Source organism: Acomys minous (assembly GCF_964271855.1).
Source record: "Acomys minous genome assembly, chromosome: 4".
NCBI classification, from domain to species: domain Eukaryota; kingdom Metazoa; phylum Chordata; class Mammalia; order Rodentia; family Muridae; genus Acomys; species Acomys minous.
The window spans coordinates 11,058,974-11,203,152 of NC_140486.1; the positions used below are offsets into that span (position 1 = coordinate 11,058,974).

Consider the following 144,179-nt stretch of genomic DNA (forward strand, 5'->3'; position numbering starts at 1 on the left):
AAAGCAAGATCAAAACACAGTCGTTCAAATTCCAAATCCTGTCTGATGGCTGTGCCCTTTCATCTTGCTGCACCTTTCCAGCTTAATGCCTGCAAGATAAACCTCTATATCTGAGACTACTTCCACTCCCTATATGCAGTTCTCCTTAGCAGATAGCCCAGGGCTCTGGCAGGTCTAACATCTTGGGGTCTCCCATGCAGTAAGGGGTTCACTTGCTTTTTGTTTGTTTGGTTTGGTTTGGCTTGGTTTTTTCAAGATAAGCTTTCCCTGTGTATTCTTGGCTGTCCTGGACTGGCTTTGTAAGACCAGGCTGGCCTGGAACTCACATCAATCCACCTGCCTCTGCCTCCCAAATGCTGGGATTAAAGGTGTGCACCACCACTACCTGGCCTCAGGGTTCACTTTCACAACTTACTCAGTGGCTTCTCAGGACCTCCATGCCTGGATTCTTCTGCTACACAGCTGGCCTCAGAGGCTCTCCTTAGCCTCAGGTGAAGATTCCACAACTCCTTTACTCGTGTGTTTCATGACTCTAAAGCCAGAAGCCTGTGGACAACACTGCCAAGTTTGGCTCCCACTTGGGATGGAGCCTGGCCCCGCCAGTCATGTGCAGCTTTTCTTTGTCTTGCCTGCTCTTCAGCGGTGCAGACTTTATTAGGCTTTCTGCTTTGACAAATTGTAGGATTATCTGGGTGGGGTATTTTCCCTGAGGGCATCTCTTCCTTGATACGAGTGCATATCAGGCCTCACCTTGATCCCTTATTTCTTTTAGGCACAAGCCATGATATTTCCATGTGCTCTTTTTCTCCTCAAACTTTACATTTTGTATTTCTTTTTGCCCCACTTGCTTTTTTTTTTTTAATTGCAGAACTACATAAATGTGGTTACTAATAGCCATGGAATAGAGCTGATATTAGACTGTGTTAAAATCTCCTTCACCAAAGAAATTAGTCCATTACTTTGCAATTTTGCTCCAGGCAGATTCTTAGGACTAGGGCAGAAAGCAGCCCCTGTCTCACAAGTACCACAAGAACGGTCCCTAGCTGGGTGCCAGTATTGTTCCCCCCCGAACCTCCTGAGCTGAGCCTCCGCAGCCTCCACATTTCTCAGCACATTGTCTTCCATACTCCTACAGGAATGGCCATTAATCTCTGATTACAGATTCAACTGTTTTCCTAGGATAACATCCCAAAAGTCTCCCATATTTCCCCAAAAAACAAACAAACAAAACCAAAAAACCATGGTTAGGCCCATCACAGCAATACCCCATTCCTTGTACCAACTTCTGAACTCATTTCTTTCCTATTGCTGTGAAGAGACATAGTAACCAAAGCAGCTTATAAAAGAGTTTAGTTGAGCTACAGTTTCAGAGGGCTAGAGACTATGAAGATGGAGCAAAAGCATGGCAGCAGGGACAGCTAAGAGCTTACATCTTTTTGTTTGGTTAGATTTTTGAGACAGGGTTTATCTGTGTGGCCTTGGCTGTCCTAGACTCACTTTGTACACCAGGTTGGCCTCAAACTCACAGCGATCTGCCTTCCTCTGCCTCCCTGAGTGCTGGGATTAAAGGTGTGCACCACCATGCCTGGAGAGAGCTCACATCTTGATCCATAAGTAAGAGGCAGAGAGAGAGGGAGGGAAGAAGGGAGGAGTAAGGCAGAAGGTAGGGAAGGGGGAGAGAGAGGGAAGGGGGGAGGGAGGAGGAGGAGGGCAGAAGGGAGGAAATAGGGAGACAGAAGGAGGGAAGGGGTAGAGAAGAAGAGAGGGCAGGGAAGAGAGGGAGAGAAGGAGGGAGGGAGGGAAGGAAGGAGAGAGGGAGGGAGGGAGGGCAGAAGGGCAGGGAAGAGAGGGAGAGAAGGAGGGAGGGAGGGAAGGAGGGAGAGAGGGAAGGAAGAAGGGAGGGAGGGAGGGAACTACCACAGCTGCTGAGATGCCTTAGTGGGTAAGGAAGGCTCTTGCTGCCGAGCTTCACAGTTTGAATTTAATTCTGGGAACCCACATAGTGAAAGGAGAAAATCAACTTCCATATGCACATTGTGGCATATGTACACCCACACACAAATAAATGAAAATTAAAAAATTATTTATTATGTATAGTGTTCTGCCTGCATGTACACATGCAGGCCAGACGAGGACACCAGATCTCATTATAGATGGTTGCCAGCGACCGTGTGGTTGCTGGGAATTGAACTCAGGACCTTTGGAAAAGCAGCCAGTGCTCAACCTCTGAGCCATCTCTCCAGCCCCATAAATGTTATTTTTTTTAAAAGAAACAAACAAACAAACAAATAAATAAAAGGAATGATATGAAGCACTGTCCTTTGCTGTCAACTCAGTTGAATGTATGTACAGGGGAGGTGGTGTGAGGGGCAGCCCTTGTTTTTGTCTCTACACATAACCCTAGGCTACAAGTCTGACTGCTTTCTTCTTGATACTTTCAAGTCCATCCCCTAATAACAGAAACATTTGTAGCTAAGCACAGTAAAACAATCTAATTTATACAATATAATATTAATGGAATAGTATTGCCATATGATCTGTGTATCCCTGGCTGTCCTGGACTTACTTTGTAGACCAGGCTGGCCTCCAACTCACAGTGATCCACCTGCCTCTGCCTCCCGAGTGCTAGAATTAAAGGTGTGTGCCACCATGCCCGGCTATTGTTTGCTTTTTGAGACAGGGTTTCTCTGTGTAGCCTTGGCTGTCCTGAACTTCCTTTGTAGACCAGGCTGGCCTCAAACTCACTCACAGAGATTCATCTGCCTTTGCCTCCGGAGCGCTGGGATTAAAGGTGTGCACTACTGCACCTGGCTTGTTTTCTGCTTTTTTGAGACAGGCTCTCATGTAGACCTGGCTGGCCTCAGACTTAGTATGTAGCCAGCAATGGTCTTAAAGTGTTGATACTGCTGCTCCACGGGCCCCTGGAAGCTGGATGCTGGTGAGAGGTGCTGCATGAATGAGAAACACTGCTGGGACGGTGTGTCTGGTGCTATTTTAAGAGCAGATGACGGTGTTGGATGTCCTTGGTTGCCAGGGGGGGCTTTTTCTTGTGGATTACCACTGAAGCACGTGAGAGATGGCTTACTCTCTGCTGGCTGTGGCCCTGTGCCTGGGCTGCTGAGGTCGTGGGTTGGATGGGACACCACCGAGAGGCCAATCTGTCAGCTTTATTTGAGAATATGACGTATGTCACCCTTCTGATCGCAGCGTGCTCTCTCAGATTGTGCAGGTGTGTATTTTTAGGCTCAGCTCGCAGTTCAGTTTTCTTTAAGCTCTACAGCAGCAGCTGTGGGCTGACAGCCTGCCTCCACAGTGCAGGGAGTGGGACTGCTCTTACTTGATCTACAGCATCCAGATTTTGAGCATGTTCAACACAGCCTGGAAGAGCATCCTTATGCTGCCTGCAGTGTGACCTTAAAGACTGCAGGGGGCGCTCATACACCAGCTGCAAGGCCTTCTTCACTGCTCATTGGTTCATGTCTTAGTGCCCACTAAGCATACTAGTTTATGTGCTGGAGTTGTAAAGATAAATAAGATTTTTCCCTCAATCTCAGAGAGGCAGTTTATAAATTCAAAGATTATCAGACTGCCCAATCTAAATCTTAGTTTTGTAAGCTAGGTAAAGCATGCCTCTTGCATGGTGCAAATGTCTTGTACATCAACAGACCTGGCTTATTGGTATTACATTTTTATTATAAACACAGAAGACCCTAGTTCATTTCCCAGTACTCAAATGACAACTCACAACCATCTGTAACGTAACTCCAGTCCCAGGGATCTAACTGTCTCTTCTGGCCTCCTTAGGCAGCACATGCATATTGTACACAGACATATATGCAGGCAAAACAAACAGATAAAAACTTTTTTGGCAAAACACAATACATATACATTTATTTTTAAATATATAGAATTGCACCTGGGCACATGGTGTCATGTGCCTTTAATCCCAGCACTCGGGAGGCAGAGGCAGGCAGATATGAGTTCAGGGCCAGCCTGGTCTACAAAGTGAGTCCAGGACAGCCAGGGCTGTCACACAGAGAAACCCTGTCTTGGAAAAAAAAGTTAGAATGTTAACATAGAGATTTCTATGAAAATATCTTCCAAAATGATTGTGGTATTTTCTACTCTGTTCAGCCCAACATCCTCATAAATCCTTGGTGTTGATATTTACAAGTTTTTAGAACAAGCCGGCATGGTGGTCCTTGCCTGTGATCTTAGCATTCAGAAGACCCCAGCAAGAGAATCACTTTGAGTTCAAGGTCAGCTTGGCTTAGCGTGAGAGACTGTCTCAAAATAGCACCCCATGCCACAAAGAAAAGCAAACACAGCCAGGGAGTAGTGGTACATGCCTTTAATGCTAGCACTTGGGAGGCAGAGACAAGCAGATCTCTATGAAGTCAAGGCCAGCCTGGTACTCATGACAGCCCGGGTTACACAGAGAAACCCTTTCATGAAAAACCAAAAAATACTAAATAAAGAAGTACAAAAACAAAACAAAACAAAAAAAAAAAACAAAAAAAAAAAACCAAAACAAAACAAAACACCACCAACAACAACCAATTTGTAGTTGCTGCTAGTATCCCACTGTTTTGGTTTTTTCTTGCTTCCTTTTTTCTTTTTTTGAGACAGAGTCTCACAAGGTAGCTCTAGCTGTTCTAGCACTCATTACAAGGCTGGCCTTGAACTCACAGAGATCTGCTTGCTTCTGCTTCCCAAGTGCTGGGATTAAAGGTGTGTACCAATATGCCCAGCTTGGATTTATTTATTTTTATTATTTCTAGTTGTGTGTGTGAATGTGTGTCTGTGTGTGAGTATGTGGGTTATGTGTGTAGGTTCTCTCAAAGGTTAGAGGCTTCGGGTCCTCTGGAGCACGAGTTAAAGATGGTTGTGTGTAGTGGCTTTGGTTTCTTTAACAATATAGAAATATTATAAGAATATGTTTTCATATTAATCCCAGGAATATATGGGACTGCTTCACAGCAGCTGACTCTGATTTGCCTTATGCTATAGCAGGGACCTAACTTTGCCAGCCGAGGCTAGTTTTTGCAATTGTGTGACATTTGGAATTCCAGGGACTTTTTGGAGGGTATATAAATGCTAGGGCCCAAGAGGTATATTGGGTTGTTGGTGGGCTGTTGGTCAGTCAGCTGTTGGTGGGCTGTTGGCCGGCTGTTGGTCGGCTGTTGGTGGGCTGTTGGTTGGCTGTTGGTGGGCTGTTAGTTGGCTGTTGGTTGGCTGTTGGTTGTTGTTGATCAGGTTTGCTAAGTAGTTTCACAAAGAAGTAACAAGAAGAGGAAATCAGATATCCTGACAGCAAAATCAAACTTGCACTAAGGAACTCGACACCTGTAATCAGCAGGAAGTAATCTAATGATAATGTCACCCTGAGTCAGACCCCTGGCTTTATTCACGGGCTATATTCTCTTTCCTTTCCTCTCTATTCTTTTTTTTTTTTTCTTCTCTCCTATCTAGCGTTAGGGTGGGGGAAAAAGAACCCACAAAGTAGCAGAAGACGAGCTGCAGTTGGCCACTGCCCAACATGGTGCTAGGAAGCAAGTGCTCTGCAACTGGTGCAGCGAGGGCTCTTAGCACCTGAGCCATCTCTCCTGATCTGCACTAGAACTTTTCTCTCACATAAGCACAGTCTTCTCACCCAGTGGATGGGCTGTCAAGATTATGTAGCAGGAACATAGAGCTGTCACTGGGACATACATCTGCCAAAGGGGAGAGATAAATGCTCCTGAGTTAAGCAGAAAATATTCTACAGAATACATTTTGCTTTAAGTCTGGTTCTGTCACATTAAGGAAATGAATCTATTCTAATTTTGACAATTTTTAAAAATAAATGTAGATTTTTTCCAAACACCTTTAAAAAATCTGTGGAGAGACATCAAAATAAGGTTTTAAAAAAGGACAGGGGGACCAGTTCAATCCTGCATTTAGCCAGTCATTGAGCGGTTATTTTGTATCATGCCAGCACTCTGGAAGGCACTAGGATAAAACACTAGATCGAACAAAATATTCCCTAACCTCAAAAGTGTATTCTTGAAATGACCTGGCCAATCATCTACTAATATCTCTCTGTTACTCCAGTAAGCACAGAAAATTGTTACCACCCACTCCAGTAACTCAGGAAACTATCTCAGCAGTTCTCAGCCTCATGACTCCTTGTCTGAGATCACACTTGAAAGGCGAAGGCAGTGGCAGACATAATTTCAGACACCAGGGGGCGGTCATCACTTTAAAATGCTTTCCCCCCCCCCCTTCATTTCACTTGAATGTCTCTTTTTTTAAAAAATTAATTTATTCAGATTACATCTCAGTTGTTATCCCCTTGCTTATCTCTAAACAAACAAACAAAAAAGGACAAATTCAGTCCAGAAAAGTCTATGGAGGAACAGCACAATATAGCAGCAATACAAGTGCAGCAATCAATCCATTGTTCTACTAGAGATCTGGGATTTTACCAGTTTACCATGAAACTCTGGTCCTAATGGAGGACAACACAATGGAACATGATGCCTGTCAAAACAAACTAGGTCACAGAGTTTCCCAAACCACGCTGCCCCCCTACCCCCCACCCTGGGATGTTAGCTGCACAGGGACTCATGGGCGTTGGTACCTAGAGCATCTTTGGATGTTAGCTGCACAGAGACCCATGGGCGCTGGTACCTAGAGCATCTGCAGACATGCCGCCTGTTAAGGTCACACTGGAGGTTCAGTCAGGAGCATTGGTTGAGCAACAGCTGTTTAAGCAATGGCTACTCCACGGCTGGAAAGAAACAGGCTTGCTCTAGCTACAGTGCAAAGGCTAGCTGGCAGCACATGCAGGGGTGGCCCCAGCCAGGATACCCTTTCCCTCAACTGGAGGGGAAATTTTTTGCCATGTGGCCAAATTTCAGTTTGTTTAAACACAGCCTACAGAGCTTGCCTTTGATGCTCCCATAGGCCACGCATCCAGGCTTCTACCCAGCCTGGACTCGGAGATCCACTTCCAGTGTCGGGTTTTTATTTGGTTGATTTTTGTTTCTGGAGTGTTTCTGTCAAAGCCTGACAGTCTCTAAGTATGAGGCTTGAACCGCTTTGGAAAAGAGAAGCAAGAGAGAGGCAGAGCCATGCCTGGCAGCTCAGTTTGTAACCCTAGGAGGCTGAGGCAGGAGGCTCTGAGTTCCAGGCCAGCCTGGACAGTTTAATGGCAGCCTGTTTCAAAATAGAAAGTAAAAGGAACCCTCTCTAAGGCTTAGGAAAACCGTAGAAGAGATGGCAGAAAGAACTGAAGAGCCAAAAAAAAGGGGCCGAGGGAGGAGGCTGAGCGGTGAGGAGCACTGTGTTCCAGTGTGTTCCAGGCACAGGATGACAGGTACAGTACTCCCAGCAGCTGATGACCTGCAGAGGACTGGACCGTTCTGACATGGGGCGGGGTCATGAGAGCCTCCCTTCTTTATGGGTTCTTAAGTAGGGTGGTTGCTGGAGAGGGAGGGACGCTTCCTTCAGTGGTGTGCACACTAACAAGTTGTCCATGCTCCTGTAAGTAAACCTGGTTACACTAGTTAGGAAAAAAGAAAACGAGACCTGAAAGTGGAAGTAGCAGGTGGGAGAGAAAGGGCGTCGGTGGGGACCAGAGAGGGCAGAGAGGGCGAATATAATTAAAATACATTATATACACGTAGGAAAACGTCAACCAAAACCCATTGTGTATTATATAAATTAGATGCTAGCACAGGTTTCTTAAAAGGTAAATAAAAAGGCTGGGGTATACCTAGGTGGTAGAGCACTTACCTACCATGTGTTAGGCCCTAGGTTCAATCCTATGGCCCACACAAACATCACAAACATAGAGAAGAGACAAGCAGACCTCTGTGAGTTCAAGACTGGCTTGGACTACATAGCAAATTCTAGGTCAATCTGAGGAGCATAGTGAGACCCTGTCAAGGATGATGATGGTGATGGTGATGGTGATGATGGGGTGGTGATGATGATGATGATGATGATGCAAATGTAAAATAAAGAGCTGGGCTCTCTGTAGCCTCCTCTTGCTTCCAAGTTCAGAGTGCAGAGTCTACTGGGCTGCGAAGGGCAGAGGGGAGACACGGGGAGAATGGCTGACATAGTAGAACTGTATTCCTCTTAGAACTGAGCCTGCAGCTCCTTGGCCTGCATCTGGCCTATGGTAAGGACACGCTGAGCATCAGTTTCTACACGGTCACATCTCCTTGCTGGAATTTCCAAAGCCCCCAGAGCTCTCAAAACCCAAAGAGTTTCATAGCTCATCAGACAGTATGTGGCGTGGTCTGGTCGGGGTCTGTTTGTCATGAGGACTTCAGAGAGAGAGAGAGAGCTCAAGGGGCGGAGGGAGGGCTTACCTGGCACACACGGGCCCCAAGTGCCATCCTCAACACTGAAAGAAAGAGAGAAAAAACCAAATGGAGTAGGTTTGAACAATCTGGCCACCAACACCTATGAGGAGTGGTGCTGACCCAAACCTCACTGGGGCATTCTGAGTTGAGTGAGTACTTGCTTTCTAGAATCTTGTGAAACAGAGCTGGCCCTGGGAACCCATTCCTATTATGAAGCCAGGCTCTCTGTCTTATCTTGCTCATTGACCATCCATGTGATGGAGGGTGTGATGGGTAGATCCCAAGGTGGCCCTAAGGCTCAGTGACACCCCCCCCCCCTTTTTTTTTTTTTTTACTATGAGTAGGATCTAATAATGGTTCAGTTTAAAAATCAGCTGGACTGGATTAAGTAAGTACCTAGGGAACTGAGAGTAACTGTAAAGACATTTCTAGAGAAGTTGAAAGGCCATAGTCATCTGCCCCCCCCCCCCATACAATGCTTGTTTCCTTCTACCATGGACCAGACAAGAGCTCCAGGATCTCTGGCCTTTAAGCCATGTCCTTGTGAGTTCTCAGGCATTCACCTTCATGCTAAGACCTGGTTTTGAGGTCTTTGGACATGGACTGTAGTGCAGGTACCTGCCTTGGAACTTCTCAGCCTCCATAATCACACAAACATGAAGCTATTCTCCGAATAGACCCTGTATTCAGCTATTGTTTTTTCCTGTTTTGTTTGTAAGACACGATTTCCCACATTGTTCCGGTGCTCCTGGCCCAGGCATGTGTGTTAGCTATTTTTTTTTTTTGGTTTTTCGAGACAGGGTTTCTCTGTGTAGCCTTGGCTGTCCTGGACTCACTTTGTAGACCAGGCTGGCCTCGAACTCACAGTGATCCACCTGCCTCTGCCTCCCGAGTGCTGGGATTACAGGCATGCGCCACCACGCCTGGCTGTGTTAGCTATTTTTTTGCTTCCGTAACCAAATACGGACAAGAGGCGACTTAGGGGAGAAAATCTGTTGTTGGCTCACAGTCGGAGGATTCAATTCTCTTCCAGATAACCAACAGAATACAGCGAAGTCAAGAGTTGTCGTGGCATTAGAAGTGTAGCCCAATGGTAAAGGTCCTGGCTTAAGTGAATAAATATGTAATAAGTATGTAATATTTGTGGGAGGACTGTGGGAGGTAGCTGAGCACTCATGGGCAGCCTTTACCTGTGGTCACATCCAGCAGACCACCAGCAAGGGAATAAGAGTTCTGCCAACAGCCCAAGGAATCTCCAGGCGGGTGGGGGTGGGGTCTTTCCTCAGCAAAGTCCCTGTGGGCTCTAGGCTGCTGCCCCTACTCTACACCTTGATCTCAGCTTCTGAGAGCTAAAGGCAGTGCCAAGTGGCCCTGGCATGGCTCTTCCAACCCAGGAATTCTGCTAAGGGATTTCTGGCTTCATCTGAGAGATGGGGCACTTGCTATACAGCCTGGGAGCCAGGAGCCAGAGATGCCTTTATCAGCGGTCCCCTCCCCCTAGCCCCCAGTTACCCACCTGTAAGCCAGGGGATGGCCTAGACTCACACCCCCCCACCCCCCCACCTCCAGAGTTGTGATGCTGAAGTGGCTACTGCACAGACACAGGAAGCACAGAGAGCTGGGCACTCATCCTGGGTGCCTCCTGACCCATCTGCTGGGCTGCCCACTGACAGCAGCTGGCTTGGCTCCTGGTTACAGAGGGAATCAGTTTTCAAGAGCAGGGGAAAAAAAAAACATTCTCTTTTTCCTGCTTGGAAGGCAAGCTCCACTGTGCTAGACACTGGTACCGCCATATTTAGGAAAGGGAAAAGGTCACAGCTTGAGATTCACATCTCAAGCTTTGGAAGCTCTTGTCCTTGTCCTTTAGAACTGACCTGGGTGCTCTGGAGCAGTGGAGCGAGGATTGGAGTCAGGTTTCCTGTCGGCTCCTGGCAAACTTCTGAAGCCACAAGGCTGCGTGCTTCTGTACTCCCCAGCGCAGCCAACCATCATGTCTCCCACATCCCACCTCTCTGGCTATCATCCCCACCCTCCCTAGCACCCCCACTCTGACCACCCACTCACCCCAGGAGTAGTGCATCATGGGCCCTTTGCTTCCCCTCCCCCCAGACACTCCCTTGCATACACAGCTGAACTCTCATCTGCCTAGCTAAAGGGATTGTCCCTTATAAAATTCCTTTGGGGATGATCTCATTAAGCCTGGTTATGGGCCACTTCTATTTCAGGGACAGTAAATTTGCTGCAATCTATGGGCAGCTAGTTAATTGAAACCTGAGGAAGGGGTGGTAGTAGAGAAAGCCTGGACGCACAGGGACTGGATGGCTAAGTCGGGAGCTGGCACAGGGTATATTGGAGGCGGCTGGGGTACAGGAGGAGCTGGGGTACATGTGGAGGCAACTGATAAAGGAGAAGACCCGAGCTGCATAGGGGGAGGGAACAAGCTGCATAGAGGGAGAGTCAGCACGGCCTAGAGCAGTGAGCTGGCCTTGTAACTGCCTGCCAAGCTAGCTTTGTGCTCACCCCAGCCAGCCCGAGTCCAGACTGGCCCCACGCGATAAGGACCTAGGCCAGGATGCGGCCACTGCGATGGAAAAGAAGGAGAAACAAGAGACCTTGGAAACTAATTTGATATGGGGATGAAGGAGAGGAAGGAGCCCAAGATGACCTTTAAAGATCCCTGGAACGGGGACAGGAGCCAGAGCGCGAGCCTGGTGGAGGCCTCAGGCCAACGCCAAGTTCATTCGCTCTATTGTTTGAAGAGTCTCTCTTCACTCACATCTTTAAAAAGCACTTCCTGTCTTCCAGCTCTTGCGCTGTTCGTCTATTCATGCTCACACTCAGCTCATAAGTTCCCGTAGCCCAGCGCTTAAGCCGAGCCCAGACAGGACAAGCACAAACACCTTGGGGCAGACACTTGGAACCAACCCCTGCAGAACAGCTAGCTGCACTTAGAACCTTTTTGACTTCGGTTCCCTCTCTTCAAGCAGTTTGAGCTAGTTTTCAGGACACCTGCTGCAGAGCAAAGAACACAGACACTGGAAAAGCTTCTGGTAGCCTCAGGTCAGGTGGGCTTGAGACTTTGGTAGTGCTGGGGACAAGCAGCCTCTAACCCGGCCGCTGCTCTCTGGTGGTCTCTTAACGTCTAGGAGTGTAAAAGAAGCTGGTAGGCATTGGTGATTTCCCAAAACTTTGTTATCTATCTATCTATCTATCTATCTATCTATCTATCTATCTATCTATCTGTTCTCTTATTGAATGGATGTGGAAATTCCTGCCAGTGTGGTCTTAGGCTGTGAACGTAGCTGAGTGGTACTGTGTGGGCCTAACAAGTGTGAGGGCCTGCATCTGATCCCCAGCACTACCAGGACAAAGAGAATATGTAGCTGGGTTTCTATTCAAGTGTCTAGCAGCCCTTTGGCTCAGGAAAGGACCACAGTGGCTTGTGCCATGCACCTTCATTGTAATTCCTTGTTATTTTCATATGGCTAGGGGTGATGTGTGAGCCTGCTTTGGTGAGGGTCTCTGGACCCCCTTTCTCTATTTCTATTTACCAGGTGTGATAATACAAGCCTTTAATCCCAGCACTCAGGAGGCAATGGCAGGCAGATTCTCTTTGAGTTGGGTGGTAGGGAGGGTAGCCTGGTCCTATATAGAGAGTTCCAGGATGGCTGGGACTATGTAGTGAGACTATGTCTCAAAAAAACCAAACCAACCAACCAACCAAACAAACAAAATCAGGATTTATTTTTACTTATATGCCTCTGTGTATAGGCGTGGATTTCCAGGGAGACCAGAAGAGGCTGTGTGATGCCCTGGAGCTGCAGTTACAGTTATGAGCTGCCTGGTGTGGGTGCTGGGGACCCAGCATGTCCCGTCATGCGGATCCACCTCCCCAGCCATTCTAGCCTGCCTCTCAGCGAAGGGAAAATGACTCGCTCGGTACAAGATACAGGAGTTGCTGGGAAGGAGCAGCCCGGACCTGTCTCTTGCAGAGCTTGCCTGTCTATAACCCTTTAGCCAGTTCTCGGGTGAAACAGCTGTCCCAGTGCGCAGGCTAGGCTGCAGGCTGCTCTGGAGGGGCGTTCTACAGTCACACATGTCCTCGGCACCTAATACAGCACTCGACTCCGAAGCAGGTGTCTATGAGGCACTGCATCCATGGAGAAGCGGCAGGGTGGCATTTGGTCTTTCCGCCACAGTTCTTATGGTCTTCTTCTCCACCCCTCCCACTTGCAGGTGACTGCCAGGCTGGTGACTCCTGGTGTCAGGGATGTGGGAGGAAGGGACTGAGGTTAACAGCTGTTCTCATCTTTCAAAAAAAATCTAAACGTGTTTGCATGTGTACTGTCGAGTGGGGGAAGGGAATGGGGTAAAAGGGAATGAGGTGTTTTGAGAGAAACCACCTCAGAGCCTCAGTTGGGAGAGAGGTGCTGCTGTGCCCTCCCTCACACAACATTTATTTACAGAGATGTCCTGAGAGAATCTTGGGGATTCCAGCCTTGGGAAAGGTCTCCCACTCCCAACATGAGGTCAGAGACCCTGCCCATAGTGTGTTGATGACTTTGGGCAGGTGAAGAATGTTTATAGATGAAGGTCTAAAGCCTATTTTTTCAGACAGTTGGATTCTGGGGGGCACTTAGCAAGAAGGGGGGAGAATGAGGCCTTTGGTCATAATGAAATGAGCCCTTGTGGTAGATGAAGCCTTGGAGTAGAAGTTAGACTAGTTTGAATGGAGGTATAAACTAGGCATTAGAGTGGACTCTTGCCTGGCATATGTGAGACCGTGTTCTTCTCCCAGTGTTAGAGACAGACAACAGAGAGATAGACGATAGATAGATAGATAGATAGATAGATAGATAGATAGATAGATAGATAGATAGATCAGCTTAGGTAGGTAGATAGATAGGAGTTGTAAGACTCTACTCGGGAGAGTCTATTTCTGGAAGCCCCCAAGTGAGAGAAGGAGACCGGATCGATACAAAAGCAAGAGGTGTAATGTCCCAGTGCACTGGGGTCTACCCACACATCGGAGTGAGGCGGCCCCGAGCAGCAAAATCATAGGGTTTTTATAGATTTTAGACAAAGAAATGAGTCTTACAGTATGTGATTGGTTGGCATTTGGGCAGAAAAGCTACAAGCAGGGAGTTATGAGCCTTGGCATTTTGTGGTTGGGTAATAGGCGGAGGGGCAAGTTGACCTAAAGAAAAGATTGCTTAAAGCAGTCATAAGGGGTGTTAGGAACTTTGGCCTGGCTTCTCCTAAGTTGTCGTTGTTATGCACCAGATCATTTGCTGGTCAGCTTGACTAGCAGAGGGCGAGCTGGCTGTGTTGTTAGTCTAAACAGTGTATTTCTTTAACTCTTGGGACACTCTTCCTTGGCAGGTGGCTAGGGTCAGTTATCGGTTTGTGGCTCTTCTCAGAATTGTTTTAACATTCTTATCACTGTTGGGAAGGGGGGATTTGAAACAGCCTGCAGCAGTGGAAATTTACAGAGACCTTAATGGAGGTTCTCAAGGAGGGGGACTGATTCCTTCAGGAGAAAAGATAGGTGATGTGTAAGTAGGTAGATAGATGAAAGATAGGTAGAGAGCTATATCATTGTGACATTTTATATATGGGCGAGTTGGAGTACTAGATTATTATCCACTATACAGGAATTCTGAATATCTAGTTATTCCCTGAAATACTACTCTACTTACCACCACTACTAACACACACACACACACACACACACACACACACACACACACACGCACACACATACACACACGCACACACACACATACACACGCGCGCGCGCGTGCACACACACACGCACACACACACATACACACACGCACACACACACACGCGTACACACACACACACATGCACACACACAGTAGGAATGTTGCCAGATCTTGAACTGACCCAGAATCTACTTTAACCTTCCTCCTCCATTTGGGGAGTGTTTTGTCATTCCTGAGACTGAATGGTGACCATCTTTACAGTGGCCTGTGGCAAGCCGGGCACAATGGACAGGCACTTCCAGCTGGAAGCCGAAGGCTCAGCTGACTAATGAATACTTCCATTGTTCTGGAATTGAGGGCTGGAGTGGAGAAGATGGCACAGATAAAGTGCAATTGCAGAGGAAGGCTTGCCCAGGAGGACCTGTGCAGGACAGGCAGGATCTCTCCAGATCCGAAGACTGTGTGGCCAGCTAGCACCAGGCCTACCACCAGCAGACCAGGGGCATAGGGAAGGGTAGCAAAGACTGTCCTGTCACTTTTGCCCCACGAGAACTCTTGGAAACCACAGGCACCTGTGTCCTCGCTGTAGCTCATTTGTCTCTGTTGCCTCCTTCTCTCCTCACGAAGAGACCAGGGCTCCCTGAAGATCATACAGAGGACTCATTGCTTCCAGCCTTGGCTGCCTGGAAGAACCCTGTCTCTACATAAAGTCTAGACAAGGCAACTACAGGTCAAAGAGAAGACGACAGAAGAGAAGAGGTGAGAAGAGAAGAGGGAAAAGCCAAGTAGTGACAGGAAACAACAAGAGGGAAGAAACAGAGCTGTTGGCTTGGGACACCGTAGAAGCAGACCTGAGGTAGTGGCTTGCCAGTGGCCTGGAGCGAAACCAGTAGCATGGTATCTTTTCTGCCACTAGCCTGGCAGGCATCGGCAGGAAGGCTGGCCTTGGCAACAACCAAGCATCTCCACCCCCAGTAGCCAGGGGCAATCTCTTTTGGGAAGACAAATGGCTTCCTTGCTTTTGCTGTCTCTTCTAGGTCACCATCACCTGAGAGGTTCTGGCTGTGAGCACATCCTGGAGGAAAAGCGCTTTGTGAAAAAATGGGGGAACCTGTCAGGGTTGAAGCAAACTTCCCGCAGTCTCATGGCATGAACCTCCAGTTTGGGTTGCCCCTCCAAACTTCGTTTTGGCATGGAGTTGTGGAGATGTGTTCAAAAGTTTCTGGATTTTTCTTTATTTCAATGTACTCATGCTATGCAACTGCTCTGACACTGACCCTGTTGGCTCTGTTTCTTAACAATTAAACTTTATTATACAACCCAACTAGCTTACACAAGAGGGAAAAAAGGTTAAAGGGACAAAAGAGTGAACCTTCCGGGTATCCGTTCCATGGGACGGTTCCTTAGGTGTCTCTCTGGCCTGCGGTCTGGTCCAGCCTGTTCGCTGCTCCACACGCGCTCAAGCCCTCCCCACCTGCCTGGGAAGGGCAGTCTCCTTCTCCCGTTGAGGGTTAATTAGAAAAACAATAGCCCAGGTTCCCCGGTCTGCTTCCTGAATTCCAGGCCCAGGATAGCTCCATGCAGTCTGTCACAAGGTATCCATGGGGTGCTCCAAGGGTAAAGCCCGCCAAGACTGCTTCCACCTGTGACAAAGCTTAATCTTTCCCACAGACTCCATATCCCAGCGGCACACTGGAATCCTGGCTACACTTTAATTCCAGTATTGCCGCCTGTGCCAGGGCTTCGTTACCTATGGCAGTGATCTTTCTTTGTCTCTCTGGGTGATCACAACAGCAATATCAACAAGACAGAGTTAGTTCGTTTTATTGTTTTGAGTAATTCTCCTTAGACTGCAAATTCCAAAATGTCTTGGTAGTTCCCAGGTCAGAAGATAGTCAGCCTTGAGGCATAGAATGAACGCACACACGAACGTGTGTCAGACTGGCCTTCCTGGGCTAACAATATGATTCCATAAAACCTGGCTTACTAGCAGATCTATTTTGCTGTCTAAAATCTCTACATTCAATGTCTCTCTTTGACAAACTCTGGGGAAGTGTTCGTATTATGGACAGGGTATTCTTCCACTTGGGAGGGACACTATCAGTCATCTACTACTCTGATAAGAATTAGTGCCAAGCCAGGCATAGTGGCGCACACCTTTAATCCGAGCACTCCGGAGGCGGAGGCAGGTGGATCTCTGGGAGTTCGAGGCCAGCCTGGTCTACAAAGTGACTCCAGGACAGCCAAGGATAGAGAGACACCCTGTCTAGAAAAACCTAAAATAAATAAATAAATAAATAAATAAATAAAATAAAAAATTAGTGCCTACAAATTGTTGTTAACACACGGAGAGTGGGAGTCCTAGCTAGGCAAGGAGGATTGAAGTTTTGCTCTTGAGTAATATGAAAAGGCGCTGGCTGGGCTAAGGCAGAGCCTGGCATAGTGGAGACAGACTCATCAGGGACCACTTTATACTGGCTGGTTTCATGTCAACTTGACACAAGCTAGAGTCATCTGAGAGGAGGGGACCTCATCTGAGAAAGTGCCTCCATGAGATCCAGTGTAGAGCATTTTTAAAATTAGTGATTGACGGGGGAGAGGGCCAACCCATCATGGGTGGTGCCAACCCTGGGCTGATGGTTCTGGGATCTATAAGAAAGCAGGCTGAGCAAGCCACGAGAAGAAAGGCAGTAAGTCACACTTCTCCATGGCCCCCATCTGGTTTGGGTTCCTACTTTGGCTTCCCTCAATGGACTGTGACTCAGGATATGTAAGTCAAATAAGCCCTTTCATCCCCAGCATGCTTCCGGCCATGGTGTTTCATCACAGCAATAGGGACCCTGACTAGGACAAATTTCAGTGTCATAGTTTTGCTTTTGGTAGAGTTTCCTCTCGTGATGACTCATCCAGGAGATCAGGTTCTGAAGACTCCATTTAAAAACACCTTAGTTCTCTGAGGGCAAAGTCTGCCTCACACATTACGGTACTCTTCAGTCTGACTGAAAGTTTGTGGGTGTGAATTCTCTCTGCTTACAGGAATGGGCCCGGCTTTGGCACTTGCTCTGTAGCTTTGCTGGTCTATTATACTTTTGGTGACTTCACTCAGTGAGGTCAGTCCAAGGAGGGACTTCAAGATGCCTTTCCCCTGTGATGGCCCTTTGTCCTTCTGGCGACTTGAAGTAGGAATGAAGAAAACCCAAGTTGGAAGTAACAGGCCAGAGTAATCTGGGCACAGTGGTGCATGTGTAGAATCCAAGCAGACAAAAGGATCAAGAGTTCAAGGCCAGCCTGACCTACACAAGACCTGAGCCAGTTTCATCCACAGAACCTTCCTTGCTGGCTGTGGGAAGGTTACCCACAATGTTTTCCGCTGCAGCCTTTGCTTAGGTCTGGCCTTCTCAGGCTTCCTTTGGCATACAGCTAGGCTGCATGTGTGCTTGCTGAGCTCTGCTGGCACACAATAGCCAGGCTGTCACAATGTGCGCACATGAGGCTTAGGAGTGGCTTTGTTTAACTTAACATAGTCAGCCAAAACAAAAGGACTATTTCAAAGTCAGAAGTTTTAGGACATTGTATGCAGCCTCTCCCCCCAATTCTTTGACACCAATTAGACATTAGACATGCATAAATCAGCTCAGTTTTGACAGTGCCACCCAGATGCCGAGTGTAGAGGGATCAGACCATAAGATAATCCCACTTCCCTGTAAGGCTCCTACGCTACTCTCACTCTGCTCCAGATATAAAATTTGGGAGACATGGTGAAGTGTCCCCATGATCTCCACTTATATTTGGCAGAAGAATTCACACTAGACTTTGGTCCATTTACTGGGTTTTTTATTTTTGAGATAAAGTCTCATTATGCTGCCTTGCCTGACTTGGAACCCACTGCTGTAGACCAGGCTGCACTCGGCCTTTTTGCTGCCATCCTGCCCCAGCCTCCTGAGTCCTGGGATAACGGGCGAGGGCCACCACGTTCAGCTTTCATTTTTTATCTTGATACAGCATCTGCCTGTAGCTTAGGGTGGCTTCAAACTCACTATCCTCTTGCCTCAACAGCTCAAATGTTCAGATTAGAGGTGCTCATGCCACCTGGATTTATGATTTTCGTGTGTGAGAGCGTGCATGCATGTGTGCCTGTATGTTGGATTTATGATGTTCGTGTGTGAGCGCGTGTGTGCATGCCTGTGTGTTGCTGGGGATGGAATCCAAGGCCTCATTCACATTGGGCAAATGTCCTACCCCTGGGTCCCAGTCTGCCCCATCAGTTCCTTATAAAGTGTCCATCTTGTAGTCTAAATGGAAGAGCGGCAAGGAAGGGGCCTGAGGTCAGCTAGAAGCTCTGTGTCCTCCTCCCCAGTGTACCGCAGCCCCAGAATGCTACATGTTCACCAGCTGAACCGCCTCAAGTCCCATCATTTTGGGGGAATTTATTAAGGTTTAATTATACAACCTTGCAGGAGTAGTCACCAGCCATTGGTGGGCACAGTGCAAACCTGAGTTTCCCAGGCAGCTGAATTAGGAGGCTTTTGAGTCAGAGGCCAGCCTCAGCTTCTTCTTGGACCTTGTCTCAAACTAACATTCCCCAGCCTTTGGCAACTGAAAAGCCCCTCTTCTTTTCCTGTGGCTGGAGGGTGAGGATGGGAGTGGGGGTGGAGGCTAGGGCTGAAAGTCTGACCCAGCACTCTCTTGAAGCTCCCTAGGGACCCTCCAAGAGTCATGTCATTAGCACAAGTGCAGCTAATAGGACTCCTATTGCTCCAGAAATCCTCAGGGTGTCAGGAAGCTGGGCCAAGCCTGGCAGATAGATGTGCATTGTATCACTATCCCCTGGCGGTGTTCTTAAATGCCATAGTTGTCAGATCCAGGGAAGGCAAAGGCAAGGGGCCAGGGCCATTTCAAGGGCTCCTAGGAACCTAGCACGTTCTTCTCAAGCTCGGTGGCTTCTGTGGCCACCCATCGGGACCATCTGAGGGCTAGGTACCCCTGCCATTTCCTTCCCATGTTTCCCTTGTTTCTTCCAGGGCCTTCGGCCTTTTCTTCTCCCAGGGTCCCTACTAGGCACCCAGGCAGCTGGTTTGAGTCCTTTGCTCCCTCTTTTCTGAACTGTTTCCTTAATGGGTAAGGAGAAGTCCAGTTTTCTTTCTTTTAAATTTTTTTTTTTTTTTGAGACAAGTTCTCACTTTGTAGTTCTACCTGGCCTGGAGCTCACTCTGTAGAACAGGCTGGCCTTGAACTCACAGAGATCTCCACTTGCCTCAGCCACTTGAGTGCTGGGATTAAAGGCTTGGGCCACTATACCTGGCTTTTTTTCTCTGTTTAAACCTAAAGCTCAAGGCATAATCCTGAAGATGAAGTTGTGGGGGACAGGGAAGTTGCTAGATCTCTTTTTTCCCTTCTAAATGTGGTGACGTTGAGTGAATCACTTTTCTATATCATTTGTCTGCTAACGAGTCTTCTGTGGATAGGTAGCCTAGCCTGTGATAGCTGCCAGGGTCCAGACTCTGATTCTAACAAGGCCAACAACCATGGGGTCATATTGAAATTTAAAGATTTTTTTCTATGTCCACTGTACCTCCCAAATAACAAGACAGAGAGCTATTATGTTCATTAATAAGCTGTAGAGCACGTCTATACTAACCCGTCTATACTAACCCGTCTATACTGACCCGTCTATACCCTCCTGGCTACTTCCCACCATGTGCTGCATGCCAGTTCCATCTAGTCTTGCCTGGCCACTCTTGCTCCATCTTTGTCCTCATCAGGACTCCTCAAGGCCCAGCAACCTTCTCCTCCGCCCTGCCCCCCCACCCCCCAAGGCTGGGAACGGAAGTCCCACCTACTGTCTCCTCTGCCCAGTCACAGGCTCTTCAGCTTCTTTATTACCCACTCAGAGATAATTGGGGAGTAATGTTCACACACAGCATTGAGATAGGAGATTCCTCAACAGCAGTGACAATACTAAACCCTGTTACCATTTAGTTCACTGCTGCTACAGCAATTAATAATGAAGCAATTAATATACAGAGACACACCTTAGTACAATGTGAATGAAGGTCACCTCTACAGGGTCAGGTACCTGTCATAAAGGGGTAATTATTTTAAAAAGTAAAGGGAGGTCATGGACTGGGAGCATAGCCCACTGGTAGGGTGCTTGCTAGCATGCAGGAAGCCCCAAATTTCATCCATAGGACAGTATAAACCCTGTGAGTGGGTGTGGTGGCACATGGCAGTGATCTCAGCACTTGGGAGGTGGACCTTAGGAGGATCAGGACTCCTCAGCTCTATAGCTGGGACAGGCAGAGGTGACAGGAGGTGGGGGAGACTTGGTGACAAATTAGGATGCACCTTTTGCATTTGTTTTCATTTTCCTCCTTTTAAGACGTTGGATTGAGCCGGGTGTGGTGGCCTTTAATCCAGCAGTAGGGAGGCAGAGGCAGGTGGATCATTGTGAGTTCGAGGCCAGCCTGGTCTACAAAGCGAATCCAGAAAAGCCAAGGCTAAACAAGAGAAACCCTGTCTCGATAAACATAACAAAACAAAACAAACAAGAAGTCGGATTGAGGCTGCGGAGATTGCTTAGCAGTTAAGAGCACTTGTTCCTGCAAAGGACCCAAGTTCAGTTCCTAGAACGCACATGAAGACTCACTTATGGTGATCTGACACCTCCTGATCTCCACAGGTGCCAGACAAGCAGATGGTGCATGTACATACATGCAGGCCAAACAGTCACACACTAAATAAATCTCACAACAAAAAAGTTAGACTTTCTACATGGAGTAGGTTTCATTGGCTCAACTGATAAGAGAGGCGTGGAACTGAGTGTCTGAGTGCTTCATCCCAGGCTGAGGAATGTCAGTCGTCCTGCCACAGGAGAAAGAAGAGGAGCCCTTCCCAGCCTCCCTTGGCCACCTCCTGGCTCCACTTGATGCCATCCTTCTGCACTGTCACACTACGGCTCTAGTTCCATATGAAACTGTTGTTGGGTGGTGAGGGGACAGAAAGATCTTGTTGAGAATGGAAATGTCATTGTGCTAAAGCACTGTGCCTCTTTGTGCTTTGGGATTGATTCCCAACATGTGACTAGGGACACTGGCACCAAAAAGACAGCCCTGATGTGTGTGTCTGAGGCAAGGACTGACTGTACTGGGAGCTTTCTATGCATTTCTCATTTTGTCTGTACCCTCAAGAGCATCAGGGGCCACCCTTTGGACCAGCAAGGACTCCAAGGTTCAGTGAGATCACGATTGCTTGAAGGTCACTCTGCTGGAGTGAGGCAGAGCCAGGTCCAGATTCAGGCTTGCTGCTATTTGGATTCCTTTGTCTGCTTCTAGCTGTCCTGCCCTAGGAGGATGCAGTATGACCATGGGGGTGTTCTTCCAGGCAGGGCGAGAAAGTTACCTCTGGAATTGGCCACTTGTCTGAGACTCAGAAATCCCAGAGGCTGCTGCCTTATGCCTTTGACAGGGATTAAAAATACTACCAAGAAGCCGTGTGTGATGGCGCACGCCTTTAATCCCAGCACTCGGGAGGCAGAGGCAGGCGGATCACTGTGAGTTCGAGGCCAGCCTGGACTACAAGGTGAGTCCAGGACAGTCAAGGCTACACAGAGAAACCCTGTCTTGAAAAAACAAAAACAAAAACAAAAACTACCAAGGCTGCTATAGGCTCAGATGAGTAAATCCATTTAAATAGCACAGTGTCTGTCACATAATAAGTATTTCATAAAGCTGTTATCTCATTCTCTTAATTTAGGACTGGAAAGCTCTTGTGCCTATAGCAGTTAGCAAAAATGAATAAAGTGTACAGGATATATATGTATATATGCATGATACACACACACACACACACACACACACACACACACACATATATTTCAATATCAGTATATCAAAGAAATATCTGCCAAGGACCATCTCAGTTGGGTATAGGTCCTTGGGAACAGGAGTTCTTCAAAGCATCAGTGGACAAAGACAGGCAAGTGACAAACAGAGACAAAGCAGGGATAGTGTTTGAATCTGAGTGTATCTTGTAGGCAAGTTAGTTAGGTTTTTATACACATTTTTGGAAGCGGAGAGTGTTTTTGTGGTTACATTATTTTTCATTCAAGGAAGTTAGTCAGGTACACACAATTCAAAATACAAGATGCACAGTAATAATGTTGTCATCAATCTTAAATCATCATTCTTAAGTCATTAGATTGGTATCAGTGCATGGGCTGTCTTTATCAAAGGTCAATGTTCTCTCATTATGCCAAACATCTGTGAGTCAAGACAGTTTTTTTTCCTTAGCTCTTCAGTCACTATCTGGAGCTTTCTTAAACACTTTATTTGTAAGTCATAATATAAACTATGATTTATGCTTAGCTATGTTTTTATTAACAAGTGGAACAGAACTTGGTGGTAAAACCATCTGAAGGACCCTTGGCTGCAGTCCCAAGTTAGAGTTCTCCTAGCAACACAGTTACATTTGAGAAGTTCTGATAGGAAAGTAAAAAACAAAGGCAGGATGTTCCAAAACAAATGAGAAAAAGAGAAGAGGAGGGGGGCTGCAATCAGTTACTCCTGGCAGGAACATGAGACCCATTCCAGGAGGCTCCCCCTTGAGTAGGGGTCGTCGCCTCAGGTTGTGTAGCATCATTTGTGACACAGACTCCACTGGAGGGGTCGTGACGAATATCTGCACTTGTATGCTTATTACAGCCCTATTCATAATATATGAATGGGATACACAGAAGACAATTATTCAGCCATGAAATGAAATTCTTCCAGTTGTTGCAACTTGGAGGTTTTGGATGCTAAGTGGGATATGCCAGGCACTGAAACCCGGTATGCTCTCACTTAAATGCTGTTGCATTAGCTTTTCTGGGGGTAACGTATGTGTGTGGGGAAAGGCTATTCACGACAGATAGAACACCTGTGACAAGCCAGGCGTGGTGGCACAGGCCTTTAATATCAGTACTTGGGAGGCAGAGACAGGCGGATCTTTGTGAGTTTGAGGCCCGCCTGGTCTACAAAGTGAGTCTAGGGCAGCCAGGGCTACACAGAGAAATTCTGTCTTGAAAATACAAAAACATAAAACAAAAGAAAAACAACAACAACAACAACAACCAAAAAACACCCTCTCCAACCAACCAAAAGAACACCTTGTGACAGATCAAGGTAATGATTCCACTCAGTTCAGCTTAGTGAACCGATGCGTTTACTGGCTTAGTTGGTGGTATAGGAGCACAGGTAAGGGGTTACTTACAGAAGCTTGGAGGATTAAAAACCATTTTCATCACTGAAAGGTCCCACCTCTTCATGAGTGGTGGCCTCGGGGAAGCTGTAGCATGGAGTGCTGCCTTCAGTTCATCTTCTACCATATATATGTATATGTGTATACACACACACACACACACACACATACACACACACACACACACCCCCATATATCCAAAACATGTGGCAACTGGGGGTAGTGACTAGACTCCCAGGCTGAGGTCCTATGACACACCCTGTTTTTACTTCAATGTGTTAGCATTCCCCTTAAGTTACCACAGACCTAGTTATCACTGTATCATTCTGTGCCACTGCTGTGACTACAGGGCCAAAGTTATTTCTCTAAGATGGTCATGGGATAGTCATGTTTAGGCCAGTGAAAAAGCTGATAGCTGAGATTGTGACACATGTAGAGGTTAAAAAGTTGCTCTCACCGGGGTACAAAGTGGGAGAGTTGTTACCAGAGCCTGGGGAAGCCATGATGGAGGGTCGGATGGAGAGGGATGGATAAAAACAAGTGCAGGGGAGAGGCTGGGCAGGAAGAACATCTTAGACTGGTTTGCAGCAGCAGGGCAGGAGAGCTATGGCTGACAACAATTAATGGAATAAAATTGCTGGTTGAGTTTTAAATGCTCTCAATAAAAGATTAATGTTTGAGATGATAGATATGCCAATTAAGCTGAGCTAATCATTACAGATGACACATATTTTGAAATGGCACACTGTATCCCGCATATATACAGTTATTATATGTGAATAAAACCTAAGAAAAAACTCTTGAGGGAGGGCTGGAGAGAAGACTCAGGGAGTAACTGTGCCTAGGAAGCCTGGCTGAGTTTGATCCTCAGAGCCCATCGTGGAAGCAGGGAACAGATTCCAAGGGTTGTCTTTTGAGCTCCCCCCCCCCCGCCCCGCCCCCTTTCCTCCCTCTCTTCTTTCCTTTCTTTTTCTTTTTGGTTTACAGAGCCACAATTTACTAACAAAAATTGTGAACCCTCTTTCTACTGATGCTATCAGAGAGTCTCAGGCAGCCTTCACCCTCATCCACCTGAATTGCTGGGCTGATTGTTTCTTTACTAGAAAGACCGTGACACGGAGAAGTTATCTGAAGGATGCAAAGATGTGGCAGACACCAACCAATTCAGTTTCTTCAGCCGCTTGTCAGAGGCGTGCTTGTTTTCCGTTTTTTCCTTCCTTTTTCTCGGTGTGCGTTGTCTCAAGACTCTGCTATCAGGGATCAGGATATGTGGAAAACGGTGAGACTGTCTCAAATTCAGAATAAGGTCTGGGGACGTAGCTCAGGGGTGGAGCAGTTGCCTTGCACCTGCATGGTTCAGTTCAATTCCCGGTACTTAAAAAAAAAAAAAAAGGTACAGATCAAGATCACAATCATTTTCTTCTCTTCCAAAACCTGCACTGCTTTTTAGGGAGTCAGACCTTAAGTTGTAAGTTTGTCCTTAGCATCGGTCTCAGGAGCTCTTGACTTGTCCAGTGGAGACCCATCCTATTTTCTCCAGGTCCCGGGTCCAGCACGTGCCCCGCGCCCATTTTAAGGACGGGTCTGCAAAACTCCCAGCAGTGTGTGTGTGTCACCCTTCCCAGGGAGAGCTGCCAAACCGAGCAGTGACTCTGCAGAGGTGGAATTTCGGGCGTCTGAAGCGTGCGGTGGCGGAGGTGGGGAGGGGCCCCCCGGAGGACTGTGTCACCAGCAGGTGGCGCGCTAGCAGCAAGCCCCGCCGCGTCCCCGAGCCCAAACTTGAACAAGACGTTAGTGCGGGGGTTGGAGACCAGCGGTTCCGGGGAGCCGAGCTGTGGGCTCCCGGGGGAAAGTGGACCCTGTGCTGGAGTGACTCCCCGATTCGGACATCGTGAGCTTCCTTCGGAAAGCCTTCGCGAGTGGGTGAGTACTAGGCAGCACTCGGGAAGCGGAGCCCCGTGCTTTGAAGGCATTGTCCTTAGTTCGCAGTGCCTGGCAACGTCGGCTTTACTGGATGGAGGCTGCCGGAGCAGAAGGGCGCGCGCGAAAGACAGGGAAGCCGGCGCGCTGGAGCCCGCGCTCAGCGAAGGACGCGCTCCTGTCCCCGCCGCCAGGTGGCGCTGCGCAGATTGCTCCCGGCCGGCCGCTAGTCACTGTAGGTTCCCGCCGCCGCGGCGGCCGCTCTAGCCGGCAGGCGCTGCTCTGTGGTTCCGGGCGGAAGTGAGGCGCAGAGCGGAACGGCCTCTGGTGACATTTTCTTGGGGCGGCGCGGACGACTGAAGGGACTTGGTGTTGGAGGCTGCGGAGGCGGCGGGCTTTACTCTGCCGCCCTCCCCACCCCCCTGCAGGGGCTCCCGCCGCGCTCCGCTGCTCGCCGCTGGGAGCTGTCTGAAGAGAAGGGGGCGGCGGGGCCGCCGCGGCCCGAGTCTGCGGCCCGTCAGCGCCGCCAGAGTGGGCGCGTGCCCCGACGGGGCGCGCGGGGCCGGCGAGGAGGCGCAGACCGCGGGGCGCAGGTGAGGCGCTGAGGGGGGCTCGGGGCCGCGGCCTAGGGGCGAGCCGCGGGGTCGGGGCTGCGTTTCACTGAGGTGCTTGCGAGGCAGAGGGGAGCGGGCCGGACCGAGGGCTCCGCGGCGTCGTCCGAGCGTGGGGTCACGGCGGCGGAGGCGCGGCCCGGACCCCTCGCCCTCCCGCCTGCCGCGGGTGACCCTCGCGTCCTCTGCCCGCCGAGGTGCCCTCCCCCCCGGCCGCCGGCACCGAGGGGAAGGCGGGCTGCAGGGACAGAAGCCCCCCCAGGCCGCAGAGTTGTGTTAGAGCAACTTTCCCGAGCCCGGCCCGCGGGAGCAGCTGAGGGGACAGCTCCGCCAGCTCTGTCCCCGCGGCCGGCGCGGACAGTAGCGGGAGCAGCGGACAGTCCCCTCCGGCGGTGGCCTTGGAGGAGCGAGAAAAGGCTTCCCCGGTTTGGTGCTGGCCTCTCGCCGCTTCCGCGACTGTTGGTCCATAGATGCCCGCAGTCAATGTGCGTTGGTCTCTGACATTGACCCGCGACTTTTTCAACTTTTAAGCCCTCGCAGATGTAACCTGACCCTGACCCTGCCCCCCCTCCAGATTAAGGACTCTATTGCATTCCCCCTCCCGATCCATTTCTCAGAGTAGCCCCCCGCCGTATTATTTCTCACCGTATATCTTAAAACACTTATTTTTATAGTGTATTATGCTATTCTATGGAGCATCCCCTGTCAGAATTTGTATGCCATTCATTCTCACCTTTAAATTACCCCGTCTTCATTACTAAGTAGAGGCTCACCAAATGAGGGAAAGAACCCGTGCAACCCTTCCGGATCTTTCTCCGCTCGGGCAGTTTGTGCTTGCATTGCTTTTGGTTTTGGTTTTGTGTTTATCTGAATTTCTCATCCATTTGGGTTAAAGTCCGGCTGATGATGCTTTGTAAAGGTTGGACCACTTAATTATAAATGGATCTGACAGTTTGCTTACGTTATTACTGAATAGTATCGGGAGGCGCATGTTAACAGTTTGAATTACTACCTCCTCTTGGGATATTCTAAGGACGGAGGCTATTAACTTTGTAATGTTGTTTTGCTGATCCTGGCAATCTGGATTTCTCCAGTAATCAGAGAATTGCCTTTTGGTTTACCAAGCTGTTTCCAGACCTACAATTGATATATATCATCTGCTATCTTGAAGACGTACAGCAGCAACCACCCCTTTTTAGAGGATCAGAGTTTTATGCTGATATAATGTTAAACAGAGTGTGTTGTGCATAGCAGATTGGCGATAAATGTATAATTATTAAATTTAGGAAGCCAAGATGGACTTGACTTTGGCGACCTATATACCAATTCAAAAAGAATTTGAAATTTTAATTCATTTCTATTACATGGGAAAGAAAAGTGTTTGCAACCTATAAAATGGCTTTCCTTAGAGTGCTTCTCAGTAATGCTGATTCTGTTTGGTTTTTGATTTTTCAAGACTGGGGTTCCTTTGTGTAGCCCTGGCTGACCTGGAACTAGCTTTGTAGACTAGGTTGACCCTGAACTCAGAGATCCATCTGTCTGCTTCTGTCTCCCTAGAGCTGGGATTAAAGGTGTGTGTCACCATGCCTGGCTGTGTAATACTGGATTAATCACACTCTGATTCTGTCTGTGTCCCCCAAGTTGTGTGTGTGTGTGTGTGTGTGTGTGTGTGTGTGTCTGTGTTGTGTAGCACAGACTGGTTTTGAACCTTTGATTCCCCTGCTTCCACCTTCCAAACGCCAGCTAGGGCTACAAGTGTCTACCACCATGCCCTGCTTAAGTACGCTTAAGTAACATAGGCATAAACGTCAGAATAAACGTATAGAATCTGAAAGACAAGGAGAAACAAGATAGATGTAACCAGAGGACCAAGTTAATAAGGTTTTTAAAATTTGTTTTTTTTTTTTTTTAAGTTAGCCTCATCTTGTAGCTCAGTCCAGCCTCAGCTCTCTTGCCCCCACCTCTTGAGTGCTAAGATTTCTTTTTACTTTGAGTTAATTTTCCCCCCAGATGCCCACCCCCCAAGACGGGGTTTTTCTTGTAGTCCTGGCTGTCTTGGACTCACTTTGTAGACCAGGCTGTCCTCGAACTCACAGAAATCTGCCTGCCTCTCTCAAATGCTGGGATCACAGGTGTGCACCACCACACCTGGTTTAAGTCAGGTTTATATCCCCCCCTTTAAAAAATGTATTATTTATATAGTGTTCTGCCCCCATAGGTACCAGAACTCCAGAAGAGGACACTAGATCTCATTATAGATGGTTGTGAGCCACCATGTGGCTGCTGGGAATTGAACTTAGAACCTTTGGAAGAGCAGACACTGCTCTTAACCTCTGAGCCATCTTGTCAGTCCCTTAAGTCAGGTTTCTTAATTCGATATCCCCTTAACTTTGTGGAAAGTGAATTGGATTTTGGAACAAGAAACTTGCCCATTCTTAGTGTCATATTAAGTTTGCTTTTAGTGCACTTTTAGATTAGTAATTCAGTTTGTTTGTTTGTTTGTTTATTTGTTGGTGTGTCTGTAGTGGGGAGGGATAGGGTCTAGGCTGAACACAAATTTATGGCGGTCCTTCTACCTCTGTCTCTGGAGTGCTGGGATTGCAAGTGTATGTCATTACTCATGGCATTATTCACATTAACATGCATTCATATGAGACTAACTGTCATGATACATGTGACTAATTCAAGCCTACATAACAAAGATAAGTTTAACTTCAAAGTATAACACAATTCTGCCAGAGCACCAGCTCTGGTCACATATCAGAGATCCTGCATATCAGTTATTTATATCATGATTCATAACAATAGTAAAATTACAGTTATGAAACAGCAATGAAATCATTTTATGGTTTGGACTCACCACAACATGAGGAATTGTATTAAAGGGTCATAGCGGTAGGAAGGGTTGATGGCCACTGTGCTAGAGCTCTGTGTTCATGTGTGGCCTTTAAAGATTTTGCTTGTGGTATTTGTGTTGACATCAATACCTTTGAATTTCTCTGTATGCGTATTTCTGGCTTTGAGACTGTGAGCTTGTGGAGTTACTCATTATTCAAGAAGTTGTTTTTTCTGGGATCCCTAATCTTACAGTTTTGCATGTGCATGGCTAGACATGATGGATAGGCAATTTGAGTATTTTTCTCCTTTTTTTTTTTTTTGTTGTTTGTTTTTTGAGACAGGGTTTCTCTGTGTAGTCTTGGCTGTCCTAGACTCACTTTGTAGACCAGGCTGGCCTTGAATTCACAGCAATCTGCCTGCCTCTGTCTTCCGAGTGCTGAGATTAAAGGCTGGGCTTCTCTGTTTAGCAGAGCCCTGTCTTGGACTCACTTTATAGACCAAGGCGTGTGCCACCAAGCCTGGCTTTTCTCCCTTTTAAAAGCTTGGATGTAGTAACAACTCAGTCCTTAATTTGGTGACTTTAATAATAATTATCTTAGACTTTTATTTTCCTACATAATTATAGAGTATATTGTATATACTGAATTGACAATGCTTGAAAACTACTACAAAAGGTTAAAAACTGTTAATCTGTGTTCTCTTGAAGCATATTGATTTAAGTATATTATTATTGTCTGTCTAATTTTTATTTATTTATGTAGGCAAAGTCTCTTTATAGAGCACTGGTTGGCCTGGAACTCACTATGTAGACACCAGGCTGGCTTCTTATTCATAGAGATCTACCTGCTTCTGCCTCTTGCAATGATTTTAATATTGCAGGAAGATTTGGGGCCCAAATTTCTCTTCACTAACTATAATTATGCAGGCATAATGAAATAGACACAATAAAGAGTACAGTGGTGATACCTGGAAGAGATGTGGAGAAAAAAGACAAAATATTCATGTAGGACTTCTTTCTTTCTTTCTTTCTTTTTCTTTTCTTTTCTTTTGATGAGACAGTCTTACTATGTAGCTTTGGCTGCTTCTGTCTCACAAGTGCTGGGATTAAAGTATATACCACCACACCCTGGCTTATATGGTACCTCTTTATCCTCAGCCCTAAGCTATTAATTGTTAACACTTGCCAGCAGTTCCGTAGAGCCGTAATGGAACATGCTCAAGAAACTTCAGCTTTTGAACTTGAGGTTTGAAGTGAGTTTCTAGGCAAGCACAGGCTAGGGACTAGCCTAAGTGACATCGTGAGTATCAAGCTCTGAGTTGCCAGGTGTCACTAAAGCCTTATACTCTCAGAGGGGTGGCTGTGGTAGATAGAGAGGGCCAAGTAGTGAAGGTTTCTTAATTCACTAATGGATTGTGAATTTTATTTTAAGATGACTCCCTCCTCTCTCAGTTGGAACGAAAACTAGACAGAGTATTATAGCCCTGGCTCTCCCTACTTAGCATTCAGAGTGGTGGAATTAGTGGTAGGGTCTAATATTCACGTGGTGAGGTGGGAATTCTTTGATTTACTTTTCCTTTCCATACAGTGCATGTGTGGAGAGCAGGCACAGCTCACAGCAGTTCACTCCCTTACCATGTTGGTCTGTTCAGGGATGAAACCCTGGGCTTCTCTGTTTAGCAGAGCCCTGTCTTGGACTCACTTTATAGACCAGGCTGGCTTCGAACTCACAGAGATCTGCCTCCTGAGGTGTACAGTACCATCACCCAGCTAGGATGAAATTCTTTAGGTTTGGCACCAAGCTCCTTTATCCACTGAGCCATCTTATTAGCCTGTGAAGTCTTTGGTCTTTTTTATTTTTATTTTTCCCCCTAGTGCTGGGGATTGCACTCAGGGTATTATGCATGCTGAGAAAGCACTGTAACTCAGAGCTATTACAGCTTTTCTCTATTTTGCTTTTATTTTTGATCATAAGGCTAAAGAAATTTGATAGCTTTTTAAAATAAAAACATTGTTATTTACGTGTGTGTGTCTCGTGAGTGTGACAGCTTGTAGGGCTCCGTTCTCTCCTGCATCATACTCAGGTTGTCAGGCTTGGATGCTGTGTTAGTTACTTTTTTGTTACTGTGAAGAGACACCATGACCAAGGCAATTTCTAGAAGAAAACATTTAGTTGGAGGCTTGCTAACAGTTTCATAGGATGAGTCCATGATCATCATAGTGTGGAGCAGGGTGGAAGACAAGCAGGTAGGCAGGCTCTGGAGCAGTAGCTAAGGCTTACATCCTGGTTCACAAACAGTAGGCAGAGATGGGACCAGGGAGCCTGAGCCTGGCCCTTGCGTTCACCCTCAGCCCACCCTCCAGCAAGGCCACACCTCTTAATCTTTCCCCAAACAGTTCCACCAATTAGGTACCAAGCATTCCAATATATGAGTCTATGGGATCATTCTCATCAAACCACCACAGTGCAAGGCCTTTGCTGAGCCCTGATAGTCATTTTTCTTTACTTGCTTTGAATTTGACTATTGTCATGAAACTTCATTTTTTTTTCTTTGTCTTTTAAATGTACCTACTCTCCTATTCCTTCAGAACTCTCATTGTTGAACTTACGGGAAAGAAACAGTGCTTTTTGTGTGGGCAGCATCTCTCTCAGAACAGTGGGATTGATGCTCAGTTTTCACACCCAGCCTACAGGGCCCTGTGGTCAAAGGAAGGAGCAGGGTAAGCTAAGAAAGTAACTTGTTCTTCTTTTCTGTGTTTCTGGGCTACTAGAAGAGGAAACATGTGAAACATATAGACTTACCAAAGTGTAGTAACAGCAGCTGGCAGTTCCTAATGTGTTTTTAAAATATTGTAGCCTATGTGACAGACAGATTTGGTCAGTTGTATTTGGGATTTCTGTGTGTTTGACTTGGTTCTTGTAAATTTAACTCTGTTCTTTTTCATGTCTTTACTTAAAGAACTTTTCTTCACTCAGCCAATAGGTAGATGTTTTAAATCCATAAAATTTCTTCCTTCCTTCTTTCTTTCCTTCTTTCTTTCTCTCTCTCTCTCTCTCTCTCTCTCTCTCTCTCTCTCTCTCTCTCTCTTTTGGTTTTTCAAGACAGGGTTTGCCTGTGTAGTCTTGGCTTCCTGGACTTGCTTTGTAGACCAGGCTGGCCTTGAACTCACAGCAGTCCACCTGCCTCCCAAATGCTGGCATTAAAGGCATGTGCCACCACCACCTGGCCAAAATTTTTTCTTTAGTTAGATGAGAAGTGTATCTCTTATCAGCAAATCCTAGTTTGTGTGAAAGTAGGCGATTTTACAAAGTGGTTAAATTAAAACCCAATTTACGGAGTGTTGAAGTGCCAGGTGGGAATGGTTCATAGATAAATAGTTTCTATTTAAGAAAGTGATTCTGGTGAGTCCTAAGTCTCCTTCCTGCCTTAGAATGTGAGGGAGAGGAAGTGTGCTGTAAGGGGAAGTGCTTGAAACAACTGTAGTCCAGAGCTGGGCTCTTCCTTTGGGACCCATTTTCAATAAGGTATTTGGAAAGCAACATTTCTCTTCAATGGCACTTTAAGCTTACAGTGACTGGAGAGTTTATTAATTTATTATTTATTTCTTTTTAAATGTACTGCCAGTTTCTTTGCAACATGCATTTTCCTCCACCTGAATTCAAATGTATGCTTTGTTTTGTTTTTGTTTTGCTGTTTTTGTTTTTTTGAGACAAGGTTTCTCTGTGTATCCTTGACTGTCCTGGAACTTCACTCTGTAGACCAGGCTGACTTTGAACTCACAGAGATCCACCTGGCTCTGCCTTCCTAGTGCTGGGATTAAAGGTATGCACTACCACTGCATTGCTCAAGTTTATGCATTAATAATAAATTAGTATGGGTGGTTGTTCAAAGAGCATCAGTGGTAAACTTAATATTTTTGGAGTAGCTATATTCAAAAAATTTAAGAAGTTAAAAAAATTTTTTTTATGTTTATGTGTGTAAATGTGTGCCCAGTTTGTGTTTGCCCAAGGAGACCAGGGAGGGTGCTGGATCTCCTGGAGCTGGAATTACAGGCAGTTGTAAACTGCCTTAGCAGATGCTGAGGACTGAACTTAGATCTTCTGGAAGAGCAGGAAGCCCTCTCTTAACCACTGAGCCATTTTTCCCCAACCCCTAGGACAGCTTTCTCCTCTCCCCTCCCCTCCTCCTTCTCTCCTCCACCCATTTCTCTCTATTCCTCCCCACTTTTTAATTTTTTAAAAATTACTTTAGCTCTCTCCTTTAAAAAAAGTATTATTAGAGAGTGCTCTGCCTGTCAGTACACCTACAGGCCAGAAGAAGGCATCAAATCACACTATAAACGGTTGTGAGCTACTATGTGATTGCTGGGAATTGAACTCAGGACCTCTGGAGGAGTAGTCAGTGACCTTAGCCTCTGAGCCATCTCTCTAGCCCCCTCACCTTTTTATTTTATGAATGGTCTGTTGGTATATCTCTTGACAGTTAAGTGTGTGTGTGTGTGTGTGTGTGTGCATGTGTCCTTATACCTATTAAATTTGTTGCTTGGTTTTCTGATACCTTTATTTTCTCAAATTTTATCTTCCTGTCTTAGAGCAGCTCTTTCCAAGAATGTGTTTAAACTAGAATTGTGCTTAGCTAGCCTAGAAATTAAGTTTTTATTTGCATGGTTGACATTGGAGAATTAAGATCACTGACATCAGACATCTTTTAAATGGAGTTATCTGATTTTTAGAAATAACTTTTTATGATGTTTAGAGTCAGTATTTTGTTAGCTGCCTTATAATTAGACAGAGGTATTGAGGATAGGGAAGTTGGGTGTGGAGTATAGGAAAACAGGGATTGTTTTCCTTTCTGTGTTAAGAACAAAAACCTCCTGTAGTTGGTTTTAAACAGTGTCTTTCCTGTCTGTCTTAGTGTTATCCTAACATAGAAGCATATTCTTTTGCCAAGTGTTGTGGTGTACACCTGTAATCCCATTACATGGAAGCTAGCGGATTGAGAGTTCAAGGTCATCCTCAGCTCTTTAGTGAGTTTGAGCCAGCTTGGGTTTGTAAGACCTTGTTCTCCCCAACAAAGCAAAAGAGGGGCTGTGAGATGGTTCAGCAGATAAAGGCCCAGTCACTAAGACCGACTCTCTGCGTTTGATCCTGGGGACTCACATGGAAGGAGAGAGTGGAGTCCTGCAAGTTGTCTTTTGACTGCCTGTGGCTATATGGGTACTGTGGTGCTCAAGTACACAAAGTAAATTAAAAATGTATTTATTGAGAAAGATTGGGTGTTTTTTGTTTTGTGTTATTTTCAGACAAGATCTGACTTTGTATCTCAAACTGGCCTTGGACTTAGTTGTCCGTCTTAGCTTTCTGGGTCTGGGATTACTAGACTGAATCACCATGTCCATCTGCTGAAATGGTTAATGTTTTTAACAAAAAAAATTATAATGTTTAACATAGCTTAGGAATGACTCAGACTAACTACACAGCTGAAGCTAGCCTTGAATTCTTGACCCTTTCTGTCTCTGCTGCCAGGTGCTGTGACTTACAGGCCTGTACTACCGCTCTTAGGCGAGAGGCATGTTGTTTATTTTTTATTTTTTCTGAGGAAGGGTCTTATTATGTAGCCTTTGCTGACCTGGAACTTGCTTTGTAGCCTCCTTAGTGCTTGGATTAAAGATGTCCATCAACATACCTTTATTTCTTTTTAAAGATTTATTTATTATGTATACAGTGTTCTGCCTGCATATACACTTCACACCAGAAGAGGGCACCTTATCTCATTATAGATTGTGAGCCACCATGTGGTTGCTGGGAATTGAACTCACGACCTTTGGAAGAACAGCCAATGCTCTTAACCTCCGAGCCATCTCTCCAGCCCCTATTTTTTATTTTTAAAATGTTTTTGAAATTACCTAAAAAAAAAGTGTGTTGTGTGTGTTGGAGGTTGGTCTGGTGCATTTTGATGCTAATTACTGCTTGCGTCTTTGTGCCCTACCTGTACCTTGCCTAAGGGCCTAACCTGTTTGACCAATAAAAGGTCATCACACCTGGGCAGGGCAAATGGATAGGTGTGGCTAAGGTTCCAGGGCTTGGGGAGACAGAGAGGATCTTGGGAGGAGGAGAGACTAGAGGAGAAGGGAGGAAGAAAAAGGCTATGCCATGGGTTAGTTAGGTGGAGGAGAAGCACATGGCCGGTGTGGATGGAGAGTTGGCCCAGATGATGATAATTAGTAAGTATTGGGATTATTGGATGGGAGGTAGCTTGATAGAAATTATTAGAAGCAGATGGCATGGGATTTGCCCCACTATGGGAAGTAGTTTAGGGGATTAATATCTGCCCTGTCCCAGGTTAACTAAGGCTATTTTAAAATATAACAGGTGTTTGATTGATTGCTAGCAGGTTAGAAAATACTGCCGTAATATTAGGTCATATGGTAAAATAACTGCAACGTTTGTGTGTGTGTGTTAAATGTGCATGTGAGCGCAGTTGCTTGAGGTGGTCAGAAGAGGTTGTTAGGTTCCCTGGAACTTGAGTTGGAGGAAGTTGCGAGCTTCTTGTTAATGGTAGCTGGGAACTGAACTCCTGCTAGAGCCTTTTGATCACTGCACCATCTTTCCAACCTTGAGTAAAATAACATACTTTTTTTTTTCTATTTTTCAAGACAGGGTTTCTCTGTGTAGCCTTGGCTGTCCTGGAACTCACTCTGTAGATCAGGTTGGCTTCGAACTTAGAGATACTCCTGCCTCTGCCTCCCAAGTGCTGGGATTAAAGGTGTGCACCACCACGCCTGGCTAGAGAAACATGTTTTCTTTTCTTTTTCCGAGACAGGGGAGAAACATATATTTTTGTTTTTTCGAGACAGGGTTTCTCTTGTAGTCCTGATTGTCCTGGACTCACTTTGTAGACCAAGCTGGCCTAGAACTCACTGAGGTCCACCTGCCTCTGCCTCCAGAGTGCTGGGATTAAAGGCGTGTGCCACCAAGCCCAGCGAGAAACATTCTTAAAGTAACATTTAATCATCAAGCATTGTCTGTTTTTCTCTGTTGCAAACTGCACAACTTGTTATGAGCCTGAGGGGATGTATAGTAGATAGATAGATTTTTGGCAGCACTTTTTCATTTTTCTCAGGGACCTAAGGTCCCAGCATATGTATCAAACCATCTTTTTAAAATCTCTAGCTTTTTTCTGGGAAAGCTAGAAAATGACAAGAGCAATTATCTTGGAGAAATCTAAAACTTGTGTCTTAAATTCTCCTTGATTTATAGTAATGGTGCTTGAGAATGAGAACTTTAGAATTTCTTTCTTAGCCGCAGTGCTTTTTGCAGTCAGTAACTTCCTTGGCTTCCTACCTGATGCTAGTTTATTCAGAGTCCTGGTCCAAGGCCAGGTGCATGCTAGAAGTGGTAGCATCTGTAACATGAAGTGACTTGAGCAGCTGTTATCACTGCTGGCCTGTTCAAAGGTTCCTATCAGTGCAGAAAAGGTTGGCTGGCAGACATGCAAAGCTGCCTTCATGGTTGCAGCGTGGCAGTTCATATTTCTGTGCTTGTTAGGCCAGATCCAGCCTGTTACTGATAACTCCATTCAGCTTTATTAATGTTAGTGTTCCTTTTATGTGCTCCAACCCCTTGGCACTCATTCCCCAACCAACTTCACCCTTAAGGAAAGAAAAAACAAACAACTGTTAATCACAAAGAAAGACAACAAATTTAATAATTCCTGGTATCATGTGGGAGTGTTCTTCATTATTTCATAAATATATTTTTATAGATATTTAGATCAAGAACCAAATACAGTCTCTGTATTGTTTAGTAATCTCTAGTTCCTCTCTTTTTCTTTACACATCATTTATGAAGAAACCAAACATTTCCCACAGTCTGAATTTGTTACTTCTGTTCCTGTAGTGGGGCCAACATGTTCTTTTGGCCCTTGCATGTTTTACTGAGTGATCTGGTTCCATTTCTGTGATGTGTATTCTCTCTTGGTCAGCTTTTCTTTCTTCCTTCCTTCTTTCTTTCTTTCTTTCTTTCTTTCTTTCTTTCTTTCTTTCTTTCTTTCTTTCATCTCTATAGTTGGAATGCTTGCCTCAGGAGGCACATGTATTTTGTCTGTGATGCTAGCCGCTATTGGTGGTCATTGTCCAGCTTCATTAATGAATTTCCTGTTTCACTGTTTCTAGTTGGGAGAGTGTGTGTGTGTGCGTGTGCGTGTGCGTGTGTGTGTGCGTGTGTGTGTGTGTGTGTATTTTGTTTGTAGCCTCATCAGTCTTTTCTTTCTGAGAGTTGGAGAAGGAACCCGCTGTGGAGAAAAGAATTTTTTTGCATTATTCTGTGGGTGTTTTATTTCAGTCCTGATCTTTGGTTCCTACATAGTTTTTATTATCTGTGCTACATCTTCTCAGTGGAAAAACTAACATAAAATCCTTGCAAATTGTTGTGATTAATTTTTTTCTATGCCCATTCTAGCTCCCAAATAATGAGCACACTGAGACCTGTTATATTTATTAATGAGCTTCAAACACAGTAATTGGGCAGGTATTAATCTATGCTAACTTGTCTAAGCTAGTCTAGCTACTTCCCAGCCACATGCCCTGTTACCTGTCCTCTAGTCTTGCCCTGGCCTCTCCTGCTCTATCTTTGTCCCCATGGTAACTTCCTCCTCTTTGCCTGGCAACCTTCTCCTGGTCAGGCCTCATGGCTACATCCTCATGGCCCAGCGACCTTCTCTGGCCCTTCCTTCTCTCAGTGGGAACAGAAATTCCACCTACTGTCTCCTCTGCCCGCTCATAGGCTCTTCAGCTTCTTTATTAATCAATCAGAGATAATTGGAGTAAATTTTACACATTGAGACAGGACATTTCTTAATAGCATGGCAATACCAGAATCTGTTAGCTCACTGCCTGTTCAGTAATTATTACTCAAATATATAGAAACATACCTTAATATAATGTGAATGAAGGTCACCTCTATACAATTAATTGGAAGTTGTTGGGAAACAATTTTTTTTTAGGCATTGATACTTAGGAGTACTGTTGTTACTGGGCTTGGTGGCATATGCCTATATAGTCCTAGCACTTGGGAGGTGTAAGCAGAAAGATCAGGAGTTCAAGGTTAGTCTGGGCTACATGAAACCCTATCTTAAAAAAACAAACAAACAAACAAAAAAACCCCCACACAAAACAAAACAAACAAAACCCCAAACCCCTCTTTGAAGCAGGTATTTGTTGTGACCATAGTCTGAACAATTAGATAACTCAGGTGCTAATTTTCTTAGATAATGGCTAGTATTGCAGTTCTCCACTTAATACATTTTTAAAGCTGTCTATCATTGTGTGTGTGTGTGTGTGGTGTTAGGGATTGAAGCTGGGATTTTGTTCATGTTGGGTAAATACTCTGATACTGAGCTACATTCTTAGACCTTATTGTTTATTTATTTACTTTTGTGTGTTAAAGTGTTTAGTTTGCATGTAGTGTGTATGTGTGTGTGTTACATAGTAGAAGAAGGTATGGGATACCCTAGAATTGGAGATATGGGTTTGTGGGCCACCACATGGGTCCTGGGAACAGAATCTGGGTCCTCTGTAAGGGCAGTAAGTACTGCTATTTTGTTTTTGTTTTTGTTTATATTTTTTGGTTTTTTGAGACAGGGTTTCTCTGTGTTGGCCTTGGCTGTCCTAGACTCACTTAGTAGACCAGGCTGGCCTCAAACTCACAGCAACCCGCCTGCTCTGCCTCCCGAGTGCTGGGATTAACTGATTTTTAAAAAATTCAGTTTATATCTAGATCACAGCCTCCTTCTTCCTCTCCTCTTGATTCCTCCCTCCCCTACTCCTCAGAGAAGGAGAGCACCCCCCTCCATGCCTCCCCACCCCTCCACTGCCGCTCTACAACCCACCCCAGCACATCAAGTCCCATCAGGTCTGAGCACATCCTTTTCTACTGAGGCTGGACAAGGCAGCCCCACCAGGGGGAAGTGATCGAAACGCAGGTATCAGAGTCCGTGTCATACACAGTTCCTGCTCCTCTTACTAGGGGACCCACGTGAAGACCAAGCTGCCCATCGAGTACATATGCGTAGGGGGCCCAGGTCCAGTCCATGCATGGTCCTTCGTTGATGCTTCAGTCTCCATAAGCGCCTCTCCTCCCGGCCCAGGTTAGTTGACTCTGTTGGTCTTCTTTGTGGAGTACTTGTCCCCTCCAGGTCCTTCTATGCTCCCTCTACTACTCTACAGGGCTTCCCAAGCTCTGCCTAATGTTTGGCTGTGAGTCTCAGTACCTGTTTCCATCCGCTACTGGGTGGAGCCTCTCAGAGACAGCTATGCCAGACTCCCAAATACAAGCATAATAATAGTGTCAGGGGTTGGCGCTCTCCCATGGGGGTGAGTCTTGGATTGGGCCAGGTCTTGGTTGGACATTCCCTCAATCTGTGCTCTGTTTTTATCCCTGCACATTTTGTAGGCAGGGTAAGATTTGGCTTGAAGTTTTTGCGTGTGGGTTGTTGTTCCTCTCCCTCTACTAGAAGTCCTGTTTGGCTAGAAGGTGGCCTCTTCAGTCTCCATCCCCTGCTATTAGGAGTCTTAGCTAGAGTCATCCTCATGTCCTTCCAGAAGCCTACTCTGTCTTAGGTCTCCAGCTTGTCTTAGAGATGCCCTGTCCTCAGCTTCTCCTCTCTCTCCAAGCCCTCTGGCCTCCCAATCTGGCTCTCCTCACACCTGATCCTCACCCTCATTTCCCTCCCCATTCCGAATCTCTCTTACCCTGTTCCTTCTCTTCATCCCCTTCTGCTGTTCATTCTGTTTCCCCTTCTGAGTGATATTAACACATCCTCCCTTTGGATCCTCCTTGCTACTTAGCTTCTTTGGGTCTGTGGATGTAGTATGGTTATCCTGTACTATATGGCTAATACCTGCTTATAAGTGAGTACATACCTGTGCCTTTCTGGATTGGGTTACCTCACTAAGGATGACCTTTCCTAGTTCCATCCATTTGTCTACAAATTTCATGATTTCTTTGTTTTTTAATAGTTCAGTAGTATTCCATTGTGTAAATTCTTTATCAATTCTTCAGTTGAAGGACATCTAGTTGTTTCCAGTTTCTGGCTATTACTAATAAAGCTGCTATGAACATAGTTGAGCAAGTGTCCTTGTTATGTCTTTTGGGTGTATGCCCAGGAATGGTATAGCTGGATCTTGAGGTAGCACTGTTCCCAATTTTTTGAGAAAGCACCAGGTTGGTTTTCAAAATGGTTGTACAAGTTTGCACTCCTACCAGCAATGGAGGAGTATTCCTCTTTCTGCACATCCTTGCCAGCATGTGCTATCACGAGGTTTTTTTGTTTTGTTTTTTAGTTTTTAGTTTTTTGAGCCAGTGTTTTTCTGTGTAGCCCTGGCTGTCCTGGAATCACTTTGAGACCAGGCTGGCTTTTTAAACTCACATAGATCTGTCTGCCTCTGCCTCCCTGAGTACTGGGACCATAAGCATGCACTACCACTCCTGGCTTGTACCCCATTTTTAAATTGGATTATTTGGTTTGTTGGTGTTTAGTTTCTTGAGTTCTTCATATATTTTGCATATTAGCCCTTTGTAAGATGTAGGGTTGGTGACTATCTTTTCCCAGTCTGTAGGCCTTGGTTTTGTTCTGTTGACAGTGTCCTTTGCCTTACAGAAGCTTTTCAGTTTCATGAGGTCCCACTTATTAATTGTTGATCTTAGAGCCTGAGCTGTTGGTTCAGGAAATCGTCTTCTGTACCAATGAGTTCAAGGCTGATCCCCACTTTTTCTTCTAATAGATTTAGTGTCTCTGGTTTTATGTTGAGGTCTTTGATCCACTGGGACTTGAGTTTTGTGCAGTGTGATAAATATGAATTTATTTGCATTTTTTACATGTAGACATACAGTTAGACCAGCACCATTTGCTGAAGATGCTTCCTTTTTTCTATTGTATTTTTGGCTTCTTTGTCAAAAATCAAGTGTCCGTAGGTGTGTGGGTTTCTTTCTTTCTTTTTCTTTTTTTTTTTTCTCTTTTTTTTATGTGCCCTAGGCATGAAACAGCTTTGGCCACCAAGCTAGGCATCAAGCTAGGATGAACAAAGGACTGCCATCTGCTCTGCCCCGACTGATGTAAGAACAACAGTGGGTTTATTTCTGGTTCTTCAATTCAATTCCATTGATCAACCAGTCTGTTTCTATGCTAGTACCATGCAGTTTTTATTACTACTGCTCTGTAGTACAGCTTGAGATCAGGGATGGAGATATCTCTAGAAGATCATTTTTTGTACAGGATTGTTCTGACTATTCTGGGTTTTTTGTTTTTCTATATGAAATTGAGAATTGTTCTTTTAAGGTCTGTAAAGAATTGTGTTGGTAGCTGGGCAGTGGTGGCACATGCCTTTAATCCCAGCACTGGGGAGGCAGAGGCAAGCGAATCACTGTGCCTCTGCCTTCCCAGTGCTGGGATTACAGGTGTGTGCCACCACATCCTGGCTGTTTACATAATTTCTTTCTCAGCCCATTTGTCATTTGTATACAAGGCTACTGATTTTTTTTTTTTTAGTTAATTTTATATCCAGCCACTTTGCTGAAGGTGTTTATCCACTGTAGGAGTTCTCTGGCAGAATTTTTAGAGTCACTAATGTAAACTATCATATTATCTTCAAATTGTGATACTTTGACTTCTTCTTTTCCAATTTGTATCCCCTTGATCTCCTTTAGTTGTCTTATTGCTCTAGCTAGGATGTCAAGTATTATATTGAAGAGATATGGAGAGAATAGACAGTCTTATCTTGTTCCTGATTTCAGTGGAATTGATTTAATTTAATTAAAAAATATGTAGTTAAAAAAAAGATTTTAGTTATTATTTATACAGTTATTTTGCCCCCATGTGTGCCTGCATGCCAGAAGAGGGCACCAGATATCTGTATCTCATTATAGATGGTTGTGAGCCACCATGTGGTGGCTGGGAATTTTGTTTGATGTTGGCTATTGGCTTGCTGTATATTGCCTTCATTGTGTTCAGGTATGTACCTTGTATCCCTGATTTCTCAAAGAATTTAACATGAAGAGGTGTTGGATTTTGTCAAATGTATTTTCAGCATTTAATGAGAGGACCATTTTTTTTGTTTTTTGTTTTTTGTTTTTTCTTTCAGTTTGTTTATATGGAGGATTACATTGATGGACTTTTGTGTATTGAAAAACCTTTGCGTGCCTGGAATGAAGCCTACTTAATCATGGTGGATGATATTTTTGATGTATTCTTGGATTCAATTTGCCAGTATTTTATTGAGTATTTTTGCATCAATGTTCATAAGGGATATTGGCCTGAAATTCTCTTACTTTGTTGAGGCTGTATGGGTTAGGTATTATGGTGACTGTGGCCTCATAGAATGATTTTGGCAATGTTCTTTCTGTTTATATTTTGTAGAACAGTTTGAGGAGTATTGGCATTAGCTTTTCTTTGAAAGTCTAGTAGAGTTGGGTGGTGGTGTCACATGCCTTTAATCCCAGCACTCAGGAGGCAGAGGCAGGCGGATTGCTGTGAGTTCGAGGCCAGCCTGGTCTACAAAGCAAGTCCATGACAGCCAGGACTACACAAGAAACTCTGTCTTGAAAAAACAAAACAAACAAACAAACAAACAAAAAGTCTAGTAGAATTTTGCGTTGAGATCATCAGTCCCTAGGCTTCTTTTTGGGTGAGAGACTTTTAATGATTACTTCTATATTCTTAGGAGTTATAGGACTATTTAACTTGTTTACCTGATCTTGATTTAATTTTGTGAAGTGGAATCTATCAAGAAAATTGTCCATTTCATTTAGATATTCCAATTTTGTGAAGTAATGGGGTTTTGAAGTAAGACCTAATGATTCTTTAGATTTCCTCAGTGTCTATGGTTATGTCCCCCCCTTTTTAAAAAATATTTTTAAAATTTATTTTATGTATATGAATGCTCAATCTGTATGTACACCTGCACACCAGAAGATGGCATTAGAAGGTATAGATGCCTGTGAGCCACCATGTGGTTCCTGGAAATTGAACTCAGAGCCCTTGGAAGAGCAGAAGTGCTCTTAACCTCTGAGCCATCTCTTCAGTCCTGTTCTCCAATTTCTCTATGAAGGTACTTAGTGCTATGAACTTTCTTCTCAGCACTGCTTTTATTGTATTTCATAATTTTGGGTATGTTGTGCCTTCATTTTCATTGAAATTTAGGAAATATTTATTTTCTTTAATTCTTCCCTGACCCAGTGGTCATTGAGTAAGGGAGTTGTTCAGTTTTCATGAGTGTGTAGGCATTTTGTTATTTCTGTTGTTGAAGTGCAACTTTAATCCATGATAAAATATGAGGGATTATTTCATTTTTCTTTTATTGGTTGAGGCTTGTTTTGTGACCATCTATATTATCATTTGAAAGAAGGTTCAGTGCAGTATATTCTTTTGTGTTTGGGTGAGCCATCACCTCAGCCCTAGACCTTGGTTTGTTTGTTTGTTTAAAAGATTTTATTATTATGTATACAGTGTATTGCCTGCATGGACACCTGCACTCCGGAAGAGGGCACAGGATCTTATTATAGATGGTTATGAGCCACCACGTGGTTGCTGGGAATTGAACTCAGGACCTTTGAAAGAGCAGTGCTCTTAATCTCTGAACCATCTCTCCAGCCCCTAGACCTTGTGGTTTTTTTTTTGTTTTTTTTGTTTTTTTTGTTTTTTGTTTTTGTTTTTGTTTTAAAGACATGATCTCTGTAGCTCAGGTTGTCCTTGAACTCAGCCTCCTGCAGACTCTGCCTCCAGTATGTTGAACTTGCAGGTGTATGTCATGTTCTGAGAGACAGCCTGTCTAACACTGTGTAAAATAGCATGCTTTTGATTTTTTTCCCCCAGTGTTAGGGGTGGAACCCAGGACCTTACAAGCATTGAATGCATCCTAGGCAGACATTTTATCATCACTGGATTGCCTATGAAATGCATTAAATCTCTTTGTGGCAGTAGTTGCCCAGACCAGCAGGGACTAGGTGCACAGAACTGTTTGAAAGCTCTTCTTCATTCCGGTTTGATCTTTATGCATTACAATTTGTTTTTGTTTCCAGTCTGCATGTTTCCTGTTTCTTGGGATTAAAAGACTAAGTAGAGCCAGTAGTAAAGGCCAGCCTGGTTTGCATATCAAGTTCTTGGGCTGCATATTGAGGCCCTCAGATTCACAAAGACTACTGGCCTCTGCCTCCCAAGTTCTAGGATTAAAAGCATGCACATGGCTTCTCTACATAGCTCTGGCTATCCTAAACTCTCCATGTAGACCAAGCAGGCCTCAAACTCACAAAGTTTGCCTGTCTCTGTCTCCTAAGTGCTAAGATTAAAGGTGTGTGCCACCTTTAATCTGTGTGTAGCCTTGGCTGTCCTAGACTCACTTTGTAGACCAGGCTGGCCTAGAACTCACAACGATCTGCCTGCCTCTGCCTCCAGAGTGCTGGGATTAAAGGCATGTGCCACTATGCCTGGCAAGTAACTCATTTCTAAAGCCTTGTGCTGTTATGTTAATAACACATTTATAGGTAATATCAATGCCCAGAGAATTAATATTCAATTTTAATATTTTAAAAAAGGTATTTTTAGAATATATTTTTATTTATGTGTATGTATGTTGCCTGCTTGTCTGTATATGCACTGTGTGGTGTGTATGTGTGTGTGTGTGTGTGTACACATATGCTCTGGAGGCCAGGGAAGGGCATGGGAACCCCTGAACTGGAGTTACAGGTGATCAAGAGCTGCTTGGTGTAGGGACTGAACCCAGGTTCTCTGCAAAGAGCAGCAAATGTTCTTATCCACTGAGTTCACTCTTCAGCCCCATCAGTACTGCAGTGTATACAGAGGCAAGCTTTTCTGTAGTCCAGGCTGGCCTTAAACTCCTTATCTTCTGCCTCTTTAGGCATGTACCACCTCAGCTACACTTGTTTTCCTTTGTGTTAAAGACTAAGAGTGTGAATGAGGGGTTACTGAATGTATTTAGTGAAAGCCTGTTGCTATGGTCTCAATTTCTGTCTCCCTCAAATTTATATGTTGAAATCTTAACTCCTGACATTGGTATTAGTGAAGTGAGGTTTTGGGAGGTGATTAGGTCATGAGGGAATCTGCCAGAACGAGTGGGATTAGTGCCTTTATAAAAGAGGCCAGAGAAAGATTAGACGAGATCAGGAGTGTTCAGGCTCAATTGGCTGTGGGCACTGGAAAGGTATTAGGTTGCTTGCCCCTTCCATCATGTGAGGATTCAGTGAGAAGGAGCATTCTGTTAGCCAGGAAGCGGACCCTGGCCAGATACCAGCTCTGCCAGAGCCTTGATAGTGGGCTTTCTATCCACTGCTGTAACTGGGAGATACAAGCTGTGCTGTTAAAGCCATCTAGTCTATGATAGGTTATAGAGGCAACCTGAATGCACAAAGACACCTTTCTTCAAGAGATACTTTAAGAAAAACTCTCTGTGTGTATGTATGAGTACATGCACATGTATACATGTGGTGTGTGTGTGTGTGTGTGTTTGTAGGGATTGGGAGTTTTGATAAAATTTCATTGGATAGCCCCAGCTAGCTCAGAACTTAATACGTAGACCAGGCTGGCCTTGAATTTGCACTGTTTCTCCTTTCTTTGTCTTCTAAGTCTTTGGCTTATTTATTTGAGACAGAATTTTGTTTTAAAATTCAGGCTGGCCTTCAACTTCTCATCTTCCTTCTTTAGCCTCTCAAAAGCTAAGATTGTAGGCAAATTCTACCATGCGTAGCTTAATTTTTTTTTAAAGAGTCTGTGACTAAGGAAATTTTATTTTAAAGGACTCTGTTTTTAACCTTATTGAATGTAGTTATGTATTTGCCACCTTCAGGGAAAGCTGAAGTAGAAGTCTTGCAAGTTGAAGGCCTACCTGGACAATTTAGGCAACCCTTGTTTCAAAATAAAATTAAAGAGGGGCTAGGGGTGAGCCTGGTGGTAGAGCACTTGCCTAGTATGCATGAGGCTTAGTTTCAACTCTCAGTAATATAAAAACAAACTTTTATTTACTTTATTTGAAGCAGAGTTAAATTAATTAACTTTCTTCTTCCTCCCACCCCCACTCCCCACTATGTAGCCCTAGCTGGTCTGGAACTTGATATGTAGACCAGGCTGGTCTGTAACTAGCAGAGATCCATCCCTACACCTGCCTCTAGAGTGCTGGGAGTAAAGGTGTGTAGTACCGTGCTTTGCACTAGTAAGGATATCATAGCACAGATCCTACCCCAGAGGCCTAAGAGGAAGAGAAGCACTGAGAAGGAAGACAGATACACCCAGGACATGGTGAGTGTGAGCTTCTCAAGAAAGAGTAGCCTTATTTTTGAGAGAGGGATCCTAGGCATGCTCTGACAGACCCAGTTTATCTGGTGCTGGGCATCCAAGCTTGGGCTTTTGTATGTTATGCAAGCACTGTACCAGGTCAGCCCCAGTCCCAAAGCTATCTTTAAAGCATTACAATCTAATTCATCTTTGGTAGAAATATAGATGTTTAGAATGTTTAGAATTTAGTTAAAGAAGGCTGCTAGTGTAGCATGATCCAGACTTGAAGCAGGGTGGAAATTCAGAAAGTGTTCTAAATATATCTTTCTAAATATATCTTGGCCATTGACCTACATATTCTATTCATAGAAATGAGGATTTGTTTTAGGATAGCTATGATCAGTAATAAAAATTAATAAATTGATCTCAAAACCTAAATAGAATTGTTTAAAGATAGTTGTCAGTATACTTCATTTTTTTTTTAATGTGCTGAAGGTCAAAGCCAAGGCATCATGCTCTACCACAGGGATTCATTTGCAGCCCCAAATTACAGCTTGCTTGCTTACATAATATATATATATATATATATATATATATATATATATATATATATATATTTAGTGAGACAAGGTTTCTCTGTGTAGCTGTCCTGGAACTCACTAGACCAGGGTGGACTTTAACTCAGAGAACTGCTTGCCAGCTGGGATTAAAGGCATGTAGCACCATGCCTGGCAACAGCTTTTTTTTTTAAGCCTAAAAATAAGCAACACTATATTTGTTATTTAAAATAGAAAATGTGTGTGTAGTAGTACCTGTCTGTCATCCTAGCACTTACGAGGTTGAGGCAGGAAGGTTTGAAAATAACCTTTGGTTAAAGGCCAGACTGGGCTACTTACAACCCTGCCTCAAACCTTTTAAAATCCAAGCCAGTAACAAATTGTCAAAATTGGCCATGAACTTAGCTTCCCCAGTGCTGGGGTTATATATAGGCAAAGTATTGAGAACATTTCATTTTCTGTGTGCCTGTAGGACTTTTCAGAGAATAAATGTGTTTCTTTATTCATGAGTTTTACCAGTTTTGTAGGGTAAGGGGGCATATGGAAGCCTTCACACTATTATTCTAGAATTGGAACTCACAGTACTGTCTTTTTAAAAAGTTTTTAAAAATGTCTTCAAGACATCTACAATACTACACAACTTGCCATTCTAAACATTAAAAAATATAATATAGGCTTTTCCCCCGAGGTTGCATGGAGGCTGAGGCTGGGATGCATTTAAGATTCGGCTTCACCCATAATCCACTGCCATGGCCGAGAAAGGCACTGCTGATGGAGGTGTGTTGCAGGTGTAATGAAGACTGCCCTCATCCAGCATGGCCTAGCACAGGCACATGTGAAGCTGCCAAAGCCTTAGACAAGTGCCCCACCCATGTTTGTGTGCTTGTATCCAACTGTGATGAGGCTATGTATGTCAAGCTGGTGGAGGTCCTTTTTGCTGAGCACCAAATCAGCCCAATTAAGGTTGATGACAACAAAAAACTAGGGAATAGAAAGGCTTCTATAAAATCAGTCGAGGGGGGAAGCTACAGAAAGTGGTTGGTTGCATTGTGCAGTGGTTAAGGACTGTGGCAGAGAAGCTCAGGCCAAGGATGTCATCAAGGAGTATTTCAAATGCAATAAATGGATATATAATAATTTTGGCTCACTAAAAAAGTTATATGGGAGTATTAATATTATGTATCATATCTCTAATATTTTTTTTCTGATATAGGGTTTCTCTGTGTAGCCCTTGCTGTCCAGGAACTCATTCTGTAGATCAGGCTGGCCTTGAACTCACAGAGATCTGCTTGCCTCTGCCTCCCAAGTTCTGGGATTAAAGGTGTACCCTACTCCCACTCGGCCATAAGAACTTTTAAATTAAAAATTATAGGTGTGTGTGTGTGTGTGTGTGTGTGTGTGTGTGTATTGGTTGGTCCATGAGCATGGGGAGGTCAGATAACAACTTACTGGAGTTGGTCCTAATGGTCAGACCTAAGTAGTTTGGCATTAGGATTGACAGCAGACACCTCTACCCTCTAAGACATCACACCAGCCCTAATTCATTCATTTCTGTGATGTCAGGCTCTAGATATTAAATGTTTTGTTGTTGTTGTTTATTTGTCCCTTCCCCCTCTTGGTTTTTCGAGATGGGGTTTCTCTGTGTAGCCTTGGCTGTCCTAGACTCACTTTGTAGACCAGGCTGGCCTTGAACTCACAGCGATCTGCTTGCCTCTGTCTCCTGAGTGCTGGGATTAAAGGTATGCACCACCACTGCCTGCCTGTTTATATCTTTTTTTGTGTCTTCTTTCTTCTCCTTTTTCATTTTTCTTTTTTTATGCAGACTTAAAAATCTGTCATGCCTGCCTGCCTATCTATCTATCTATCTATCTATCTATCTATCTATCTTCTATCTGTTTTTGAGTCAGGGTCTTATGATGTAGTCTTGACTGGCCTAGGAATCACTATCATGCCCAGCCCCTTTTAGTTCCTTTTATATCTTTATTTTACTTTTTAAAACTTTTAAAAAAATTTTACTTTTTGATTTTGAGATTATAATTAAAACATTTCTCCCTTTCCATTGTTATTGCAAGTCTACTGTCCATCCATCCATTCATATGTGTATGTATATGTATACACACATTTCTAGATATAACCTCAGTCTGAATAGTATTACTTTTATGTATGTTTCTAGGCTATCTTTTATAGCCCATGCTGGCCTTGAACTTTTGATCCTCTTGAGCTTCTCTGCTTATCAAGTAGTGGGACTATAGAGGTGTGCTAGGGAGCTATTATTTTCATGTAGTTCACATTTGCTTGAATTACAAACCTAACATTTAAATGAAATAGCTACTTCTTTGTACATTTTCAGTTATTTTGTGTGTATTTGTATATTATGTACATGCATGTGCCATGATATTAATAGAGATCAGAAGACAACTTGTGTGTTGTTTCTCTGTCTACTATGTGGATCTGGGTTTTGAACTCAGGTCCTCAATCTTGGTGGTAAGAGACTTTACAGGCTGTTTCATCTCTCTGGTTCCTTTCTAAATTTTAAAGAGAAGATAAAAAATACAGAAGGGCATATAGATTCTTGTAGGTTAACTTAGTGCATTCTCCATTGTAGTCAACATTCTTTTTCTTTTTCTTTTTTTGGTTCAAGGCCATACGGTCATATCACTTTCTTTTGGTCTATGACTATCTCTTTGAATTTCTTTTTTTGTTTTTTTGTTTCTGTTTAATGTTTTTTGAGACAAAGTTTCTCTGTGTAGCCTTGGCTGTCCTGGACTCACTTTGTAGATCAGGCTGGCCTGGAACTCACAGAGATCCTCCTTTCTCTATCTCCCCAGTTCTGGGGTTAAAGGCATGTACTACCTTGCCCAGCTTAAATAAGTTTTTAAAAGTTTGTATGTGTGTGTGTGTGTGTGTGTGTGTGTGTGTGTGTGTGTTACTGAGATTTGAGATTAGGGTTTTGTGCATGTTTGGAAAGCTCTATCACTGAGGTTGTACATCCAGCCTCTTCCTTAAGTTTTTTTTTTTTTAACATATTTAAAATAGCTCCTTTGAAGTCTTTGCTAAGACTAACATCTGACAATTTTTCCCAGTGACTACTTTATTTCCCCTTGTATGAGTCACAGTTTCCTGTTTCTTTTGTTGAAATTGGGCATCTTAGACAAAATATTGTTCCAATTTTGGATTTTGATCTTTGTCCTTTTGAAGACGTAACTTTTTCTTTGTTTAGATAACAGATCTGTGAAATGTCTTCACTCTGGTGTATAGCTACTAGTTTCTCTGCTCAATATTCTTTCTTCCTTTTTTAAAATTTTAAGTTTTTTAGTGGCTGCTTTTGTCATTTCTGGTACTACTTACTGATCTGTCAGTGATTAGACACCGCTTGTATACACACATCTGAGGCTAGTAAAGCTCCATTCTCCTAGTAGATCTGTATGTAGATGTGGGAATACATTTTAAAGCTGAGCCTTTTCACAGTCTGTCCACCACCATTGTTTTCTAAAATGCCTTGACAACACAGCTCAGTGTCTCTATCTGTTTTAGTTACCTTTCTGTGCAATGATTAAATATTGGGATCAAAAGCAACTTAAGGAAGAAAGGGTTCTGAGGGAATAAAATTTAATCATGCTGAAGAAGTCAGGGCATATTAGCAGAGGCAGGAAACTGGTTGATCACATTTGTACCCATACACAAGAAGCAGAGGGGTGGTGGAAAAGTGGAATCTTCTAAACCCCAACACCATAGGGACCCAAGGGTTCAAATGCATGAGCCTGTGGGAGAGGTGGGTTGTTTCTCATATAAGCTATCACATCGGCTGAGAATATTTTTGATACAAATACAAGCATATCTTCAGTCTAGTAGAACTCTTGGCTAAGATTGTCATTTGCCCCTATAATACCTGATTATAAGTGTAGTCTATTACTACATACTGAAGGGAAGTCACTTTGTCAGTGCTTACTCTAATTCTCAGTTTGTTTCACATTAGCAGAATCTGCTGAGCTCGCAAATAGCCTCAGGCAAAAAGTTAACTCCTGTTGTCAACAAAAATTCAGGCGTTTTTAAGCATCAGCACTTATATTTTGTATGCTTTTGGTGGATTTCCAGAGAACTTAAATGGTTCTTCTTGTTAGTTTTGCTTTGTTTTATAGTAATATTTTCTGTTTTTCTTTGTTTGTTTTCCCCTTCCCCCAGAGTGTTACAGTAAAATGTATCAGTTTGGCCTAAGATGGCTAATAACTGACACAGAGCCTGAAATTTACTTTAGTTGGGCAGAATCTAAACTGATACAAATCTACTTGTAAACTAACATAAACAAACTACTCTAAACTTCATAACATACATATGTCCCAAGCACTTGCCAATCTGGTGATCCTTGGGCCATTTCTCTCTCTTAGCCCCACCTCCTCCTCAACTGTAAACCATCTTCCCCTTCTCAACTGTCAATCTTGGCTCCACCCTCTCTCCAGAAAGTCCCGCCTTCCACTTCCTGTCCTGCTCAGCTGATTGGCCAAACAGTGCTTTATTGACAGTTGTTAATCCTTTCAAGACATTCCTCCACTATTCTCCCTTTTAGTCTAATAATAAAAACCCTTTTACCTATAAATTTATATCATTACACCAATATACAATATACATACACAAGAACCACAAAACAATTGTTATATTTATGTTATATTCATAATGTTTCGTTGTCTTCAACCCCATCAAAGACTTGAGAAGGAATAAAATTAATTAGCTGAGTGAATAGGAAGTGCAGGTTAGCAGCTTCCAAAATTAAAAAAAAAAAAAAAGATAAAGACTCTTTGCTGCCTTAACAGTTACTCAAAACTCTTTAACACATTGGAGCATCATCTTCTGGCTCAATATATCTGACAGGCATATTTGTGAAGCAGGGACTATTGAGGACTTGCCTACTCTGTCTTGGCAGAGTTTGGCCGTCAACTCCACCTGTATCCAAGCTTGCCCATTTCAGGCAGAATTCTGTCTGTGGCAGAAAACAAGGACATTTTTTGCCCAGTGGCTGGTTTGCCACATCTGAAGCCATCTCCATAAGGAGGTTCCTCAATGCTCATTACCTTCTTTGAGGCAGGCTGGGTGTTGCCAGGAGTCAACCTGTCTCATTTTCAAAGAATCCTCAAAACAATAAAAATTTCTTTAAATGCCATATTCTGTTGTAGGTCTCTAAGGTTTTTGAAGACCTTATCTAAATATTTTACCTTATTTATCTATTGAACCTAGGATGTATATAGTCTTGTGATAAAATTGAATAGTACAATGAATTAGCAATAAGCTTATTTTACATTAATATCTAATATTCTATACCAATGAATTAAAAAATAGCCTTGTAAGTAACAATTAAGGTCCTAAGTTGAAGAGTAGATTCAGTAATCTACCTTTTGTCCTATCATTCCTATATATTTCTATATAGGGCACCTTATAGTTCTCTCCTTCCAGCATGTGAGTCCGCAGGATTGAACTCAGATTCCAGACTTTGCTGTATGCTCCTTTCCTTGGTGAGCCATCTCTCTGGTCCTAACATATTAAAATGACCAATTTATTAACTTTATGTGTGTGTATATGTGTGAGTGGTTGTGAGTGTATGGAAGTCAGAAGACAGAGTTCTATCGACTGTGTGAATCCTGGGGATCAAACTCAGGTTGTCAGGCTTAGCAGTAGGTACCTTTATTTGCTGAATGTTTAAAGAAAAATTATTCTTTCTATATTAATTAATACAGTAAATTATTAAGGTAGTAATTTTCTTTAACCAGCTAGTTCTCCAATGACAGACACAGAGAGACTGATTTATTTTTAAGCTCTAAGCACTATGCTGGGCAGAATCTGAGCTACTCTAATCCTAGTACCTTTAAAACCCACATAAAAACCAATAACTTGGGGCTTGGGGATTGAGCTCAGTGGTAGGGCACTTGCCTAGCAAGCACAGACCATGGGTTTGGTCCTCAGCTCTGGAAAAAAACCAAAGCCAAAACCAAAAATCAATAACTTGCCAATTTGGTGACTCCTGGGCAGCTTCTACTCCATCTGTCTGTTTCTACAGCCACATGCTCTGCTATCTTCCCAGCTTTCACGAATACACCCCTTCTCCTTGTCTCCTGGCTAAAAGCAGTTTTCTTTTCCCCTCTTCCCAGGGTTCCTTACCCTTCTACCAGGAATTCCTGCCTTCCATTTCTTGTCTTTCTGCCCAGCTGATTGGCCAAACAGCTCTTTATTGACAACTGCTGCATCCAAACAAGATATTCTTTCACAGTTGAACCACATTGCCAGACCAGGCTTCATACTTAAAAAATATATCATAATTTTCTACTTCCATCTATTTGATTATCCCTGCCCCCCTCCCCCAATCATCTTTTGGATAGGGGAAAAGTCACCCATGAGACTTCTACTCTTCACTAAGAACTACACTAAAGAACACAAGTAAGGAACACTAAGAGCAGGAGAAATAATCTTTGCCAAGGAAAAGCACAGCAATTGGTTATCCAGTACCAAATGGGCAGCCTGTAAAAAATAAAAGTAACAATATACAGACTGAGCAGATTGTATTTATATATTTAGAAACACACACACACACACACACACACACACACACACACACACACACACACACACCCCAATGAAAAAAAGGCCATGCATTTGAATGAGAGCAAGGAAGGTCTGGAGGGAGGAAAAGGAAGGGGGAAGTAATTATAATTCCAAAAAGTTAATTAAAAAGTCCAGTTTTTGATAATTTGGTTGTTTGGCATTATCAATATGTGTATATCTTTCCTATTGTGTTTAGAGAACTTTAATTCCATTATAGAGAGTTTTTCATGAGTTAGATTTCTATTTCTGGTGACTTTTAGCCCCAAACCTGGTTTTATTATAAGAACATTATATCCTAGATGGAAGGCTTTGTAGAATTTATTGATGAAAAATGACCAAAGTGGTAGTGTCATGTCCCAAGTAAAAGCACTGCCCTCTTTCAGAAGACTTTTATATTAGAGCTTTAAAAGCTATTTATTGTATATGATACAAAATTCATGAGGTACAAACTGCATATTATTAACATCGTCTATTCCTTGTCCCCCTCTTTCCACTTTGTTAAGGATCCTTCTATAAATTCTGTGTCCTGTAGACAAAACCTTAAATACAATTGCTTGTGCTTAAACAGATAATATAGCTAACTTTTCTGTTCATTTAAAGTTGGTGTGTTATATGCACATGTTTGTATTGGTGTGTAGATGTGCACACATGTGTGTGGAAGCCAGAGGTTGATGTCAGTTGTCTTCCTAGATCACTCTTAACCTTGTGTTTTTGTTTTTGTTTTTTAAGACAGAGTCACTTATTCAGCCTTGAGCTCATGTATTTGGCTAGGCTGATTGGCTGGTAAACTACAAGGATCTTTTGTATCGCACTGTCCTTAAGCACTGCGGTATAAATGTGTACAGACCAAGCTCAGGTGATCATGTATGTACAGCTGTACTAAATGAGCCATTTCCTCAGCCTCTTCTTTTAATTTTTGTTCATGAGAACAAAATAATGCCCACATTGTTTAGAAATACCTCAATGAGTTCACTGGTTCTGTTTATGATTAGTGCTAGTCCTTTGTGATTGATTTAGAAATGTTAAAGTGGTTTTAACCACAGTACTGTTGACATAGTTAGGCACTTGTAATGAAATCTCATTTAAAACTTAAGTTTAAGGATCTTAAAATACAAGCTAATTGATGTGTAATTGAAAGTAATATTGTTGATTTCTTGCAAAGAAAATAGTTCAGATTCATTTGTGCTACCCATATAACTTATTCCCTGAAGAAACAAGAGTCATGTTAATTTTTTTTGTTTGTTGGTTTTTTTGAGACCGGGTTTCTCTGTGTAGCCTTGGGTGTCCTGGACTTGCTTTGTAGACCAGGCTGGCCTCGAACTCACAGTGATCCACTTGCCTCTGCCTCCCCAGGGCTAGGATTAAAAGTGTGTACCACCACGCCCGGCTTGTTTTGTTTTCTGAGAGATAGGGTTCTTCTGTGTAGCTCTGACTGTCCTGGAACTCATTCTGTGCACCAGGCTGGCTTCAAACTCACATAGATCTGCCTGCCTTTGCCTCCCTGAGTGCTGAGATTAAATGCATGTGCCACCACAGCCTGCCCAACTCTGCTTCCTCTTTCTTATTCTGATGCAGCAGTGGGCAGGGCTCCTGCTAGTGTGACACCAGCTGCATGAGTAGGTCCAGCAGTCCCTGGATTGCAGATGAGACTCCAGTGCTGACACTGGCTGGGACTTTGACCACAAGGTTCAAAATTCACATTAGCTGCTTTAATGATTATTTTCTCCTCTGTTCAGGTCACCTTATCATCTTGTAGGATGGATGAGAGCAGAGTAGATGCAGGCAAACATGGTGATAAGCCGTGGTGGACAGTGGGGATGTTGCTGGGGAGACTGTCATTGCTGAATGATGTGCTAGTCTCTAGATGGAACAAGGCCCTCATCCAATGGAGCATTAGCTTCTTTAGAAGACTATACACTGTAGCAGCACGGAGAAATGGGGCAATACATTATTTTTTAGCCTGATGCTATATTATAATACTCCGAAAAGGTCTAGTAGCTCCTTCTTTCAAAACTAGACTTTGATGTGTTTGTGTTATAATTGTCATTACTTTGATTTTAGTGTTTTTTAGATATTTCAACTTTAAAGAAAAAACTTAGTGGAAGGAAGCAAGGCTGCCATTGATGTAGTGTATGAAAGAATTTTTAAAAAAAGAAAGAAAATACTTATTCTAGAGTGTATGAATGGATTGTCAACAGAAGAGTCGGTCTTGCCGGGTGTGGTGGCGCACACTTTAGTCACAGCACTTGGGAGGCAGGTGGATCCCTGTGAGTTTGAGGCCAGCCTGGTCTACAAAGCGAGCCCAGGACAGCCAGGGATACACACAGAGAAACTCTGTCTAGAAAAACCTAAATAAATAAATAAATAAATAAATAAATAAATAAGAGTCTCTCTCTCTCTCTCTCTCTCTCTCTCTCTCTCTCTCTCTCTCTCTCTCACACACACACACACACACACACACACACACACACGAAGTCTCATAGATCTAGCTAAACTTGATCTTGTTATGTAGCCAAAAGATGGTCTTGATCTTCCTGCCACCACTTTCTTAGTGTTAGGATTACAGACATACTTAACTATGCCTTGTTTCTTTCTATACTGCTTGGGATTGAATCCAGGGATTTTTGTGTGCTAGGCAAACACCAGTCCACCAATTCCCACCTAAATTTCTTCCTACATTTCTTTCTTTATTTGAGAGTAGGGATATATGTATGTGCTACAGTGTGTGTGCAGCAGTGGTCAAAGGACATCTTATGGGAGTGAGTTGTATTTTTCCATTCTGTGAGTCCCAGGGACTGAACCCAGCTTGTGAGGCTAGGTGGCTCGTGCTTTCGTTTAGCTGTTGAGGCATCTTGCCAGCCCAATGCTCTCTTCTTGTATTTTTATCAGAAAAGTTGGGCTTTTTTCTCTCTCTTTAGTCCAAGAGTATTTAAGACATACAAATATTTTATATTGTTAGCATACTTTATGTATGACACTTTCCATTTATTGATTTAGCCTACACTCCCTCCGTTGGCTTACATTTCTTTTAGAACTGTTAAGCATCTATACTTATTTCTATTCAGTTAAAAAATTGGTAGTAATACAAATACACTGATAAAGTAGGCTACACAAGAGTGTCTCCAATTAGTGAATACTTTAGTAGGAATAAATACTTTACTTTTCTCGAGTTTGTTAAGGAAACTATCACAGTGTCCATTTTATTAGAACAGGGCTATATAGGCAAAAGCAAAACAAAAACAAAAACAAAAACAAAAAAACCCCACATAGATTATCATGTTTGTATCAATAAGTGGTGCTTCAAATGTTAGATCAATAAAAGAATTTTCTAATACTTTTGGTTTTTGTCATAAGATGAACTGATACTTGGTAGACCCAACTGATGGAGATGCTGTATTATATACATCACTAGCATACCATCAAAATTATTATATTTGCATCTGTCTGTGACCTTTGGGGTCATCATAGGTTCCTTATGTTTTGTAACATTCTATATACAGAACAAGGGAGTAGCTTCCCTTGCTTCATAGCATTCTCATGAAAACCATCAGTTAATGAAATTTGCGATATAAAATATTACAGACTGGTGTTAAAGCTTATGTTCTGGTCATGATTAATTAGATTTGTCTTTTATGGTAGTGGTGAGGACATTAGGCTCTAAATTTAGTATATAAGATGTAAAATGTGTAGGTTATTTTTTTTAAACCTGAATCTAGTCAGAGAATTTTCTGGGTTCACAAAGTAACCAAAGGAACACCTGACATGAGGCTCACTTAGTAGATGGACTGAGGAAACAGCAGAGTCTGGCCTTTGAGACAGGCTTTCAATATGTAGCCTAGGCTGATGTCAAACTTAGTCCAACTTCAGCTTTGCAAATGCCGTATTACACAGGTATGCTGCTATACCCAGCTGGCCCTTTCTCTTAATCCTCCTTTGGGAATGCAGACAGGTGTGATTCATATAATTACTTTGGTTGCTCATACCAAAATCATGTAGTTGATTTTCTTTTTTTGTCTTTTTTTAAGGATGCAGTAAGGAGATGGCTCATTCAGAACATGTGATTTTGATACCCAGAACCTATGTTAAGCAGGGAGTGGTGGTGCATGCCTGTAACCCCAGTACGCTGGAGGCAGAGGCAGGCAGATCACTGTGAGTTTGAGGCCAGCTTGGTCTTCAAAGAGACTCCAGGACAGCCAGGGCAACACAGAGAAACTCTATCTCAGAGGTGGGGGTGGGGGGGTGTGAAGGCAGGTGGGAGGCAAAGACAGGAGTTCCCTAAAACTCACTCTATCCAGCCAGCATAGTGTAATTGGCCATCTCCAGGCCAAAAAGAGATCCTTTCTCAAAAAACAGGTGATGACTTTTGAGGAACACAGGAGGTTTTTCTCTGGCCCCACATGCACCTGCAGACACACAAATATACATTAACACACACACCACCACCACCACCACCACCACCACAACCACCACCAGCAACAACCCCCTAACAACCTAAAATATATATTAGCTAGCTCTCTCTTTCTTTCATTGGAAATTGAGTACAAAAGCCATCATTTTAGTTACAGTGATTCCCAGACTAGTGCTGTATGGGGTGTTTGGTGGTACTGGGAGTTGAACATGTTAACAAGCACTCTTCTACTGAACTACATTCCAGCCCCTTCCTCCTTTATGTCTATGTGTTTTGTTTTTTGTTGTTGTTGTTTGTTTGTTTTTTGTTTTGGTTTTTTGAGACAGTGTTTCTCTGTGTAGCCTTGGCTGTCCTAGACACTTGCTTTGTAGACCAGGCTGGCCTCGAACTCACAGTGATCCGCCTGCTTCCACCTCCTGAGTACTGAGATTAAAGGCGTGCGCCTCCACTGCCAGCATGTCTATGTGTTTTTAAAGATTGATTTTTTTATGTGTAGAAATATTTACCTGCATGTATATATGTACCAGGGGTTTTAGTCCCCTGGACCTGGAGTTATAGACAGGAACAGCTGTAGGATATGGGACCCAAACCAGGGTCCTCTACAAGAGCAGCAAATACTCTTAAACACTGAGCTATCTTTCTAGCCCCTTCATTTTCATTTTGAGACAGGATCGCTCATACTGTCCAAGTAGCCCTTGACTTTGGGATCCTCATACCTCAGCCTCCCAAGGAGCTGGAATTACATACCTGTGCTACCATGTCCAGCTTAAGCACTTTTAATTTGTTTCTTAGGTTTTGTTTTCTTTTTTGAGAAAGGACTCATGTATCCCAGGGTGGCCTGAAGTTTATGGGTGACCCTGAACTTTTCTAATTCTCCTGCCTTCACCTCTCTAGTGCTAAAATTACAGGCATGTACCATCATGTCTAGTTCTACGTAGTGGTGAGGATTGAGCCCCCTGTATGAAAGGCAAGCATTCTGAAAACCAGTTGAGTTACATCTTCAACCCCAGAACAGTCTTATTTTAACCATTATTTTCATTTATACTAAAGTCAAGAAAACATTAGTTATATTAAAGTTTTTCAAAGATTTCTTTCTTGAGTGTTTTAAACCTTTCTTATTTTGGTGCTGGGGATTCAACCCTGGGCTTCATGTACCCTAAATAAGCACGATACTACTAAGCTACTTTCCCAACTCTGTCTAAAGTTCTGAACTTAACTCTTTGGCTACTTGCTGTAATTATGACAATAGAGGTTATTGTTCTATTTTTAGTAGATGAGACTGCTAGGATTTTGCTGGTACTTAATCATTTGACTCTGACTGCCAATCAAGCAGAGTATGGGTGCATATTATCGTAAAGGTCTGCCTAAGTAGTAACTTTTGCCACTCACGTGGGAAAATAGCATGCTCTCTGTAGGTTAAATAGTCTTCCATTTCTAGTCATTGACTTTCTGTGTTTTCATACAGGCTGCTTTCCTGTTGCATCTTTGATATCGTTTCCTAGACTCTGCTCTATGATTTAATTTGGAATTCTGAAATGAAGATGGAGGAGGCAGTGGGAAAAGTAGAAGAACTCATTGAGTCTGCAGCCCCACCAAACACATCTGAACAAGAGACAGTCAAGGAGGAAGATGCTTCTGTAGAACTGGACTCTCAAGTTCCAAAAGATGGTGTAGCCGACTCTACAGTTCTTTCTTCAATGCCCTGTTTATTGATGGAACTGAGAAGGGACTCTTCAGAGTCTCAGTTAGCGTCCACAGAAAGTGACAAGCCTACAACTGGCCGAGTTTATGAGAGTGACTCCTCTAATCATTGCATGCTTTCCCCTTCCTCTAGTGGTCACTTGGCTGATTCAGATACCTTGTCTTCTGTAGAAGAGAATGAACCCTCTCAAGCAGAAACAACTGTAGAAGGAGATACTTCAGGGGTTTCTGGTGCCACTGTTGGACGGAAGTCTCGGCGGTCCCGTTCTGAAAGTGAAACATCTACTATGGCGGCCAAGAAAAACCGGCAATCCAGTGATAAGCAGAATGGCCGAGTCACCAAGGTTAAAGGTCATCGGAGCCAAAAGCACAAGGAGAGGATCAGACTACTGAGGCAGAAGCGGGAGGCTGCTGCAAGGAAGAAGTACAACCTGCTGCAGGACAGTAGTACCAGTGATAGTGACCTGACTTGTGACTCAAGCACGAGTTCGTCAGATGATGATGAAGAGGTTTCAGGGAGCAGCAAGACAATCACTGCAGAGATACCAGGTAGAGGATGTTTTTTAAACTGACTGTAAAGCACCTGATGGCCTTTCCCAGCTGTCAGACTCAGTTAGATGAGTGACACTTGAAAAAATCCAGGAGACCTGCAGCTCTCTATAAATTTGAAGACTGCAGTCTATTAACAAGACACGGTCAACTTAAAACACAAACAAACAAACCTATACAGAATTACCAGTGCACTTTAGCACATCAGCAAAAACATTAACTGGTTAATGATAGGGACAAGGTTATTTTTAAGAAATGGGATTCTCCTAGGTTTTTCTCTGTAACGTACTATCTGAACTTCCATCATTGCCTTTTAGCACTGCATAGGCTTACTTACTACTCACTGTTCAGCGTTATTACTGAGTACAATGCGTTTTCCTCAGGAACAGGCACCTTGCTTTATTATTCAGCCTCTGCACTTGAGCTTATGGTGTCTGCAGTGATACGTTCTTTCATTTAAGCTTTCTAGTTACCGTTCCTCCTAGAACTATAGTTCCTGTTTCCCCCTAGGTTTAGTGGGTGATAAAGTAGTTACCCTTGTTGCACATTTTTTATTCTATGTCACTCAAATTGTAAAGAATGTTTAAAAACAAAAAACTTTGCTTTTAATCTCCTAGGCTTTAAAAGGTTACTTGGAAATTGGCTTGTGTCAGCTCTCATAAATAAAAGGGTCTGTAGGTTATTACATGTTTAACATGTCTGCTTTCCCTGTATTATCACATCTGATACTGTGTGCTACAAGAGGCAGTCTTGAGATTTCATAGAGGAAGAAAGAGATCTAAATGGTTCTTAAGTGAGGAGTTCTCATTGTTGAACATCACGTGACCAGGAGTAATTTGTAAAGTAGCTGATGCTTAATCAGTCATGACAGCATTGTTTGTTGTTGCATCAAAGAGGGGAAAGTTTGGTTTCCTAAAGGTTTATAGGTGATTTTTTTCATTTTAGTTTTCTGTTTTATGTATAAAGCAACATATTGCTGATGTACAAAGGGTATTGAAAGAAATGTCATATTGGTTGTCTAAATTTATACCTAACCATGTAAACTCAATAGCAAGAATGACTTAAAAAGCACTTTATAGGTGTTGAACGTAGAACAGTAAGTCTCTTTCATATAGCATATTAAATATACGTTTAAACAGTCTTTAGAAATGCTTTTTACTATGATAATATCTTGATTGAATTCCTTTAGTAATTTCTTATATTAAAACTAATGGGAAAAGAGTTAAATGAAGCTCATGAAAGAAGCAGACTTTTGAGCTGTTCTAGGGTATGATCTAGGTGTATTTCAGTTTTCCAGTTAGTATTATTTTTAAGGAAGCCTTATTAAATACCTATAATTTGTTTGTGTATTCTTATGTTCTGTTCTAATCTATTAATCAGATTTCCGATGGATCGCCTGATACAGTACTTACACAGTACTTAATTCTAGTTATAAATAGGTTTTCATGTAACCACCTCAACACTTTGCCTTTTTATGGAAAGGGAGATGGTGGGTGAATAAAATTCTTTTTAAAGCTAGAATCCCCTTGTAGAGGTGAAATGAGTAATGTCTAGTGAGCACTGTTTCCCTAACCTACAGGCTAGGTGTGCTTTGTTCATATCTGACTATCATAACCATATTTAAGAGGTCTGAAACATTGCTGTTCTTTCTGTTTGCCATCTACTCTGAATTGTATACTAATCAAACATTGAAGTAAGTTAATATTTACTGTAGTTTCTATTTTTTATATATTACTTAGTAAATTTTTGACCTTTGAGAAGAGGTAACAGTTTCTAAGGTAATTGTGGAAAATCAAATGGTACTTGAAGATGAAGGCCATTGTATGGCTGTAGTATGCACTGCTCAGATTTTTGGAGGGGAAGGTGGCACTGTTCACACACGGTACAGGCATAAATGGTCATTTTTATTTTTATTTATTTTTATTTTTTTGGTAATTATGCAAAGCAGCAAACATTCAACTACCTAGTGTTTAAATATAAGGAACTTAAGGTCAACCATATTGTTATCTCTGAAAAACTGTGACCATGTACAGTTCTACTGTAACAGACACACATTTTTAAATTCCTGAGTTACATGACTTTGGGCAAGGAGGGAGGCACACTCAACCTTACAGCACAGGTAGTTGTTGAAAAGTGCTGTGAACTGGCTTGAGTGAAACAACACGGACATTCAGGTGAACTTACTTTGGACGTGCCTAAGAAAATCTCTTGGATGCTGAACTTTGAGTCCAGCTGTTTACACAGAATGGAAAGCAATTGGAACAGTAAAAAGTTTCCTACTATGTAATTTTGTCAAGATACAACCAGTTTAATAATTCAGAAAAATTTATTTATAAGCTTTTGTTTAGTCACATCTTAAAAACTGGAAGAAGTATCCTGATTGTACTCTATGCCAAGTAATTTAATAGTATATTTTCTTTTAAAGAATGCAGACTAGTACAGGCTTACTGACTTATTTTGATACTTTGGGAAGAGATGTTTATGAAGTTAAAAATCAGTTAACTAATAGGTTACTTAGTATTGCATTGTACTATTTTCTTGAAGTTTTTGGAAATATGGGTGATTCAAGTATCTGTTTGGAGGACCAAGAAGAAGATGCTCTGGCAGTACTTTCATTTGGAGGACTTAGAAATATTATGATAAATTTATAGTATTTTATAGTAAATCAATGTAAAAGTGTTATGTGATAGTTATCTTAAATACTCAAGGCTTTTCTCAAATGCCTGGCTTATCTCTACAGTTTTTGGTATGCTTTATATATTACCTTTGCAGTTTTATGATTGGAACATTTATATGCTTTATGTTTTCTTTCCAGTTTATGAATGGAACATTATTTTTCATGGGGACAGTTTCTCTGTGAAGTCACTTGAGCTCTGTAAAGTCTGTTGGAAGTGTTTTGAATATAATTAATAAGAATAATGGGCATTAGACTTCATTAAGTTCAAGGAATTAATATCTTGAGTAAACATGCACATCAGTATATATATGAGCATTCGAAAAACATTTCCCCCCCCATAACTCTTCCTTGTCATTAATAGCTAGCATAGGGTGAGCCTCAGGGTAGCTTTGTCTCATCTTGACTATTATGGCCTACTTTTGTGTGGTCAAAAGAGTACCAGTGTGGCAGGTAAGAGTCAGTTGTCTCAGCTGGCTTACCATTTTTGGAGTGGGTGAAGGTCGTTATTGAGGACAGTTGTGTAAGATCACCTGAACTCTTAATTCATGTGAGGTGGTCAGACCAGCTCAACCCCGCTGAAGCCAGCATTTCTGCACCTAATACGCAAATATGATATGCTCAGATGCATTATGACAAACTTGCCTTGTTAGTTTTTCTATGATTATTATTCTTAATTCTTGTCTAGAAATAAACATTCTTAAAAAGTAACAAATTTGGGGCTGAGAGATGGCTCAGTGTTTAAGAGCTAGTACTGCTCTTTCAGAGGCTCAATTCCTAGCACCCATATGGAGTGGCTTGCAACCACTGTAATTAGCTCTAATGCCTCAGGTGTGTGTGTGTGTGCGTGCACACGCACACACATATGCACATATACACACACAGACATACACACATACTCACAATTTAAAATGAAATACTAATTCTTAAGTTACCCATATTTCCACATTTTAAAATATATTTTTTATTTATTTTTTATGAGTATAAATGTTTTGTCTGAGTGCATGTATGTATACCATGTGTGTGCCTTGTGCCTGTGAAAGTCAGAAAAGAGCTTTTGAGCCCCTGGAATTAGAGTTATGGATGGCTGTGAGCCACCATGTGGGTGCCTGGAATCAAACTTAGATCTTCTGCAAGAGCAACAAATGCTCTAACCACCTCTCTAGCCTCTGGTAATTTTACTTTTGTTAACATTTGAGTATATCTTCTATAAAACATAACGTAATTTGTCATACAGGGTATACATCTGTCTTCCTTTTCTTTGTATGTTTGCATTTTGAACCTTTTAAATGCTATTCTCTAGATTATTTGAATTTTGAATAATTTAGTTAAATGTAAAAATAACTTCCCTATTGTTTGCCTACTGTTGGGCTGTTTTTATATTTTGCTGTTGTAAGTAAGAATATGAACATTTAGAGCTTTTGATCATATATTATAATATTGTATTTAAAATATATTCTTTATTGTGTCTTGGAGTTTGAGTATTTATTGTATTCTTTCTATAGATAAATATTTATTTAGTCTTGTTGATTTGGTGGAAGAATTGGAGCTTCAGGCTGATTTGTATTACCTTGCTATTTAGTGAATTCGAAAAACTACCTTTGCTACTTATTTCTTCTGGTAAACAATTTCATGTTCTTCACACACTCTCTTCTTGGCACATTGTGCATTTTTCTTCTTATTTTGTAGGGTTATTAATCTATTGGGTATCCAATTGTTTGAAAAAGTTTTGGTAGTTATTCAAGCAGTGGGAACTCAGTTTCCAGTCTCCATGAAGCACTGGGTATTGACCTTTCTCCTAGATTGAATTTGAAGTGACTCTTAGTGACTAAAAGCTTCATGTACTTACTGTAAATAAGTGTCTGTAAGCTGGAATTAGATTGGTAGCTGTTTAGGAGACCTGGTAGATAATATTGTTAATAAAATATAGAGGCAGAACAGTCAGGCAAAAACTGTTTTGAGCTTAGTAAATCCAGACTTGGCCAATAAGATCCATGCAGTTTAAATCAGGCTATGCATTTTAATAGCTGTAAAATTCTGGTACCCAAGCTATTCTCCAGCCCATTCAAATCAGAGTCTTCTGGGGTCTGACCCTAGGCCCAGTGCCTTTAAAACTCTCCAAGTGAACTGCTCAGTTAGGCAAGCCAGGCTGTATGATGTGATTGGGTTTGGGGGGCAGAGGGAAGTGAGAATGAGAACTTGAAACTGGTAGTCTAGTCACTTGAGTTGGCAGTGGATTTGATATTCTAAAAATGGAGTCTGGTTTTTAGAAATCAGAGTTGGATACTGTGCACAGTTCTAAATTAATAGGCATGGGTACCTCTTTCTCCATTTAAATGGAATGAATGTTTGTGGGTTTTTTGTTTTTTAACAGTGTCTCATTAAGTACCTGGCCTTGACTAGTGATCCTGGTGCCTCTGCCTCATTTTCTACTACACCCATCCTAAGTGTTTTTACATACATTGTTTAAGTGGATTATCTGGATGTTTCAGTGCCTGCATGTTCAATTATAGGCTTTGAAATAGATATCCTATGGCAGCCTCTCATGTTAAGTACTAAGATACATTGTTTGCATCCTTATTATCTAAATGAGTGTTTACCCTAACTTTGTATGTACAACACAGACTATACCTTAGTGTTAATAAAAAGACCATGCTTATTAAGATGAGAATATTGTCCCTGTTTTTTAAAGTTTTTAATGGACTACTTTTTAGTAGTTTTCAGTTCACAGCAAATTTGAACAAGAATTGTTCCAAATTTCTGCCTCCATATATAGCCTCCCACTATTAACCAATGTAAGTTAAAGTATACATTTTTTTCAATAACGATAAACCTACATTGACCTTCTGTTATCACCTAGTTTTTCTGAGTTTTGTAGATTTTTGACAAATATGTCTTTGTTGTTGTTCTCAAAATTCATGTTTGTTAGTATTTATGGCCAGTAGTCATCTTTTTGTCCTCAGTATAAGCATGTGTGTGCTCATCATTTCCTGAATTCAATATATATTCATTGAAAAGTAGATAATGGCATTATTTAATAGATCAGCTTTCTGATTTCTGCCCTACACTTATTGTTACCCAGCACATGTAATGGGGCTAAAATGAAAGTGGATACTCTTTAAATTCTGCTTAAGCCAAGTAAGCTGGTGTCATCTCTAACCTCAGCACTCCAGATGCTAAAGTGCAAGGCTGGGCTGTATAAGTTCAAGGCCAGACTGAGCCACCTAATAAGCCCTGTCTCAAAGACTACAAGGAAAATAAAGTATAAATTCTACTTGGTCTGGTTTTCCTGAAGCTAATATATAGTAGGAGAAGATATATCCTTCTCAAAGAGTCATGCATATAGAGAAAATGCTTTGTTCAAAAACATTTTTTAAAAGATTTATTTATTATTTATATAGTGTTCTGCCTGCTTGTACGCCTGCACACCAGAAGAGGGCACCAGATCATACTATAGATGGTTGTGAGCCACCATGTGGTTGCTGGGAATAGAACTCAGGACCTTTGGAAGAACAACCAGTGCTCTTTAATCTCTGAGCCATCTCTCCAGCCCCCAAAATATCTTTTAAAGTGGAGATATTAGAGAAAGAGTAGTCAGAAGAAAATGAGTAGGGTGCAGTTAGAAGAAATGTAGGTAACAAACTTGAAGAGGATTTTTTTTTTTTAAAGTGGAATGGGGTTAAAATTTGTGCAGGAGCATATAGGCGTAGAAAACTGGATGACATGATTAAAATGTCTACAGTTATTCTTAATAATGAGGCATTGTTTTGTATCTTTGTAAATAGCGACTAAATTATAAAATGAGCCATGTTTTTAGAATTAACATGGAGTAAACATGATGGAACAATTCATAAGACTGTGATTTCCAATTTTGTGTGTTTTGTTTTGGTGGTGCTAGGCATCAGACCCGACCAAGGCCTTGCACATGCTAGGCAAGTGTTCTGGTACTGAACTATGTCCCAAGCCCAGGACTGCTCTTTACATAGTTTCTTGATCTAGATAGATGGTATAAGCCCAACATTGATTGTCAGTTGTTTTATTCAGCAGGTATTTGCATACCTAATACACAGTATTGAGGTCATAATAGGGAATGAAGTCTCTTCCTTCATGAAATACACTCTTCCTTGAGTAGCCTGATAATAAATACATTCATTATTACTAGGTGGTTCGCTACTATAAATAATAGTAATAATAATAAAGCATAGAGGAGATAAAGATGAAATGGGAGTTGGATAGAAAGCTATTGTGAACCAAGCGTGGTGGCATGTGCCTTTAATCCCAGCACTTGGGAGGCAGAGTCAGGTGGATCTCTGTGAGTTCGAGGCCAGCCTAGTCTACATAGTAAGTTCTAGGACAGTCAGGACTGTTACACAGATAGACCCTGTCTCAGAAACAGACAGACAAACAAACAAACAAACAAAAAAGGAAAGAAACAAAAGTTATTGCAGTCAAGAGTAGTATGAGAAGGCAACTATTTAATATTTGTCCTGAGTATGAAGATTTTAATACTGTTTGATAGAGGCCCAAACCAAAATAGTCCAGCTCAACAACGAACAGTTTGTGTAGTGGCATATCTTTAACCAGAATCTGGTGAAACTACTCTTCAGTAGATTATTAATATCTGTTTACATGCTCACATACTTGAGATATGTTAGATTATGTGGAAACAAGTTTCCTCACTGCAGGACAACTTAGAACTGTTAATATATCCTGTGCCCTGTCTGTCTGTCTGTCTGTCTGTCTGTCTACCTGCCCACCCACCTATCTGCCTACCTTTCAATTTTTGAGACAGAGTCTTATTGTAGCCCACGCTGGCTTCCAGTTGAGAATGACCGTGAACTTCATATTGGTATTATAGGATTCTAGGGATGTGCACCACATCTGCTTTCATACAGTGTTGGGAAGCCAGGCTTTGTGCATGCTAGGCAAGCACTCTACATCCTACATCTTTAGCCTATATCCCCAAACTTAAGTACAAGACTCCTTTGTTCCTTTTAACACCCTGGATGACACTAAACTTTTGTAAGACTGTCCCAGAAATACACGTAGAGTCTGTACATGCTTCATGTGGTCTTTTGTTGTGGTTAATTTACCAGTATGGCCTAATAATGTTTTTGGTTAGGCCTATAATTATTATTAGGCAGTATTTTCTAACCCACTAGCAATCAAGACACAGACACCTGTTTATTTTAAAATAGCCTTAGTTAACCGGGGGCAGGGCAGATATTAATCCCCTAAACTACTACCCATAGTGGGGTAGGTATGGCATACCTGCCCCAATCCCATGCCATCTGGTTCTCATTATTTCTATCAAGCTACCGCCCATCCATAACCCCAAATACTTGTTACTGTTCTTCATCTGGGCCAACTCCTCCATCCATACTGGCCTTGTGCTTCTCCACCTAACCCATAGTGCAGCCTCCTTCCCCTCCCCTCTCCTCTTCGCTGGGGTGTCTCCTCCCTAGCCTACCCTAGCCCTGGAACCTTAGCCATGCCTATCCCATTTGCCCTGCCCACATGTGATGGCCTTTTATTGGTCAAATAGGTTAGGCTCTTAGGCAAAGTACAGGTGGGGCAGAGACAGCAAGCAGTAATTAGCATCAAAACACATCAGACCAACTTCCAACAGTCTTTCAATACAATTAAAAAGAAAATTAAAACAAAGCTTTCAGTCAGATGACAGTTATCTTGTAATGATTGGCCATGGGATCACCTGACAAAATATTACCTGCCGTTTTAGAATTTAAAGCCAACACAGTTAAAAATATTCAAATTTACAGTGGTTCTCAACAAAAGCCATACATTAAGAATTATCTTTAACACTTAAAAAAACCAAACCAAACCAAACCAAACCAAACATCAACCTTAGATATCTTGGAGCCATCCTGGTTTCTGGTTAGGCCACTCTAGCTTCTTAGGTTTAGCAAAGGCTGAAAACCAGCTAACTGCAGGTGAAGTCAGTCATGAGGAAGAGAACACATTTTCCCAGCTAGACCATGAAGCTATGAAAAAGGGTAACATCATATAATATTAGTTATTTTATTTTCTTATAATAAGCTTCTTTGGCATAGTTAGTGAATTTCAACACAGCCTATCAGGGCTATATCAACCACACTTAAAAAAAAAACAAACAAACCAAAAAACTAATGCAGTTTCCACTTTCCTGAATTAAGTATGTTTAGATAAAAATACACTTTTGTAGATTACTAATGTTTTGTCAAGTGGCCTCAGTGTCTCAAAACTGTGCTAAGGGGATTTGAATGAGTGTTCAAGGAAATAGAAAATGTCAGCATACTTGACAAGGGGGTGTGGCATGTGATAGGAACTGTATAGGCAGAGTTCTATAAGATGCTAGTGACTGTCGCTGAGTTACAGACAGGTAGAGGTCCTGAATGCATATGGGGAACAGACTCACTTTGACACTGGTGAAGACCATGAGCAGCCTTTGAACCCAGAGTCCCCAAATCACAGATGGTTACTCCAAGAATTCTCCCTCACCCAGCCAAATGCCCACAACAGTCCTTTGTTACTTCTTAATTTTCTTGCCCATTTGAAGGTTGATACTCTATTAAAATACCCCAAGGCACTGTAGTTAACATTGATTGCTAAAAGTGGGAACATTTCTGAGTCGCCTGTAAAAATTGTCACTAAAGTGTACTGTCTACTTTATTGATTAAGAAAAGTATACTTTTGCCTGCTAAAATTTTCTTTTCATGACATTTTAAAGACTGCATAGTAAACAGGCTTTTGTTTGGTTTTTTATTTTTAAAATTAGGTATTCTTAGCTGAGCCTGGTAGCATAAACCCATAATCCTAACATTTGGGAGATAGGGAGGCAAGAAGACCAGGATTTCAGAGCCAGTTATGACTATATATAAAGTTTGAAGTAACCCCGGGTTATGTAAAGCCAACTCCTAAAACAAACAAAGAAGCATTTAGAGCAGAAAGCACCAGTTTGATACATTTTAGCTTGTGTTTATTTGAAGGGTGGAACATAAAAAGCTGTATTTTTGCAACAATAGGTAGGGAAGAATGATCTTTTCTTTTATGCCTGTCTATGCCACACAGACAAACAAATAAACAATCAATCAATCCCAACCAACCAATAAAAAAAAAAAAAAACAACACCATGGTGCTTTAATCCCAGCACTCGGGAGGCGGAGGCAGGTGGATCGCTGTGTGTAAGTTTGAGGCCAGCCTGGTCTACAAAGTGAGTCTAGGACAGCCAAGGCTATACAGAGAAACCCTGTCTAAAAACAAAAACAAAATAAAAAATGAACAAAAACCAACCACAACCAACCAAACAAAAAACTAAATAAAGGGCTGGAGAAATGGCTCAGTGGTTAAGGGCACCGCCTGCTTTTCCAGAGGTCCTGAGTTCAATTCCCAGCAACCACATGGTGGCTCACAACGATCTATAATGTTATCTGATGCCCTCTTCTGCAGATAAAGCACTCATAATACAATAAATACAATAAATAAATCTTTTTAAAAAACTAAATAAAAAATTTGATGGAAAAAGACAATTCATTTAAAACTCATAGGTAGTTTATAACTTGAGAGTTTTTACTATTCATTCCATAAACACTGTCATTTCACTCTGATTCAAAGCCTGTAATTTTTCTACGAACATTATGAAAGAATATACTATATAAGCATTTTATTCCTTATAATTAATGAACTAATTTGTCAGTAGTCTTCTGTAGAGGAAATGTCTTGAGTGGATGTAACAACTGTCAATAAAGCACAGTTTAGCCAATCAGCTGGGCAGAAGGACAGGAAGTGGAAGGTGGGACTTCTTGGAGAGGGGGCAGAGCTGAGATGGACAGTTGAGAGAGATAAAAGAAGATGGTTGACAGTTGATGGGGAAGGAAAAAGAAGTGTCTGAGAATCAGATTGGCAAGTGCTTGGGATATATGTATGTTATGAGGTTTAGAGTAGTTTTTGTTAGTTTACAAGTAGATTAGAATCAGTTTAGATTCTGCCCAGTGTAGTGCTTGCAGTTTTAAAGTATGATTCAGTCTCTTGATGTCAGTTATTGGATTCCTAGGTCAAACCGATACAATTTATTGTAACAGTCTTCATTAAATTATAATCTATTGTACATGAGAAGTATGCATTGCTTTCTTGAGTAAATATTTACTTTTGTACCAACTATGCAACATACTATATGAATACCAGGGCATGATGGTGCAGGCTGAGGATCAAGAGTTTGAGGTCAGTTTGGGTCATAGCAAAATCCTTCTTTAAGAGGAGTGGGGAAGATAAAGGCCAGTTTACTTCAGGTTGATTTCCTGAATGAGGAAAAATAGTACAATAGTTTTCCTTACTGGGAGAGCGTGTGTTCTAAGATTTCCAGTGGATGTTATAAGCTGCATACAGTACCAAGCCCTTTATATACTGTTTTTCCCCTGTATGTACATCTCTACTATAAAGCTTAGTTTATGAAATAGTCACATTAAGATTAATAACAATAATAAAATAGATACAAAGCTATGTGAGTTATTGTTTCAAAGCATCCTATTGGACTATATTCACCCTTACTGTGGTATAGTAAGATAACAGATATAGTGCCTACATTAGTGAGATAAAAAATATTGGCCTAGAGTTGAGCAGTTATGCAGAAGTTATTTGAACAAAAGCACTGTAACTTTATAACAGTCTCATAACTTAGATGGGCCTTATTTGGGAATACTGTGGGCAAAGGGACAATTCAGAGCGTGAGCTTAGGGCTGTGGAAGATTTCATCTCACTGCTCAAGAGCATTGTGCAGATAAGAATTTGTGAATTAGTCATTTCTTCATTTTCCTCTTTATTATTATTTCAATCCTTAGTTAACTGTAGGGAACTGAAACCATGGAAAACAAAGCTGCCGTCCTTATTGGGGGCAGTACTGTATTTTTCATTGTCATAGGTAAACTTTTTTCAGGGGGGCGGGTTTCGGGACAGGGTGTCTCTGTGTAGCCTTGACTGCCCTAGACTCTCTCTGTAGACCAGGCTGGCCTCCAACTCACAAAGACCCACCTCTCTTTGCCTCCCAAGTGCTGGGATTAAAGGTGTGCGCCACCACTGCCCGGCATATAAGTAAACCTAATCTTGAGCTTTAAATTAACCCTGGAGGTATCAGTCAGTTGAGTAGGTTTTCAAGTTGTTGGTGAAAGGTTTATTTATTTAACATATTAGTTTAATCTTGTTTTCATTCCTTAGACTAAAAATAAGTAGTTATTGGTCATGTTTAAAGTCTCCAAAGGGAATAAACATGGCAGAATTGATGTCCAACATGGCTTGTTGGACATGGTGGTATAATCCTCTAATACAAGAGTGGAGGAGGTGGAGGCCAGAGGACCAGGAGTTCAAAGTCATCCTTGGCTATCTAATAAGTTCCTCTGCCCCTGACACAAAAACAAAGTCTTGCAGGATGAAAGATGTAAGAGTATGGTGAGAGACATATAAATTGTCATGGACTTCTTCAGTAGAGAGACAGTATTTTGCTAACATTAAGTGGCTTTTCAGTTATGCTTTTCTGCAAGAGAAACTTGGCTTTTTCCTTCACATCAATGAAAAAGATTAGTTTTATTACGTGATATAGCTGCAGCTTAGGAAAAAAAAATCAAATTCTGTGTTTTTGCAGGCTAGGCAGTATATTTAGATTTTATATGTAAAAAAAATAAAACCTGTAATTCATTTTAATATTTATCAGTAATCTTACGTGGAAAAAAACACCCCAAAACCTGTTACCTCCCTACTTATCTTTTTTTTTTTTTTAAAAAGATTTATTTATTATGTATACAGTGTTGTCTGCTTGTAGGCCAGAAGAGGGCATCAGGTTATATTACAGATGGTTGTGACCCACCATGTGGTTGCTGGGAATTGAACTCAGGACCTTTGAAAGAGCAGGCGGCACTCTTAACCACTGAGCCATTTCTCCAGCCCCCTCCCTACTTATCTTAAGACAGATTTCTTATAGTGCAGGCTGGTCTTGAATGTTGTGTATCTGAGGACGACCTTGAACTTCTCATCCCTCTGTCTTTACCATACCCAGTTTATAAGGCATTCAGGATCCAACCCAGAGCATCATGCATGCCAGGCAGACACTGCCGACTGAGCTATTCCAAACCAATAGCTTTCTTTCTTGTTGGTGGTGAGCTTTAACCAGGGCCTCACAAGTGCCAGGAAGCTATCACTGAGCATACAGATAGCTGCAACTTTTAATTAATGGTAACAGTCTGAGCCAAGGTTTTTATTTTTCTAAAAAGGTTTGAATTGAACAAATACTTGTAATTTTTAAAAAAAATTTTCACAGCATGGTGTATAATGAGAATTATAAGTTGACTGTGGAAGGTTTAATGTCTTCCAGCCTAAGTATATCTTTGTAGATTGTTGTCCTCATTACCATATAATGAGTTCAAAGTTTATGAACTTCATTTTCAATAAGTTGGGATAAGGTGTAAACATCAAAATTTCCCCTGTAAAGATATAGAAGTTTATTAAGTTTATTATTATTATTATCGATGGGGTTTTATCTGAAGTGGATGTACAGTTACAAACTATGTTTATTTCTATTCATATATACATACATACATACATACATACATACATACATACATACTTTGTTTTTATTCATACATACATACACACACATAAACATATTTTTAAGCTTTATATCAGCAGAAAGAATATACTGCTTTGGGTAACTGGCTGAATTTTAACTAATCAATAATCTTTCCTTGAAATTGAGACATATTTTCAGAGGAAACTTATTTTGTGTTTACTTTTCATCCTGGAATCACAAATTTTACTAGAAGTAGATTTATAGACATAAAAAAATCTACTTTCATTTCAGTATGTTACTATAACTTTCTAATGCATGCATAAACTAAGGATGAGTTCTATTTTGCTTTTTGATAAAATATTTAACATATTAAGATGGCTGAAAGCTACATATATTTTTAAAATAAAAAACCAATTGTTTTAGGACTATCCTGCAAGAAAATGATTGCTGGTATTGATTGCATTGACTGGATATAGTCTTTGGTTTGCTTTGTTTTTGAGACAGGGTCTTGCTATGTAGCCCTTGTTTGGCCTGGAACTCACTATGTAGACCAGGCTGGCCTTGAACTCACAGAGATCCACTCATCTCTACTTCCTGAGTGCTGAGATTAAAGGCATGTGCCACCACCCTGGCCATATATAAAACAGGGAAAAATTGAATGAACTGGAAGTTTCAAGTAATAGCTGGCATTTCAAGTAATAGAATAACGTTTAGAGTATTTGAAAGGATGTTAAACACTTGTCATTTTGGAGAAGCCTTTTCTGCAAAAGTCTGGTAAAGGTACAGAAGTGAATTTGGTAGAAAGAAGGAGCTCCATAACACACTGATTTACTTCGAAAAATATGTACTAAAGTAAGAAATCTTTATCTTAGAGTGAAACTTGACATCACCTAGTTTGTAGAATTTAGCCTTACGAGCAATTTTGCAGTAGAAACGTACACAAATTTATTCTGATTTAATTTTCACACAGTGCCTTAAAGATAATACATTACTGCTGTCTTAATTATTATTGTTTTGAAAATAGATTTACTCATTTCCAGGCTGCACAGATTCAAAATTCTTCCTTCAAAATAATTGGAGTTTGTAGTATGGGCATTTAAAGAAGTGGATTATTAAATTTGCCTTCAGTGAGGCAAATGTTTGTATTTCTAAAATCACAAGTGAGAATTGTTTCTAGATTAAGCGATGACAGTTTAATGTAGCTGTTATGTAAGTGCCTAGTGGTCTACCCTTCATTTCTCATGAATTCCTGTGGTTGTTCAGCAATTTAAAAAAATGATAGAACCTGTATCCTGTTTGAACTTATTGTAGTCTGTGAAGGATAGTCCTGGCAGAAAGTATCTTTCAACCTACAACAGTAATCCAGACATTGCTGAAATGTTTTTATATAAGAATGTAATGCTCTATATGGGTGGTCTCTTGATATCATCAGTATATTCAATTTTCTTTTGTCTGTCAGGTTGTTGTTTTCATTTGTGGTTTTTTCATGGGCTAGGAATTAGACAGTTTGATGACTTAACAAAGAAAAAGTTTTATCCCACTTAAATTATTTGGCAAATGTTAGGAAACATTTTTAGTCATAACTTTCTTATTGACCATTTTATTTCCTCACAGTATTTCACTTAGTTTGTGTCATTTAAAGGGCATAATCCCCTTACTAAGTTAAATAACATTTTCTGATAATCTTTCTGCAGTCTGTTTTGTCCTTGGTACTTACTAGTTTAGCATTCTGAAATATTATATACCTAATCATTTTAAGAGAATTTAACTAGCAGAGTAAAGCAATCTGGGTATTAGAGGTACTTATGTGAGACAGTAACAACTATATTGATGTGTATATTGTAGACATTATTAAATTGAGGTAATTTTTAAAAGTTCAAGTAAAAATTTAGTTATAATACATGAGAAATTAAAAGCTTAAGATTTACTATTTTGCATGAGTTTTAAATTTTAAAAACTTATTTATTTTATATGTATAGCTGTTCTGCTCAAGTGTATGTAGGTTAGTCTGTTGCTTTCTGAGGTCAGAAGAGGGCATTTGATCCCCTGGAACTGAAGTTACAGATGAGTACCAGGGACTGAACCCCAGTCTTCTGCAAGAGCGACTGCCCTGAACTGCAGAACCATCTCTCCATTCCCTTGCATGAAGTTTTTTTTTTTAAAGATTTATTTATTCATTATGTATACAGTGCTCTGCCTGCATGACAGAAGAGGGCACCAGATCTCATTATAGATGGTTGTCAGCCACCATGTGGTTGCTGGGAATTGAGCTCAGGACTTCTGAAAGAACAGTCAGTGCTCTTAACTGCTGAGCCATCTCTCCAGGCCCCTGCATGAAGTTTTTTAACCTTTAATTTTCTCTCCTTTCTTCCTTTCCTCCTACCTTCCTTTTCCATTTCTTCCTTCCCTCCTTTCTTTCTATTTTGTTGTTTTTTTCCCAGGTCAGAAAAAGGAGTCTAGTCTCAGGAATGTGCTATGTATACACATATACACCTACCACCTTAATTCTGAATTCATTAAAATTATATTTGATGAGTGGCTAGAGGCAAATTCCTGTGTTATATATATAGTCTATACTGATATAAATGGATCCAGTCAATAGTACATAATCCACTCATTGCTTCCTGATATGGGGAGGGAGGTCCACTCACATACAGACTTAGTGTTACAATGGGGTGGGGAAAGGCATTGGACATAAATTATTGCTAACGGGCTGAATTAAAAAAAAAAAAGCTAGCCTTGCAAAGTGGTACATGCCATTAATCCTAGCAATTGGGAGACAGGAGGCAAGTGGATCTCTTAAGTTCAAAGCCAGCCTGGTGTCCATAGTAAGTTCCAGGCCAGTGAGGGCTACATAATGAGATCTTTCTTTGAAAAGAAAAACAATCAAACAAAAAGCACACACACAGATGGATTTATTTTGCTTATTACTTTACTGTTATGTAGGTTTTAAGAAAGGGCCTCTGATTATAGGTTTTCCTCAGCTTATAAAAGCTGTATGTAATTCGTGCAAGCACACTGTGGTAGCTAACAAAAATGTACTAAATCATTTTGCTCAACAACGCATCTTAAACTGATATTACTGGTAAATTTTTTATTTTGTTAATGACAAGGTCTTGCTGCCCTTGAATTTGAAATCCTCCCTTAGCCTTGCTGCAACCTGGGATTGTAGGCCTTTGTCTTCTTGCTTGGCTCTGAGTAATAGTTTTTTTTTTCCTTAAGTTTTTATTTATTAATTTATTTTTAAGACATGATCTCTTGTAATGCAGGTTGGCCTGAATCTTCTGTGTGGCCAAGGATAATCTTGTTCTTCTTGGCTCCACCTTTCACGTTATGAGACTGTAGTTCTGTATCATCACACCAGGCCTTAAGCCTCAGTTTTAGTACGCAGCTGACTTTGCTTAATGGCAGCTACATTATAGTTATAGGAAAAATGGTATGCAGGCTTCTTGCTATCTTCATTTGTGCATAATAAAAAGTATAGGCAAGTTACCTTATCAAAAGGCAGTCTTCTAAAAGAAGTATATTTTATTTAATTTATACTTTTTTATCTTTTAAAAGTGATTTAAATAATGTATGAGAGTTGAGGGAAGATTTTGTTTATGCCACATGTCCAAAAGTATAGTCTCAAAAATAGCTCTACAAAATTTATTAAACATGTTTTATTAATTTGTTTTATGAAATTCTTCTTAGACTCTTCTCAAATTCTCTTCAAAAATGGCATAGGTGCCTTTAATCATAGTATAGAAAAGAAATGTGTTGGTTTATTTAGAAGGTATATGAATTTACAAATGTAGATAGCATTGAAAAGGACTTTCTTAATTTCTGTTCTTGCTTTGAAGTTTCGGGAAGTTAGAGTCGGCAGTGGACTAGATGCTATGCATAGAGCAGACGGCCTCATTGCTATATTAAGGTCACCACAGTATTATACAGAATTGTCATAAACAACAAAGGAATGGCCTCCATGAAATGCATTCTTATTTCTATTAGAAACTTTCAAGATTTGAGAAGAATGTTACTAAATTGCTGTTTTTATTTTATTGCATTTTCTTTATGTCCTTTATGCATCTGTGCATCTGGAGTGTAACTGATAGATTAAATAAAAAGCTTGAAAAAGAAATGTTTCTTGTTACTCTATTGAGGACTCTGTTGTAATGTTAGTCATTTCCTACCAGATAATTCATGCAAGGTATTCCTGAGTCAAGAAATGATCTTACTGCAATAAAACTAGCAGGTATAATTTATAGTTAGAATAATAGATTTTATACAATATTTTTAGGATGATTTTCAGTTTTGAAATTAGTATATTGAAAGGGAGATAAAATACCACTATAAACTTAAAAGTCTGTCTAGTCTTTTAAACTATTCTCTATTGATTATCATGTTAAAAATAAGAGTCTCCCAGGTACGGTAGCACACGCCTATAATCCAGCACACAGAGGCTGGCAGATCTCTGTGAGTTCCAAGCCAGCCTGATCTACAAATCCCAGGACAGCAAAGGCTACACAGAGGAAGCCCTGTCTTGAAAAACAACAACAACAACAACAAAATTCAGGGTCTGAGAGGATCGTTCAGTGGGTCGGAGCATTGACTGCTCTTTCCGAGGTCCTGAATTCAATTTCCAGCAACCACATCTTGGCCCACAGACATCTATAATGGAAGCTGATGACCTCTCCTGTCTGATGCTCTCTTGTCATGCAGGTATACATGCAGATAGAGCACTCACATACATAAAATACATAAATAAATCAATCTTTTTTTTTTTAAATCAAGGAGTATTTGGTAAAATGGTAAGTATAGACTGTATTTGTTTAAAGAATGAACCAAAATGTTGAATGAATGAATCTTAGCAAGGAGCTAGACTGGTAGAGGTAGCTACACTAGTATGTGACGTGTGTGCTCTTTGGTACATGTAGAGGTAGCTACACTAGTATGTGACGTGTGTGCTCTTTGGTACATGTAGAGGTAGCTACACTAGTATGTGACATGTGTGCTCTTTGGTACATGTAGAGGTAGCTACACTAGTATGTGACGTGTGTGCTCTTTGATACATGTAGAGGTAGCTACACTAGTATGTGACGTGTGTGCTCTTTGGTACATGTAGAGGTAGCTACACTAGTATGTGACGTGTGTGCTCTTTGGTACATGTAGTATACGCTTTAGTCTGTTTCAGCAGATCTGAGCCCTCAGAGAAGGTGGCAACCTCTTTAAATGCCCCATACCTATATTTCTAGGTTCTTTTAAGTATCTCTATAAATGATACTGGATTATTTTTTGATTTGATTCACTTGATTCAGTGCTTTCTTATCTTTGCAGATAATACTGAAAATATTAAGCTGTCATTTTCTTTTGATCAATGTTTTGGGTAGTCTGAGTATCTTGATGCAGTCACTCCCTTTACCTTTTTGATCCTTTCAAAGTGATACAAGGAACTCCCTTTTTTTTTCCATCATAGGCAACTTTTTTTTTTTTGAACAAAATGACTTATTGTTTATCAGTATGATGGAAAGACAATGTAATTCCTAAAACTGTTTCCATGGTTGGAGCTTCATGAAGTTTAAATTTTTAATAATTTAGATCAGTAGAATGGAAAAAGTTTAGCGTAGACTGGCTCATTTTTATTTTAAAAGTATAATTCCTAAACATAAAATGTAGTACATATTGCTGAATTTCATTTTTGCTTAGCCCCCCCTTTTCATATTTTTCTTTTATTAAAATAGCTTTATCATGCTCTTTGGAAGAAAAATATCCTCACACAGCTCTTTATATTTAAGGTTGCTTTTCCAGAGACAGCACTTTTTTGTATTTTTGTTTTCAGTTGGTGTAATTCTCTTCTAAGATATCCTTTGGCTGCTTTCTTATTTATTCAAATGGTTCTGGATTTGTAGTTTTTTTCTTTGATGGTAATGAAAAAATAAGATAAGTATTCTCAAGCATTTTTGCCACTTACAAATATAAATTTGTATTGTAGTATTCTGGAATGTAGTAAAACTAGTGTTTCTTAAAGTAGGTTCTCTAAAATTCAGTCTCCTTCTGTGTCTTGGTCTGTCCCTTTCCTTCAGTTCCTCAAGCCTACACCTTGTTCCCTTACTAGCCACAGTGCACACGTACACACGGTTTACTTTCTGAGGTCCCTTGACTAGGTGATTCCTCAGAGCCGCCCTTTCAGACTAGCCTCTGTCATTATCTGAGTGGAGACTGAGCTGCGTGGGATCTGCCTTCCAGACTCCTCCTGATGTTCTTTTTTTTTTCCCTCCTGATGTTCTAAGGGCACTGAGCTTAGGCCTCTGATGGGGGAAAGGGGCCTACTTGAGGTTCCATAGCAGCAGCAGGACAGACAGATATTCTCTCTGGGTTTTGTTTTGTTACTACAGTCATAGAAATAGGGTCAAAGGAATGAACCCTATTTGGTGGTGCTCACCATTTCCTTGGGTCTAAGTAAAAGCGAGCGAAGAATGATGTTTCTAGATAGGGTACATGAGGAAGCCCTAGTCTAGATCTCACTGGTCTTTATGATGAGAGATTGGGGATGTAAGTTAGAAGTGCTCTGAAGGCAGGAATGACGCTAAGTGTGAACAATCCAAAATGATCTTTAGTTTTGAGATGCTTTTTAAAAGAATTAATATATTTTTATTTTATGTGCATAGATGTTTTGCCTACATGTATGTCTGTGTGAGGATTTCAAATCCTGAAGTTACAGATAATTGTGAGCTGCCATGTGGATGCTGGGAATTGAACCCAGGTCCTCTGAAAGAGCAGTCAGTGCTCTTAAACACTGAGCCATCTATCCAGCCCTTGAGATTTTATAAGAATACCTACAAACTAACATTTCACTTCTGTTTCTTGGTTTGAAACATTGTCTTGCTTGTAGCTAATTAGGGTTAGCCTGGGACTTGCTATGTGGTCTAGGCTGGCCTTGAACTAAAAAACATGTGGATGTAATTTTAGCAGGACACTTAGCAAATTGGGTTTGTGTATAAGCAATATTAGGCACCAGCTGAGACTTAGCTATTTTCCCAAAGCCTCTTGCATATGAGCTGTGTACTACAGAGTGTTCATGGAAAAGAAGCAGACAGATGAAGTGGGATAGCTCCTTCTGACAGAAATGTGGGCCAGTAAGCCAAAGTTTTTCTTTTATTTGTCGTTTTGTTTTGAGACAGGGTCTCACTATGTAGCCATGGTTGGCCTAGGACATGCCATGCATGTAGATCAGGGCCTCAAACTCACAAAGAGATTGCCTGTCTCTGCTTCCCAAGTGCACACCACACCATGCCTGACAGCCCATATTTATTTTATTTTATTTTATTTTTTCAAACAGTGTGGCAGCACTGTCTTTTTTTTTTTTAAATAAAGTGTGCTGTGTGTGGCATGTGTATGAGCATGTCCCCATGTGTGTTCATGTATGTGCATGTGTATGGAGGCCAGAGGACTACCTAAGTTGTCATGTGCAGGAATACTATTCACCTTGTGTAAGTTTGGGTTTCTCATTGGTCTGGAGCACACCAGTTAGTCTAGATTGGCTGGCTACTGTATTCTTATGTGTGTTCTGAGGGTCTGAATTCAGGTCCTGGTGCTTCTAAGTCAAGCACTTTACTGACTGAGCCAGCCCTCCACACTTATTGGCTCTTCCTTAACACTCAGCATAACCGTATGAAGAAACATTGATTGACATCGTAATTATCGAGTCATAACAGCCAAGAAAGAAGAAAGGCTTCAACTTTTGTTGCTGCTACCAAAGTCTCAAGACTCAGTTTCAGAGTCTTGTTCTATCTAGTAGGGACTTTCGTCTGTAGCAGAGAAGCTGGGTGTGGGTAGATGATGCCTAGGCAGTTTAGCTACACCCTGTCTCCAGAATTTCAAAGGCTGTGAGTGTAGCTTAATGGTAGTGCCTAGCATTCACAAGACCCTGGGTTCCCAGTACTTGATAAAAGGGGGTTTGATTGTATGATTACCTGTGTAGATATAAAGCGGTTTGATTGTATGATTACCTGTGTAGTCATAAAGCGGTTTGATTGTATGATTACCTGTGTAGTTATAAAGCGGTGTGCTTCTAGTTGCCAGACTTGAAAGGAAAATATATGATGGATAAGCAGAGTAAAGAAATATTTTGGGTTTTTTGTCTCTGATTTTGTCCATGAAACATTTGAAAACAGAACTAACTTGTCATACATTTAATATCAATAATGGAGAAGATTGAAGATCACAGAGTAAACTTCAATTTACTAGGAATGAGTAGCAATACAGATTCACCGATATTTATATTTGCTAAGTTAGAACCTGCTTGGGAGATAGCTCACTTAGTAAAGTGCTTACAGCACAAACACGAGGCCCTGAGTTCAGTTCCAGAACACATGTAAAAGCCAGGGGTCATAATGTAGGTTTCTGAGTCCAGCACTGGGGGAGGAGGGTCCCTGGGGCATGGTAGCCAGGTAGCAGAGCCTACTTGGAGAGGTACAGCCAGTGACAGTTCCTGTTTCAAAACAACAAAAGGTGAATGGTGCCTGAGAAGGAACACTCAGGATTGGTGCATTCAAATCCATGTTGACAGACAGACAGACAGACAGACACACACACACACACACAGAGAGAGAGAGAGAGAGAGAGAGAGAGAGAGAGAGAGAGAGAGAGAGAGGGAGAGAGAGAGAAGAGACAGACAGAGACAGAGAGACAGACAGACAGAGACAGAGAGAGACAGAGGGACAGAGATTAATTAGAACCTATTCATATAAGATAGGAGCTTAGTACAGACATTGCTGGGGATTAAACCAGGGCCTTGTGCATGCTAGGCAGGTACTTGACAACTGAGCTGTCTCCTCAGCTTTATGTTGATGTTCTTACATAAAAGGTAGGTGGACTTCTTGGTTTTAAGACTTTAAATCTTTTGTAATTGTAACAAATTATAAAACATTGAAAATATTTGTTAACTGGATATAGAGGTACATGCCTATAATCCTAGCATTCAGGAGAATCCCCTGTTTGGGTCCTCCCACAAAAGCAGTGAGGGAAAATAGCACATGAATAACACACACTGATGTTATTAACCAATTGTATCCAATTTACATTTATAAGGAGATGCTTTTAATGATTGTATCAAAGCTAGCAAATTTTTTGTGTGCTGATCTTTATGGGCATGATGGATCTCAGATGGGAGAATGTAGTTTGGGTAGCTGCATTTGTTGCAGTATGTAATATGTTTATGTTAACAATTGAATCTTAAATTGTTAGTGTTTCCATGTAGGCCTACTTGAAGTGAATATTTTGATGTTTTTGAAAGCTAAAAGTTTATTAGTAGGTATTCAGTGGTTTCAACAGCATGTAGGAATAACCAAGAGAGATCAAGAAGAGTATGCCCATTTGTTCTGTGCAGAATGAGCTGACAGTGTTAGATCTTCCTGTTAACACATGGCGTTTTCATAAAAAGGCAGATAAAGGGTTGCGAAATGGCTCAGTGCAGATAAGGGTGCTTTCTGCCAAGCCTGATCCGAGTTTGATCCTCAGAACCCACATGGTGGAAGGAGAAAACTGATTCCTGTAAATTGTCTTCTGACTTGTATGTGGTGCACGCACATGGGGCACACGCGCGCGCGCGCGCACACACACACACACACACACACACACACACACACACTTCCATAGTAAATGTAAAAACAATTAACTGAAAAAATTAAATTCTATGCAGCCAGAATCACGCTTTAAACTACTATTACAAATTGTCACCATTATTTAGCTTATACCACATACATTTTCAGAGATCAAACGCTGATGCCAGTGCCTCACACTTAGTCTTGGCTTCCTAATGACAGGTGTGAGAGGACCTTGGAATACAGGATCCTTACTAGTGCTTTCTCACTGAAAGTCTAAGTTGGAAAAGTACTTTATTGAAGTTTGTATAGTTCTCAATTGTCATTGAATCCATTGGAAATGAAGACTGACAGTGATCATAATTTAACTGTTAAGTAAAATTAAACTATAAAAATATTGCTGTCTTTGTTTATGATAAATACTAAATTTAAGCTAAGTTATAAGGTATGCGGTTTGGAAATATGGAAGATACAAGAATGAAGCCAGATAACAAGTTTTTGCTTGTATTTTCTGCTGATGAAGACTTTCAGACAAGTTATTCCCATGGGTAGGTGATGTGACTCTGCATGTATACATACATTTATACTTAATTGCATGACTATACATGTAGGAGTGGTACAATTTTGACTTGACTGTGGCCTGTTTCCTCAATTTGGGGGCAGAGGTGGGGAATACATGGATAAGTGGCTCTGAATTGGTATTGGTTATATAAATCTTAGAATAATCAGCAAATAATTCATCTGAAGAAAACCACAAAGCTCTTTCAAAAACAGAACCTATGGCCACGTAGTCAATATTGTACTTGGCGCCCTTACCTTTTGTACTTAAGTATTTGGACATCACACAGTATCATGAATCCATAATAGTCATTTTGAACTCTGACGAAAATTCTCTAGAAAGATGCACTTTTCTTTTTTTAAGAAAAGAAATCCTCAAACACGAACAAATTTTGCTGTTTGAACTAAAATTCATTACCATCTTGTTAAATTTTATGGGCTTTGATAAATTTGATTTACCCTGTAAGGGAACTGGGGATGATTTTAAGTAGTCAACTAAAGTTGCCATGATCGTCAGAATTTCATATTGTGATGTGTCTGTCCTTTTTATAATGGCAGCTGACAACTCATTGGCTTTTATGTTTGATCACTTTTTATTTTAAAAAAATGTTGCCACATAAGATATGAGATAAATACCTCATGTGTATTCTGTGTTTGTTTAGTGATAGTTTATACAGTGGATGGATGGATGTATTGAGACTATTGGCCTTCATTGTGTGGTTTTTTTTTCTTCTTCACTGGTACATATATTCAGAGACAAGAGTGTCATAAACAGGTGTGTTTGGTACTCATTGCTGGGTGATGTTAAAAAATCTATATGGAGAAGACAGTTTGCTTGTTCTTCATGGCTAGCTATTGGAAAGGACCCAGTGTCCCCTTTAAATCTGTTCTAAAATGGGGAGTAAATGGGATTTCCTGAAGGAAAACTTGAAATACTTTTGCTACTGTGTTAAGAAGAGGGTGGCAGTACCATTTTAAAGCATGTGTTCATTGATAAGCATGAACATTGGGCTGTTGTAGCATGAACTACTTTGGTACTCACCTGCAGTTGGCAGTGTGATCTGGGTGTGGGAGCATGTTCTTATTTTTACAATAAGAACTTTCTCAACTTCCTTTAAAACCCATTCAACAAGGTTGCTACCCTTTGCTTAGCTTTCTCAGGGAAATGAAAATATAAACATCTGTTATCCCTCAGTAAAATACTCAAAGCTAGATCCTGAGAGTGAGTTTTGTGGTATTGTGCTTCTGTAGAGTGTAAAATGTGTAACAGCCTTGTGACTGTAAAAGGGCCTCTCTGGAGGTGAGTAAGGTAGTGAGGCAGAGCTTGTGTGCCAACTTTGCCTAGTAAGTAAGAACGTATACATGTGATTTTCCTCTCCAAGTCTAATACAGACTTTAATATTAGCTACTAAAAGAACTAGATTCATTTAGAAAGACAGTAAGTTAGATTTCAGCAGTTTACTGTAGCTCTCCCCTATATTCTTTGTGGAGTCATCACCTGTTCTTAATCTGTTGCTCTTTAGGAATAATTCACTGTTACATTGTTCAGTATAGTCTTGTCTTCTGTTCCTCATAGTAATGCTCTTTTCCTCATTCCAAAATGTGTCCCTCATCTTTGTAAGCTTGGGGTATCTTTTCTACTTCAGCATCATTTTTAAACTAGATGCATAAAGTGAGCTGTAATCAGATGCAGTGGTAGTTAAGGCAACTGGCATTTAGTGGCTCTTAATTAGTTGGAGAGGTATTTCTTACCCCACAAGCTAGATACAAGTATACATTTTTTTTCCTCCCTAGATGGACCTCCAGTTGTAGCTCATTATGATATGTCTGACACCAGCTCTGACCCAGAAGTGATAAATGTGGACAATTTATTGGCGGCTGCAGTAGTTCAAGAGCACAGTAATTCAGTAGGCGGCCAGAACACAGGAGCTACCTGGAGGACCAGCGAGCTTCTAGAGGCAGGTTGGTTTCCCCTCCCCTCTTCTCTAATGACTTAATATGCATGAGTCCTGCCCACCATTTCTTCTTGTAGTAGACCCTGCTGAGAGAGCAGACCATACACAGCCATCTTTCATTAATGATTGTGACTATCCAGGCCACCCTGAATAACAAAAGATTTGAGTAGCATGTCATTTTACTTCTTAATCATAAGTAAGCAAATAAAAATATATAAATGTAAGCATTAGTAAGTTTCAGGAGGATTAAAAATGGATTTAAAATGCTTTTATGAAAAAGCAACCAAGATGTCCTCCTTGGCCAGTTCTTTCCCTGTCCTAACTGGAGAGCCGCTTCCTTGGGGGCTGTAGATGCTCTCTGCCTGCACTTCCTGATCCACAGTGCTGTCTTATTCCCTCATTGGTTCTGTTCCTGCTCGTTCCTCCCCAGTAAGCTCTCTCACCTTTTCTAAAACCATTCTTTTACTTTCTGCCCCCCATCACTTCAGAGAGAATCTTTTTGTGTGCCCTTTATTTTAGTTCTGACATTCTTTATTTAATTATTTAATTAATTTATTCAGATTACAAGTCAATTGTTATCCCATCACTTATATCCTCCTGTTCCTCCCTCCCTCCCACCCCTGCCCTATTACCCTCCCCTAGGTCTATGACTGAGGGGGACCTCCTTCCCCATATGGTCCCCCTATATGGTCATAGGCTATCAAGTCTCATCTTGGTAGCCTTCCTATTCTTTCTTTGAGTGCCACAAGGCCTCCCCACCAAGGGGAGGTGGTCAAATATGGAACACCAGAGTTCATGTCAGAGTCAGTCCCTGCTCTCCACATAACTGTGGAGAATGTCCTGTCCATTGGCTAGATCAGAGTAGGGGTTCAATGTTTACTACTTGTATTGTCCTTGGTTAGTACACTAGTTTGAGCAGAAGCCCCTAGGCCCCGATCCACCTGTCATGATGTTCTTCTTGTAGGTTTCTAGGACCCTCTGGATCCTTCTATTTCCCTATCTCCTATATTTTTCTTACCTAGAATCCCAGTAGGATGCCCTCACTGACTGGATGTCTACATGGAGAAAAATGCAATAGTTCTGACATTCTTAAAGTGATGCTTAGAAAGAGCCTCACTGCCTATTAGAAAATTTAGCATGCCTTTAGCTTCCCTTCAGTCTTTCTCAAATGTTCTTTTTAATTTGAGCCTTTTTTGTTTTTGTTTTTTTTAATAAAGGTTTAGTCCTTAAGTTTAAGATAAAAGGAGAATAAACCTTAAAAGCCACACACTTCTTGGAAGTATGTGTTTTGTTTTTTGCTTTCAAAGGACTATGTTCATTGTTTTAATGCACCCATCTGGTAGTTTAATCATTAGCCAAAGTGTTACTTTTATGGGAAGCTTTATATTACATATTATTAATCTTCCACATCAAAACAGAGTGCCAGTGGTCCTTGTCCTGAATTCTTGCCTACACCGTCTTTGATTAACACGGAAGAATAATAACTTAGTGACCTTATCATTAACCTTTTGTATCTGATTTGGAAATTGGATTTAGTTTTGATCTTGGATCAGTTGGTTTTTTGGGGGGGGGGTTCATTTTATTTGTATAAATACATATTTGCCTAACAAGAGTCTTTTAAGGATTTATTATTATTCTGTATCAGTATTTTGATAAGAAGTAATATTTTAAAATGAAAAATACTAGCCACATTTTATATAACATATGTTTCCAAGCTGTGTGACTTAGTTCTATGTACTAAAATAATAATAATAATAACCAGTGCGGTTAGCCTTGGAGCCATCTCTGTAGCCCATATAATTCTTCCCCCACCCTTTTCATTTTTAGAGCCAGGATTTCTCTAATAGCTCTGGCTCTTGAACTCACAGAGACCTTCCTGCTCTGCCTCCTGATTAAAGATGTGTACTACCACTCCCAGCTTCCCATGCAACTATTTTTATTTTTATTTTTTAAGACAAGCTTTCTCTGTGTAACAGAGCCCTGGCTGTCCTGGACTACACTTTGTAGACCAGACTGGCCTTGAACTCACAGAGATCCACCTGTCTTTGCCTCTCGAGTGCTGGGATTAAAGGCATGTGCCACTACACTTGGCCCCATGCAAATAGAGAATTCTTACTACCTTGTTGACTCATAGAATTGTTAGTGTTTTTCTTTGGTCTACAGAAAACTCAGGAGTTTCAATCTAGAGTAGTGTTTACATTTTCAGATTTAGATATAGTCATATTCTAGTGTGTCTGTGGGAGTTTTGTTCTAGAACCTCTGGATTATAAAGCAAAACAAAACCTAAAACCCCAGGGTGCCTGGGCCTGTAATCCCAGCACTTGGCAGGCTGAAGTAGGGAAGTCACTTTGCGTTTAAAGCCAATATGGGCTACAGAGTAAATTCAGGTAAACTTGGGTTAGATCGAGATTCTGTTGGAAAAACTCAAATACAAGTCTATAGAAAAAAAAAATCCCTGGTATAAGATGGTATAGTATTTGCATATAACTCACACATGCTTTCTGCTGTCTTTGGATTAAGTACAAGCTCTTATCAGTGTACTCTGTGTTATCTGGAGGAATGCCAACAAGAACGCCTTCCTGTTCAGTTCAAGGGCAGTTTTCCCCCAGTATTTTCCATTCATAATGAATCAGTAGGTGTTCTGAATGTGGAGCCATGGGAATGGGGCTCACTATAAACTCTAGCTGCTGTGTGTGGAACATCATGATTGTTGTGCACCTCCATCCTCCTTTAAAGAAATACAGCATGCCCACAGCGTGTGAGGAGAGGAAACCAGTGCTTCAGCTCTGCTGCCGTCCCCGCCTCAAAGATGTCCTAAATCTGGTGTTTATGTTTGGCATTTCTGTGTATTTCTTAATGCACTTAAGTGTTTAATTAGTAATTAGTTTAAACATACCTACTTCAGAATTCCTTGTCGAATTGCCGGCTGTCATTTGTAATTTTGTTTTCTTAGTTAAACATTTCATGAGCTTTGTGCTTGCTAAGCATGAGTCTGGCTGGGTGTGGTGGTGCATGCCCAGCACTCAGGAGGCAGAGGCAGGCGGATCTCTGTGAGTTTCTGGCCAGCCTGATCTACAAAAGCAAGTCCAGGACAGCCAAACCCTGTCTCAAAAAAAACCCAAAGCAAACAAACAAACAAACAAACAAACGCACAAGTATGGTTCAGTGTTCTTTTTTCTCTGCTGTTTAGTAGTCTATGTGTGTAACTACAACTTACTCTCTTACTGACTGTTTAGGGTACTGTTTTAATTGATGCTGCTGTTCACATTATATATGTATATATGCATATGTTATTTAAATTACAATACATAGAGTATGTGTGTATATTGGGTCATAAATTATGGTAGGTTAATCTTTAGAATACAATTGCTACTTTTCAATAGCTTCCATTACATTTTCTTGTGAAGCAATTTTGTCTCTTCCAAAGTCATTTTCTATAGATCTGTCAATGTTGATATATGAATAATAAATGAAATGGAGTGTTATGATTTATAGTAGGAATCCATTATATGACTCTAAATATTATAGTGTCATAAAATATTATAGAAGTTGTGATTGTCAGTTTAGCTTTGGCACTTTCTCTGTTTGGAGTTTTGAATGTACGTTAAATGTTCCATGGTTAATCTGTTGTCCTTGTTTCCCAGATAAAGAAAATTCTGGTTAACTGAACAGACTGTTTTTATGCTCACTTTAATAGCAGAATCTCAATTTAGGGGCATGTGAGTAATCATTGATGATAGAGTAGCCTCCTCAAAGCAAGTATATGATGTTCTTGTATTAAATAGTTAGTACTTCTAAATTAATCAGTCAATCAGTCAATTGGAGGTAGAGGCAGCCTGAGTTTGAAGCCAGCCTGGTCCACAAAGCAAGTGCTAGGACAGCCAGGGCTATTACAAAGAAAATCCTGTCTAGAAGAACCAAACCAACTAATCAACCAAGTAAACAAATAAGTAGCACTATTTAATATCTTTAGTTTTGAGCTAGGCAAAAGAATTGAGTGGCAGGAAGATTTTAAAAAACTAATTTGAGCCGGGTGGTGGTGGCCCATGCCTTTAATCCCAGCACTTGGGAGGCAGAGGTAGGTGGATCGCTGTGAGTTTGAGGCCAGTGTGGTCTACAAAGCAAGTCCAGGACAGCCAAAGCTACACAGAGAAACCCTGTCTCGAAAAACCAAACCAAACCAAACCAAACCAAACCAAACCAAACCAAAAACTAATTTGAAATCAGGGAAGACACTGGTCAGCCAAAGATCTTCATTTTAAGCCAGTTGCCATGTGTTTGCCTTTCTTACTTGATATTTGAAATGTTGTGCAGGGTGCTTTTGAACCAGCAGTCACTTCGGAACTGTGAGGCCATCGGTTAGTTATGTAAAGCTTCAGTTTTCTCTACCTATCAATCTAGTATCTACCTCACCAAAGGTTGTTGTCACTGTTAAGTATATAACACACAACAAGAATGCTCACCACCATCGTGCTAAATGATATTAGTGCTGAAGTAACTGAGTAAGGAAGATTGCTATTGCTATGAGTTTGAGGCCAGCTTGGGTTACAGAGTAAGATCCCTTTTCAAAAACAATAAAACAGAAAAACAAAACAAAACAAAAACCCAACAATAAAATTGTATTTGGTGTTCAAAGAAGCAGAAGTCTGAGATATTCTTGACTATGGGGTCTCAGTAGCCAGATTGTCCTTGCTCTTGGAGTCCTCCATGTCAGATCCCAAGTACTAGGGCTGTAATCATTTGTTACCAGATAGCTTGCTTTTGGTCTACAGATTTGGATTGTTTGTTTTTGGGACAGGGTATTGTATAGTCCAGGCTGGTCTTGAACTCATGATCTTGCTTCCATCTCCATCTACTGGGATTGTAGGCACGTGCCACTATACATGACTTATGCTGCAATTTTTATGGCAGCAGTTACACTGTTAAAATTATTGGGGACTAATAATCTCAAATTAGTTTATAAATTATGGCCTTTAGATTTATGATGAGTAAAGTTAGAATAATCTGAAATAGTATTTTTTTTTTTTAAAGATATTGTACAAATTGGGGCTGGAGAGATGGCTCAGAGGTTAAGAGCATTGTCTGTTCTTCCAAAGGTTCTGAGTTCAATTCTCAGCAACCACATGGTGGCTCACAACCATCTATAATGAGATCTAGTGTCCTCTTCTGGCCCTCATGAAGGCAGAATACTGTATAAATCAATCAATCAACCAATCAATTAAAAAAAAAACCTTAAAAAAGACATTGTAAAAATTACAAATGTGGCATACTGGTTTTCTTTTTTCCTTTTTTTTTTTTAAAGGAAAAATAGCTAGTATAATGTTCATGTTGCTGGCTCTAATGGGCTTTGAACACAGGGCCCGGGTAAGGGGCCTGCCTAGTAAAGGTTGGTTGGTGTTCAAGAACACTGATGTCTGAGATATATCACTGCAGCAAGAAATTAATAAAGCAACAGTTTTTCTTTAACATTGCTAACTTCCAGAATAATTGACACAGAGAGACTATATTTTATAATCTTTAAAGCACTAGAGCTGGACAGGTATCAGCTCTTTAAGCTATTTTACTATTTCCCAGCTACACACCCTGTATTATTTGCTTTAATCTTTCTTGTCTGGACTGCTTCTGTTCTACTAGGCCAGCCTTTGTAGCCACTTGCAACTTCCTTCTCTCTGGCTTCCTCTCCTCCTGCTACATCTTCTGCTTCTTCCCATCTTTCTCTCCCTCTTGTGCTCCTCTGAGACCCCAAGCCTGGGAACTTCAGCTCTACTTCCTTCTCTTCTGCCCAGCTCAGTCTATCAGCACGTTTATTAACCAATTAGGGATACTTGGGGAGGGAAGTTACTCAGCATCACTTAGTGTACATGAGAATATGCTCATGCTCATCTGGGACATAACCAGATTGTGTGGGCCAGTAATATGTATTATAATACATATTAGACCAACCTCCAACATATCACAGAATCCTCATAAGATTAAATTGTGGTTTAGAAGACTGGTGCTAGAATTGGGCACAGGAATAGTAAGATTAGTCACTACACAGTTTTAAAGCATTGAGTTATAACGGATGAAGAGTTTGGTTTAATTCAATTTACTTATTTATTTTTGGTACCTTGACAGAGTGAGAATCTTGTAAGCCTGTCAAAAGTGTCTTTAAGTGCCTCTGGGGGAACAACTCCTTAGTGAGTTGGCATTACTTCAGGGTGGCTGTGAACACAGATGAGCATTCCTGGGAGCCAGTAGCAGCTAGAAAGAGATTTCGTAAATGAATGAACCTGTCAGGGGTCACTGTGTGACAGTGGAAGAGGTCCCTGGAAGAAACAGGCCGCTGGTATTGGATAATGAAGAACTGTTTAACCAAGCTCCAAATTGGGGAATGGTTAGGAGCAACTTCCTCTCCAGAAACCTCTGGGGCAGGGGCAGAATTTTCAGGAAAGCCAGTTTCCATAAGGAAGTAGAAGGAAAGTTCAGTAGTTTACTCTGAGCTGACACTCCACAGGGCAGTAGAAGAGGTGGTGGCAGGTGAGTTGTAGTGGCTGGAACACAGTAGAACAAGAGTGGAGGTGTGAGCAGAGAACAGGAGAGGTCCAGGGCTCAGCTTTGATGTGCAGGCGGAAGAGGACGTGATGGCGCTGGCTCTCCACCTCCCTTCTCTCCTTTTGCAGCCAGGGCCCTTGTTTTGCTTTGTTACAGTTTTGTGGCATCCTTTCTGACTCAGCCTTTCTAGGACAGGGATCACAGGCATACATCACCTCTCTGGCTTTGCACTAAGGGCTTTTCTACAAATTTGTTACTGTTCCCTTGCTGGATCTGGCTCCAGGACTACCTGGCTAGTGTCCTTAGTTGTTGAGTAGAGTTGAATGTTCAGGTATATTCACCTGGTGTAATCTAATTAGCCTGTGTCTACACTGCTAAACCCAACTGGAGACAGTGAACTAGTTGGATTAAGGCTTACTTTATTTTCCTAATCTGCAATTTCACTTTGACTCGGAAGCTGTCCTTTCCTTAGGAGTATCTTTTTTTCCTTTTCCCAGAATGACTGCATTATTTTTCTAAACTCATTCCCAGCTTCCTTGTCCGTTTTTTAGCAAAGATCATTTCAGCTGCCTACTGCTGCTCTATCTCTTCCTTTCCCTTTAATACAACCTGTTCTCCCCTGTCTTTAAAATGGTAACTTACCCTCTCTCCTTTAAATCCAGCTCACTTGCTTAACACTCTCTTATTCCCTTTCCTTCATATTCTGCCGTTTGCAATTTGTTGGGTTTTGCTATTTGGCCCCATCATTCCTGGGGCTCTGCTTTCCAAGGTCATCTTGTTGTTGATTCTGAAGATTTCTACTTATTTTCACTTTTCTCCCATCAGAATGAACATAGCTATATTAAGAAAAATTGAGAAAGAACTCCCAAGAGTGGGATGGGCTCCAAGTTACTAATACCCCTATTCTCACTTCTTCCCTGGCCATGTCTTCAGTGGTTTTGTTTGCTTTTTCCCATATGCTCCCCTTTTTATGCCATCTCTTAATTAGTGGTGGTTATCAGGGTGCTGTGCTCTCATCACTCCTGTGACCCCTCTCTTGGGGCTGCTAAGGACCTATCAAGTCTGTTTTGCTTTAGATCTCTGAGCCAAAAGAGCTTTTGAGCAGTCCCTCCAACTATATGGTGGGTATCTTAAAGTTCTCTATGCGGGCGCCCTCAGCCTTCATTGTCTCCTTCAAGTTGCCTAAATCATCAGCAGACATCACTTTTGACTTCCTGCATTCTTTTGTATAGCTGATCCCTGGCATCACACGTGAGCATTTCCCATTTTGTAGCTTCTTTAGGAATGTGCAGCAGTGTGACTGGTTGCCTGCAGTTGCCTGCCCTGCGGTCAGTTTGATTTTTGTACTCCAAAAGGAAGTCTTTAAAATATAAATCTGGGATTGGAGAGATGGCTCAGAGATTAAGAGCACTGACTGCTCTTCCAAAGGTCCTGCATTCAATTCCCAGCAACCACATGGTGGCTAATAACCATCTATAATGAGATCCGGTGCCCTCTTCTGGTGTGCAAGTGTACATGCAGGCAAAACACTGTATACATAATAAATACATCTTTTTAAAAATGCAAATCCAAACTATGTCAGTATGTAGATTTTTCAGTAGTTTCTCACTTTTCAAGATCAAGTTCCGATTCCTACCCGTGATTTCACAACTCTGCCGACATTGCCAGCCTTGTTCCATGCTGCGTTTTCTGCTCTAAGTCTCTCTCTTTTTGTTTTGTTTTGTTTTGAGATGATATCTCTTGTAGTCCTGGTGATTTGTAAACCAGACTGGCCTTGAACTCACAGAGATATGCCTGCCTCTGCCTCCTGAGTGCTGGGATTAAAGGCATGCACCACCACATCTGGTTTCTGATCTAACTCTCAACAAACTTTTAGATGTTAAAGGGCAACAAAGTGTTCCTTGTGGTACTTCCCTCTCACCTGTGTTCAGTCAGCTTCCCTGGTCAAACTTAAGTCTTGGGAATGTGCCCGTTCTGTGTTCCCATGCACTACTTGATATATAGCTCGGGCTGGCTTCCGGGTGCTGGGATTACAGATGTGTGCCTTTGCTCATGCTTCCAGGCACTTGCTTTTTACTATCTCTGTGTTGTAGACTTGTTGAGAACAGTGCCTGTGTCTGCCTGTGTCCTGTAGTATTCCTGCCACTTAGTATAATGTATACCATGTCAAAGTCACGTATTTATTATAGGAACAAAGATAAGTAAATGGTAAAATCTACTTGAGTTATTGATTATAGACTTGTTGAAATTTGAGGAGAGAGGCTATCGATTTATTTCCTCCCCCGCAGTGCAGCTGGAGCAATGTGCATAGTGACAATTGTAACTAAAGCATAAGGCACAAGTGGATAAAGCTTGGTCAGAGCAAGGCATTAGACAGAATAAGGATCTAGGTCTACCGACTCTAGACTTAGCCAAATCCCATGTAAACAACATCCTAGATTTAACAAAGCGGTGCTGTGTAGTGAATATTTGTACATGTAGGCTTCAAAGATTGGTGCCTACAGCCAGTGCCCATGAAATCCAAACCATGTTACAGACCCGTGATATAGTCTGTCATCAGTTGTTTCTAGTCATTGAAAATGTATTTATTTATACGTATGCAGGTACACATGCCACAGTACACATGTCGAGGTCAGGGACACTTTGAGGCAGGGTCTGTCCTCCCACCATGTGGGTCCTAGTGATCAAGCCTGGGTAGTCAGGCTTAGCCATGGTGCTCTTACCTTCTGATCCATCTCACCAGCTTCTAAACTTGCCAGTCTTCTCTTTTCTCATGTACATCCCTTCCTTCCTTCCTTCCTTCCTTCCTTCCTTCCTTCCTTCCTTCCTTCTTCTTTCATATAATAATACATCCAGACCACAGTTTCCTCTCTCTTCATTCTTCCCAGTCCCCCACTTCCCTGTCCCTTAGATCCACTTCTCCTTCGTTTCCCTTCAGAGAAGAGTGGGCCTTCCAAGGATGTCAACTGAACACAGCGTGACAAGTTACAGTAAGACTGGGCACAAACCCTCATATTTGCAGATGCCCTAGTGCAGACCCCTGCAGGCTCTGTGACTGCTGCTTCAGTCTCTGTGAGCCCCCACAAGCCCAGCTTAGTTGATTCTGTGGGCCATGTTCTAGTGTCCTCACCCCTCAGCCTCCTACAGTCCTTCCTCCCCCTCTTCCACGGGGTTCCCTGAACTTACAGTGAAGGAGCCAATGGAGATCTCCAATTTAGTTCTCTCTCTGTGCCTACTATTTGCCTGTGCTCCGCATCTGCTCCTATAAACTACTGGAGGAAGCCTCTCTGATGACAGTTGTGCTAGGCACCAATCTGTAAGTATAGCAGAATATCATTAGGGTTCATTTTATTGATTTTTTCCTATCGAAGAAAATAGGTAAAGATTGCATTAAACAATGAACACTAACAATCTCATCAAACTTGGTTACTTTTCACAGCTTTCTTTACTGTCTACACATTTTTATAATAGTACGTATTATACTTTAAATGTTCTGTGTATACTTCCCCAAATTCATGATAGCACTGTAGTGCCCATTTTTGACTGTTTTAACATTTAGCTTATGTAAGCCTTTCCCTCTTGAAGTGAATTCTTCAGGATGGGTTTGCATGCATAGGATGAAAACACTATAATAAAGTTTTGATTTGGGGCTGCCTGTGTTTTTCCAAAAGGGTTATGTGGAAAGTTGACAGGAGTGAAAATACAAGTTTTTCTCAGTGATGTTGATGCATTGGAGCAACTGAAAGGAGAGGAAAGGGTGACCTGTCTCTGTAAATTTCTCCTTTCATTGATGTCATTTGTATGAAGTTCTGTAAGCATTTTTGTTAAGTATAGAGAAAAAAATTTGTATTAGATAACTTATTTTGTTTTGTTTACTTGTTTATTTTTTTTCAAGACAGGGTTTCTCTGTGTAGCCCTGGCTGTCCTGGAACCCACTCTGTAGACCACGCTGGCCTCTAAAGTGGAGATCCACCTGCTTCTGCCTCTGCAGTGCTGGGATTAAAGGTGTGTGCCACCAGTGCCACCAATGCTTGATAACTACATATTTAAATGCAAATATCTTTTAAAGAGCAAATGAAAATTTGTGATGACAGCAACTCTATTAATTTGTAGAAATTAATTTTTTAAATTAAAAATGTTAGTGTTTGTTTGTATGTGTGTTTGTGTGTGTGTGTTTATATCAGAGAACAACTTTCAGGAGTGTATTCCCTCCTTTCTGGGGACTGAACTCCGGTCGTCTGGCTTGTGAGACAAGTGCTTTTACCACTGAACTTTATTGCTGGCTATGTAGGAATTTAAAATTCATTTAAGAGTGTATAAGAGCTGGATATATAGCTGAGTTATTTTAACTCACAGTTGGATTGTTTTCAGAGCCATGTGTTTTGATTTGATGCTGTGCCAGTAACCTTTCTATCAGGTCTGGGATAGTAGGGGCATTTTATTGTATCACGTAATGAATAGTTTATGGAAGATGCCTATGAAGTCTTTGTGCCTCAGTGCGTGGAGCTGGTTTATGTGTCTAGCACTCGTGGCTTGTTCATGTCTAATGAGAGTTGTCAGCAGTGTGCAGCTTATGTTTCAGTCATGTAGATCCCAAAGCTCCATCTGCCTCTCGTCTTTGCTTTTTATATGGATTTGGGATCAGACTGTACCAGATCGCCTTTCCTTGAGAAGGAAAACATGTTAAGTCTTTCACAAAGCATATTGGTATAAATACAGTCTTAATGGCTACTTTTATTCTCCACATGGCATTGCCCATTTCTGGTTTAGAATTTTGTTCTCTGGTGGTAAGCAGTAGAGAACTACCCTGTTGACCTCTAAGTGGCTATGCAGGTCATTAAAAGTGGGCTAGAGCTGAATGCAAAAAGCACTGCAGAATAAAACATAGTGTCATACCGTTGATGTTTAGATATATTTAGGTAGGTTGCTAGTCAAAGGACTTAGATTTTGTCATAAGGAGCAGAAGAGACTTTCAGTCTCTTTCATGAAAGTACTACTGCATGCCATGTCCATATATTATATATATTTAAAGATACTGTTTTTTATTTGTAATTATGCACATGTATGTGTAGTTATGTGCATATGAGTGCAGGTTCCTATCTCAGAGCTAGAATTACAGGCTGTTGTGAGCTGCCTGTTACGAGTGCTGGGAACTAAACTTGGGTCCCCTGGAAGAGCTGTCCATGTTCTTGGGGGATGGCTCAGTGATTAACGTATTTACCATGCAAGTGGGAGGAATGGTGTTCAGAAAGGCATGTAATGCAGGGTGGGCATGCCAGCCTGCCTGTGATTTAGCCTGAAGGGGAGACAAGCAGTCTCTGGATCGACCCTCTCTGAGTGACTGTGGTAACAGAGAGATGAGAGATAATTCCTGATAGCATCCTTGGATCGCCACACGTGTGCCCACACATGCACTTCCATACCAAAAAAATCATCCATGTACATCACATCTATATAAGCATATCACACACACACACACACACACACACACACACACACACACACACACACACACACATAAACACATGTGCGCGCACGCACACACACGCGCGCACACACGCACACATGTGCATACTGGGAAAAGGGAAGAAAACAAAAATAACAGTTCTATCCCTGCTTATTTGACATTGGTAACAGTTTTGCTGTGACTAACTTGAATTAAAACCTAGATGAGTAATTTGTCAGTGACTTGTTACTGTCTGAAGAAATCAAACTGTTTTGCTTGTTTTTCTCCCCTTCTCTCTCAGGTCATTTGGATCCAGGATTCCTAGCAAGTGACAAAACACCTGCTGGCAATGCAACACTTAATGAAGAAATTAATATTGCCTCTTCAGATAGCGAAGTGGAGATTGTGGGTGTTCAGGAGCATGCAAGGTAGGCTACTAATTGGGGAGTTTTTCTGATACTTTTAATTGTGACTTTATTTACATCAGAAAAACAAGTGATGGTCAACTCATGGCCTAGCTGGCCTGAAGGTGGAGTCTGTCTGTGGCTCTCTGGGGTTAATCAGTACTTTTCGTTGAGGTGTGGCCTGGCATTTAGAACACACTCCAAACTGTTGCATAGAAAGAACATATCATTGAAGCTAGAAAATGAGCTGTTGAGAGCACTTGTTGCTCTTGCAGAGGCCCCAGTCCGTTCCCAACGCCCACCTGGCTGCTCACCGTTCCAGGGGATTAATGTCCTCTTGTGACCCCAGCAGGCGCCAGACACGTGGGGCATACATGCACTCAGGTGAAACATTCATAAAGGATAATAGAGCAAATCTTTAAAAAAAAAATAAATCTTTAAAACAAACAAAAAGAACATTCAGTCACGGGAGCATGTGAACCTCACTGCCCCCACCCCCTTTAAGTACGTGTCTAGGGACTGAGAACGTTTGCTCTTAAAGAAAAGTGCCCATGTGTCGCTCTGCCCTCTCAGCCTTGTTTCTTGCCTTTTATTTTATATTGAAATATATTGGAAACAAACAGCTGGGGAGCATGCATCAGATACCATACTCTGGTTCTGCTTTAGAATAAAAAATACCTGTGACAAATTGTGTGATGTTAAGGAATGTAATCTTTATGAAATTTGGTGTTCTTTAAGGTAGGGCTAAAAACTGTGCTACATAGGCCAGTCTGCCATGCCACAGGGGTTTGTGTGTATTCAGAGGTAAGAGTAGTTTTACATACAGTTGAGTTTTTTTTTTAAGGTTTTGTTATCTTTAATTGTGAATGCAGGTAGGTGTCTTTGTATGTGAGTGCAGGCAACTGTAGAAGCCAGAAGTGTCAGATCTTGGAGCTGGCGTTACAGAGTTACAGAGAGTTGTAAGCGGCCTGCTGTGAATGCTTGGTATTGAATTAGGTTCTCTGGAAGATCACTATGTGCTCTTAACTGCCGGGCCCTGTCATCTTCAGCCCTCTTGCATTTTAAAATAATTGGACAGAAATGATATTTTATGACATGTAAAATTTTAAAGCAATTCATAAAATTATCCTAATGGAGTTGTTGTTAGTTCATTTTGCACATAACACATGGCTGCTTTTACACTGCAGCCACAGAGTTAAGTACTTTGAGTAGACTGCATGGTCCCTAAAGCCAAAGATATTTGGCCTTTGGCAGAAAAAAAAAGTTGCCTTCCTTTTTTCTTCAACAGCTAGTATTTTATTCAGATAGCAGTTTCATTACACATAGTCCAGGAACACTCAAATAAGAACTCAAGTAAAATCAGAGGTTAACGGTCTTCAAGCATCATAGCTAACAATACCACATTTACCTATGATCTCTCCTATATAAAACCGCATCCACACCTCAGTGACCACCGAACCATTCAGAGCAGTTTCCTTAACTGTAAGCTGTTTGAAGCTACCAGTTTTAGGACTTTTTGTTTGTTTGTTTGTTTTTTTTTTTTTTTCATGCTCTGACTAGCTATAGGAGTTTCAGCAGGTCTTTGGGGGAACCAGCTCAACTTTAGCGTACTGCCAAAACGTGGCCACTTGAGGCTTTGAGTAAGTCAGGACAATGGTCACTGGTGCTGGAGCCTTCTCTATGAAGTTACAGGTGGACTTGCCATGGTCTAAGATGGAAGGTCCCACTTTCTTTTCTTCTTTATGAGACAGTAGGTTGTTATGGCTGGCTTTGGCCTTGAATTTACAGATTAAGATCCACTTGCCTCTGCCTCCAAAGCTCTGGAATGAAGGGTGTGTGCCATCACACCAGGTTTCTGCCTTCTGTTTTAAATGATTGAGTATAAAGGCTGGGGCTGTGACTCAGTGGTGGAGTGCTTGAGTACATGCATCTGCCCCAGGCACTGCTCTACTGTTTATTTATTTTAAATAGTTGTTTGTAGTCCTCTCATATGTATTTTTCTTACCTTAACACACTTACATAAAAACCAAGAATTTACATTTTAATATCTGTGTATTCCATCTATCGAAACCAGCATTTCTCTCCAACAAGGGTTAAGTTGTGTGTGTATGTTTTAAAAGAAGCGTATAACACAACTGCCGTCTTTCTTTAAGAACACCTTGCTCACTGCTTTAATTTTATTCTTTTGTTAGTGTGGTAATAAAATATTTACCAGTATTTTATGTGTAGTTTATTTAAAGAATGAGCTTAGGAGTGTAGAATGCAGTGGCATAACAGATGTATATGAACTGAGGATACCTGATAAGGTCTCGTCACCCTTCCTGAGGGAGTTTTTCAGCTAGAACAATGAACTTTAAGAAGGCTGAGTTAACTCCAAGGAGTGGCTGCTCTGCCTCCATGGAAGTTGGCGTTGTCCTGGGTGTCAGCCAGTCCTCGCTGCCAGAAGCATGCCTGTGTATTCCCTTTTCTCATTTCTAGTTTTATAGTTGCTTTCCCTGTTTAGGGGAGATGAATTTTCCACTCTGATCTTTATCATTTCTTCTTTTCCTGACTTAATTAAAAACCTTTCCCTCATAAATTCTCTTATGTTTTTTACCTTTTCTTTTATATCTGATTTTTTCCATTAGATTAGGAAGAAAGAACTACTGATTTTCCCCTCCCTTTTATTTTTATTTATTTATATTTTTTTGCACTTCTGAGTATCACAAAAGTTTATTTAGCAAAAAGTTTCATATGAAAATGTACACGACCCAATTCTACGTCACAGTCACACAGGCTCTTTGGCGAGGGATGTGGGCGCCTCTGCTGAAAATTGTTTAGACTCTTTCCAAGGCTTCTAACATGATGATGCTGTTTCCTCGGATGACCACCATCCCGATGTTGTTCTGTTGCCCAGTAGTTGCCATCTCCACACACTCATCAATCACAAGGTTCATGAAGGGGTCAGAGCCCCGCAGTATTCCTTGTCCGTGTCTGCCACCATCTAACTTCAATGATAACTTCTTGTCCATAAATTTCTTCAGTTCGGGAGGATGGACCTTGCTCATGGTGACTCCTCAGCGGGCTCGGCACGACGGCGAAAGGGCCCTCCCTTTTATTTAACATGGTTTTGCCATTGATTTATTTCTTACATTGTTTCTTAAAAGAAACTACCCCCTTAAGTCCTGTGTTAGGATCTCTCTGATTCTTAGTATTTCAGATTCCCTATGACTCCCTGTTGGCAGACTGGCATAGTTAAATTGTCTTCTGTTGTCAGTGCTGAGACACATCCTCATTTTAGTGCTGTAGATTCCTGTCACATTTCCCTTCTTCATTGTTTCCTTGTGCCTAGAAATGTTAGATGCCTTTCTTTCTGCCTTCTTTGCTCAACTTTTCTTTCATCATGAAAGTTTTAGCTTCTTTTAAAACTTTTCTTAAAGATTTGTTCATTTTATTTTATGTGTGAGTGTTGGGCCTGCATGTACATGTATGTGTACTACATTACTGCTTAGTACTGCTGAGGTCAGAAGAAGGCATCAGATCCCTTGGAATTGGGAGTTATGGATGATTATAAACTACCACTTGGGTGCTGGGAATTGAACCTACGTCCTCTGTAAGAGCAACAACTGCTTTCAACTGCTGATCCACCTCTTCAACAAGTATTTGTGTCTGGGGCTAGTTTTATCATTAAAAACATTTAATTTAAAATCTTAGTGCTTTAGCAGGGTGCAGTGGTGCACACCTGTAATCCCAGCATTCAGGGAGGCAGAGGCAGGCCGATCCCTGTGAGTTTGAAGACAGCCTGGTCTACAAAGTGAGTCCAGGACAGCCAAGGACACACAGAGAAATCTTGTCTCAAAAAACAAAACCAAAAACAAATCTCAGTGCTTCCATAACCATAGCCATTGTGTGTAGATACTGTCTCTATTATACACTTCTGAGCTTTGCTATTTGGTCTAGAGCAGTGGTTCTCGGCCTTCCTAATGCTGAAACTCTTTATCACAGTTTTTCTTTTTCCTTTTTCTTATTTTGGGGGGTGGGGTACGTGAGTGAGGGTTTTTTTTTTTTTTTTTTTTTTTTTTTTTTTTTTTAAAGACAGGGTTTCTCTGTTTAGCCCTGGCTGTCTTGGACTTGATTTGTGGACCAGACTGGCTTTGAACTCAGATCCACCTGTCTCTGCCTCTCTGAGTGCTGAGATTACAGGCATGTGCCACCATGCCCAGCTAGTCATGAGTTTCTTAAGAATTTTAGAACATCAGCTTTGTTCCTTGAGCTGTTCTGTGGGATTGCTCTGGCTTGTGTTGGCTCCCTTCTCCCTGTTTGACTTTTGTGCTTAATGATGTGCCTTTTCAGGGAGGTTGCTTTCTTTTCTTGCTTGTTTTGGTTTTTCTTTTTTTCTTTTTTTCTTTTCTTGCTTGTTAATACCTTTCTGTATTTTTTTTTTATCATGGATTCTCTCTCTCTCTCTCTCTCTCTCTTTCTCTCTCTCTCTCTCTCTCTCTCTCTCTCTCTCTCTCTCTCTCTCTGTGTTCTGTATATTTGAAACAGCCTTTCACTTTATAGCTAGCCTTGGCTGATCTGGAACTTGCTATGTAGGACAGGTTGGCATAGGAACATGCTGGACTATGTTCTGTACATTTCATCTAGCCATAGACTAGAAAGTATGCTGTCTGACTGAATAATGGTTGAGTGCATTGTTTATGGTGACCTTGGGGCAGTTGAGTTCCACAGCATGTTCCGTGCTAGTGAGATGGAGACTTTGGGTCTCTAGTCACTCTGCGTCTACATAGGTCTTGGTAGAAGTTGTGGCCCTCTTACCAGTGTTTTTCCTTGGTCTTGGTCTTTTTCCTTTTTCCTTCTACCAGCTCCATTGATAGTTTTCCTAGGTAGGTTACTGCCTGTAGTGCTGCTTTTGGGTATAGAACTATGTTGAAGGTCCTTTAGTAGCCTATGTGGACTGTATGCAGCCTGTGTCTGGGTTGATTGTTTGTTACAGGTCCTATGCGGATTGTATGCAGCCTGTGTCTGAGTTGACTGCTTGTTACAGGTCCTATTTGGATTGTATGCAGCCTGTGTCTGGGTTGATTGCTTGTTACAGGTCCTATTCGGATTGTATGCAGTTGTGTCTGCACTAGAATTGCACTGGATCAGTTAAGACAGCCAAATCTGCCCCCTACGCCATGCCTTTTATAATATAGAAAAGCATATGGGTTAATGCATGAAAACTTTTCTAATGCCTCAAAGTTTTGAGCCTCAAGGACAACTCTGTGGGGTATATAAAAACCAGTGTAGTCTTACTACATGAAAAAATACCTCATGAAAAATTTGTATACCTACTGTTATAAATTATTTCTAATGTACACAATTTTACAAAGTAGTTCAAACGTTTCTCCAACACCAGCCTATATACAAAGTTCTTGAGCTGGGGAAGTGTTCCTGTTGGTAAAATGCCTGTGGTACAAAGCTTGGGGATCTGTGGCACAAAGCTTGAGGACCTGATTTCTGATCCCCAGCACTTAGGGCAGCTGTATCTGTAACCCTAGTGCTGGCAGATCCCTAACGCTTACTGGATTGACAAGCCTCAGGTTCAGTGGAAAAAGAATAGAGGAGCAACCAAGGCAGATTGCCAAAGTTGTCTGCTGGCCTCTACACTTGGGCATATGCACACAAAACAGGTACATACACCACACACATATGCACGTGTGTACATACCCACATGAACACATACATTAACCCCTGCCCCTCTGTTATTTTTCTGTACTTAATCTGAGGGGGAAAAAAAAGAATGTTTTAACGCTTATAACACAGAAAACAAATCATAATGTACACCTTAATTTTTGCATATGTAAGTAGCCATCACACAGATCAAAGCACAGACGGCATTCTCTTGTGACTGTATCCTGTGGTCTTGCCCTTCCCAGGCCATTCCCCCTGTGATCGTGATCCTGACTCCCAGCAAGTTCTAGTCACTGATACCCTTCCTTGAGGGTCATGCTAGCATCTTTTCTAATTCTAAAAGGTGTTTCAGCTTGAATCTTGTAAAAAATGTTTATTTTCAATTGAGTGGGTGGGTACATGAGTGTAGGTGCCATCGCAGGTCAGAGGTATTCGATCCTCTGGAGCTGACGTTATAGATGGTTACAAGCTGCACAAGGTGGGTGCTAGGAGCTGAACTTGGGTGCTCTGCAAGAGCAATAAGCCCTCCCAGCCCCTCCTCCCCCAGCTTGGATATTACGGGACAATTGTGATATTTTGTGGTGGTTGGATTATTGTATAGAAGTGATCATCCAAAACTTCTAGAAGCTGATCCGTGTCACTTTTACCCTAGAAATTTCTGAAAGGCAGAACGGCGCCTTTCATGGGGACTGCAGTTTGCGGTGGTTCTTCGGGAACTACAGCTTCTGGCTACAGCTATCTAGAGCTAGGGAAGCTTTGGATCAGAGAGGTGTGAACATCAAATTTAATTCTGAAGACAGGCTCGGGTGCTCATCCTTAGTTGTTTTAGGTGCTCCAGTGTCCTGGCCATCTCTTTTCACTTACGGTGACCAGAGCTGCTTGCACACAATACAGACACAACCGTTTAAATAGTTAAGTGTGTACTTTATCTCCTTGTCCTCTTTGGCTCTGGCTGTTCACTCTTCAATAGGAAATGCAAGCTTTACATCCTTCACTCTCACTCCCTGCCCCTACACCAAATGCTTTTCTAGAATATGCTTTGATATTTAGCAAATACCCCTGGGATAGGGAGCATGCCTCTGGATCAAAAGCTGTCATTTGAGGAAGGCATAGTTACTTAGAGGAAGAGAGACCTGGACGGAGATATGCTTCTGCGGTAGCTCTGTACGCAGGTTGCATTTCATCCCTGGTCATTATAAAATACGGACTACATCAGATCCCTTTAAAAGCCCAGTACTTATGATCCCTCAGGGAGACTAGCAGTGGGACTTTATTCTCCTTAGTTCCGATGGTCTGGGAATTTTGTCTTGGTGGCTGTTAGTCCCTAAATGCTTTCTACTTCTCTAGCTAGATTTACTTAGAGTGCTGTGCAAGTGAGCTTTTGACATTTTAGAGAACTTTGTACTTTAAGATGGTTCATTTTACCCACACACCTGTTTATCGATTTCAAGTAGACTTGTCTCAGGGTTCCTTGACCTGACACTTAAAAGTACTGTGACCAAGGTAAATCCTGTCACCTGCTTAAACCTATTTCCACCTGTAAGGCAGGGGTAATAACTTCCTTTCCACATCATAGAGTTTTGGGATTGTCCAGTGAGGTAATATATATGAAACTGATTAGTAAAGTTAGTATTTCCTTTGCTACTAGTCGTAAAACAGTTTCTGTCAATGTTGACAGGACTCCTTTAGCCTAACTCTCCATGTCCTTAAGTGTGATTTATATAACAGATTGTGGGACTTGGGATTAGACATGGTACTGTAGTTTCCTTACTTTAATATTGTCACTAGCTAGTCTCTGAAAATAGCGTAGCCTCTGCCTTAGTAGCTCTTTGGCCCATTTCTGAACAGGTCTGTGTTTCTGATACTATAGGAAATCTGAGTTCTGAGCCAGGTGTGCTCACCACACCTGTAATTCTGGCATTCAGGTAGGCCAGCCTGTTGTACCTAGTCAGTTTAAGGTTAGTCTGGGATACATAGCAAAACCAACCCCCATTATCAAAAAAACCCTACATTCTGCCCTGTGCCTCGGCCCCTGTTCTTCCATACTCTGTTAGTTCTTGGCAGGCTAACCTTTGAGAGAACAGGTTGGTAATTCTGGGGAGGTGTATGGCTTAAAAGCAGTTGTTTCTTTAATCATTATTATTACTATGTGTATAATATGTGTGGGCTACACACATGTCCTGGTGAGCATGTGGTGGTCAGAGAACAACTTTGTGGTGATGGTTGAACTCTGGTTATTGCTCTGCCCAAACTCATGCTGCTTGTTGCTTCACACATGAACCACATGGGCACAATCACTAATCAGATGTGGGGCCATAGCTGAGCCTTCTGCCTTCCTCTCACTTGAGTCAAGATTTTTGCTTCCTCTGGGGAGGCTCCAGTTTTATCATTTGGCTGGAATATGGAATTCATGCTGTTAGTGTTTCTGACGCAGTTTTCTCCCAGTGAACTCGTGACTTGTGAGCCAAGTAGTTCCTCCCTCCTGTATGCTGTAGACTAAGGGCTTGCTCCTTTTACTGAGCCACAGTACATAGATCTTTATGCAAGGGGTAGTTCCTACACAGTCTTCAAAATGTAGCCTGTAAAGTTTCTGTTACTTTCACTTTTTAAAAATATGATTTTTTAATTGTGCTACAAAACTTATTTTACAAGCAGATTTTACCTATTTTTCTTACTATTTCAACTTGTTCATTTTGTTGAGAATTCCTATTTCTCTATCATAAAAATCCCAAAGATTCAAGTGAGCCCAGAGAACGCATCTTCCCTGTTGTCAATAGCTGACTCGGACTCACAACTCAGGAGCTGACTTGAGCCCTTGGTCTTTTAAAGGCTAAACTGAAAGGGCTGGAAGGGAGGAGGAGACATGTAGAGAGGAGAGGACCAGGGATTGTTGGTGGGTTTCTTGAACTTGCATAATGGAATTGGTAAAGTGTTGATTAGTACAACTGATGTCATGGTATCTCCTAGTTTCCTAACAATAAGATTAACTGGACTTTATTCTTCATACAATTGCAGGTGTGTTCACCCCCGAGGAGGTGTGATACAGAGTGTTTCTTCCTGGAAGCATGGCTCTGGCACACAGTATGTCGGCTCCCGGCAAACACAGTCATGGACTGCTGTGACTCCCCAGCAGACTTGGGCTTCACCGGCGGAGGTTGTTGACCTTACTTTGGATGAGGATAGCAGACGTAAATACCTACTGTAATGCAATGTCACTGTTTCTCTGCACTGTTCCCTCCACTTCCTCCTCTTTGTGACATGGAAGTTCATTGTCATAGCTTCAGCTTCAGAAGCTGTTTGTGGCGTTTGTGGAATTGAAATTCATGGTAACTCCCCCCCTTTTTATTAAAATAATTCACTTAGGAAAATAACTTATCACAGAGAAATAATTTTTTCCTCAATAAGCATATGAGAATGGTGGATCTTGTTAGACAGCTTCATTTTGCTCAGTGACCTATCTTAGAGCCACTCTCCATTTAGAATATTTTACGTACTAGGCAAAGTGGATTTCAGGTTTTGAATCTTATATTTATTTTTCTGTATATTGAAGAAATTAATATCTAGATGTGACCACTCTCCGTCTGCCTCATTGTCACTTCTACCCTAGGGCATTTGCACACATATCAGTCAGGTCCTCCTCGTTGGCACTTGGTAGGGCATGTACATTTAGAAAACCCTTCCTTAAAAATGGAAGACAGAAGTATTATAAAATATATTTTTTCTTTATCTTACTTCTTCTGCCTTCTTTCCTGATATAGCTCTTTGTCAATTTGCCATAACACAATACTTAAAATGTCCCCTTTAATTTCCAAAAACTATACAGGGGACTCAGTAGGTCTCTTTGTTGCAATAACTCATAATTCTTTGAGATTTTCTGGATATCTGAAGAGTGCATTGAGAGATCATTGGGAAATCTATCTCTCAGCTTTTTCCTCCTGGTCTATTCAAACAGTAAGCAAACATGGAAACCTGCTACTTGAGCAGGAAGAATGTAAATGGCTGTGTGGCATCTGAGTCTGTAGGCACGTGCAAATCTTTGAGGATAGTGCCTTTTATTACAGCTAGTTGCCCCACAGAGGGTGTGTGGCAACTGTTTAACTGGACCACAAGCTGTGTTTGGGTAGTTTTCTTCTTTTCCTTCTAAAAATATGTATACAAGAAAAATAAAAATATACCCTAAGAAATCAGATGCAAAGCACAGCCATAGTACTGAGTCTCACAGCATCTAAAAGGACTAGTAAAGGATAGTAGAAGCTTCAGGGAATTTAGGAAATGCCAGCCGAGGAATTTTGTGGCATTAGTTATTGCCCTTTTTCCTGTAATGTTGTAGTTACTAGTGAAGTACTTTAAAAAAAGCAATACCTAGAATTAGAACACTGTGTATTGTGCACAAGGGGGAGTGAAGTAATATTGGCTCAGAAGACTTCACGATTTTTGCTTTTGTTTCCATTGTTTCGTGCAGTGTTGCTATGTCTCTTGTCTCCTTCCTCAAATGCTTCGGTGGTTCTTCCTGGTTATAAGATGAGACCTGGCATTTACATGCAGTGCACACACACTGACCAAGGGCCCACTCTGCATAAAGCACTGCGCAGGGTGGGTGCTGTGGAGGCCCTGAGAAAAATGAGACACAACCTGCCTGCATGCTCATGCATGAGTCTGCCTGGCTCCATCTGCCTGACATTTTTTTTTTCTTACATAAAGACAAGTTTATTCATTTATTCTCCTTCTTGTTACTTCAGTTCTTTCGTAGATTGCTTCTGTAGGTATGTATCTGAGCATGTGTTCTTTGATCTTTTCTGGTAGGATCTCATTTGATCTGCCTTCTGCTCACCAACTTTTCATTTTTTTTTTCTTCAGTCTACTATTAATTAAAATCACGAACCTCCAGTTTTAGTATATCATTTATCACTCTCACCTGGCCACAATCTTAGATAGAAACCAAAGACCCAGAGGCCAGAGTGAAACAGGACTTCTGAAAATTCATTGCTGGTATATCTTTGGACCTCTACATCTTGCTGTAGGATTAATTTATTGAGTTTTACTGTTACACATTTTTTTTTTACTTGAATTAAAATACTCAACAAAGGAGAAACATAATTTCTGGTCTATGTTTTCCAGGAAATCATTGGTAAGAGACTACAGTGGCGTGTATGACTTGAAGTTTTTGCAGCTTATATCTCCCCCAGTATCAGGGCACAGCCCCATTTTGAAAGAATGTTTTTTGCATTACTTATTTTCATGTAATAATGTTTTGTTCAAGTCTATACAGCAGGTGATTTCCCTGACATCTTCTTTGGTCTGTTTAGTCGCCTCCTGTCTTTGGGTGCACTGTGGGCTGGGCGCAGAATGGAGCTACAGCCAAGCTGTTCTCTGGCCTTTTATCTTAGGTTGCACAAACGGAAACATACTCTTGATACTGTCCCTGACTACTTGACTTGGTGCATCAGAGCAGAGAGTTAGACATTAATGTGCAAGGGAGTGAAGGGATGTTCGAGGCAGCCTGCTCTCTAGCAAGGATGGGACTTCCCATCTAGTTCAGAGGGCATTGCGACTCCTCTGTTACTGCTACATCCAGGAGAGTGGACACGCGGTCTCTGGCAAGGTGTTAATCAAACTCTGTGACATACAGCTCTCATAACATTTGGCATTTCCTTAAAAGTATTGTTTCCTAATCAAACCTTTATATTTGGTACCATAAGTAGTTCTTTATGCTTTGCCAAGACATTGTTTGAGGGATACAGTGGGGTCACAGATTGGTTTATGCCACAAATGTGATTCATTTCTTTCCCTTCCAATTTGAAAAACCAGGAGCAGAAACCTGGCTTTTTGTCACTGTGGCAGCTCTGTATTACAACTACTGCCCTTCATAGCTGTCTGTTCATATAGAGCAGTGGTTCTCAACCTGTGGGTCACGACCCCTTTGTGGGTTGCCCACTCCTTTCATAGTGGTTGCAGCATTAGGAAGGTTGAGAACCACTGATATAGACCATCTGGACGCCGTCAGTGGTGAGAGAGCAGCCATAGCATGCGTTTGTCAGCATAGTTACAAGCATGACCTGCCCGGCTTGCTAGTTTAGTCATTTGTTCGCCTACTCTTAGCAGATTAACACCATGAGATTTGTTGCCTGCTTGTTGTACTGTGTCACAAGGCTTGCAAAAGCCTGGGACACAATTTCGTTTTAGTTTTGACTTTTTTCTTTTTTTAAAGGCCAAGAGCCGAGCCCCAGTTCCTGTCCTCCCTTATGTGTGTGATGTGACTTCCATGTGTATATAAAACTATTGCACCCTAACCAAACTTCCTCAGACTGTGCACTGTTTGTTTAAAATAATCACGTATTTTAGTTCAATGCTGTTGTATTTTTTCTTTTTATTTAAAACACTACTTATTCTCTAACAAATTTCAAAGGGTAGTGATCTTAAAAAATCACTGGAAACTAGGAAATGTTTTTGTTGTTGCTTTGTTCTTTAAAGAGTGCAAAGGTCATTGATCTTTTGCTCTTCTTACCTTGAACATGAATTGTCAGCCATTGTATGGCTAGGAACCAGTGCACTTGGTGTTGACAGATCTGCTGTTGCTGGGACTGAGCGTGGACTTGATGCAGTGATGACAAATCATTGCGTAGAAGTAATGTTTTCCAAATGTGCAACTCAAATTTGTAAAATGAAATTTGGTTCTTTACATCATTATTTAGTTTTTGTTTCCATTTAGTATTTAATGGTCTTTGGAGAAAAAAAATAAACAGAGTGTTATATATATATTTTTGGTGCAAGATAAGATTTTGTTTTTTGAAATAAGTCTGTAGCATAAAGGTTAAACTATTTTAAGACAAAATAAAAATAGAGTGTATTTAAACAATGATACTTTCTGAGAATGTTTTTCCTGTGTCAGTTGATCCAGCATGCTTTATTTCCCAAGTTATCCTTGCGGGTAAGCACATGTTATAGTTTGTTAACAGACTATTAGAAGAAGCCTTACTTTCTAATCCATTGCTGCATCCTCTTCCTGAGGTGTGCTACTAACTAGCCTGGGGCGGATCTAGTGGGAAATGATTTAATGGGACTAAGGTTGGCTCAGTTGGCAAAGCTGAGTGGCAGCTCACACACTGAGAGGTGTGAGCCAAGAAGGTTCCTGGAGCATAATGCCCAGACTGAATGGCATTCCTGAGGACCACAACCAAGGTTGTCCTCTGCCCACTTGAATGTGCACCCCCAACACATACACAGCAATAAAGAAAAAAGGAAAGACAGTTCTACATTAGCTTCCTTATAGCTTGTATCTCTCTCTTTAGCTCAGGCCAATGAGATTTTATGCACAGTCGAAGGGACAAAACGCCGTTCACAACTACTCACTTCAGAAACCACCATGCCAGGGTCTGACCAGCATGACTGCTTGTGATTTAACTCTGTATTTCACAAATAATCTCACACTTACAAACTCTTTTGCTAGTTTGGTTCTGTTTTCAGAATTTTATTTGGTTACCAAAATGGTAGAAGCCATATATGGACATCTCATGCGTTTTGTAAGGTGCATAAGAATGAGGATCTAGGGAAAGATCTATTGTTATAAAGATGAAGACCCCAGGAGCTGGAGAGATGGCTCAGAGGTTAAGAGCACTATCTGTTCTTCCAAAGGTCCTGAGTTCAATTCCCAGCAGCCACTTGTTGGCTCACAACCATCTATAATGAGATCTGGTGCCCTCTTCTGGCCTGCAGGCACGCATGGAGGCAAAGCATTGTATAAATAATAAATAAATAAAATCTTAAAAAAAAAAAGAAAATCCCAACTGTTCCATTTTACCAATAAAAATTTAGGAGTCAGATGCTGGGGTGAAAACCTACTAGCTCAGAGAGGCAGAGAGATCACCCAGCTGACCTTCCTCCTCAGCCCAAGCCCCAGGAGGAAAAGGCTAGAGATCTCCTTCTGCTTCTCCACACTGTCTTAAGTGCCTTTCTCTCAAAGTCTCTCCTTTCTATTTAATCCCTGTCAGCTGGTTTCTTGCTCCACCTCTTGATATAGGGTTAACTTTATTAAGTCCTGTGTACATAGAGCTCTTGGGTTAAAGATGAGTGCTAGGGCTGAGCCACACCATAATCACCTGTTTACAAAAAACCCAAAGTTCTTGGATTACAGGTGTGTGTGTTAGGGCTTAGCCACACCAACCAAGAAACAGGTTTTTACACTTCACAGTGAGATCAAATACCCTGCAACAGAGACCCGGCTCCAAAGTCCTGTCACTCAGCCTCACATTGTCTCAGGCTGAGACAGTGACTCTGCTTGCCAAGCAGGGGCTGTTCCCAGTTTGTTTGAAGCGCCTCCTTCACACTGCCTTGTCTCTGAAACCCAGGTGTATCAGCACCTACTAAACTTTGCCTTGACTCTGGAAGGAAACTGCTGAGGGATGGCCTCGTTTTCTGACCTTTTTGCCTTTTATAGAATAGGCACAAGTAAGTAAATAGCATGTGGTTAGTACTTGTTTCGTTTGGGCTTCTTTCCCCTAAAGTCTCTGCTGTGTTTTGGCTTTCCTCTCCCTTGGGGTAGTGTTCCTCAGCCTGTGGGTCATGGCCACCACAGGGTTTGCATGGCGGGTGTTTAGATTAAGAGTCACAACAGTAGCAAAATTACATTTATGAAGTAGCAGCAAAGTAATTTATGGTTGGGAGTCACCGCAGCATGAGGAACAATATTAAAGGGTCACAGTGTTAGGAAGGTTGAGAACCACTGCCTTACTGGTTTGCTTTTTACTGGAGGTGCCACCTCATTGTAACTTTAATCTAAAAAGAAAAAAATTATAGACATGTGCGTGTGTGTGTGTGCGCACATGTACATACAACACATGCGTAATACACACATACACAATATTTTATTTTAGCTGTTACTGCTCTGGAAGGAGCAATCCTCTGAGATTGTTGCTAAGTGTGGTTCTCTTCGCTGATTCCTTTCCCCTGACGCCTTCCTCTTGGTTCGGGGATTTTACCGTGTAGCCCTGGCTGGAACTCACTGTTTGGGCCAGGCTGGATTCCAGCTCCCAGTGATCTGCCTGCTTCTGCATCCAGTGCTGAGCGCCATCATAGTCAGCTTCCACCACCATCATCCTCATCCTCATCTGAAACTTGGGGGCTAGAGAGATGGTTCAGTGGTTAAGAGCGCTGGCTGTTTTTGAAAAGGGCTTGACTGGGTTCAATTCCTAGCAGTCACATGGCAGTTTATAATTGTCTGGGATTCCAGCTTTAGGGTTTATGATGTTCTCTTCTGACCTGAGGGCACGAGGCACAGACATACAGACAAAACACTCGTACACGTAGAACAAATCTAAATTCTAAGATCTTTATACCCCTTTTTCTCTTTCTTGCTGCCCACACGTGGGTGTGTACGCTCATGCACTGAGGTCAGAAAATAGTAGGAAGCAGTTCTCTCTTCCATCATGTGGGAACCAGGGTCAAATGGATACATAGAACTAGGGAAGTTCCTGGCCTACAGGGAAACTTTGGTTTAAAGAAGCTGTCTGGAGCAAAAGAACACAGTAGAAAGCAGCAAGAGCAGTGAGCTCAGGCGTACAGAAGATAACCCTGAGTACCACAGACCTACGGAAGAACGCCTGCTTTCCCAGTGCTTCCACACCTGTGCTGCCTTTCAGGTGGGCGGGGCTTTAGATGGGGATCCCTGGGTGTGGTGGCTCATGATTTCTCCCCCGGGGCCTTGGTGTTGCATTGATGGGTAGGTGTACAATGGGCACTAGTGCTAATGGCTAAGTCAACTCTGCAAAGAGGTATGGCACAGTGCCTGGGGTTCTAGATTTAACATGCTGCCAGGTAACAACACCCTGTTGGTACGGTTTATCTGTGTAACTTTGCTGAAAGAAGCTCACTGGTACCCTCTACCCTTTATGCCTTGGTAATTGACCCCTTAAAGGGATTAGATGTGTTCCCTTCGGGTGACACTTTGGTCTCAAGAGTGAGATGGTGGAGGGAATCTTCACTCTGCAGCTGATTCTAAAGCAGGCACACTTGATCTTAGGGTGAATCATTATCCTGTGGCGGAGCTTGTCAGGCCAAGAGGGTAGGTGAGTGACCTACAGAAGGCAGCTGATGACCTCGGAGAACTGGATGCCAAGGAGACTTGAGGTTGTGTTGTCTGCTTGCTTACTTGTTTTAGTTTAGAGAATCCTCCACCGTTTCTGTGAATGGGCTTTAGAGCTCTTGTCTCTGACAGAGCTGTGGCGGATGTGGTTCGTTGTTCAGTAGAGCTGGAGGCCTTCTGGGTCTAAGCTGCCCACTCACGAAAGCTGTTTCGAGGGTTCTGGCCTGCTCTTCTTGCTGACGTTTTCAGGAGGTATCAGATAACCAGCACCCACATGGCCTTGACTGTGAACTGTTTTCAAAGAACGCTTGTTTCTGAATTTCACTTAGGATAAGATATGATGGAGATTGTTATAATTTTACAGATTGGAAGTGGAGCAGAAGATTGACAACAGACTCAGATTTACACACACAGACCTTTCTAGAACAACTTCATGCTTTATATGATTTAAACCAGCCTGGTCTACAAAGCGAGTCTAGGACAGCGGAGGCTACACAGAGAAACCCTGTCTTGAAAAACAAAAACAAAACAAAACAAAATAGGACTTCAAATTTTTTTTTAAGAAAACCCTCTTTACTTGGTGTTTCCCTTTGTTTCTTTTTTAGAAAAAGATTTATTTTAATTATGTCTCTGTGTGTGTGTGTGTGTGTCGGGAAAGGGGGAGTAAGTGCAAGTGTCCATGGAAGCCAGAAGTGATCAGGTTCCTTGGAATTGGAGTAACAGACGGTGTGGACCACCTGACATGTGTGCTAGGACCAAATGTGTGTCTTCCTTTGAGAGCAGTGCCTACTAGTAACGGCTGAGCCATCTTGCTACTGGCTTTATCTTCTTCCAGCCTCAGGAGAATGAGTAGATAAATGTTTGATTGGGCAAGTAGTTATAGATGTGAACATATGCACCCAAACCACATAATTCTGTGGTTATGGAACCTGAAAATTCAGATGTTGTCCCATAAGCAGGAAAAGATGCAAACTGGTATTATAGAACATTTTGTATAAGTAGGAATGTACATACATTTTTTAAAGGAGACAGAGTAGTAACAACTTGTTTTCTGGCTTCTGGGAGCATAATTTTCCTCAATAATTAGGAAAACTGGAATTGTCTAGTAAAACTGAACATGTGTAAACAGCAGGGCCAAGTAATTCCTTGGTATGGCACCTTTAGTCATGTGACCTGTGGTTGTCGTATGTAGATGGAAGTCACAGAGGCAGTTCACTGTCTGTAAGCTGGTTTGTTGTCTCTTTCTTTAAAAGAGGGATAATTGAAAATGACTGGAGGCCGTATTGTTACAGAAAATCCTTGTATGTTGTATATGTCCTGAGATGTGTATGCAGAGCTAAGAAATAAAATGTGTTTTAAAAGAAAGAGGAGGACGAAGATGAGAGGAGGAGAAGTGGAAAGCCATAGTTTGTTTTGGGTATTTTTGGTTTTGTCATTGTTGATTTGTTTTTTGTTTTTGTTTTTTCCCAAGATAGTTTCTTTGTGTAGTCTTGGCTGTCATGGACTCACTTTGTAGACCAGGCTGGCCTCGAACTCACAGCGATCTGCCTGCCTCTGCCTCCCTGAGTGGTAGGATTACAAGTGCACCATCGCCCTAGCAGGAAGCCATGGTTTTAAGGAGATTAATTTCTGAGCTGTTTCAGTGTGAACTCATCAAGCTGTATTCACCGCTGTCCTAAGCCACCATGAAGATCAAGTAGAGGTGTAGATGTACACTTATGTTAACTATAGCAACATGATTTTGTCTCAGTAGTGGGAACTAGAGAAAAAGCAAGATGAAGAATATTAAATGGTATCACTTATTTTGAAACCTAGAAAACTAGGCAGGATGTTGGAAAGTGTTGCCATGTTCTGTCCCCTAGGGGCCTGAGATTTGCCTTCTGTAACCGTTGTCACCCTCTGTACCATGATTCTGTGAGGAGACCCATAGTGAGGAGGCTGGATGTCCTTGAATCTGGAAATGGCTCCCTGCACTCAGCTAGAACCCTTGGTGATGTCCTGAAGGACCCCAACATGCACAGAGCCAAGGAAAGCTTGGGGACAAGGTTAGCACCATGGGCAGATGGACCAGCAGGCCATGATAAGAGCCCAAGGCTAGGCCCTGGGGAGAAGAATTGGGAAGAAGTCCAAGGCAAGAGAAAGAAAAGATCAGACCGGGTAGAAGGGGTGATGGAGAGTCAGTGTAATCCTATGCAGATCACCTCAGAAAGTACACTGCGGACCCATTGAAGTGTCTTAGCAGCCATTTGTGGTAAAACTTCAGAAGCCACCAAAACCATACATATGGGTAGTGGTTTTTTTGTTTGTTTTTTGAGACAGGGTTCCTCTGTGTATCTTTGGCTGTCCTGAACTCACTTTGTAGACCAGGCTGGCCTCGAACTCACAGAGATCCACCTGTCTTTTGAGTGCTGGGATTACAGGCGTGCACCACTGGCAAGGATCTTGTGGCTTCTGTTAAGAGGCCTGAGTGCAGCTGGTTTTTAGAAGCCCTTGGGTGTATCTGCTCCCTTTCCTGAGCCCCTGTCTATGAAGTGTATGTAAAGTCCCTTTCAAAAGATGGAACAACACTGCGCATTGATAAGGGACACCCATGAGTGCAAAAGTGCATGAGAGTAAAAACTACCACAATGGAGGCAATGTACACCTCTGGAGAGAGAGGCGTGACTGAGACACAGATGTCAGCTTTATGACTACAGTAATAAAAACACAGAATAGGACTGGAGAGATGGCTAGGACGTTCAGAGCATTGGCTGCTCTTTCAAAGGTCCTGAGTTCAATTCCCAGAAACTGCATGTTGGCTCACAACCATCTACAGTAAGATCTGGTGCCCTCTTCTGGCCTGCAGGCAGAACACTATACATAATAAATATGTAAATCTTACAAACAAACAAACAAAAACCCCACAGAACCATGACAGTTTGTTTTGTTTGTTTGTTGATTGGTTGGTTGCTCTTTTGGGGACAGGGTTTCTCTGTGTAGCCCTGCCTGTTCTGGAATGCACTCTGTACACCAAGCTGGCTTTGACCTCAGACATCCACCTGCCTCTGCTTCCCAAGAGAACAATGACAGTGTTAGTTTTTTGTTTTTCTGAAACAAGATTTCACCTATTTAGCCTTGAACTTGTTATCCTTCTCACGTACTGGGATTCTTGGGTATGTGCCACCATGGCTACCTTTTTTGTACCTTTCTGTGTTAAATATTTATAATAGCACCAAAAAGGTTTTAAGTAGTATTAAACCCCTTTTCCGACCTTGTTACTATGCCACTAGAAATGCATATGTTTTGGAGCTGGATCCTGGTAGCTGCTTGTGGCTCTTAGATTCATCACCAAAAGCAGGAGCAGCACTACACTTCATTTTCCTGCTCATGTTGCTGTTTAATTAAAAGCTTTTGTACTTCAAAGGATACCGTCAAGAAATGGGGAAGACCTTAACTAAGAGACTGGGGTTTGAATGCACCCTTACAACTCAGTTTAAAGCACACAGAAGTGGACAAAGGCCAGCAGTATCGACACAGGCCTTTGATGTCAGCACTTGGGAGGCAGAGGCAGGTCCATGTCTTTGAGTTCCAGGACAGCCTGATCTACACAGCAAGTTCTAAGCCAGCCAGGGATACATAATGAGACTTTTTGTTTGGTTTTGTTTTTTAAAAGGGGAAAAATAGAGACACAGGTAAAGGATCTGGATATTTCTACCTAGAAAACAGACAAGTAAATATTCAGTAATCGCACAAAAATAGTGCCACCAGAGAGGCCAAGATGTGATGCACTCACTACCACTTTGGTCATTTAAATTTGTTAGTTGCTTTTCTTATTCATGGTGACCAGAGACCTGTAGAAACAACTTAAGGGTGGCAAGTGACTCAGTCTGGGTTTCGTTGCTGTGAAGAGACACCATGACCACAGCAACTCTTACAAAGGAAAACATTTCATTGGGGCTGGCTTACAGTTTCAGAGGTGTAGTCCATCACCATGGCCGGGGAGCATGGCTGTGTACAGGCAGCCGAAGGAGGCAGTGTGCCACACTAGACATAGCTTGAGCTTAGATCTCAAAGCCTGCCCCCACAGTGACACACCTCCTCCAACAGGGCCACATATCCTAATAGTGTCCCTCCCTAGGGGCCAAGCATTCAAACACATAAGTCTATGGGGACTACACCTAGTCAAACCACCACACAAGGTTTATTGACTGAGGGAGGGGAAGACCAGGCAGTAGAGGCATCTCAGTGTGTGGTGTGGCCCTCTGAAGCAGCGGCTTGTTTACATTGTGCCAGGGTTAGAACCAGAAGCCAGTATAGCCTTTAAAGACCTTCAGCTGCTCCACCGGCCAGGTCTTAAAACTCTCCTGGTCTTCAAAACAGCAGCACAACCCAGGAACCAGGTACTCAAAACAGCCCATGGGGGACGTGTACATACATTCAAGCCAGTGCGGATGACTGGTGTCAAAATATCCAGGGAAGGTGATGCATTTGGAATCTGCTTCTGTCTGATGTGGCGAATAAGAAAAAAAAAATCAGGATAACAAGATATTGACTCTAGTCTATGGAGAGAGAAAAGGAAGCCACTGGAAGCCATAGAAGGAGTTGAAGTGTGCAGGGAATAGACTCCAAAGGCTCACACAGTTCCCAGGGGGTGGTAGTTAGGGAAGGCAGAAGCCTAGTCCAGGCGGCCCAGGCAGCTCCATGGGAAGAAGACAGTATGAGAGTCAATTGTCTTCTAGCATGTGGTTTCTGAGGACTGAATTCAGCGCCTTCATCCGCTGAGCTGTCTCACCAGCTCTCTGCCTGATTGCTTTGAGGCAGGATCTCTCACAAATCTGAAGCTTATTGGTCAGCTTAGTGGCGAACCAGCAAGCTCCAGGATCTTTCTGTTTCTACCTCCCCAGCTCTGGGATACACTACCCCCCCCAACCCCCGCTCTCAACATGGGTGCTGGGCATTGAACTCAGTTCACCTTAGGCTGTTCTTTTATACTCCCCAACTCTGTTTTTGACATTTCTGTCATTATTTATTTATTTGTATGTATGTATGTATGTATGTATGTATGTATGTATGTATGTATGTATGTCCTTCGAGATAAGGTTTCTCTGTATAGCCCTGGCTGTCCTGAAACTGGCTCTGTTTCCCTAGTGCTAGGATTAAAGATGTGAGCCACCACTGCCCTGCAGTTTTAATTTTTAAATTTCCTTTACATTTTTTTGTTATGGATTTCTCATCCTGGTACTGCTCTCTTGCTCTTAACTCTCTTCAGAGCATTCTTCTCTACCTGCTCCCCCCCCCTTTTTTTTTCTTTTTGAGACAGGATCTCACTATGTTATATGCCCTGACTGTAGGCGGGCCTGCCTCTGCCTCCTGAGTGCTGGAATTAAGGCTGACTCACCACACCTGGCCTTTCCTCCTTCTGTCCAAGCGTCTATCTTTGTCTTTCTCCTTCATCTATTACTTTCATTAATCTCATTTGCCTGCTATTTCTATATTTACTCAAAGCACTTTTTAGGTTGATCCCATGCTGTCATCACGCTTGCTGTTTTCTGTTCCATCATTGTGGCGTGTGAGTGGACCTGGAGTGGTTTTAAGTGTGCTTCTGTGTTCCAGGACCCTCACAGCTCTGAGAAGAGGCCTCCTCAACAGAGACAATGCAGCACCCAGGGAGGGCTCTCCCCTAACCCCTGAGGAACTGAGGAGCCTCGGAGCCTGAACTCTGCTCCTTTTTCATTTCTCCTCCTCTTCCTCTTCTTCCAGTGAAAGAGTCACAGCAGGCAGCAAATCTAAGAGACTTATTGAAGGGATGAATCCAGGAGTGGTTGCCTCTGTTCCCGGGAGGAGACAGCAGAAAAGCAGACACAAGCCTTTATATAGGGTTTTTTAGGGGTCGGAGATTTGCAGAGTGTGGATTGGTGGGATTTCAAGCCTGGGCTTGGGGGCGGGGGGTGGGAGGCGTGCTTAGGGATTGGTGAGTTTTTATCCAGACTTCTCACCCCAAATTAGCATATCTGGGATGAGTCCTACTGAGGGGCTGGAGATGGCAGTTACAGAGGTCTGGGGCCGGGGTGGCGGGTGGGGAGGTGAGGGTAATGTTGGCTAGGCTGCTGGAGCTTTCTCAGTCAGGGGTCTGGTCAGTTTTCTGCCTTGAGTGGTAATAAAATTTGCAGTGTATCAAAGACTTACATTGTGAAGGCAGCAGGCTGAAGTGGGGAAAGGCCGCCATCATGGACAGCTCCCATGGTGTTGGCCGCAGGCTTTCTGAGGCGAGAAAGGTGTCTGGTTTTCACTGAGCAGTCTGCTGAAGAAGGAATCCTCACCATGGACAGCTCCCATGGAGGTCCCAGGAAAGAGTCGGCAGAGGCAGGAATGGTCACCATGGACAGCTCCCGCTGTGTTTCTGACAGGAGCCAAAGGCGCCATTTTCTCTCCCAAAGCCCCAGCCCTGAGGTGGGAAAGAGGACTGGCATCAAGGTACTTTAAATTTTAGTGGCCGCCGCTTAAGTTCTTGGGAGTGCTGATTGTGTTAGGCATTCTGGGCTGAAGCACTGGGCAGTGGGCTCCCCCCTCAGCTTGGGGAAGGTATCCTGTCACAGGGCACAGGGTTGGGGGTTGGTTGGTAGCATTAGGCACAGAGAAATCCCTAAATGTGTTGTGTGTGTGTGTGTGTGTGTGTGTGTGTGTGTGTGTGTGTGTGTGTGTGTGTGTCTGCCTGTCTGCCTGTCTGTGTCTGTGTGCGCAAATGGCAACAGTAGCCATCATCCACAAAGGCCTTAGCGGTAGCGGTAGCCACCATCAGTGATGACAGAGGTGGTCCCCAGTCTGGGTGGCAGTGATGGCGGCTGCCTTTGATCTTGCTGCCACTGCCACCAGTGGCGCAGCTCCAGTAGCAGAATCAGGGTAGAGGGTTAGGGGGAGGAAAGAAGAAGGGGAAGTGATGTAATTACAATCTCCAATTAAGAAAAAACAGCACGCTTACACACTTGGTTTCTGCTTAGGTTCCTTCCCTGACTGGCCTCAAAGATGGACTATGACCTGAAAGTATGAGACAAGCCCTCTCCTTCCCTTGATGCTTTTGGTCGTATTTATCACAGCAACAGAAAGGAAACTAGGGCAAGCATGACCACAGCTTCCGACAACTAAGGGACATCATTAAGAAACCAAACCGAAGGAGCCACTGGATGGAAGAAGGAGCTGATAAGAACTAAAGCTTAAAAATCTATTCATAAAATTGTAGAAGAAAACTTCCCAAATCTAAAAAGGGAAATGCACATATAAGAATGAGCGTCATTTAAAACCCTAAATAAACAGGGCCAGAGGAGAAGCTAGCCACGACACATTGTAGTACAAAAATAAAGAAACACTATTAAAAGATTCAAGTACTAGAATACCAAAACACACACACATACACACACACACACACACACACACACACACACACACACACACACACACACACACACACAGGCAAACACATTAGAGTACTGTTGTGCTTCTTAACCCAAACTGTTAGAGCCAGGAAACCGTATTACTATCATTTTTTTTTCTCCTCACATGTTTTGTTTGTTTTCAGGGGTTGATTTATTTTGGCCAGTGATTTGAAGGTATTGTTCACCATGGGTGACACCCGGATCAGGAAATAGCCTTGAGTAGAAAGTCCGTACACCAGCACCTACTTCCTCTAGCTTTTCCGCCACCTTGGCCCTACCTCCTAGTTTCCATAGCCTTCTACAAGCCCCAGCACTACCTGCTGGGAACCAAGTGCTTTGAACACAAGAGCATGTTGGGGAGATTCACATAAAACCCATTATGTTCTGCTCTTGGTTTCTGTATGGGCACAGCCATGACATAATGCAAAATGCATTGAGTGCAACTTCAAAACTCTCCGTTGTCTTAGAATTCCAACTCTTCAAAGGTCTACAGGTTCAAAGATTCAAAGTAGTCTTTTTCCTGTCCCTCCCCCCTTCACACTGCAGGAGATTACCTTATTTGTTCAAGAGCTCGTAGTGTAAGCATCAAATAAGCCCAGGCTTTGGTCTGTGAGCTCATATCACATATCAGGGAAGAAGCAAACTGACTCACGTATGAGGCTGGCGATAAAAAGTTCATGGTTATCACGCTGTAGATTTTGGATTTCTATAGCCTAGAACCTGGCAGCTACAAGTCTTTTGGATAACTCTGCATGTCCCATAGGGTGTCCGAACTCTTCTTGAGCTGAGTGACTCATCATCCTTCGACTTCTGGTTGATGGCGCTGCTTAGTCCTGAGCATTAAGGATGCACAGGAGACTGAGGAAGCAAAGTATGGACCACTTCACCAATCTGTGAGTCTTCCTTGCTCAGGGGCCATGCTAATCTCTTCATCAAGAGAGTCTTTTAAACTGTGTTATATATTTTCAGTATACAGTACTATAGAGTAAGCATTACCCTTCCAAAAAGGAATATGGACAGCAAGGAAAGATCGGCCAAGAGGATGGCCAAAACTGAGTCTGGCAGCTCCATACCCTACAGCTGAGGCTCCTGGTAGCGGCTCCATACCCTACAGCTGAGGCTCCTGGTAGCGTCTGCTCAGTGTTGGTGGTCTCTGTCACCTTGCCTCAGCAACTCTGCCTCCTGTACAACACAGGGCCTCTTTCTTGGCTGGCTCCTCGGTGCCTGCAGGGCTGCTTGGGAGATGTCTGTATTGTTAGCACTTCTACTATCCTGGGGTATCCATTGTAACCCATGCTTCAGCTCACAGCTTCCTGTTCAGCCCAGTCAAGGTCTCCATGCTGGGAGTTCAACTCAGATGTACACTGCCGGTCCTTAAGGGCCTTCTGGAACCTCATGCAAATCTCCATGACCCTCTAAGTCTTGCAGCTCTCATGCCTTCAAAACAAGTCCCATGTGGATAATAAAGCCGAGGTCCACAGTTGGGTCAGGATGCAGCCTGCCCCTCTCCCTGGAGCTGCAGTGGCCTGGCACCTGGGTGAGCAAGGGAACTGTGAGACACTGTTCAGGAACTCTTCTTTGAAGTGAATGTTTTTCCAGAGGGTTTTCAGTTTTATTCCCGTCAGTGGGGGACGCCTTCATGGCGTCATTCCTGCTGCCCCAGTACAACGTCTCTAGCTTGTCCTTATCTGTATCAGCATCTTTTAACAGCTGTGGCTGCTTTGCCTGCACCTGCACTGTCTCCTCTGTCTGCACTTTTTAATGCTGGTCATGTTCCTTTCCCAGAAAAACTGTATTTTTTTTTTCAGGTGTTTCCCACTTTCTACTCCTTCCCTTTTGAAACCTAACTGGAGGCAGGGAGCAATAACCATGACATAGCCCGGATGCTATGCCACCATGAAATTTCTTCCACTAAACACATTAGTCCATTTCTTTTAAATTCAGCCTTACCAGATTTTTAGGACTTGGGCAGAACATACGTGCATTGTCACAATGTCACAAACAGTGACCTGGACTCTAGTTCTTTCTTTAGCCTTTGTGCCTCCCTGAAACCCCACAAACCTGGCTTCATGGTGCATCTCCATGAGCACTGTGGCCTTCTGAACTCCCACCAGAAAAACTCATTAAAGTCTGGGCCTGGCATTCTGAAGGTTCTCTAGCCTGCAACTCTGCTGTTCTTCCCACAGTCAGGCCCAAAGGGCTACAGCTAATATGGGCAGTTTTCCCACAAGAACCCAATTTCGTGGCACCAATATTTTGTATTAGGTACATTTCTCATCTCTGTGACCAAATGCTCAATAAACACCTTAAGGAATACACAGTGGCCAGATGGTGGGCCATGCCTTTAATTCCAGCACTTGGGAGGCAGAGGCAGGGGGATCGCTGTGAGTTCAAGGCCAGCCTGGTCTACAAAGCGAGTCTAGGACAGCCAAGGCTATTCTCAAAAAGGAATACACAGTGGGTAAGAATGCAAGCAAGAGGACCTGTGTTTGAAACTCTGGCATCAACATAAATGTGGGGACATGCCTGCACGTGCCTATAACTGCAGTATTGTGGGGTGGAGACAGGCTTATCCCAGGAGTTCATTGGCCAGCCAGCATAACCAAAATAGTAAGCATTAGGTTCAAAGAGAGAGCCTCTGTGCTGGTTAGTTTTATGTCAGCTTGATACAAGCTAGAGTCATCAGAGATGAGGGAGCCTCAGTTGAGAAAATGCCTCCATTGGGCTGTAGGCCAACCTGTAGGGGTTTTTCTTAATTAGTGATTGATGGGGAAGGCCTAGCCCATTGTTGGTGGTGTGAAGTGGAAGTTTCTGGTTTCGTTGACGACTTCATTGTGTCATGTAGTGTTTTGTTGAAAGCTGTCTTTTGAGCGGTCACGTGATGTTTTTTTGGAAGAGAGGGCATGTGATGTTTTGCTGGGAGCAGCCATGTGAGAGGGCGCATGATGATGGGAAGGAATATAAAAAGAACCAAGGACAGCGAGATGAGGCTTTTGGCATTTCTATGACGTGCAGCACTTTGCCGGTCTTCATTGGTCTTTCTTGGTCCTCGTTGGTCTTCACTGGTCTTTGTTGGTCTTTGCTGGTCTTCACTGGTCTTCGCTGGTCTTCACTGGTCTTTGTTGGTCTTCGCTGGTCTTTGCTTTTCAGAGAGGAATGTTCCAGAGAACTTCTTGTGGTTCTCTGGCTGATTCTGGCCGCTTCCACAGACTCGTGCCAATTAGGTGGAGGCTTGTGGTTTCTGCTGGATCATGTCACCTCTACGGGTTTGTATGCTGTTTCCTGTTGGCTATTGGATGGGACTGCTGGTGGCCTGACAGTGCAGAGTGGAGTTGGCCCAAGGGACTGCATCTAAACAAGACCACAACCCCATTTTTCCTAATGACATTCTTTCTCTCCTTCTTCCGGTCGGTGGGTTAGAAGTGAGGTTGAAATGTTTAAAAAACCCAAACAAAGGTTTTGAAAAATCTAAGCCTGCAGTGTTGCCCTTGGGCTGGTGGTCCTGTAAGAAAGCAGGCTGAGCAAGCCCGTGAGCAGCACCCTCCATGGCCTCTGGAGGGCTCCTGTTCCCAGGTCCTTGCCCTGTGTGAGTTCCTGTCCTGATTTTCTCCAACAGTAAGCAGCAATATGGAAGTGTAAGCCAAACAAATCCTTTTCTCTCCAACTTGCTTTTTGGTCACTGTACTGACTGGTTTTGTGTGTCAACTTGATGCAGGCTAGTCTTCAGAGGAAGGAGCCCCAGATGAGAAAATGCCTCCATAAGCTTGGGCTGTAGGCAAGCCTGTAGGGCATTTTCTCAATCAGTGATCAATGGAGTGGGCCCAGCCCACGCTAGGTGGTGCCATCCCTGGGCTGGTGGTCCTGGATTCTGTTATTAAGCAGGTTAAACAAGCCATGAGCAGCAAGCCAGTAAGCAGCATCCTCTATGACCTCTGCACCAGCTCCTGCCTCCAGGTCCCAGCCCTGCTTGAGGTCTGTCCTGACTTCCTCCAGTGATGGACTATGATGTGGGAGTGTGAGCTGAATAAACCCTTTCCTCCCCAGTTTTCATTTTGGTCATGGTGTTTTGTTGCAGCAACAGAAAGCCTGACTAAGACCGCCATGGCACTTCATCACAGCAACAGGAAACTTACTAAGATACCTCAAAAAATAAGGTAGAGAACGCTGGAGGAGGACACCTGATGTTTTCCAGATTCCAAATGCATACATGTGGGCTTACAGACTCACACATGTGTGTGCATCACACACCCACTTAGAGAAAATGGTCCGTCACGGCAGGAAGTCATGGCAGCAGGAGTGTGCAGTTGTTTGCTGACATCTCCGAAGATCAGGAAACAAAACAATTCTGTATTTCAAGCCCTGAACCAAACTCCAACCAAGATTCCTGCATGCGGCAAAATTATCTTTTAAAGTTGGTGAAGAAGTTTAGACTTTTCAAGACAGCCACTGACTACAAGACATCACATCCTCCAAAGCAGCACTTTAGGAGACAGAAGGAGGGCATTCTGAGGGATACTTTGGTCACTCACTAAATAATTACATGGACTGGCAAATAGGATTGAGGTTTTTACCAGTGAGAGCAATAGTGGGATTCATTATAACATTTTCATACTTTAAAATACTCGTTTGTTTGTTTGTTTATTTATTTATTTATTTTTGCTATTATTTGCCCCCACTAACCCATTGTCTTAGTTGGCTTTCTATTGCTGTGATACAACACCATGTCCAAAGGCAACCAGAGGAGGAAAGGGCTTATTTGATGTAACTACTGGGCTATCCTATTGTATCACTCCTGACATAGACCCAAAGGAGTCTCTGTAAGCCACTGCACATCTATGTGTATTGCTTCACTATTCACTGTAGCCAAGCTATGGAGCCAACCTAGACGCCATCAGTAGAAGACTGGATAAAGAGAATGTGTTTCTACACCATAGTGTCTCATTCTTTAGAGTTGTCTAGAGGATGAAATGTCATTTACAGGAGAATGGGCAGAGCTAGAAGCCATCAGAAAAGCAAATGTTGCATATTTTCTTTTATGATGAAATATGGTGTGTGTGTGTGTGTGTGTGTGTGTGTGTGTGTGCATACACACACACACACACACACAGATGGCTCTGTTAAGCACACTTGGTGCTCTCGCAAAGGTCTTAGGTTCAGGCACAAGCACACATATGGTAGTGCACAACTGACTGTAAGTCTAGTTCCCATGGATCTTCTGCCCTCTTCTGGCCTCTGAGGGCACTGCATACTCCTGATGAATCTCGTTGATCTACTACCGTCTGTTTATTATCTATGTTTCTGTCTGTCTATATCTGTCTATCCATACATACACAGGAAACACTCATAAAATAAAAAATAAAACATTTTATTTATGGTTAATGGATAATTTATGGTATGTAACTTTTTCAGAAATATACCAACTAACTTTGGAATTGAGGGTAATATATTTTGAGCTGTTAATATCTTGGTATCACTAAATGCCACACACTGTTCAGAAGATAATTTTAAATACTGGGGGTACAGAATATAGTGAGAAGTTATTACCTATGTTAAGGGGACCTAGAACACCAAAATGACCATAATTGAAGGCTATTGTGGCTGTTTTCCTTGCTACTTACAGAGTATTTCAACATTGAGATAAAACGTCAAAGTACTACAGGCCATGATTAGCCCTAAATAAACCAACCATTATTCCCACTGAGTGGGGGCACTTACTAGCTTCTCACAAAGGCTTGGGCCAGGCTTTGTATGGAAGGTAGGACAGGGTGCAGTGAGTTCTCAACGTCCTGCTGAGCACCACCCCTGTCGTTAAACCCAAAAGCTTTTGTAACCACTCTGTGTAACTCGTGTCCCACTGCTGGCATCCTTCCAGTATGGTCGTGACCACGTCTTTGGGGCATTAGGTTGGATTGTGACAGCTCACTGTAGATGTCCTTTTCTGTCCTAAGATCCGAGGTTCGCAGTCTGTTTCTTGGTTGCAGGCTCTCAGTTGCTGTCGCAGGAGAGAGATTATGGTGTTGCTCAGAGATGCTGAGCAAGAATGTGTCAGCCCTTGGCTTTAGGTGGTGCTGATCTCCTCCAAGGATTAGCTCAGCTCTGTTGATTAGCTCCCTGGGCCTCTGCCATAGCACAGTTGTCATTGCACAGAAAAATGCAAACTTTTCTCTTAGCAGTGAAATAGACAAAGTCTACTAAGCATCAGCTTAGCCGTTAACTAGCTGGAACCCACATTGGAGGTATGGCTGCTGCAGGCTCTTGGGAGCTCAGTCTTTTGATGTGAAAACCTGTTATTGGTACACTGTGTAGGACTGGTGGGATCAAGGTGGAGGCAGAGGCAGAAGGATCACTACAAATTTGAGGTTAGCCTGGTCTACATAGCAAGTTTCAGGGATACACAGTGGGACCCTGCCTCAGAAATTAATTAAGAAGACAAAAGGGCATGGTGGCACATGCCTTTAATCCTAGCCAGCACTCAGGGGGCGGAGATAGGCAGATCTTTTGAGTCCAAGGCCAACCTGGTCTACAGGGGGAGTTCTGGGACATCCAGGGCTACACAGTGAGACCCCGTCTTCAAACAAAACAAAACCCAACAAAACAAAAGATAAGGGAAAAGAGGTTGTGTTTCCTAAAAGTGATTTTAAACTCTGATTCTTTTTTTCTTTTAAAGTGCAAATTTCTGATTTAGAAATGTCCACATGTGGCCATGTCTATATATACAGCTGGGACAGACCTGTTGGTGCTGGGAGAAATAAAAGTCAGCCAGACCCATTATTAATGGGTCACTGTTTCTACCTCCCTCCCCTCTGTCCCTCCACCTTGAGCAGTGAGCCTGAGTGGCCTGGTACTCTGACCTTCACTCTGTGCAGGCTACTGAAACTACAGGAAGCTACTCTTTTAAGGGACAGAGTGTACTGGTTCCAGTTAGCCTCAGTCCGACAATTTCCTGGTACATTTCTGGCTTGCTTAATAGTCAACTAAAAGACCAAACCTATGTCTTGGGTCTTGCCAACTTTATCACTTGGATCAGTGCTCCTTGGCTTAGCTTGGCTCAGAGCCAAGTAAACCTTGCAAGTCAGATTTAGCCTCAGGCTCCTGATTTGCTATCTCCCTAGCTGTGCACAGTTCACTGGGTCAGCCAAGACTTAAGTATTTTCTGAGTGCTAGACAGTGTGCCAGACCCTGGGTCCAGTCTTCATCCTCAAGTAGCCGGTGCTGTCTGGTTTAACAAGCAATCACAAGACCCAACCGAATGTTAAGGTCACTACATAGTGGCGAGGCAGCAAATAGAAATCTACTAAGCCAGCTGGCTGAACGGAATGAATGGATGAAGGGAGCTCCTGTGGAAGTTCGAAGGATGGATAGGAACGATGGTTTCCAGCAAAGAAGAGACTGGGAGGCGTGGGCAGGTAGGTATTATTCAGGTATAAAACCTGGACAAGGCGTGGAGGTGAGTGACCACTTGGCTCAAGAGAAAAACTGCCAGAGAGCAGTTGCCTTGGGAACACCCCACAGATATGCCAGCTGTGGAAGTCATGCTGTTACCCTAACACACACACACACACACACACACACACACACACACACACACACACACATCTCTACATTTAGTGGTAGGGAGTAGACATTTAAAAAGAAAAGTGTATCTAGACATGGTGGCCCATGCCTGTGATCCCAGCACTCGGAAGGCAGAGGCATGAGGATCACCAAAACTCAAGGCCAGGCTGGGCCACAGAGATCCCGGCCAAAAACCAAGACAGCTTTGAACCCCCATAACTACAATCAAGGTGTACTTTTGAAATATGGAGGTCACTGAGGTGCTCTGTGAGGAACACAGGGCAGCTCTTCAGTTCACAGAGAATTGATATTTGGAAGTGGGGGCTTCTGCAGGAGCTAAGCAGATCAATGAAGAAGATGGACTCAAGGCAGCAGGGGGCACAGTGAAAAGGAGAGAAGAATGAGGAAATACAGGTCTGCAGACACGATAATGGTGTCTGAGTAGGGCACCGAGCACATGGAGTGAGGAAGAGGCAGGAAGGAGGGCTGTTGGGGGCTGTGGCCATTGAATAGGGAGTAAAGAAAGCAGGTCAGGTTTGGAGAGATGCTTTTGTGTGTCCCATCCCATACCTCGGCAGGTGAGGATAGGCTACTACTGTTTGTAGCTTCTAGAAATAGGATTGCAGCAGAGGCTGTATTTGGGAGCAGGCCGCACTGCCACTTTGGACCACACAAATGCTGGGGGTATTCAGTGGAGAGGGTGCTGTGTGGCTGGTGTGGATGCACATGGATTTTGGAGCACCGCTGTGTCTGGAGCACCGCTGTGTCTGGAGCACGGCTGTGTTTGGAGCACTTCTGCTGCAGAGAGTTGCCTTTTGGTTCTGATGGGCATCTCCTAGCATGCATTGGGCTTTAGTTGAGGCAACATCCAATGATGGACTACCTTTTTTGGCCAGCACAAATTCAGGCTGATCCAACAGTGATCCACTCAGATGCCCATCATGGGCATGAGCAGGACCAAAAGGCACAAGCAGGTGACAGGAGCCTCTTCCTTAGGTGTTCAGTACTCCACCTGTGGTGCTATTGACTCTTCAGACAATGCTGATTCTTGTTTTGTTTGTTCTGTGAGCAGCTGGTGGAAGGCCAGTGATCCTAGGCCTGGTTCAGTGGACTGATGTTTACCAAAATGGACTGGTGTTTCCCCTTAGAATCTCCTAGTTAATGAAGCCATGTGTGGCAGTGTTAGAGGAAACCCACCCAGGGAAGCAGAGCTTACAGCCTGCTCAGATGTACCTGTTCATTGACTTGGTGTGGAGGGGAAATCATATGCATTTCATAAAAGTCATATGGAATTCTGGGTAGAAGATGGCTTGGTTGCTTGGTGGGAGTCCTGAAAGGAAAGGATGGGAAGAAAGGTGACAAGGAGGTCCTGAAGAGATGGGGATGATGGAAGAGATGTGAGCACAAGAGTTGTCCTGCCAGACAACAACCAGGTAAAAGAGGCAACTCCATCTGGAGGCGGGCCCCTCTATCAGGGTTACAGAGCGGCCATGGGACAAGGGCTGAGGTCAGAGCCAGGGCTACAAAGCTAATGTGACTGCTGCCTGTCTGTCAGCACAGAGAAGTCCTGAGACTCAGGTCAGTTAGCCAGCCACTGGAGGCACCTGCTGTCTCCTTCTAACATCTGCTCTAGATTTTCTCATTGTCCGACAGCTCTTTAGCCTGAGAGCTTGACCCACAAGTATACCTGTGTAGCAGGTGAGGCCTCCGCCGACGGTGTCACATGCCTGCACCACAACACAGCTGCTGCTAGTGCCTATTTGCTGGTATGAGCAGGCGAAGAGACCCCAGGCTGATCTAGGCATCCTTCCAGTAGCCTTTCATTGGGTGTAAGAGAAGCTTTGAGCATGTTGATGAGAAAGACCAACCTTATATCTACTCTGAACTGGGTGCTGTCATCTAGAATGCAGGGATGGGTGGTGATGGGTACCCAGTTGGCAGGAGACACACATCAGGGGCCCAGGGATGTTAAGACCTCAGTGCCAAGAAAGGCTGGGGACGTGGCAGGAAAGAGTTAATGAAAGAGCTGTGGTCACCTGCTACCTAGGAACTATCTAGTCTGGCCTACACATCTCACTTCCTCCTTCACAACATGAAAAAGACAGGAGGACCTTAGCATTTCCTGCTTGGGTATTCTGCAGCAATAGTTGTATGAGTTGGTTCAACAGATCAACAGAGGCCTGGGTGATAGGAAAAATAGAAAAATGGGGCTTCCCTTAAGGAGCTCCACCTCTGCCTGCAAAGATTAACCAGCTCACACAGACTGAGTGTGGTGGCCGTGGCATTTTTTGTTTTGGAAGTCAAAATAAATAAAACTTTTTGTATTAGCTTGCATCTTTCTGTTGCTATGACAAAGACCATGACTAAAAGCAACTTAGGGAGAAAGGGGTTTGCTTTGCTTACACTTCCGGATCACAGTCCATCCAGGTTAGCCAAGGCAGGAACTCAAACAGGGCAGAAATCTGGAGGCAGGATTTGGAGCAGAGATGGCAAGGACGGCTGCTTTCTGGCTTGCTCCTCATTTCTTGCTTGCTTTTTTTTTTTTTTAATACAACTCAGAACCACCTGCCAAGGGATGTCACTGCCCATAGTGGCCTAGGGGTCCTCCTACATCAATCATTAATCAAGAAAACTGGAGGCTCCATAGGTCTCCAGGCCAAACTGATGGAGTCATTTTCTCATTTGATTTTCCCTCTTCCATATGAGCCTAGCTGTGTCAAGTTACAAAAAAACTAACCAGCAGATATTTTGTTTTAAAGTGTGTCTGTTTCTTAAAAAAACAAAAAACAAAACAAAACAAAACAAAAAAACAGAAACAATTTGACATTCTGCCTTGAAATTGTTGCTTTTTCCCCTGAGCCCGGAAGATCTTTCATGGAGGCCCCTCCCATGCCACAGCTCTGTTGCAATGCCGCTGGCGCCCAGCAGAGGCCGACTTCGCTCTTCCCAGCTCCTGCACGGCAGGGATCCGGCCTGGTTCTATGCAGCCTTGGAGGATTTTTTTTGTTTCGTTTTCTGTTTTTTTCCCTAAGTGCTGCTTTGCATACGTTTTGCCAGTGCCCCACAGTAAACCATGTACATCTTGATGCACTCTGGCCTTAAACTAATCTGCGTTTGGTGAAACAATGTTGCTTATGGTCCCTTGCCCTCCTCCAATCTTTCTGAGACTTGCTTATTTAAAAGCCACTGCTCACACCCACTTGGTTGACCTGACAGCTCACCAAAGGCTGGAGACCTGCGTTCTTAGACTCGGTGGGAGTCTAGGCTGTGGAGGGGGCGGGGGGGGGGGGAGACTTTTCAGGCTTTGGGGCCTTCCAGCACAGCGGCTGTAAGTGTAATCCCAGGCTACCTCTGACCACTGGGGCCTGCCTGGATAGTCACTACATGGCCACCTCACTCCAGTGTCAAGGTTCCCTTATCTGGGAAGCGGTGTGCTATCACCTGCTTACAGGGAGCTTATGAGGATCAAAGGAACCCTATATGTGAAGCGCTGAGGATGCGGTCCAACCTCCGGAGGCCCTCAGTGAAAGACAGCTCTGCTTGTCCTCACGGCTCCTTTTCTATAATGACAACCACGGTGTGGATCTTGAAGCCGAAGTGCCTCGGGATTCAGCAGTGAGACACGTGTGACCGAAAATAACCGAGCAAAGAGTTCGGGCCTGGCAACTGTGGCCAGGACTCAGCGCAATCAACGACGGATGCTCTAGGGATTCACGGACACCTGGAGGACACCGGAGCTTCAGGGAGCCTGGATCGGAAATAGTAGGAACCACATCTCACGGAGTGAGAAATGTCACTCAGGTATAGCGTCAGACTCTCGCAGACAGTCAGTGTGTGTTTCCTGTTCACGATTCTGGTGCAGTCCCCAGTCTGAGCCGGTTTTGCTGTGCTTTAGAGTCATCTGGAGGAGACCTTTAGTCAAGGGCACACGCGGGACACGTGTAGTCACAAGGTCCAGGAATGGGGTCAGAGTTCAGGGCCAGGCTGTAGCTTCAGACGTGTGAGCCACTCACAAGCACCGAGTTGTGCCTCTATCCGCTAAGCACCTGCATTTTAAGAAGATTCCCAAGTGATGCCAGTGTGTAGCAAGAGTGGGGAAGCTCTTGCCCTGAACCTAACCTGGATCAGAGCAAGGTTTTTTGTTTTGTGGGGAACAGGCATCAGGCAGGCAGGAGTAGTAATTGTAGTAGGGATTTGTTGGTAGATGTGGGCTTTGGGGATGGGGAGAGTTGAGAAGAGAAGGTGCCCACAGAAGGTTACAAAGAAGCTATTCTCTAGATGGTGTTTAAGAAACTGGACTAAGCCGGGCGTGGTGGCGCACGCCTTTAATCCCAACACTCGGGAGGCAGAGGCAGGCGGATCGCTGTGAGTTCGAGGCCAGCCTGGTCTACAAAGTGAGTCCAGGATGGCCAAGGCTACACAGAGAAACCCTGTCTCGAAAAAAAAAAAAAACCAAACCAAAAAAAAAAAAAAAAAAAAGAAACTGGACTAGGGCGGGGCGGTGGTGGTGCTCGCCTTTAATCCCAGCACTCGGGAGGCAGAGGCAGGTGGATCCCTGTGAGTTCGAGGCCAGCTTGATCTACAATGCGAGCCCAGGACAGCCAAGGCTACCCAGAGAAACCCTGTCTTGGAAAACAAAACAAAACAAAGAAGCCTGCCAACGCAGCGGGGGAAATGGCAGGCTTGGAGTTGCAGGCAGCGGCATTAGAGCAGAGGCTCCGCGTCCTCACCATCTACACAGAGGTCTTGGAGCATCTGGAGGTGAGGCTGCGGGAGGAGAGGCTGCCGACCCTGGCAGGCCACCTGCGCGGGTCTTCTGCTACAACTACTGGGGCCCTTGGGGCGAGTGCTTCCTGGGTCCAACCAAGGACTTGCAAGTCTTTTGATTCGACACTGAGGTTACCATGAGAAAACTTGTCTCGGGATGATTGATGTGACTTCAAGCGGGCTGGAAGGCAGATACCTTATGTAGATGAGGTGTTTACAGTTGAGGAAATAATGCCTCATATTCAACATTTGAAAGGAGCACGTAGTAAAAACTTATTTCTTAAAGGCAAAAAGAAGAAAAACGATTGGCTGGTGACAGTTCTTCATGATAGACAAATTAATTTAAATGTCTTGGCAAGCAGTTAGGAGTTGGGAGTGGAAATCTTCGGTTTGCCGATGAAACAGCCATGCTTGAAAAACTGAAAGTTGGTCAAGGCTGCACCGCGCCTTTGGCACTTTTCTGTGATGATGGAGATGTTAGGTTTGTTTTGGATTCAGCTTTTCTGGAAGGTGGACACGAAACAGTGTACTTTCATCCAATGACTAATGCTGCAACCATGGGACTGAGTCCGAAGACTTTCTTGTATTTGTGAAGGCTACAGGACATGACCCCATAATTCTAAACTGAAAGGTGACTGCTGGGCGTGGTGGGAGATGCCTTTCGTCTAGCACTCTAGGCAGAGCAGGCAGGTCTGAGTTCTAGGCCAACCAAGGACTACATAGTTAAATAAAAGCCAGTTGGGTTAATGCTCATACTTAAAACATTTCTGATAAAGAAAGAAAAAAGAAAAGAAAAGAAAAAGAAAGAAACTGGACTAGGAGACCAGCCACCCGAGTGTAAATCCTGATGCCATCCTTGATCCTTACTAGTGGCTGGAGCGCCCGCCAGCCCTCATCCCCTTAGCACCTCCTCCACACCGCTTCTGCAGGAATAGGAATTCAGATTTGCTGGAGTGTGAGTTGCAATCCTGAGCTGAAGTAACTAACACGCCAGGACGGAGCTAGAATGTTTGAGGAGCTTAATGTGGCAAGAGATGACCCTGGAGAGGTGAGGCGTTAAAAGCACAGAGGTCCCTAGACTTAAGGGGCTTAAGAAACAACTGGAGAGTGACAGGTACCGGGGGAGCGACCTAAGGGGCATGCATGGAGAATTTGCTGGAGCACAGCAAGCAGAGGAGCAATATCCAGGAGGGCTGGTTCAGTCAGAGGGTCGTTGAGGGGCTGCTGAGATGGCACAATAGTGGAACTCGAACACAATTTGCTGTGGAGGGGAAAAGAGAGGTAGGGGAGACTTCTGACCTTATCCTCAGCCAGGAACTACCCTGGAGCCTGGAACCAGCACCAGGCTTTCACTTTTCTCTCTCATTTTCATTAGGCTGGGTCTGAGGCACACTGAGACAGACTCCCTGGCCCCACCTCCTGGGAACTGTTTGTTCTGGAGTAATTAGGGGTTGGGAGGTTGAAGGCCAAGAAGATGGATTACTTCTTGCCACTTGAATGCCATTCGAATCGATGGCTTCTCATCTCTCCAGGTCTCCTTTCCCACTTGCTGTCAGTCACCTGTTCCTCCATACGACAAACCAAGTCTCACCTTCTTGAAGCTCCCCTGACTGGTGATTCTTCTAGAAATGAAAGCAGTGGCAGAGGTGGCACTCGAGCCTGTCGGTCCCTGTGACTGTGCTAGCTGAAATGTTGGCTCCTGGAAGCTGGCAGGGGCCTGCTAGGTCACTGCCCCCTCGCTAGATGCCTGGCCCAGTGTTTTGTCAGGCAGAAGCTGGGTGAGGCCCCTTGACTGGCTTGGGAGGGAAGCAGAATTCAATTACTAGCCTGGATGGCCCTGGTGAGTATTAGATTATCAGAAGTGTCTGCTGGGTCTTGGCCCTCGGGGCTCTGCAGGAGGAACAAAAGGTAAAAATGTAGTTGCAGTGTCATCCTCCAAGGTCCAGAAAGATTAGGCCTCTGGCTTGTCCTGAGTGGAGAATAGAGGAGAAAGTTCTAGGAGGGTGGGTTGAAGAAGAGAGCTGGGACTAAGCAGTGAAAGGGAGCAAAATGTCCTGATTTTCAAAACGAGAAGAATCCAACTTTTGGCATGTAAGTTTAATGCCACTCAACAGCCCTCTGGAGTTATTAAACACATGGTCTATGAGCTTATTACAAAGAAATGCTCACACCAGAATAGTTCATTAAGTCATGGCAAGCCACACCCACTGACCTTTGCTACCAAAGGATTTCCACCCACCTTTTTAACATATTTACAGTCAGCTAGACAGGAAAAGCAAAGATTTTTTTGGCGAGCCACTGAACACAGTTTCCCAGTGCCCGTGTGTACATGAGACAGAGGTGAGAGAACGCCACTGTAACTGTGGCCTCAGAACTTGGGCCAAGTCATCAAAGGGGTCAGAGGAAAGCAGTGGGCAGGGATGGCACAGTGAGTGCAGTGGAGGCTCTGTGCATGGGAGATGCATTCTGAGACTTCCACTGGATGCCTGTGACTGCACAGTATCAAGCCCTGCTATGGTAGAGATTTTTCTCTCTTTTTTGGTGCAGGGAATTGAAACCAGACTCTTATGTACACCAAGCAAACACGTCTCCACTGAACTATACCTCCAGCCCCATGACAATGTTTAGTTTATAAATTTGGTACAGTCAAAGATTAGAAATAAATCTAATGATGAAATGGAACAACTATGGCAGTATGTGGCAAAGGGGACCGCTCATGGTTCATGAATTATGTGTGGGTATTTCCATTAGACACTTTAGACTAAGGCTAGGAACAGGCGGAGACCTGAGTTAGTAGTGACTATTGTCACCACTGGTACTTATGAATTTAGCAGCCTAATTAACAGGGGTGGTGGCCCCTGTCTATGATCCCAGCACTCAAGAGGCTGATGCAGGATTATAGTTCAGTGTTGACTTGGGGCTACATAATGAGACCCTTATTCAGAAAAAGGTTTAAAATATTTAAGAGCAAAAAAAAAAAAAAAAAAAAAAGCACAATAGGGAAGTAATACTGTACATTATTATTTATTAAATAGTAGAAGTATTATAACCTTGTGGCAGAAAATTTAGACACGAAAGGTCATAAAGCATTAACTGAAAGACACCTGCAATCCTACCTCAGTGGTACAGATTGATATAGTGTGACCAAACGGAACAGCGGTGAGCGTATGTGGGGTGAGGGGTGAGGGGTTGTAAAACTTAGAAAGAAACAGGGAGTCACTAACGGGTTGGCAGGGAGAAACCATAGGGCTAGCCTGTCCCATTCAGAAGGACAGAACTAGAAGACAGAGGCTCCCTGAGGGCCTAAGCTCCGTTCATGGAAAAGGAAGGTAACCCTGGTGGCTATTGGGAGGGGCTGCCTTGTGGGGGGTGCTCTGGTGCAGCTCAGTAGTATGTGTGAGGGTCTGCCTTCAACCTTTAGCACCAAAGACAGCCAACCAAAGGGACAAAAAAAAAACCCTAAAATGAGAGTGTGGGAACCCCTCCATATTGTCCGATTGCATTGTGGTGAACAAGAGGAATGAATGAAAGATGAGGCAGGCAAGTTCAGTGTTAGAGGCTCCTCGCTCTGAAGGGCCCACTGGGAGACGCCTGGAAACACACACACCACACACACACACACACACACACACACACACACACACACGTCTTTATACAATTTATAAAAGATAATTTTGAGTGTGATCGACTGTGTGGTCTCTCTGCTATGCTTTGTCTTGTGACAGGTGGTGTTGGACCGGCCCTGGGGCTCTGGGGCTCTGTCTGGGGGAAGTTGAGCTGGGTGTGTGTGTGCTTACTTAGGGCTAAGCAGGGGTCTCTTACATGGTTTGTAGTCACAGTTAGCTCACTGGCTAGTTAGTTACTTTTCTCATCACTGCGACACAGCTTGAGAGTACAACCATGAGGTGGGGAAGGCAGCAGGGGCTCGAAGCAGCTGGTGCTGTTATATCCACACCAGGGAAGCAGAGCAAGACGGATGCTGGTGTCTGTCTGCCTGTGGGGTGGTGCCGCCACGTTTAGCACATGGCTTCCTTTCTCATTTTCACCTTTCTGAAAACACTCTCACGTTAAGCATGTGGCACCCATGACTACCTGCTATCCTTACGGCAAGCTGTTGGGGAAAATGGTTTTTTTCCTCGTAGCCATTTTCCAATGCCCAGCCTATGCCGCAGGCTGGGCTTAGTGAGTAAGGTCCTGGAGCGCCGGGCACAGCAGCAGGGCCAGAAGTTCGATCCTTGCTATCCTGCTCCTTGTGCCTGCTGTCCCCACACTTCATGGAGCTTGGAATAACTGCTTATGTGGCTACCTCCACACCCTTCTCCTTGCCTTGGAAATGATCCTCTGGGCCGGGGACTGGTGAGAAGGCAACATCAGTCTGGGAGATGTCCCCATCTGAGAAATAGGCAACTTCTGAGTATAAGGAGGGCTGAAGCCATTTCTCCTTCGGTCTGATGGGCACAAGCCTGGGGTTGGCAGTCCTTAGGGGTGAGGGGAGTAGCCTCAGAATCATCTGGGGGAGTTCTTACCGTATATGAGCTATGCACTTTCACTGCTATCTATGCTATATAAAATTGGTATATTCTAATAGACAGTGAGAAGACTGGTAGGTGGCTTTTAGGAAGTTTCCCAGGCAAATCTGATATTCATCTGTTGTCTTGGCAATTCTGCAGAGTGTACAAAGATCTAGATCTGTCCAGAGATGAATGGAGCCACTTGCTCTAGAAGTGCATGGAGCCAGGGCTGGGGGCCAGACCTCATGAGGCGAGTCCTGCTCACTCTTCACAACTGGCTTGACTCTCGGCGAGTCATTTAACCCTGCTTATCTACAAAGTGGAAATGGAAGACCCTGGCTTCAGTGGCATAATGCTCTGAGCACAGATGGGACGCATGCCACTCAGGAATGCGAGCGACTGCCGCTGCTTCCTATGGTGACCATAGACAAGAGAGGAGAGGAAGAAACATCCTCTGCTAGGTCTGTATGGCGGGGGCTCCCTCGGCTCACTCAGTCAATGAATGGACAGAGGCTCCTCATGAAACCCAGCCTGGCCAGATCTCCTTTCAGCCTGAGTTGGGGACCACCCTCCTTTGTCTGGATCTGGGAAGATGGTTTGGGGAACCGGAGTGTCTGGTGGCACAGTGCCCGTCTGTCTGTTCTTGGGGCTGCCCCTACATAAATAGCCTTTCCTTTTCAGTATAAACAAGTGGGAAACCTGGAACCAAAGCAGGCAGCTGGGAGAAGTCAGAGTGTCTCTCTTTTTTTTTTTTTGCCTTATCTAAGCTGGGCCACTCCTGCTTCCAAAGCCCCTCCCACCCAGGACACCTGGGTCAAATCAACTCACTTTCACTGTTGCTCCTAGGACCACGTGAAAGTTCTGGTTAACAGGGCAATACCTTATGGTGCCTCAGGCTGGGGAATACAAGGAGCTTGGCATCCTCCTGTGGGCCCCTGAGGCTGAGGAGGCACAGTCACGGGGGTGGGGGGGTGTCTGTGGGTGTAAACGGGATCTTGTCAGCTATGGGAACCTCAAGTAAGCCCATCGCCCTCCCTATTCCATTTCCTATGCTAGTGCCACCTGCCGTCCCACTTGCTAGGGAGGCTGGGTGGCATTGGAACTCAGGTCTCTCCTCCAAAATTGGGCAGTAGGCATTAGGAAGGAGTCTTAGCACCCAGTCCTGTAGGCCTGCTCCCCACCTTGTGCTTGGTAGGGGCTTGGTACAAAAGCCTCTGTGCCCCAAATCTAGGGCTTGCATCCTTCTGTATAGGTTTCCTGTTTCTTAGTCCTGCGAGCTTGGGAAGCCAGGATGAAAATGAAGAGCTGTCTTTGTGTTTTGAAACAGCATCTGGCTATGTAGCCCAGGCTGGTCTCGAACCTGCAGTACACCCTATCCCCCCCCCCACCCCCCACTCCTCCCCCCACTCCTTGCTTCTTCTGCCTCTCAGGGAATTCAGGCATGTGTCACCACTCTAGGCAAAACTGAAGATCTTTCTCCTGGAGATGGCTGAGCTCATGAGATAAGCTGCCATCCCATATTTATCACTCTCCCTGCCCCCCCCCCGGAGCCCCACCCCCTACAACCCCCAAAGGCAAATGCCTCTGAAGTTGACTCAGCCAGATGAGGTCAGTCCTTGTGTGGACACACCGAGCCACAGCATCTATTCCAAGTGTGGCAAGGAGCAGGGTCTGACTGGGCATCGAGGGATGCAGGTTTTACGTCTCTCGGCTCTCTGTTTCAGATAACCCAGCCCCTGTATCCTCAAAGGACCTGTGCTGGACACCAGCCTCCATGTTCTATCCTCAGATTGCTGCTGTCCTTCCCTTCCACACCCACAGTCAAAAGTAACAGATTTGGTTTTTGCATGGCCACATGGAGGAGCTTAAAACAGTCAGAGACGACACTCAGAGGGGGATCCACAGCAATCCGTTCACATTAATTAAGCAAGAATGTAGACTTATAAACACCACAAAGGCTATTAGAAAGGCAGCCAAGGAAGGAGAGAAGGGAGCGGGTCCAAGGAGAGGGACCCATGGGAGGGTCAGGGGGAAAGGGGTCCTCACGGACCACAAATTGTTTCAAGGAGTAAGATATGGATTTATTCAATGCATATAGATGTGCATAGAGTCTATGCAGTTTTCAAAAAAGGAAAATTAGAGCTAGATGGAGTTTACACCCAGAACTCAAGAGCCTGAGGCTGGAGGATCACAAATTGGAGGCCAGCTGGGGCTACATAGCAAAACTTTCTTTCAAAAAAGGTGTGTGTGTGTGTGTGTGTGTGTGTGTGTGTGTGTGTGTGTGTGTGATGGAGAGATGGCTCAGTGGTCAAAATAAGTGTGGGAGAGTATACTTGTTAATATTCTTTTTAAACCAGGAATTTTCCTGACTTGCTTTTATTTATTTATTTTTGATGCATGTAGCCCAAGCTAGCTTCAGTGTTGCTATAAAGCAAAGGTAGGGCCTTGAACTCATCTTCTTGATGCCACCTCCCAAGTGCTGTGATTATAGGCATGTGCCACCCTACCTGATTATCCCTCTGTACGTAAAGATCATTTCAAGGTTTGCACCATAATACAGGACAAAGACAGATGCAACAGTCTCTCTAAAACATTGGAGAGATGGCACAGTAGTTAGAGAACTTGTTGCTCTTGCAGGGGACCCGGGCTCGATTATCAGCACCCACGTGGCAGCTGACCACTGTCTATATTATTCCAGTTCCAGGGGACCGGATGTCTTCTTCTGACCTCCAGGAACATATGCATGCAGTCAAAACTCTCATATACATAAAATAAAATACATTTAAATAACCAACAGAAACACAAAAATTAGTGCCTCCAGGAAGGAAGGGAGGGAAGAAAGAAAGGAGAAAGAAGAAAAAGGAGAAGGAAGGGGCGAGAAAAGAAACAGATGTTGGGAGTGAACCCCATATGACCGGTAGTGTGCCCCACAGTGACTTTATGACTGGCTTGGCTGCTTTAGTTTGTGTGTTGTCCCTTATCTGCCTTTTAAAGCTGTGACCATTCTGGGTATAGCATCTACAGGATGGTCCCAAGATGGTCCATGCACAACTCATAGCAATATTAAAAATAAGATACTAGGGCCTGGAGAGATGTGCTTTCTGGTTAAAAAAAAAAAAAAGCTGGGTGTGGGCGCAAGCCTTTAATCCCAGCACTCGGGAGGCAGAGGCAGGTGGATCGCTGTGAGTTCGAGGCCAGCTTGGTCTACAAAGTGAGTCCAGGACAGCCAAGGCTACACAAAGAAACCCTGTCTCAAAAAACAAAAACAAAAACAAACAAACAAAAAGAGTGCTTACTTTTCTTGCATAAGATTCAAATTCAGTTCCTAGAGCCTATATGGGGTGCTCTCATAGGATTAGATGCCTTCAGCCTGCATGGATACCTACACTCATGTGCACATATCCACAGAGACACCACACATACACTTGAATTAAGAAAAAAAACTAGAGACTTACTGGTCAGTTTTGATTTGGGAAGAGGGAATCTCAAGTAATGAACCTAAATGAACTACCCCCATCACATTGGCCTGTGGTACATCTTGATTAATGATTGATGTCGGCAGTACCATCCCTGGCTGGTGGTCCTGGGTTCTATAAGAAAGCAGGCTGAGCAAGCTACAGAGAACAAGTCAGTAAGCAGCGTCTTCCATGGCCAATTACCATATCAGGAAGTGTAAGCTGAAAAACAAAAACCACACACAAAAACCCCTTCCTTCATCAAGTTACTTTTGGTCAATATTTTATCATAGCAACAGAAAAGCAAATGAGGACAGAATCCTATGCAAAAATATGCAAAAGATAGGAACAGATCATTTATCCAAACATAAATCTAGTATAGCTCTCAAGGAAAAGAAACTCAACTTTACCCATGCTAAGAGAAACACTAATTATGAGAGCCAGATGTGGAGGCAACTTGGCAGTCTGAGACATGGGGATCTGGAGTTTGAATACTCCATGGACAACGTGAAGAAATTATGTTACAATGACAGCTACTTGCTGCTAAAATGTAACTGTCTCCCAAGGCACCGCCCTCAGCCACAACTGTTCCAAACAGCTTGTGTTAGTATTTTGCTATCACAAGCCTCAGACAACTCTTAACAGTCCTTTTCACCTGGGCTAGAGATGAGGCTCTTGCCCTGCTCACTGGGCAGAAGGCCTGTGATTGGTGCAGACACAATCCTTCATTTGCATGAAGAGCTGTGCACAGTGATCGGTGCAAACACTGACTGCTACCTCAGCTCCTGTAGTGGTTAATGTTAACTATCAATTTGACAAGAGTCTAGAATCATCTAGAAAAAGGGCCTCTGGGCATGCCTATAGGGGATTGTTTTAAATTAACTGAGGTGGAAGACCCACCCATTATGGGAGGGGAGTCCTAAGACTGTATGAAGTAGGGAAAGTGAGCTGAGCGGGCATTCATTCCTTTCTGTTCTGCAGACGCTGTGAGAATTGCTCCCTCAGGCTTCTGTTATTGGGACTTCCCTGGTATGGTGGACCGTAGCCTGGAATCAAGAGTCAGAACAAACCCTTTCTACCTTAAGTTGATCTTGTTAGAGTGTTTTATTACAGCCACGGAAAAGTAACCAAGACACCTTCTTTTCTGACTGCGTAAACAGGTGGCTGGGCTCACTTTTTTGAGTCAGCCAGAAGACAACCATCTTGTGCTGTCCCCTAGTGTTATGCAACATTAAGCCCAGTTAGGAGGTTTCTGTCCAATGACTGGGCTGAGCAAACAGGCAAAGGATGAGGGGGAGGAAGCAGTACAGCAGGGTGGGCGGGGCCAGGATGGGGGCAGGGCAGTGAATCACGGAGCCTCAAAGGCTGAGGGTTCCAGTAGCTATGGGCTTAGGGCTGCCCACTGCTGCCCTCAACTTTGAGACTGTAACAGTTGCCAGGTGCTGGGGCCGCTGGGAGTTAAGATCCACAGCAATAAGCTTCCTGCTAGAAGAGCCATCTGCCTCCATCTTGTAAAGCCTGGGGCAATACGCCTTTGGCTCCCAGGGCTTAGAATGGTAAGCTCTGGGTCTGCCAGACCTCCGCCTAGGCCTTGGGTACTCAAAGACCAGAGGCTGCTGGCCAGGGGCCTCTCTTGCCTACTCATGATTTTATCCAGGTAAATTGCCTCAGCCACCTGATGGCTTGGGTGCCACTTGGAAGAACTACAGGAAGTGAAGGTAAAGAGATTGTGAGATGGCCGGGGGATCCAGCGAGTACAGTGAAATAAGAGCCCTCGTGAAAGATAATCTCAAACCCTGAGAAAGTGACCTTACTTGAAAAAGGAGCCTCTGTAGACACGACAAAGTTAAAGATGACGTCATCTCGGATTCCCCCAAGTAGGCTCTGAATCTGATGACAACTGTTCTTACTGGGATGGAAGAAAATAGATTTTCCTGGGGCACAATAAGCCACGTGACCACCGAGGCAGAGTTTGGAGTATGTGGCCACAAGCCAGAGAATACGTGGAGCCACAGGGAGCTGGAAGAAGCCAGGAAGGTGCTGCCGTAGATTCCTGACAGGAGTATAATCTTGTTGATATTACAGCGTCATACTTCCTCGTCCAGAGCTGTGGGAGAATACATTTCTGCTTTGTAAAGCACCACACTTAGAGAAATTTGTTAAGGCAGTCCTGGGGACTGAATTTTATGGCACTCTCCCAGGTGCCCCTTGCCTCTCGGGGGAACCCTCTGGAAAGGCATTCTGTTATAGAAGTCACGTGACAACTCCTACCTCTGTCTGGCCCAGGATTCAGGAGGCTGTGGCGAGCTGGGTCAGCAGGACTGGCCAGGAGCCAAAGGGGTGAGGAGCACAGAGAGATGAAGTAAGGCAGGCAGAAAGCTCTCTGTCATCATTTTAAAGATCATTATTATCTAATAAGTGAGTTCAAACCTGGCTTCTATCGAACTTGCAGAGAAGCATCTCAGGGTTTATGGCCAGAACCTAGTGACTCCCAGAGTCCCTTTAGCCTTTTGACTGAAGTTTATTAGTCAGGGTTATCTAAAGGAACAGAGGAGGGAGGGAAGGAGGGAGGGAAGGAGGGACAGAGAGAGAGGGTCTATATTGCCATCTAAGCCCTGGAGGATTCCTAGAGAGCTGTTGGCCTTCAGTCTATATTGAAAGCTCAAAGAAGAAATTGGTTCTAATGTGGCTGAAGGGATGATGCAGCAACTGGATAGAGGAACTTGCCAGCAAGAGTGGGGACAAGCAGGCAAAAGCAGTTTCGTGCTTCCCAGGAAGCCGATCCCTGCAGGAGGAGGAGAGAAGATAGAGAGGTCCAAAGCTGAATTTCATACATGGATTCCCTGATGAGAGGAGCTGATCCCTGGAGGAGCGGGGAAGACGAGGCACTCTCCCCCCATTTTCCTCCTGTTTCCCAAAAAGGCTCCATTCCATCACAACTCACAAGAAAAGGTAGAAGAAAAACATTTAACTTTGAAAACCTTGATGATGTGAAGTTCTCCAGAGGCAAAAAGCCACACCTGTGTTAATGATTCTATAAGGCTGACTGACAGGTGACCCGTGTTGAAGGTCCTGATGACTCCTGAGCCTCTTGACAGGCTGCAGAGATGGCTCAGTGGTTAAGAGCACTCACTTTTCTTCCAGAGGACCTGCTTGATTCTCAGTACCCACATTGATGACTCCCGACTGAGTATAACTCCAGCTCCAGAGGGTCCAATACTTTCTTCAAGTCTATTCAGGTGTGCACACATGTGGCTTATACTGACACACACAT

At 43.0% G+C, this 144,179-nt stretch overlaps 2 protein-coding genes, 2 long non-coding RNA genes and 1 pseudogene across 9 annotated transcripts; 2 read left to right on the forward strand and 3 right to left on the reverse strand.

The window, feature by feature from the left end:
• Positions 1 to 7,967: 7,967 nt before the first annotated feature.
• Positions 7,968 to 10,358, reverse strand: LOC311596028. The gene is made up of 3 exons (XR_014778673.1): positions 10,232 to 10,358; positions 8,364 to 8,398; positions 7,968 to 8,067 (listed from the first exon to the last, which is right to left on the reverse strand). It is a non-coding gene; the product is annotated as an uncharacterized lncRNA (long non-coding RNA).
• Positions 10,359 to 24,338: 13,980 nt separating this feature from the next.
• Positions 24,339 to 109,987, forward strand: ARK2N (arkadia (RNF111) N-terminal like PKA signaling regulator 2N). 5 transcript variants are annotated; one of them, XM_084779934.1, is made up of 6 exons: positions 25,517 to 25,833; positions 38,715 to 38,835; positions 58,988 to 59,772; positions 84,932 to 85,099; positions 97,374 to 97,500; positions 106,147 to 109,987. In XM_084779934.1, exons 3-6 carry the CDS (start codon positions 59,058 to 59,060, stop codon positions 106,334 to 106,336), a joined length of 1,200 nt encoding a protein of 399 aa, XP_084636060.1. In that variant the 5' UTR covers positions 25,517 to 25,833; positions 38,715 to 38,835; positions 58,988 to 59,057; the 3' UTR covers positions 106,337 to 109,987. The 5 variants fall into 5 exon arrangements, with proteins under 5 accessions (XP_084636059.1, XP_084636060.1, XP_084636058.1 ...); XM_084779933.1 differs by lacking the exons at positions 25,517 to 25,833; positions 38,715 to 38,835 and adding an exon at positions 24,339 to 25,243; XM_084779932.1 differs by lacking the exon at positions 38,715 to 38,835.
• LOC311596475 lies at positions 75,148 to 81,634 on the reverse strand. Its single transcript, XR_014778857.1, has 2 exons — positions 80,987 to 81,634; positions 75,148 to 80,950 (listed from the first exon to the last, which is right to left on the reverse strand). It is a non-coding gene; the product is annotated as an uncharacterized lncRNA (long non-coding RNA).
• On the reverse strand, positions 100,181 to 100,555 carry LOC311596120 (small nuclear ribonucleoprotein G-like). Its single transcript, XM_084779346.1, has one exon. It carries the CDS (start codon positions 100,521 to 100,523, stop codon positions 100,293 to 100,295), a length of 231 nt encoding a protein of 76 aa, XP_084635472.1. The 5' UTR covers positions 100,524 to 100,555; the 3' UTR covers positions 100,181 to 100,292.
• Positions 109,988 to 132,621: 22,634 nt separating the features above from the next.
• Positions 132,622 to 134,184, forward strand: LOC311596126 (prolyl-tRNA synthetase associated domain-containing protein 1-like; annotated as a pseudogene). The gene is made up of 2 exons: positions 132,622 to 132,933; positions 133,150 to 134,184. The product of its transcript is annotated as a prolyl-tRNA synthetase associated domain-containing protein 1-like (transcript).
• The last annotated feature ends 9,995 nt before the right edge of the window (positions 134,185 to 144,179 follow it).

Coding starts and splice junctions, on each gene's coding strand:
- ARK2N (XM_084779933.1), top strand. CDS start 59,058: ATGAAGATGGAGGAGGCAGTGGGAAAAGTAGAAGAACTCATTGAGTCT. Junction 59,773..84,931: donor AATCACTGCAGAGATACCAG/GTAGAGGATGTT, acceptor TTTCCTCCCTAG/ATGGACCTCCAGTTGTAGCT. Junction 97,501..106,146: donor GGTGTTCAGGAGCATGCAAG/GTAGGCTACTAA, acceptor ATACAATTGCAG/GTGTGTTCACCCCCGAGGAG.
- LOC311596120 (XM_084779346.1), bottom strand. CDS start 100,523: ATGAGCAAGGTCCATCCTCCCGAACTGAAGAAATTTATGGACAAGAAG.